At 37.6% G+C, this 144,179-nt stretch overlaps 9 protein-coding genes, 1 long non-coding RNA gene and 2 pseudogenes across 19 annotated transcripts; 4 read left to right on the forward strand and 8 right to left on the reverse strand.

Annotated features, from left to right (window-relative positions):
• Positions 1–13,949: 13,949 nt before the first annotated feature.
• On the reverse strand, positions 13,950–21,905 carry LOC113313968 (L-type lectin-domain containing receptor kinase IV.1-like). 5 transcript variants are annotated; one of them, XM_026562740.1, is made up of 4 exons: positions 21,029–21,905; positions 19,593–19,745; positions 16,880–17,459; positions 13,950–16,102 (listed from the first exon to the last, which is right to left on the reverse strand). In XM_026562740.1, the coding sequence occupies exons 3-4, from the start codon at positions 16,986–16,988 to the stop codon at positions 14,157–14,159; spliced, it is 2,055 nt and encodes a 684-aa protein (XP_026418525.1). In that variant the 5' UTR covers positions 16,989–17,459; positions 19,593–19,745; positions 21,029–21,905; the 3' UTR covers positions 13,950–14,156. The 5 variants fall into 5 exon arrangements, with proteins under 5 accessions (XP_026418525.1, XP_026418526.1, XP_026418527.1 ...); XM_026562741.1 differs by having other exon boundaries at positions 16,864–17,459; XM_026562742.1 differs by lacking the exon at positions 16,880–17,459.
• An 8,969-nt stretch (positions 21,906–30,874) lies between these two features.
• LOC113311242 lies at positions 30,875–31,681 on the reverse strand. Its single transcript, XM_026560084.1, has one exon. It carries the CDS (start codon positions 31,679–31,681, stop codon positions 30,875–30,877), a length of 807 nt encoding a protein of 268 aa, XP_026415869.1.
• Positions 31,682–34,305: 2,624 nt separating this feature from the next.
• Positions 34,306–36,808, forward strand: LOC113308675 (L-type lectin-domain containing receptor kinase IV.2-like). 2 transcript variants are annotated; one of them, XM_026557140.1, is made up of 2 exons: positions 34,306–34,795; positions 35,039–36,808. In XM_026557140.1, the coding sequence occupies exons 1-2, from the start codon at positions 34,480–34,482 to the stop codon at positions 36,607–36,609; spliced, it is 1,887 nt and encodes a 628-aa protein (XP_026412925.1). In that variant the 5' UTR covers positions 34,306–34,479; the 3' UTR covers positions 36,610–36,808. The 2 variants fall into 2 exon arrangements, with proteins under 2 accessions (XP_026412925.1, XP_026412924.1); XM_026557139.1 differs by having other exon boundaries at positions 34,306–36,808.
• Positions 36,809–53,069: 16,261 nt separating this feature from the next.
• On the forward strand, positions 53,070–57,317 carry LOC113311243 (annotated as a pseudogene).
• Positions 57,318–57,563: 246 nt separating this feature from the next.
• LOC113307740 (serine/arginine-rich splicing factor RS31-like) lies at positions 57,564–60,690 on the forward strand. The gene is made up of 6 exons (XM_026556187.1): positions 57,564–57,635; positions 57,748–57,891; positions 59,150–59,262; positions 59,433–59,662; positions 59,753–59,995; positions 60,109–60,690. The coding sequence occupies exons 2-6, from the start codon at positions 57,786–57,788 to the stop codon at positions 60,407–60,409; spliced, it is 993 nt and encodes a 330-aa protein (XP_026411972.1). The 5' UTR covers positions 57,564–57,635; positions 57,748–57,785; the 3' UTR covers positions 60,410–60,690.
• Positions 60,691–61,238: 548 nt separating this feature from the next.
• Positions 61,239–63,644, forward strand: LOC113307741 (annotated as a pseudogene).
• A 7,214-nt stretch (positions 63,645–70,858) lies between these two features.
• On the reverse strand, positions 70,859–73,508 carry LOC113310403 (L-type lectin-domain containing receptor kinase S.4-like). The gene has a single exon (XM_026559071.1). It carries the CDS (start codon positions 73,375–73,377, stop codon positions 71,269–71,271), a length of 2,109 nt encoding a protein of 702 aa, XP_026414856.1. The 5' UTR covers positions 73,378–73,508; the 3' UTR covers positions 70,859–71,268.
• Positions 73,509–81,977: 8,469 nt separating this feature from the next.
• Positions 81,978–84,728, reverse strand: LOC113313348. 3 transcript variants are annotated; one of them, XR_003341798.1, is made up of 7 exons: positions 84,590–84,728; positions 83,607–83,875; positions 83,304–83,366; positions 83,123–83,209; positions 82,928–83,035; positions 82,566–82,776; positions 81,978–82,307 (listed from the first exon to the last, which is right to left on the reverse strand). It is a non-coding gene; the product is annotated as an uncharacterized LOC113313348 (long non-coding RNA). The 3 variants fall into 3 exon arrangements; XR_003341799.1 differs by lacking the exon at positions 84,590–84,728 and adding an exon at positions 83,973–84,575; XR_003341800.1 differs by lacking the exon at positions 83,123–83,209 and having other exon boundaries at positions 82,928–83,060.
• A 25,245-nt stretch (positions 84,729–109,973) lies between these two features.
• LOC113311244 (putative F-box protein At1g55070) lies at positions 109,974–110,411 on the reverse strand. The gene has a single exon (XM_026560086.1). It carries the CDS (start codon positions 110,409–110,411, stop codon positions 109,974–109,976), a length of 438 nt encoding a protein of 145 aa, XP_026415871.1.
• Positions 110,412–114,016: 3,605 nt separating this feature from the next.
• Positions 114,017–116,306, reverse strand: LOC113314312 (ribulose bisphosphate carboxylase/oxygenase activase 1, chloroplastic-like). 2 transcript variants are annotated; one of them, XM_026563104.1, is made up of 7 exons: positions 116,262–116,306; positions 115,734–116,032; positions 115,532–115,637; positions 115,362–115,447; positions 114,808–115,280; positions 114,438–114,719; positions 114,017–114,289 (listed from the first exon to the last, which is right to left on the reverse strand). In XM_026563104.1, exons 1-7 carry the CDS (start codon positions 116,304–116,306, stop codon positions 114,174–114,176), a joined length of 1,407 nt encoding a protein of 468 aa, XP_026418889.1. In that variant the 3' UTR covers positions 114,017–114,173. The 2 variants fall into 2 exon arrangements, with proteins under 2 accessions (XP_026418889.1, XP_026418890.1); XM_026563105.1 differs by having other exon boundaries at positions 114,397–114,719.
• Positions 116,307–117,002: 696 nt separating this feature from the next.
• Positions 117,003–120,869, reverse strand: LOC113314008 (D-xylose-proton symporter-like 3, chloroplastic). Of its 2 annotated transcripts, none has more exons than XM_026562783.1 (14): positions 120,457–120,869; positions 120,266–120,384; positions 119,711–119,789; positions 119,497–119,556; positions 119,330–119,396; positions 119,112–119,236; positions 118,921–119,022; positions 118,445–118,819; positions 118,286–118,333; positions 118,138–118,200; positions 117,977–118,021; positions 117,753–117,851; positions 117,470–117,607; positions 117,003–117,343 (listed from the first exon to the last, which is right to left on the reverse strand). In XM_026562783.1, exons 1-14 carry the CDS (start codon positions 120,655–120,657, stop codon positions 117,242–117,244), a joined length of 1,623 nt encoding a protein of 540 aa, XP_026418568.1. In that variant the 5' UTR covers positions 120,658–120,869; the 3' UTR covers positions 117,003–117,241. The 2 variants fall into 2 exon arrangements, 1 of the variants encoding a protein (XP_026418568.1); XR_003342210.1 differs by having other exon boundaries at positions 117,010–117,343; positions 117,753–117,807.
• An 11,262-nt stretch (positions 120,870–132,131) lies between these two features.
• LOC113307643 (D-xylose-proton symporter-like 3, chloroplastic) lies at positions 132,132–136,046 on the reverse strand. The gene is made up of 14 exons (XM_026556091.1): positions 135,668–136,046; positions 135,468–135,592; positions 134,881–134,959; positions 134,659–134,718; positions 134,463–134,529; positions 134,242–134,366; positions 134,054–134,155; positions 133,566–133,937; positions 133,394–133,441; positions 133,241–133,303; positions 133,104–133,157; positions 132,911–133,012; positions 132,609–132,755; positions 132,132–132,501 (listed from the first exon to the last, which is right to left on the reverse strand). The coding sequence occupies exons 1-14, from the start codon at positions 135,854–135,856 to the stop codon at positions 132,400–132,402; spliced, it is 1,635 nt and encodes a 544-aa protein (XP_026411876.1). The 5' UTR covers positions 135,857–136,046; the 3' UTR covers positions 132,132–132,399.
• Positions 136,047–144,179: the final 8,133 nt, after the last annotated feature.

The following is a 144,179-nucleotide window of genomic DNA, read 5'->3' on the forward strand; positions in this document are numbered from 1 at the left end:
TCTAACAAATATGTACTGTTCTTTTATAAAGTTATGATCACGATCCTTCCACAAAAGCTATTTTGTCATCTCAATTTTCTTAGCCTATATTTGAAGAACAAAGATAATAAAGGTATGGAGCAATTTATTAATACGGAAAAAAAAAACATCAAACAAAGATGACATAGACCAACAGACCACAAAATGATCTTATAGCCAACACAAGAAATACATAAAAAGAAAATTAATCATCATTAACTCCACAACTCCAGTACGCAACTTAGATAAGTGATCGACAATTTTAGGATATAGGAGACCGTCGCGCTTTAACCCACCACATCAACGTCGATCTCCAAGAATTTGCCTCGGATCGGTTTATTCACAAAAACTATCAAACAGTCCACCACGGCACGTCAATCCTGGACAACAATTCTCAGATCGATTACAGGGCTCTCCGCTGGTGAAACACTGGGCGTTAACAGAATAGGATAAAACCGAGAAAATCATTACCAACACAAATAAAAAAATTGAAAGACTCTTCCTCTCCATCTTGCCTATAATAGTTAGTTGGTGATATGAATGCTACAATGGTGATATGAATACTACAATGGTTTCATTCCATATATGATATATATGTTTATATATAGAGTTTGGATACTCAAGGTTTCAATTCGAGTTTGAATTCAAATTTGAGTTCTTACTGATTTGACTAATATTTAACAAAAATAATTACGAAAGTAGCAGACTTTAGTTTACTGGGCGTCGGGCGGTGTTTATAAAAGAAAAGATTCATAGGATAGGAGCATCTTTTATTTATTTGTTTATTTTGAAGGAACGAACACACAAGTAATGGATATAGAGATACTTCTTCCGTTGAGGCTTTTCCAATCAAAATAGGCGGCTTCTTTTGTCAATCTATCCATAAAGTTGAGTTGTTGAGAAGTTCTTTGATATTCGATTAGAAAATAGCTAGGCGGCTTCTTAACCAGCGGTTTACTTTTATTAATGAACCAACGCACAGACTACTTTTCTCTTTTATTGCACATGACTTATGCTTCTTTTTACGTCTGCATGCAATCTCGCCACCCAGTCAAATGAAATGTTGATGTTGTAAATCTGCCGATGTAACGTTACTTTTTTCTACGACGAAACTGACCAGAAGAAACATCTTCTTCCAAAATAAGACGGGAAGAAACCATGTATTTACATGGAGGTTAAATAGATAATGTGAATTTTTTCAAACCTTCTGGACAGTCTCTAACACATATTAAGCTGCAAGCCTGTTTGTCTGGTCTGTTTATCATGAAATCAAAACAATGCTTAGAGATAAAACCACATAATCACAAAATTTACAGATAAATAAAGAGTAAAGAGAAGCATACCTCAAACTTGTGACTCTAGTAGGAGTAAGGATGAAGAGTGATGCCTTCGTTTCTATAACACCACCTGACTCACAAACCACACCTTATTGTATTAAAGGGATTTTAAACAAAGGTGCAGAATGCTGCGCATCCAAAGTAGTTTTAGTGATAGTAAACATTTAGCTGAGTACACAAAAGATATCCCTTATTTACACACTGGTTGTAATGACTACCTATTTACAACATGTCGAGTCATAAGATAATTAGTGAGTACAGACAACATCACCCAAGAAGATTTTTTTTTTCTTCATATCATGTGTAAAAAGAAAAAAAGACAGAACTTTAGGGTTTTTAGAGATCAGAAACCATCCTTACCAAAACATTGACTGAGCAGAACAATTAAAAAATAAAAAATCAACAAACCCTTTGCTGCAATATTAATAACATACCACTAAAAATTGAAGAATCCTAATAATTATTAAACTTTGCATCAGAACACTTTTTTGGAGTCCAAGTCATTTGATTAAGGTGACATTTGTGTTTCCTCCCCTACTTATTCTGTACTTACCATTCATCTTTGAACAGAACCATGAACAAAAAAAAGGAACAAACATCATGATCGATTTTAAACCTTGGGAAACCTTCAGCGTGTGACATCAAAAATTATAGAATCACCAATATCAAGCCGTTCAAAAGAAGAACCCTAAAATCAACAGAGATGAATATACTTTCCTTAAATGGAAATAAATATCACTAATAACGTCAAACCGTAAAAAGGAAGAACCATAACAGTAGGAAGAGAGAAGGAAAAATATCACCTGCAACCTTCACTACCGCCATTAATGGAACCTTAAACCTGTCTAAAAAAGGAGAACCCTAAACCAACACAGAAGAATTATGGATGGTTTTAGGTTTCTTTTTAGGTTTCCGCACATAGAATATGTTCTTCAGTAAAAAAAAACTAATGATGATTTGTTCTCTACAGAAGAAAACCTAGGTTTGTTCCTAGCATTTCTTTTTTTTTTTGGTTACTGGGATGATAAATATAAAAAAAGCACATCTGTGAGAGGCAAGTTGCTTTTCTTTTCTTTGTATCATCATCTCCATGAAGAAAGCATATCCTAGGGTTCGTTTTTTTTTTCTTTTTTTCTTTTATGTTTTATGAGCGAAACAGAAAAGGGTTTGGTATGGGTTTTTTTTGGTTTTATGTTTTGCGCGCGAAATTTGTGTGGGAATTCCTCTTTTTTCTTTCCTTTGGGGAAAAGTGAAACGGAGCAATTCTGTGAGAGGGTGATGGTCACCGTTCAACGTGGAGCCTAAGCCTGTTTGTCTGGCCTGTTTATCATGGAATCAAAACAATGCTTAGAGATAAAACCACATAATAACAAAATTTACAGATAAATAAAGAGTAAAGAGAAGCATACCTCAAACTTGTGACTCTAGTAGGAGTAAGGATGAAGAGTGATGCCTTTGTTTCTATAACACCACCTGACTCACAAAGCGCACCTTATTGTATTAAAGGGGTTTAAACAAAGGTGCAGAATGCTGCGCATCCAAAGTAGTTTTAGTGATAATAAACATTTAGCTGAGTACACAAAAGATATCCCTTATTTACACACTGGTTGTAATGACTAACTATTTACAACATGTCGAGTCATAAGATAATTTGTGAGTACAGACAGCATCACCCAACAAGATTTTTTTTTCTCGTTCTATCATGTGTAAAAAGAAAAAAAAACAAAACTTTAAGGTTTTTAGAGATCAGAAATCATCCTTACCAAGACATTGACAGAGCGGAACAATAAAATAAAAAATCAACAAACCCTTTGCTGCAATATTAATAACATACCACTAAAAATTGAAGAATCTTAATAACTATTAAACTTTGCATCAGAACACTTTTTTGGAATCCAAGTCATTTGATTAAGGTGACATTTGTGTTTCCTCCCCTACTTCTTTTGTACTTACCATTCATCTTTGAACAGAACCATGAACAAAAAAAAGGAACAAACATCATGAGCGATTTTAAACCTTGGGAAACCTTCAGCGTGTGACATCAAAAATTATAGAATCACCAATATCAAACCGTTCAAAAGAAGAACCCTAAAATCAACAGAGATGAATATACTTTCCTTAAATGGAAATAAATATCACTAATAACGTCAAACCGTAAAAAGGAAGAACCATAACAGTAGGAAGAGAGAAGGAAAAATCTCACATGCAACCTTCACTACCGCCATTAATGGAACCTTAAACCTGTCTAAAAAAGGAGAACTCTAAATCAACACAGAAGAATTATGGCTGGTTTTAGGTTTCTTTTTAGGTTTCCGCACATAGAATGTGTTCTTCAGTAAAAAAAAACTAATGATGATTTGTTCTCTACAGAAGAAAACCTAGGTTTGTTCCTAGCGTTTTTTTTTTTTTTTTGGTTACTAGGATAATAAATATAAAAAAGCATATCTGTGAGAGGCAAGTTGCTTTTCTTTTCTTTGTATCATCATCTCCATGAAGAAAGCATATCCTAGGGTTTAGGGTTCGTTTTTTTTTTTTTTTTGTTTATGTTTTAAGAGCGAAACTGAAAAGTGTTTGGTATGGTTTTTTTTTGGTTTTATGTTTTGCGCCCGAAATTTGTGTGGGAATTCCTCTTTTTTCTCTCCTTTGGGAAAAAGTGAAACGGAGCAATTCTACGAGAGGGGGATGGTCACCGTTCAACGTGGAGCCTAAGAAGCTTAGGATTTTAAAGGAGTTAGATGTTACTCTCTTCTCTAAGTGATGGGCGGTCCTTGATTTTTTCACCGTTGGTTTATATTGAACCCTTAGTTGGGCCTATCAAAAGATGCCACTACTGCATTTTTGTAAAGTGCAAATTTGTTTTATCCGAAATAAATTGGGCTTTTCAGTCTAGTTGTACTACTGCTACTAATTTAATAATGAATGGTTGAGATGGTTGAAATGGTCGAGTGTATAGTTATGCGTAGGTGGAGTTTGTGTATTTTTGATGATTGTAATCGGATTGATTTTAAATATACGAGGCTTGCCTCTTTTTGGGGAAAAAAAAAATATTATCTAAACAAAAATTTGCTCTCATAAATAGTACAGTAGAAACTCTATATATTAATACTCCATATATTAATAAACTCTATATATTAATAAAAAATTTAGTCTCAACTTGTAAAATCATATAGAGAATAACTTTCATATATTAATAACCTTTATATATTAATAATTTTGTTCGGTTCCAAATATATTAATTTATGGAGTTTTTATTGACCTAATAATAAGAGAAATTTTGGGTAATTCGATTGACAAATCGGAAATATGGGGTAATCAAAATATTTTGATACCGTAAAAGAGATTATTCTTAATATATTTTTGAACTTTTTGTGTTTTGTGTTCGAGGAATGACACATTTATAGTTGACCACCCATTCTAAGACTACGTTCCGCCACTTTTATCAAAATAGTTCATCCTCCTCTTTCTCGTCTGTGTATGTAAGATCGGCGACAGCTTTTTGTATCACCTTCCACTTTGCAGAAATATTCACTTCTAAGGGTCTAACAGTATTCCCATATCAGCAAAGGAGGTTCGCTATCACCATGGATACTCAAAGCCCATTTAGTTTGCTCGGGAAGATCAGCTGGAATCTGAGAGGGCAAGGGCCCCAGTCTTGGATATCGCAATTGAACCCTATTGGGGCGTGGTCTGAAAAGGGTCTTCCCATAACTTGTGCAGCTAAAGTGGGGAAGTGCAAATCGAAGTCCGCAGAAACCAAAAATCTGTCCAAGAGACTTTTGTCTTTCCATGTGTAGCGCGTTCCAGTCATGATTAGGTCCGTCAACTCATTGTCGTTAAGGAAGCGAGAGAAGTGTTTCATCCCTCTGGTTGATCTAGTGCGTCCCTCTCTTTCGCCAAGCCGCAAAACTTCTTTGAAGTCTCCGCCAATGCACCACGGAAGCTTCCACCTATCATTAACTGAATTCAGTTCCGACCATAAGTTTTTCCGGAGAGGAACGTCACAAGGGGCATAAACACCTGTCATGGTACAACTGAAGCCATCAAGCAGGAATTTACATTTTACACTTATAGAATGTTTCCCTCTCACAGTGTCCTCCACCTCAATAGAATATTTGTTCCATATGATGAGAACCCCTCCTGAAAATCCCACGGAATCTATAGCAACCCAACCACAAATGCCACCACCCCAAATCTGCTCTACTATTCTATCGTTGCACGATTCCAGTCTTGTTTCCTGTAAAATTAGAAAGTCTGGTTTCCACATACACTGTTGAACCTAGCTCTCCTCTTTCTTTTCCTAATACTATTCACATTCCAAGATAAACAATTAAACATTGAGAAAAAACCGAAAAACCAAAGAAGCAAAACAATTAACTGTTTACTTCCTCCCCATCTGATCCTTAAAGGCATCAATATGAAATTGAATCCCATTGACCACCATTGCCATGTACTCTTCCTTGGATTCTGGGAACCATGTCAGTCAGGGCCGGCTTTGGAGCCCGTCATCTTGTGCTCTTGCACAAGGCGGAAAAAAAAATTTAAGCTACCGTGGGCTTATATTTCATCGCCCAATATGCTTGGGTAGTTCAAAATCTAAAGAAACACGGATGTAAAAGAAGTCCGGTAGAAACTACAAAGTTAACTTTTTCATCTTCTCCTATAACTTCTCTTAATCGCTCAACCCTAAGGGATTTCAAGTTGGCAGCAAGCAAGCGAGAGTGAGAGAGGAAAAAGTCACTGAATCACAATCCATACGGTATTATTATTATTATTCGGGTTTGTTTAATTCTGCGTAACTACTTCAAAAGTGATAAGTTCTTAGCATACATCCTTCTCTTTGACTAGAATTTGTGTTAACTGTGTAGATAATTCCACTCGTTACATATACTTATATTAAACTTTTTTTTGTACCTAGTATGTCAAATTTCATGTTCATAATCACAGACTTACAAATGATTATTGATTTAGTACATACATAATTACATACTGATAGTTTCCGTTTGATGTTATTCATTACGGAAAATGGGTCATTTGTCCAAAAATTTTTAAAACATGGTTCAAATGGACGAGTAAAAATTAGTATGGGTGAAATTGACACATAAAAAATAGCAAGGGTGAAACTGGATTCATCCTGGCTTAAACTTAAAAACTAGGGAGGATGAAACTCGATGCATCCTGATGTAAATTAAAAATAAGAAAAAGTATTTGAAAATGGGTAGCAAACTGGTTACATCCTGGCTATTTTTATATTTTTGTCAATTTAAAAAATATCAAAATCTAGATGTCTTTTTCACCCAGAAATTATTAATTTTGGTTTTTTTAACCAATTTTATGTATTCATTATTGAATCAATCCATGTTACTTGTTAGTTGTATGCAAGTTTTCGTTCCCAAGTTGTATACTTATCTTGCCTCGACTTTTCGTAATTTAAATGATCATGGACACAAAGTTAATAAGAGGTCAGTATCTTATATTCCCTCGGTCCTAAATTATTCGTCCTAATTTCTAGATTTGTAGGGCATCATGAAGACATTTTCAAATAAAGATTTTAATTTTTCGTGAAACGTTAAGATCCCATAAGCTTTTCCAAAAGGAATCTGGTTGATCTAGATTGTAGTGGTTCACTGTTCTTTCAGTGAGTTATTGTACATAGATTTCACTGTAAAAACCCCAGATTTTGTGAGCAGTCATCTAAGAGTGTCAGGTTTATCAATGGCTATTCTAATAATTATAATTTTCCTAGCAATAAAATCAGAAAACATGTTAAAGATCAAGGTTGAGTCCCACTTCTTAGTGAGAGGATCAATCAGGCCCTTCACTTATAATTTTGATTACTTTTTATACAGATATTAACTTTTAGTTTATATTTTACCAAATCTTTAACTGTATTTTTTGTCATAGCACTACACAACAACAACTCACCGAAAAAGCTTTACAAAAATTCACAACAACGACAATACTAAACTAAGGTTTAAATTGTCAATCATGCAGTGAAAAAAAAATTATTTAGAAAATAAACCTAGACAATCTAGAAAACATAGAACAGAACAGTAGCTCTCAGGTATGAGATTTTGAAAATTCCTTCATCAACACTAAAGTGTTGTAAAACGGTACTCCAAACAGCTATCACTTGTATATTTCATCGCCCACTAATAACGATTTCAAATTGGGTTTACTCCAATATCTCAAACAATTCGGAGACGGCTAAATGTTCCATGATCCTATGGGCAGTATAAAGCTTGATCCACTTAGCTAAGCAATGTCTCGTATTTATATACAATCGAGTCTTGGCATAGATCTAGAGATAAATGGAAGATCATCAGGAAAGCAAGCTGCTCATTCATTTTGCAACTTCATAATTACTGCACCATTTCCAACATGGAATAAACGACCACAAGAAAACCAGTTCCTGTGTGTTGATTACTTACAAAAATTTACTCTTGATAAGAAAACTATGGGTTTAGATTTTGGATCACCATGCAAATTACGACCACTTATCAGATTCTGGGTAAGATTATCGCCATGATCACAATTTGAACCGGACAGAAGTGAACCAACGGGCAGTAGGATATGATCCTGTATAAACATTATCTACAGAACCAGGATAAGAAATGGCAAAATCTTCCCAACTCTCCCCATGTGTCATCATAGCATTGGTGGCAAGATTACTATCTCCAATTTATTTTATGGGTCCACATTTTATCTTGTGGCTATGGTGCGTCTTTTTCCAAGTATTAAACCACTGTCTCATGGTTGGCCTAGCCTTTGGGTCTTTATGTGAACGATAAAAAGAGGATGGGAATAGTGCAGAAAAGGTCCCAACATCCAACCATCTGGGGTTAGTCCAGTTGGCGAGGAGTCTGACTCTGAAGCAGGAGGTCAGCAGTTCGAGTTTCCGCTCAAACATCGGAGATCTCCGCTCAAACATCGGAAATTTCGTGTAATTATTACTAACTTACTGTGGAGAAGGGGGCCGAGTTTGCTCAGGGGAGTAAGCCGGTGGCTACCCTGCCAGGGGGAAGGATCCCTCTCGCTCAGGATATATCTCGGATTCACAGAATCATATTTTCGTAAATTATTTATGATATTTGTTAGAGGAATACCCAAAAATAATTCGAGGAGAGCAAAAATCGTAATTTATTCATTGACCAGGACCTATCCAATAAATTATTTCAACTCGGACCAAATTATCCGACTAAACAAAAAAAATTCTTTTTTCTTTTTAGTATCCTCAATTTGTGAGAATATCCCCAATTGTGCCTTCTTGATTAAGGACGTTCGTTTCATATACCAGAATAGCGGGTAAATGTTTAGCTAACTGATGTTGACCGTAAGACACAACTTGACCGAAATTGCTACCCAAAGGGTCAAAGTCAAACTTAGTACCAAAACACAAAGACATAAAATTAACGAGTAACGACCCAATCAACACAAAATAACTCAAATAAAAACGGATGTTTCTAATAAAATAGAAGACTTCAAATAGAAATAGATTTTCCCACAAATGAAATTTCAAAAGTTTCTTTGTCAGAACTAAAATATTGTCGAACCAGACTTGAAACATGTATTGTTTGTATTTTCATCATCCGCCAGGTAGGACTTCATATTTAGTTTACTCAAACTAGTGTCTCGCCCATGCTTTGCACGGGCTTAAGTTTATCACAGATAAGGTTAAGCTATACGATGTTCTCGCAGAAGTCAAATTTTATAAGACACTTAAAGTCTAATTTAGAACCAACTCAATTGGAAGTGTGCAAATCGTGCATGTAAAACTAACTCCTGTTTTTGCTTAGACTCATTTGACTTGGACGTCAAAATTGACAGATGCTCATATATTAGAAAGTCCAACGGAGCCTGCATTAAGACATGCTATTGCATAAAAACGTATATATAGACAGCATTCGCAATTTATTATCCAAAGTGATCTTAGCAGATGTCCCAGTATCTAGTACCACGACTGGTAAAGCTTGATCATTCTCTAGTGTGCCATCCTTCATTTATTTATTTTTGAAAATTGCCATCCTTTAGTGATGTCAATTCACCCCATACATTTATCTTCCTTGTACATCTCTTAATACATAAATATCATGACTCCAATTACATCAACAGCTGAACAACATCGTTCATACTGCACCTTCCTTGGTTCCGCCGAATTGTGTCTCTAACAGTTTTTTCTGGTAATGAGATCTATTAGTACTACTCAATACACATCATACATTGTTGTTGCCCTCGACGTATAAGAGTATTGTGTTAATAACAAAAAAATGGTAATGATATAATAAAATGGAGTTAAACCAAAAATCCTGCTGTAAGTGTCTTTGTAGAGTTCAATTCCATTTGTTTACAATACTTTTGCGTCCAAGAGAAATTTTCCTCTCTTTTACTCAACAGAGCAATGATCATGGTTAGATAAGCAAGCCTGCAACTCCAAGAGGAATTTTGTGTCGTGCTGTCAACTTGTCAACAATAACTTTACCATGTTCGCATGCCTAATCCCACCAAGAGTCTGAACTTCTGTTTTTAGTAATTTGTCTACAAACCATAGATCCTCCAGAGACAGCCCTTCAGTTTTTGAGTCCAAAGTTTCTTACGTATTCCCACAATTTTCTTGTCGACTAAATTGCTATCTGTTTCGCGATGATCAAATTTTATACTACAGAAACTTTGAACTTCATAGGACAATGATGAAGTAGTTCTGAACCTCCGAACACTAAGAAAGTGACACCAATTAATATGAATAGGCAAACCGAAGTCGAATCAACCAATCACACCTTAATTAATAAGTCAATCCCTTAAAAAATCAGTCTTGAAAACAAAGATAAATTAAAATAAATATTTAGAGAGAGGAAGCATTATACAGTGAGATGATGAACATGAATTTTAGCTTTTGATGGCAGTGGCGCTGATGAAGAAGACTGTAAATGAAAACATCATCCTTTTTAAACCTTCTTTCTATTCAAGTGCATCATAGCTAGGCAATAACGGCCTACAAAAAAAAACACTATCCATATAGTATAAAATGGAATCATGCAATTGCCTCACTTGGGATAACAATTCATTGATTTACCTTCATGTATATCTTTGTGAAAAAGTAAGAGCAAGCCAAGTATTTCTATAACACCCTGCAGCTTTGGAGTCCTAATATTTTTCACATTTCTTTATATAGAGCACAAAGTATGCTTCTTATTATATAGTCCTTGTTTGTGAGAGTAACTCAGGAGAAGCCGAGAAGGTATATGGCTTTAAAAAGAAAATAAATAAAGAAAATAGATGACACAAAGAGTATAACCAAACGTAATCAGCAAAACCAACGTCAATCGGGTATCTAATTGCTTTAACCTTTTATCTCAAGATGAACGGACTTCAGTTTACGACTTTTAAATTTCATTCAGAACAAAGTACATATACTACAAGGAAAACCTCAAACTATGGGTTTAAAAGTAAACAATATATTCTCAAAATGTAGTAAAAATATAGAAGAGAATTATATTACATGCGGATGCAACGGGTACACATATTTGTTTCACTCTTCCTAATTGAAAATTGAAGATGGTTTAGTATTGACATCTCTAATCATATGTGCCACCTAGAACATCACAAATTAGACAAAAAAAACACTAACAAAATTCAGTTAGGACTGATATTTTTCTCTTCTAGTATGCAAATCTTCAGTCTTTCGACGGACCACGATTATGAGTCACAGATTCACATATTCAAGCCCTCACCTGCCAAATCGAAACATACCCAACAAACTTAATGAGCCAATTTCTGAATCATGATTATGATTTATTGAAAATTAGACAAAGCAAACAAAACATTTTCAACAAAGCAAGATAAGAAGACTGCAACGTCTATGATGCACCTTCGACACTAAAAGAAAAAAATCAACATGACTGCAGAAAAATAAAAAGAGATTGAAGGAGAAACGCCGAGTAAAAGAAAGAGCGAGGGAGAATATATGAGGCGATTAACATAAAACAATATTTAGGGTTTAGGATGTAGAGTTAATACGCCAGCCAACTGGTATCGGCAGAGTCGATGTAGAAAAAGGTAATTATATATTGTATCTAAGTTCTGGTATGATACCATCGTATCTCCATTTTCGTTATCAATATCGTAGACCTCACTACTGTTGTAGTGTCGCTACCATAATATTTGTTAGATGATCTTCCCTAGCAAATGTAACTTGTTAGATCATCTTCTCTAGTATCTGTTCAGAATAGAATCAGGGTGACGGCAGAGAAAAAGAGGAGAGAACAGGAAAGCATGGAGAATAGAATTAGGGTAAGGGTTTTGTTTAGTGAGAAGGTTTGATAAGTATGAGTATCGATCACCTACCCCATTTCGTGTGCAGCAAAAAACACCGAAAAGATCTCAAAACTCATGGATCCTATTGGTCTATATTCTCTCAAGTGGGTCCAGAAATTCTAGAATTAGAGTTCAGCTTTCAACCACAACTCTCTAAATTGGACTCAAATTATATATACAATATCCGAAACAAATTAGAGAGGTCTTGAATGATCCATGTCCCTCCAGCCAATATAAAGCTTGATCCTTTGACAAGCAATGTCCCATATTTATATACAAATATTCTTAATGAATCGCGTGAAAAACCACACAAAAACAACGGCTCTCACATATTTTTTCCTGGTGGGGCCTAAAAATAATCCCCTACTAACTCCCAAGGGATTGGGATCCGTCACCGTGTAAAAGGCGGTTTTTGTGTGGTTTTTCCACACGGTTCGTTAAGAGTCACTCATTTATATATTAAGGCTTGGGATGAATCCAGAGATTAATAGAAGGTCATCAACTAAGCAAGACTTGGTACTATTCATTCGTTTCACAACATCATGAGTAATGCACCATTTTTCAAATTGGAAAAGACGACCACAAGAAGTCCAGTTGGCGTGTGTTTATTACAAGAATGGACTAAAATAAAATTTTAATTTGGATCGGGAGAAATTTACAAGGTTTTCCCCGTTTTCCATATCTACTTTCCCTATTTTCCATCCACATTAATTCCTATCCCCAATTATCCTATCTACCACCCATTTGAATTCTCTAAAATCATAAATCCCAATTTTTGACTTTCTATATACACCCAACGGTAAGATCATCCAACAGCAACTCGATAAAAAAAAAAGAAAAACCTAAATCACATATTACCTTTGTTTTCTCCAACAACGACGGCTCCATCTCCATAAGCCACCGCCATCTTCGATCATTTCTTCTTTATTTTGTTTCTAATTTTTAGTTTTCTATCAAAAGATGTCTCCTAAGAAAGCAGCGAATGCTAAAGTTAAATTAAAACCCCAAACCAGGTAAAAACTAAACATAATATAATTATTTGAATGTATATTTGGCTCGATTTTGAACGATTCCCCGATCTTAAACAAATTTGTAACACAGTTGCAGTCATGCTTAATTTGCCTGACTGGTGCTGGTTATTGTCGTCCAAAACTGGGCGTCTAATGGTGGTTGCAGTTGTCTTGAATCATAGATGCTATATCATCGAAGATAAATAAGGAATGGGTGTAGTGTACGATGGAGGCTAAATAATTAATTGACCATGAACAGACTTGGTAATGATATCGAAATTAAGGAGAGTTAAAGTGCTAGCTGATGTATTCGGGGATGCTGGTGGCCTGTTGTCCAACTTGTCTCTTTTTGGAGATTCAGTTTGCACAGCCGTTACTAGACGAGGCATATGTATAATCTTTTAGGAGCTAGTACAGCCTTAGTGATAATCGATTAGATATTTAACAAGTGATTGTATAATTAGTTGTCAGTATTGTTTTATGAAAAATGGGAGATTGATGAAGAAGAAAGCAGATGAAAGTAATAAGAATCATAGTCAAAGTTATCTTGACTTTTGTAGGCGGGAAATAGGAAAAATCTGAATTAAAATGTAGATTTCACTTTAAATTTAATGGGGATAGGAAATAGGGAAAGTAGGGATGGGAAATAGGGAAAATCATTTACAATTAGGGCTTGTTGAACAAGTAGCAACAACACTAATCTCCCCCCTTTAATGGGAGCAAGGATAAAATCAAACCATTAAGCTGGGATTAACATTAAGCTCACAACAGTTCCACCTGTTAAAATCAAACCATTAAGCTAGGACAACAGTCCAACTTCTTGAACCGTGTACACGATAAATAGTTGAACTAGATATTTTTATCAGACACCATTTGAACTAGATATTTTATTAGACATCATTTCATAATAGATATTAACTTTTAGTTTATATTTTACCAAATTTTTGACTCGTCATTTTACAACAATGTATAAAAATAATGCTACAAATTTCACAACAATATTAATGGAAGTCTTATATTATCAGTTATAAAAAAAACAGATATACTTTAAAAAATAAAAATACTCAATTTACCAAAACGAAATGCAGTTGTTTCTTGCACTTTTCATCACCCATTAATAAAGATTTTTATATTTAGTTTACTCTAATACCTCAGATAATTCGGAGACTTCTAAATATTCCATGTCCCTATGAGCAATATAAAGCCTTTGTTAAGCAATGTCTCGTATTTATATAATTGAGGCTTGGGTGGGATAGATCTAGAGATAAATGGAAGATCATCAACAAAGCAAGACTCGGTGCTATACATTCATTTTGCAACATGGAATAAACGAGCACAAGAAGACCAGTTCGAGTATGTTGATTACTCACAAAAATTTACATTTTGGATCTACACATAAATTGTGGATAAAAAAAGTACTGGTTCTGATTTTGGATCCCCCTCCAAATTACGACTGGAGAAAAAAAATACTTAAACAAACCGTTCAACTTCTTGAACCAGACAGAAGCGAGTCAACGGCAGAAGAAGATGATCCAGTATAAACTTTATCTACAGAACCAGGATAAGACATGGCAAAATCTTCACAACTTTCCCCACGCATCACCATAACATTGGTAGCAAGATTACTGTCTCCAATTTCAAGGGCCAACATTTCATCTTGTGGTAATGGTGCATCTTTTTCCAAGTACTGAACCACTTGTCTCATGGTTGGTCTAGCCTTTGGATCATTATGTGAACATAGCAATCCCAATTTTAGTACCAGTTCCATCTCTTCTATCTCATATTCATTCTTCAAATTTGGATCACTTGTCTGCAAAATCCCACCTTTACTCCAACAAGAATACACCCAATCAACTAATATAACACCTTCTTCTTCTGTTTCTGATTTTTGTAACTCTATGGGTCTCCTGCCGCAACCAACTTCAAGCAAGAATGCTCCGAAACCGAAAACGTCAGTGCTCGTTGTCGCTTTTCCGGTTCTAGTTAGTTCAGGTGCTATGTAGCCCAATGTTCCGACCACATTTGTTGTTTGCGGATTGGTTCCACGGTCGTATAATCTTGCCAGACCGAAATCGCCTACTCTTGCATTCATTTCAGCGTCTAATAGAACATTACTGGCTTTGATGTCTCTGTGAATGACAACTTGTTCCCATCCTTCATGGAGATAGAATAGTCCTGAGGCTACTCCTTTGATGATTTGAAATCTTTGAGTCCAATTAAGAACTGGTGGTGACGATGAACAGGAGGAGGCTGAATTTGAAGAACGAAAGACAAACCTGTCTAGACTTCCATTGGGCATGTAATCATAGACCAAAAGGAGCTCTCCTTGACGTCGGCAATAACCCAATAATTGTACTAGATTTCGGTGCCGAAGTTGGCCAATACTTACAATTTCAGCAATGAATTCTCTTATACCTTGTCTTGAATCATGGGACACTTTTTTCACAGCAATTTGAATTTTAGAACCAGGTAGTACACCTTTGTAAACCTTGCCGAAGCCGCCGATACCCAGTACCTCTTTCTCCTTAAACCCTTTGGTGGCAATGTATAAATCTTTGTACGAAAATCTCTGTGTTACATAGTTAAGCTCCCAATCTTCAATCAGCTCAGCAAATTTCCTCTTCCTTCTTATGATAAAAAACACACCGAAAACCATTACCAACACGAAAAATGGAACAACTATCGGCAACCCAATTGATAACATCTTTGATTTTTTCTTAGGACCTCGCCTAGGGAGCTTAGGAAGTCTAGAAATATCAATTGCTTGAGCTTCACCGTTTATCTGAAAACTCCATCCTAATATGTAATGAGATGTTAATACCGATCCAGTAGACGAAGAGAAACCGACATACATGGAGTCATTAACTATGGCCGAAAGATCTTGAGATAAAGACAATAAGGGAATATCTGGCTTAGGAATCTTAATGGGAGCTAATGTGACATTCAGCTGCTTCTTCAAACCATCATATTCTATCCAAACTAACATGGGTTGCCCACTTATAAGACTCAGATTTTTAGAATTTCCATTACTGGTGAAGTACATAGCAGATGAAGATTTAACAGATTTTAAATCATTGATATCGATACCCACATGGTTATTATTGATATCGAATTCAGAATTTTCAATAGTATCTAGTTCCACAGCAACGACATGGTTCGTAATATTTCCATTTGTGGATTCATTAAAAAGTCCTAGATATTGGCTTGGTAAAGCTCCTGGGAACTCTCTATGAGGTGCAACCACAAAAGCAATTCCATGACCACTTAAATCACGATATTCTGAAACAATCGCAAAAGCAAAAGAAGTAGAAAATGAAACCATACTGTTTTTGTTGGCAATCTTGAACCGTAGTTGGTCGGAGTAGAAGGCATGACCAGTTCGCTGCTTGGTGTCATTAGTTAGCCTTAACAGACCATTCTCTGTGATATCTGCTACACCATCAAGACTCAAATTAGGAGCATTTTTAAACCCATTGTAAACAAAACCAAGATCTTCTGAAGCTGCAAAATTTGCAATAAGAAAGAAAAATAGAATGGCAAACTTGAAGAACATGATCAGAAATTGAACAGAATTTTCTACTTCGATCGATGTAGATTGAGGATAGATTGATGAAGTTCAGAGACAAAAAAATATTCCAAAAAATATTCCTTCCACATGTAGTGGAAAGGAAGAAGATGGGAGTCTATGAAAATGACTCGACTGGTGGTAGTCCTACTATTAGTAAGACTTTGACAAATTCAGAGCACATTCAGAAGAATTAGACTAAAGAATCCTTATGATTGACCGAGACATTAATCAATAGATTGTAATGTTTCAACAAAGAACTACATCTTCCTTTAAAATTACTTGATCACATGTCTGCCTGACCATTGAGGAAGTCCCATATGTTCCTTTTGACATGGTCACATGGACCTACCACAGTGCAGATCTACCCGAATTATAGCCTGTTCTAAGAACAGTTTTTAGAGCTACAGCTTCAATAATTCATCTGTAATTCGGAAAGTGGAAAGAGCTAGGCCACGAGTACCCCCACTATCCGGGAAACTTCAACCCAGATAGGACATGGTATCTAAATCAGCCATGACTGCAAAGTGCAACTTCGCCCATCCCTTGATTAAGGTATAAGGAGGCACTTCGAATAAATGAAGGATTATCATAAAGATACAGATAAAAAAAAATGGCCACATACAAATAAAAGTTCTCACTCTGTCTCTGAGCTGCCTCATCAAATCCTTCAACCTCAGGTTGCACTTTCAGCAGCAACATATAAATCTTTTTATGAAAGCCATTGTGTTGTGTTATTACGGTCCCCATCTTCAACCACTAAACAGACTCCTACTTTTGGTCGATAAAAAGCACACCGAAGATCATTAGCACCACCAAAACTGATGGCATCTTTGTTTTCATCTTAGTTCCATGTCGAGGAAGCTTAGGAAGCTAAGAAAAATAGAACGCTTGAGCTTCACTGCTTTATTGCCGAAGGAATTGGTTTGGCGGAGTTAGGAGAAGTCTTTGTTGATGCGCAACAACAAAGACCATCCCTTGTCCTCTTAACCTGGGGATATACTCAGACACTATAACAAAGACCATCATAAGTTTACTCTTCAACTGAAATGGAAGAAAACAGAGGCACTAGCTTGCTCAAAAATCTTGTTGTGCTCGGTTAATCCATAACCGCATTGTTTGTTGATGCAAGTTGCGGCATCACGAGACACGACTCAGATAAGAATATCTGAAGTCATTGATGACAAAACCACCATTTTCTGAATCAGCAAAACTTTGGATCTGTAGGAGAAACAAGAAGATAACAAGCTTAAAGAATATGCTCCGCCTTTTGGACCTCTATAAAAGGCTAAATCTCTAATGAGAAAAATAGATAATGATATAATATGGGTATATAACTAAAACTCTAGGTTTTCATTCAGCAGACTATTGTTTTATAAGTTGATTGCAGAATAGGAGTTGTCAGAGCAGACCCTTAAAGAGAACCACAAATGACATCATGTTTCGTGTACATTTTAAAAAGAGTTACTTTGTAAAAGGGTCGTATATTTATTGCCTAATTAGGGTCTGGGTCGTAGAACATGCAGTTGATGCATTAGGGTCGTTGACTGACTTTGACCATCCAATTTGTTTACCATAATGCCCTTACGAAACAGTGAATGACAGTAATATCCTAATCCTAGTTAAATACTAACCAATCTATCTAGCGACATTTCATCGAACATGTTAACTACAATTTTTAGAGTGAGCACAACTTATCTCAAATTACTTACACTTTCTCTAGATTGATTTCTTACCAGACTACTTATATAGAGGTACAGCTATAACACAGTCTGTACCCAAAGCTTCAATTCAAGATACTTACGTTTATCCATAACAAAGAAGGGTTATGCACATCGCTATTGTGAGGTGTTGACTGACTCGAAAGAGATTGGAGAATATATTAAGTTCAATCGTGAGTGCACTATGGTACTGAATTGGACAAACATGATTTTTCTTAATGGAGGGTTTCATGGGTTAACTAATCTGGGTGACATACTTGTCTACCATGTGGATCAGGAGAAGTGGCCGACCATAGAAGTGACACGCGAAATGAAAAAACAGTGTCATACAAGCATATTACATTGCAATCATTGTGATGGAAAGCTCGGAGTTCTTGATAATACAAAAGAGTGAATGGAATATGGGTGTTAGAGAGTTATTCTCTACCAAAATGGTCGGTATCATTCACAAAAAGGAAGAAGATGGAATACGAGGAGAGAGCAATATTTAAACCGTCAACGCTAGTCAGCTAGGGGTCAAGGGGTTTGGTAACACAAAATAAAGTCAACTAATTGTTTTATAACGGTCTTTGGTTAGTCTACGACCCTAATGCATCAATGCCATGTTCTATGACCCAGATCCTAATTAGATAATAAACTTAAGACCCTTTTACAAAAGATCTCTTTTAAAAAACCAAAACCGAGACCAGTTCATGTGCAACTTGCCACGTGGATTTATTTCAGGCTTAAGGTGGTTGACATGTCACCCAACAATCATGGACAGTCAAAATAAAAATTCAAATTCAACTATGTATGTTTAACTTCCTAGTACAAGAACACTCTTACTTGAACTCCAAAAGGCATTCTTAGATTATGTATAGTTTGTCTCTAAATTAGTCCTGTTAAGAGCAATGCAACATTATCTGATATGTATTCAAAAATTTCACATTGTACATATCATGATCTGAGTTAACCTAGTGTGCCCAGAATTCAATTATTCTCCAATTTCCATCAGCCATTTCGTCGATCAACTGATATAAAATTGCAACAAGAAAATACTTAACAATATGCTTAACAAGACATGATCAAACAAAACAAAAATACTTACCAATGACTCATCGGTCTTAGTGGTACAGCTAATAGATTCTAATCCTGAAGTTCAAGGCTTGGTACAAGTACAAGACATGATCAAATATAATGTCACCACCCCTCCAATGTTTCATCAAATTTTTAATTTGCTAAAAGAAGTTGAAAAATTGGGCTCATAATTGACATAATGAGGCCCAAAAGTCAAAAGTTTGTTATATTTCATAACTGATACTGACATTCGAAGATGACCGCAACAACAACAACTACAACCATTTGAAACCAGTATGCTGACATAACAAAATGTTATTTACTCTTAGCTAACTGTGATAAATTGAAATTTCTCTATCTACCTAGCTAACTGGAGTAATGGTTCCATACAACTAAAGTATAGGTCTCAAAATAGGTCATTATACTGGTTTGCAGGTGCTTTGGTTTGTTGAAATTCCCAGAAATCGGAAGTTAAAAACCTCAAATTTCACAGGTAAAGTAGAAATTCATCTGATTTTTACAGGAAGAAAAGGAGGCATTCATGAACTTACAACCAAAGCAATCAAATGTCTTATACCTTGTAATATTGACAGGGATGCCTGCAGAAGCTGTGTACACAACAGATTTTACTTTAGCAGCCATTTCCTTTGTTGCCCTGTCCCATTCTGAATTCGCCGAAATGCAACTTCTGCTGGATGGGTATGGTTTGATAGTCAACAATATAACCTCTCTACAACACTCAACAAAATAAAAAAGGTCTGCTTTCATTCTAAAGCCAATAGAGTTGCTAAACTGGCATTGCTTCAAAATATAGCACAGAAATCCTAATACAAAAATGGGTATAATCAGATCGAAATTGAGAATAGGGGAAGTTTCTAATTTCATCTAGTAGGTGAGTTCACAATCATATACACAAATTTGAATCAATTTAATCAAATATGACATTTCCAAATGAAAATAGAACAAAGCACTAATAATGGAGAACAACAAAATCAATGTCGAGCTACTGAATAAGGCGATGAGGATAACAAAGTTCAATTTCAATTCAACTTTCCGTGTGGTTCTATTTTCCAGGCTTAAGCTGATTTAGATGTCGCCTCCACAATTATGGACAATCAAAACAAAGGTACAAATTCAAATATGTATGTCTAACTTCCTAGTATAAGAAGTCTAATACTCTTACTTGAACTCGAAGAGGCATTTTCCAAATATGTACAGTTTGTCTCTGAAATAGTCCCATTATGATCAATGCAGCATTACATGCTATATATTCAATTTTCACGTTGTACATTTCAAAGGTTTGAGCTAACATTTGATGTGCCCAGAAATCAATTATCCACCAATTTCCATCAGCCATTTCGTCAATCAATAGAGATTAAATAGCAATGACAAAATATGCTTAACAAGACATGCTCAAACAAAAACTAAAAATACTTACAGATACCTCATTCATTGGTCTTAGTGGTACAGAATTTAGTTTCTAATCTTAAGGTAATGGGTTCAAGGCATGGTACAAGGTATGATCGAACAAAAATAAATTCTAAACATAGCTAAAATGCAAAACAATGTTGACAAGTTGAGCTCATACTTCATCCAATTTTTAATTAATTAAAGAAAGTTGAGAATTGGGTTCATATTCGACATAAATTTTTCTTTCAATTGTATATATAATATGAGGCTCGAAAGTCAGATGGTTGTTAAATTTCATAACTGACACTGACATTCAACAAGAACAAGAACAACAAGTCAACAACCATTTGAAACCATGTATGCTGACACTATGAAATGTTATTTACTCTAAGGTAACTGTGGTTAGTCGAAATTCCTTAGAGAAATCACAAAAGAGATCCTTTACTGGTTTGCAGGTGCTTCCATTGGTATAATTCCCAGATATGGTTAGTTATAAACCTCGTTTTTCAAAGGTAAAGTAGAAATCCATCTAAAATTTTACAGGACGAAAAGGAGTTATTCATGAAATTGAACTTACAACCAAAGCAATCAAATGATGTCTACCTGGTAATAATGAAAGAGATGCCTGCAGAAGCTGTGTGCCCAACAGCTTTTACTTTAGCTGCCATACCCCCTGTGGCCCTGTCCCATTACGGATTCGCCAAATGCAACTTCTCCTGGATGGGTATGGTTTGACGGTCACCATTTAACCCCTCTACACAACTCAACAAAACAAAAAGGTCTGCTTTCATTCTAAATCCAATAGAGTTGCTAAACTGAAATTACTTCAAAATATATCACAAAAATCCTAATACAAAAATGAGTATAATCAGATCGAAATTGAGAATAGGCGAAGTTTCTAATTTCATCTAGTAGGTGAGTTCACAATTATATGCACAAATTTGAATCAACGTAAACAAATATGACATTTCCAAATTAAAATAGAACAAAGCACTAATATTGGACAACAACAAAATCAATGCCCAGCTACCGTATAAGGGCGACGAGGATAAGAAATGTTCAATTTAAATTGAACAGATTTCATTCTCTATATATCAACACGCTGTGAATCTGCATCTATGATGTGTTCTTCGGATTGACCAACCCCAAATCCTTGGATCTTTCAATCGATATGATACAAGAAACTTCCATGGTTCATAATTGTGAGAAACCCCCAACGAAATTCATGCAAAAAAAGATTATAAAGACTAAATTTTTCTGGATATCGATTCAAAATTGTAGCCCTAGATGTGGAATAGAAAAACAATACAGTGTGGAAAGAGATGAAAGAAAAAACTGGTATTAGGGAAACAAGAATTGTTAAGCTAGTGGTGGCGGATTCAGGATAAAAATTTACTAGGAGAAATCGAGAATTGGTTGAATCTATCTCAATTTTGGAGACAAGAACAAGGAAGAAGAAAGGCTAAAAGCTAAAAGCTTCTGTTCGAAAGGCTAAAAGCTTTGATCAAATTGGCAAACATGCCTGTTATGGTACACTACGGGCCTATGGGCCTCTTGCACTTGCTTATACAGCACTATATCATTGAGTAAGGGCCAGTTTGCAACAGTGCGAACAGAAGGTACCACATTATTTGGGGGTTCAGAGTTGTTAACCAATCCAGGGTAGTGAAAGGCTAAAAGCTGTAGAAGTATCTCAATTTGGAGACGAGAAGAGGAGGAAAATGATAGTGAAAGGCTAAAAGCTTTGATCGAATTGGCAAACATTCGTGTTATGGTACATTACCGGCCAATGGGCCTATTGCACTTGCTAATACAACACTTTATTATTGGGTAAGGGCTAGTTTGTAACAGTGCCAACGCGAGGTACCAAATTGTCTGGGGCTATACCGATCATGCTTGAGAATTTTCTTTTTCATATGGATGTTGGTGTTATGTAACACATGTCGGCTTGGCACAGGCCAGCCCACGAAGTCACGTACTTAGCGTGCTACGTGTTGTGCTGGGTTGTGCCAAACATTTAGACATGTTGTGTTGTGCGATGCCAGAAAAAAAATTGTGTTGTCTCATGATGTGTTGTGCTAGCCCATTTATTTTACGTTTTCCAAAGTAAATACTTCTTTGATATTTTAGTTAGTACGGAGTATGTGTATTATTATAGATTTAATCAACATAAGGAAAATAAAATATCAAAAACTGGCTAAAACAAAGACTTTTTGTGAAATATGTATGAAATGTGATGTATTGCGTTGTATTTTACGCATGATTTGAGGTGTTTTCTTCGCGTGTCGTGTGGTTACACGTGGCTCGTGCTGTGTCGTGTGGTTACACGTGGCTCGTGCTGATGTGCCTATTTTTCTGGCACATCACACCACAACTCACTAAGCTAACGTGTTGTGCCCGTGTTGTGCTCGAATTTTCACGTGTTGTGTTGTGACATAAACGTGATGCCCAGACCCAATTTACACCTCTGCGTGTTAACCCCAAGTAAATGGGTACTCGCCATTAACAGTCATTCCTGTTTGAAAAGAAACTAGAAAGTAGTTGCTCGTGTGATATCGTGATTTAGTTCCCCTACTTAGGCAACAAGGGATAACTTTATGGGCAAGAGATGACGAGACGTGTTTTCTGTTTTTCTTAGTGTTTGTGAAGGACAATGTAGTTGCAGGAAATCCTACAACCACACTCCAATGTATCTAGATTGTTCTCAAGTAATCATAATGAATTCTTTATTAACTTTCAACGATTATATTTGGATACAATGGATAACAATGACTTTTCTTCCTCTCCAAACAAACTTTCGCTTTCCTAGTTTTTTGTCTAGCACACACTAAAGATCTCCCTCTCTATGTGATGACTTCTTTCCTTTAAGAGATCCAATATTTTCGGAATCACTATGCGATACATTCGCTCATTTACAATCATTCATTCCCGCACAGACTATACCTCGCATAGAACGTCACACTTTACTCGTGATCTTTCTGACATCATCCAATACGTCACTTCAGCTTTTCCATGTGTGATAGTCCTCACTTACATCAGATAATCCTTACTTCGCATACTTATCGATATGTGCGATATTCCACTCCTACATTTTGCCTCTTCTCATTTCGCTTACATTGTGAAGTGAGCGATATGAGAAATTTCCATCCTATAATATTGCATGTGTATATATTTTCGTATTCTACTTTGCCGACATTCCTCCGGAATTCCAGTTCATTTATTCATACGCGTCGATTCTTCTCCTTTTTTACTGGCTCAAACTGTTTATAACCGGTCGTCTCTTCTACCTATTTATTGACTTAATTTTAATAAGAATATAATTTTCTTTTCTTCTTCACTAAAATTTCTCTTTCTTCCGTTGTTTGCTTCATTCCTGCTACTACTGTTCTTGTGCTTCTACCGATGTTGTTCTTCTGCTATTGTTGCCATGGATAAAAATGCAAAGTTTGTTTTCCTCTTTCAAAATTTATCCTTTTATTCTTCTGATAATCATGATTCTTGATTGTAAATGTTATCTTTTTAATTAACCCAATTCCTATACTATTCCAGGAAAAATTTGCCTTTAAGCGCCCTGAGGATAACTGTTTCAAACCCTAATTCTTCCTCAGTTGATGCAAATAAAGAATCTCATAAGAGGAAAACTTCGCACAACAAAGAAGTAAGAAATATCTAATTTTAACTAAACAATATTGTTGCCTCTATTTCTTATCTACTTTGTTTTCGCAGGTTTCTGATTGTGAGATAGGTGGGGTCAAGAAACCAAAGGTTAAGAAAGCTCGCAAGCCCACGGTAGTGAAGTCAAATCTTTCTATTCTTGACTTTGATGTTGCAGACGTCACCCCTTTAGCAACAATTCAAACTTTTGATACTAATGCCTCTATCACCCCTATTCAAGCTTCTGATGCAAATATGTCTATCACCTTTGAAGAAAGTTTTCCTGGTGAAAAAGAAACTGCTGCTGATCAAGGGACAAAAGATACTCTTATTACTGCCTCTGCGAATTCGTCGGATGCGAATCAGACTTCTTCTTCATTCATCCATACTAATCTCAACCAAATTCTGTTAATGTATCCTCCCCTACAAAATTTACTATTCCTTCTCCTCCTATATCCATCCCTTCTTTTTCGTCTTCTTCTTTGTTATTAAATTCCCTTTCTCTTAGCAAAAAAGCTTTGGATAGCGTGAATTTTGCTTCCCAAACTCTATCCGACATCATCAACTCTGCTCAATCCTCTACTAATGACCCTTGCAAACTTCGCATTTGTTCTGCTTTAAGTAAACTTTTGTACGAATTTCCCTCTGATAGCACCATAAGAGATGAGATTCATTCTCACATTGATCCAAGCTTCCATACTGCTCTAGATGTCTTGGTAAGTGCCTTTTTTCATGTTTTCACTTAGCTTTAATATCTTAACCCCTTATCCTTGTCTTCTTTAGGATTCTCATCGACGAATGATTCTTGCTAAAGGACGTTTTAAATCTAGATGCTCTCAGTTGGAACTTTCGCAACAAAATGCCTCTTTGGAGAATGAAGTCAATAGGTTGAAAATGGAACTTCAAGAGGTCCAGAAATTGAGGGGAGAACTTCAAGTTGCAAATCTTGAGGCTGAAAACCTTCGCAACCGAAATCAAGAACTTAGAGGTGACTTTTTCTCCTTTGCTTACTGTATCCTATGATATATTTCTTCGCTTACCAACATTCCTTAAATTCTTCATGCATTTATTAAGATTTAAACGAGAGGCGAGTTTTCGAGAGATATACTTTTCAATATCTTGTTGAGGATACTCAAGCGAATAACGAGAAGTTGCAGACTCAGTTAAACCAGCTAAATAATCAACATTCATATTCACTTGATCAGATTAATAATCTGACCCATGAAAATAACCATATCATTCAAGAAATTGAAGTATTAAATAGTCAAATATCCCATTGCCCAATGATTAATCGAGTCTTTCTACTATGAGCCGCTGGGCGCTTCGAGAACTATTCCAAAGTCACCGGTTGAAGCCTAAATTGTCACGTAATTCCAATCTAATGTATGAAACATTTTCAAAAGAGAATCATACCCTTTATAAGGATAAGCATTCTTTCTTAAGCAAAGAAGCAATGTTTTCGCACCAATATTCAATTCTTCAGAAAATAAACGTAGATCAAGCGCAAGCTCTTCGTTCACTTGAAGTACAGCATGAAACATCGCTTAAGGAATTAAAGACCCAGAACGAAAAAATCATTCAAAGTAAAATAAATTTGACTGTGAAGAGAAGAATCAACTTCAAGAACAATATAATCAATTAAAGCAATCTCATGATGTTCTTAAGAACAAGAATAAATCTCTCTCTGTTGATGAAAAGAAGATTCGGTCACGTCTTAATAGTTCAGTTGGTGATGATTTTGATAAAGCTATGTAAAGTATGAAGAATAATACCCTTCTCCTTTCTAAGTTCTGTGAAGGTAGTCAGCTAGAGTTGACTGCCTTGTTACTGTTTAACTATTTCTTTGAATTTCATTGGCGCGAGCTTTATTTCCAATTTTGATAGTTTATTATTCTTCGCAGATTCTGAAAAGTCACATCAATCTACTATTGCTCAATTGAGATCTGATTTATCCAAAGTTCGCAAAGAACGTTTGAACCTAGAAGTATCTTATGCGAACCTTGAACTTTTTCTTGCTGCTTCTCGAGATAGAGCGCGAAAAAGACTCGCACATCAACAATCTTTTTTAGAGATCAATGCTAGAAACCTTGAAAGGGGAGCTATTCGCAAGGCTCATGCTAGTGCTCAATCTGTAGTCAATAGAATTCTTCTAAGCAACTCTCTTCCTGCAGTAAAGATTCATCCTCTTAATGTAGGCGAAGATGAAGAGTACCCTGAACCGGATAGTGATTATGAATTTGAGCGATAATGAAAAGGATCAAGAGGATGAAGAAGGACAAGTCAGTTGATAAGACTAATGCCGAAATAGAGAATCCTGGATCCAATGTTGATGGTGAAAAGTCTTTGGTCGAATAAGATGTAGTTGCTGAACATGTTTAATTTTCTTTTCACCCAGTATTTCCCTTCTCTGTTTTGATACATTTTGAACTTGTTTGTTACAAGGAAGATATTATTGTATTATTTCAATTCCCATACTTGCCTCTTATTAGATTTCTTGTATAAAACATGTGTGCGATATGATAAATTTTGAATTTCCTACCAAACAATCATTAGTTTTTACATGTATTCTTTCTAATGAGGTCTTCTCTTGCCTTCCTATGTAAAGGTCTTATCTTTCCTTATTTCTGTGCGATGAGATTGCAGGCGGTCTTTACACTGTAGTGTATCAACCCATTGATCTCATCTTATCTTTTTCTTGTATTATTTCCTCTTCAGGTTTTATCGCATAAATATGATAAGTCTTAATACTCCCTTGAGTAAAAAGTCTTATGACATTTACGTCTTTTGACACAATTCAGCTCCCTAATGAAGGGTGTCGTCCTTATCTTCCCCCTGATTTCCCCTTCAAGGAAGCTTACCTCTACCGGGTTAAGGTTATGGCTCTTCCCATCTGGTTAATTCAACAACCAGTTGATTTCGCAGTCTCACATCCCAACACCGATGAGGTTTATGGTTGCGAGAGCGTACCCTAAGTGGGGTATCTTTGGACCGAGTGCATCATAGTCATTTTCAAGAGTGGCAAGGTACGCTCCAGACGCCCCGGGCACTCTTGACTCAACAGTGTACCTCGACGCTCTGATCGAGTTTCTGCACTCCTTAGGAGAGACTTTCTCACCTTAGTCTCTCAATCTAAGATTATTATCTTAGACTGAAAATTAAAGGTATCTCTCCCGGATGAGCATTTTCGTTTGTTCTCACCCCAAATCTCCATGACTCAAGTTCTAGGGTCGGTGTTGCTTTCCCTTGAGTCATCCTTTCTAGGTTCTCCGATTATGACATGTGATAGGTCTTACTTTTTTGCCTCTTGCATGTATGCGAACTGGGTTACACGACATATTCGAATTCCTAGCCAATCTGATTAAAATCACTTCTGGTGCCTTTTATTAAGGTCTTATTTTGAGGTCTTATATTTGCCTTTTTCTTAAAAAATAATTTCTTAAATATGGGCGAACTTTTCAAATTTGTTCATTGAATCAAATACTATATCCCTTTTTAAGGATGAGAATTCATATGCTTAACTTCACATATGTGTTAACGTGTGCGGTTAAATTCGCAAACTCCTATGGATTATATTTCTTCAAATACTGTCTATTCCAAGGACGATCTAATCTGCGACCCATATCTCGCCCTTTTGGATCCATTAACTCATAAGCTCCATTCCCAACTATCCTTTTTATTATATAGGGTCCATCCCGTTTCTTTTCCAATTTTTCATCTCCCCCTCTCTAGTAAATTGGGGTTTCTCGCAACACCAATTCTCCTGGATGGAATTCTCTTATTTTAACACGTTTATTGTATTCTCAAGCTATTCTTTGTTGATAATTTTCCATATGTTTCAAAGCGACTTCTCTTGCTTGCTCTAAGTCATCAAGTTTTGTTAGAATTAGATCTGCACTTAGATTCTTCTCCTAAGCTTCTTTCTTTGTTGTTGGAATGATAACTTCTGTTGATAATACTTCCTCTACCCCATATGTTAAACAGAAAGGTGACATTCCTGTTGATTCTCTTCTTGTTGTCCTGTAAGCCCATACTACATTGTGCACTTGCTCGCACCATCCTTTGTTGTGCCCTTATAACTTTTTCTTCAGGTTGTCTGCGATCGTTTTATTTGTTGCTTCTACTTGTCCATTACTTTGGGGGATATAAAGGAGTAGATTTGCCGCTTTGAATTTTGAATGTATTAAGTAACATTTTTATATTCTCACCCTCGAACTGCTTTCCATTATCAGATACCATCTGTGCAGGAATACCAAATCTGCATATATTATTTTCAAAGATGAATGTGAATATATCCTTATCACGAATATGCAAAACTGCTTTCACTTCTGTCCATTTGGTAAAATAGTCTATTGCGACAATTAAATATCTCTTTTGTCCCGTTCCTGGTATAAATGGTCCAACAATGTCAATCCCCCACTTTCCAAAAGGCCACGCATTTGTTGATGAATTTAGCATCGCTCCTGGTGCATGTATCTTTTTCCATGACGTTGACATTCTTCACATCTTCTTGAGACTTGTTTCACATCCTCATGCATGTATGGCCAATAATAGCCTTGTACCTTTGCTCTGTATGCGAGTGACCTTCCTCCACTATGATTACTAGCATCTCCATAATGTAATGCCTTTAAAATTTCTATCCCTTCTTTTCGCGTAAGACATCTGAGCGAAGGTCCAAGGAATGATCTTCTAAAAAGAATACCCTCCCTCAATTCATAATTCGTCACACGACTTTTTAATTTGTACGCCTCTAACCTTTTTCTTGGTACGTCTCCCTTCTGTAGGTATAAATGGATTTCAGTTCTCCAATCTTTTTCTTAGATCACACTTTTTTCTTCCATATTTTCTATTGTCATCACATTTGTTTGTGTTGCTTCTCTTTTCTCTATAGATGGTAAAAAAGAGTGTTTGTATTTTTATGTCCCTTGCAACTGGATCTATTAACATAGAGGGTAAGAAGGCCAATGCATCTGCGAGTCTATTTTCCTTTCTGCCTATGTGTCTCCAACTTATTTTTGGAATTCGCGTTGCTAAATCCATAACCAACTGTTTGTATTTTTTGCAAAGATAGTTCATTTGTACTATATGTACCTTCTACTTGGCGAATTACCAGCTGTGAATCACTAGTTATTTGTGCATCTTCTATTTTCATTTCAATTGCTAGCCTTAGAGCATGTACAACTGCCTCATATTCAGTCTCATTATTTGTGGATGCAAATTCCAATCTGAATGAGTAAGCCATTCGCGCTCCTGTTGGTGAAATGAATACAATACCGGTACCATTCCCTTCTCCATTGGATGACCCATCTACTAATATTTCCCATCAATTTGAATTCCGATCAGTTAATAAGTCTTTAAGATTTCCGTGGTCTTCATCCACATCCATCATTTCTTCTACATATTCATCTTCTTCTACTGGAAACTCTGCGATAACTTGAGACTTTGGTGAAGATAAAATCTCATAACCAATTTCATAATTTCCTAACTGTGCATTCCACCTTTCAACTCTCCCTGATCTTTTTGAATTCTTCATTGTTGGTTCAATTGGTACCTTCGTTAATACCTTGATCTTATGAGCTTGAAAGTAAACGCGAAGCTTGAATGATGCATACACCAATGCGAGAATTAGCTTTTCAATCTTTGAGTAATTTTTCTCTGCTGAGTTGTATGTTTTACTTATGTAATATATTGGTTTTTCTATCCCCCATCCGAGCGTAACAATACTACACTTAATGCATGCGATGTTTATGCTAAATAGAGTAGCAATTCTTCTCCCGGCTTGGCCTTTTGCATAATGGATAAATTTACCAAATAAGTTTTTATGCTCTGGAATGCTTTATCACATTCTTCCGTGCATTCAAATTTGGTCCCCTTCTTTAATATGTTAAAAAAGTGTTTACACTTGTCCAAAGATCGTGAGATAAATCTTCCCAACGAAGCTATCAATCCATTTTGCTTTTGAACATCTTTCACTGTTGCAGGAGATGGCATATCTCTAATTGCTTGTACATTTTACGGATCAACCTCTATTCCCTTCTTGGACACTATGTAACCCAAGAATTTCCATGATACACCAAACACACATTTTTCTGGATTCACCTTGATATTGAATTTTCGCATTTGCTCAAAGATTTCTCGCAAATCGTCAACATGATCCTTCGCCTCTTTACTCTTGATTAACATGTCATCGACATAGACCTCTAATGTTTTATGTATCCACTTTTCAAATACCTTTTCCACCATTCTTTGATATGTCGCACCCGCATTCTTCAATCCAAATGGCATTTTCATATAACAGTATAAACCTCTTGGTGCGAAGAAAGCAGTATGTACTTGATCTTCTTCATCCAAAGGAATTTTATTATAACCTTTATATCCATCCAACATTGAAACCCTATCATTTCGTGATGCTGATTCTACCATTTGAGGGATATCTGGTAAAGGAAAACTATCTTTCGGACACACTTTATTTTAAATCAGTGAAATATATGCAGATCCGTATCCCCTTATTCTTTTTTGGTACTACCACCATATTTGCTATCCATTCCGGATATTCTCTTCCCTTATAATCCCTGCATCCAGCATCTTTTGTAACTCCGCTTCTATTTGTGGATGATAATTAATCGCAATATTCCTTATTCTTTGCTTAAATGGTTTTACATTCTTTTTAATGTTCAATTTATGACATGCAACAGACGGATCTATTCCTGGCATTTCCTCCATACTCCATGCGAAGATATCAACATATTCTCGCAAGATATTTACCGTTTTTTTTTCTTCTTCTTTATCCATTTTAGTTCATATTTTTAACATTTTCGGTTCTTCTTCTGATCCAACATTTATTTCTTTCGTTGGTTCCACTGCGATAAAATTTTCCTTCGGTTCTCCCATTGGTGTTGGTTCTTTAATCTTTTTCATCCGGCCACCTTCCTTCGCTTGTGCTTCACTTGGTATTCCTTTTCCCTCTTTTGCTCTGATCATGTATATCCGAAATTCATCCTCCCTTTTTAATTCTTTTGCTTTTCTCCAGCGATCGTTTCGCTTCTTTGCTTTCCCTTCATAATTTCTTACATCTATCTGATTGCAAATCTTCGCACTCGTCACATCTCCTTTGATTTCACCTATACCACTTGGGATTGGAAACCTGATGCACTGATGTAATGTCGATGCTACAGCCTTTATCCCATGCACCCACGGTCTTCCCAACAACATGTTGTATGGTGATTCTATATCAATCACACACAGTGTTATCTTTGTTACTACTTCTCCCAATAATATTCGCATCTCAATTTCTCCTTTTGGTTTTGTGATTGCTTTATTGAATCCATGAACATTGTAAGTTGGACGTGTCATCTCTGCATACTCATATCCCATTGCTTTGAATGTGCGATAAAATAAAACATCCACTCGGCTTCCTGTATCTATCAGTATTCTATCTACCGCCCATATTTCTGAGTTCTTCTTCATTACAATGTTTTCTCCTCGTTCAGCTGTGACTGTAATTATCAACGGACTTGTTCTCTTTAAATTTTCTTCCGGAATTTCTTCTGCTGCAAATGTAATCTTCATTTTTTCCCATACTTTTAATGAAGATTCTCTTTCCATCGTTTCCACCTTCTTTCCTTCATGATTTCACTTATAAATTCTACCTTTTACTCTTTCTTGAAAATAGGCATCAGAGATTGATGCTTTAGTTATAGAATTACATTATATATATCTGCCTCTTCCTTGTATTGTTACGATTCTTGCTTTCTCCATAGATTCTTTATTATTCTTTTATATTCCCAAAAATTTCAGATCTATCTTTTGAAGATTTTGTAACTTGTTAACAGGATTTTTCACCCAAAGCTGTTTCTAGCGCCAAAAATGTAGTTGCAGAAAATCCCACAACCACACTCCAATGTATCTAGATTATTTCTCAAGTAATCATAATGAATTCTTTATTAACTTTCAAGGATTATATTTGGATACAATGTATAACAATGACTTTATAATGACTTTTCTTCCTCTCCAAACAAACTTTCTCTCTCCTAGTTTCTTGTCTAACACACACTAAAGATCTCCCTCTCTATGTGATGACTTGTTTCCTTTATATAACGATTCCTCATAGTGGATGACAACTAAGAGATCCACTATTTTCGGAATCACTATGCGATACATTCGCTCATTTACAATCATTCATTCTCGCACAGACTATACCTCGCATAGAACATCACACTTTACTCGTGATCTTGCTGACATCATCCAATACGTCACTTCAGCTTTGCCATGTGCGATAGTCCTCGCTTACATCAGATAATCCTTACTTCGCATACTTATTGATATGTGCGATATTCAACTCCTACAAAGAACATGTATGATGTAATTAAAGATACTCCCTCCGTTCCTTTTTAATAGGCTGGTTTTTATAAATAAATGTTTCAAAAAAATAGGTTGGTTTCCTAATTGGAAAGTCAAATGTTACTTTAATTTTCCGGGACCACTTTTCTCTTAACTTCTTTTGATGACAAGTGTCATGTGGACCATTTCACTTACTTCTTTTGCTGACAAATGTCATGGGGACCATTTCACTTCACTTTTTTTATTGACAAGTGTCATGAGGACAATTTTCAATGATTAGTTCTCTTAATTTTCTTAAATTTCTCTAAAAACAAAACCAACTTATTAAAAAGGAACGGAGGAAGTATATCATAGTGTTAAGAATATGATGTACTATTATGATATATCTGTAGTAATAGTTATTGGAAAAGAAAAATCTAATTGGGTTTTTGATTACTTAAAGATTTCTTTTGTGAAACAACTTGAGAAAGATCAAAGGGAACAATATAAGCCATGAATTTTATTTGACTCTTTCTATAATCTATGAATCATAATAAGTGACCACCAAGGGAAATAAAAGTCGAAATAAAAGTCTTTTTTCTGCCTAAATTTCTCGATATGAAATTCATATCGTCTTTCTGTACATATATGAAAGGTCAGTCAAACGTTTAGGACCACCAGATTGACACCTCTGAGTCCTCGTCGAATGATGATAATTTAACATCAAGAATCATGAGTCCAAATCTGTTCGCACTCCTCTAACGAGTGTATATTTCACATTAACTTCTGATTGGTTGATTATTTAACTGATGATCCCATTACTCTCCATGTTTAGAATCATGACCCTCGTTACATAACTTCCTAAATTAAATCAAGGGTAGAGATTAAAATATGAAATATACACTCGTTAAGGAGTGTGCACGTATTCGCACTCAAGAATCATCGAGAAATATTTGACAAAGTCACTAGGATTTTTAATCTTTTTCTTGTAGTTGGTATGCTTTTTGTGGAACGCATTTCAGTTGGAAGTCCAGCGGCCTAAACACTGAAAATTGGCGTAGTATGAGTCGAACATATAGAATGGGATCTCGTGCTCACAAATCTTTGGATGCCTAAAATATGGCTAGCCAAATAAAGAAAAAACGAGCTAGTTATCTAATATTGGATTGCAGAATTTACCAACTTATGCAACTGCAGTACAATATTAAATTTTTTGGTGGCACCGTAAAATCGTGGTAAAATTACTGGGTGATGATACCAGTGACCTGAGTTCGAAACTTGCCGGTACCAAATCTTTACCAACAAAAAAAAAGGAATTTTTTTTTTTGGTGATTTCAGGTGATTATATCAAGAGTTGGAAACTTTAATAATAAAAGGAATGAACAATCAACTGGTTTGACATCATGTTGTATTTAGAAATTCAAATTCTTATTTGAATATGCGTATCATTACGAGGAACCTGCTATATGTTGCTTCTTTTGGCAAAGCAAATTAGTACGAGGATGATGGATACGTACATGTTCCTTCTAAACCAAACCATATTTAGTACAACAAGATACACTGCTGGGTGCTGATACATTTACAAGTGGAGAGAAAAGTGTTAACAAGTCATTAATTTCCAAACAAGAAGAAGAAAATATCTGTCAGCATTATATGCATATCATATTGTCTAACAAAAAGACTTAAGACTGATCAAATTCATTTTCGTGTGACTATTCTGAATTCTGATACTACGACGTGCTACTTATTTGGAACCATAGCTAGCATGTCCCTACGCTACGCGTTTTAATGTAAACTTAAAAAAGATCTAACTTGTTTTTTCCTCAAGATAGCAGTGTACGTTGACATGTTTTCCTTTATATAAGTTTCAGCTGTTTTCATTTCATACCATCTCATTCCATATTCCTCTTCTTTCTCATATCATATCATATCATTCCATTCCATTCCTCTACTTTTTCATCCAAATAGTCTCGGTATATATCTCTGTGTATGTGCCTAGCTATTTCTAGCTAGATTAACAGTTTATTCAATAGTACAAGTTTTCATAAACTTCGCAAAAACTTATATTTCGATCAGAAACAACCATGTTAGTATTCAAGAAGCTCGATATGGTGGTTCTGGTGGTGGTGATGCTATCTATTGCAGTTTCGCCATCATTATCACAAGAACAACGTCCTGAATTTCTCTACAATGGCTTCAAAGGTGAAGCTGCTAAATTTAGATTTGATCAAGGCGTAGCAAACATCACAGATAACGGCTTATTGAGGTTAACAAACAACTTAAACGGCACCTATCAAATAGGTCATGCTTTCTACACTCGTCCATTTCAATTCAAGAGTACTACTATTCAACAAAATTCATCTACATCATCGTCAAAAGGAAATACTTCTAGTTCTGGTGGTAATGTTTTTTCCTTCTCTACTACATTTGTCTTCTCTATAATACCGGAAATTGAAGGTGTAAGTGGTCAAGGGATTGCTTTTGTTATTGCACCTAAAGGAGAGCTACCAGGAGCAAGACCAAGCACATATCTAGGCTTGTTTAATTCAACAAACAATGGAAAATCTACAAACCATGTCCTAGCTGTAGAATTAGATACCATCTATAATACAGATTTTGATGACATAAATGGTGAACATGTAGGAATCGACGTCAATGACCTGAAGTCTGCTATATCCAAACGTTCCGAGTACACAGATGATAACGGAAGAATTCACAAGATTAGCCTCATAAGTGGGGAACCCATTCAAGTTTGGATAGATTATGATGGGGTTGGGAAGAAACTTAACGTCACGTTAGCGCCAATTTACGTTCTTCGTAAACCCAAAACTCCATTAATCTCTTTCGGCCATGATCTTTCAAACGTCATTAAAGATTCTATGTATGTTGGTTTCTCATCATCTACCAGTTTTATACTAACATCTCATTACATAATGGGATGGAGCTTTAAGGTTAATAATGGAACAGCCGAACCCCTCAATCTCAACCAACTTCCCCAGCCTCCTAGAAAAAAGTCTTCAAAATCAAAACTCTTCGGAGTTGAATTACCAATAATTATCCCAGTTATTTTGCTAACATTTATCATTGGCATCCTAGTCGTCGTAAGAAAAATCAGAAACGAGAAATTTGAAGACCTGGTGGAGGACTGGGAGCTCGGTTATGGGAGGCAGAGGTTCTCATATAAAGATCTATACATTGCTACAAAGGGATTCAAAGAGAAAGAACTTCTTGGCATCGGCGGCTTCGGTAGGGTTTACAAAGGTGAGTTGCCAACTTCAAAAACTGAAATTGCAGTTAAAAGAGTCGCTCATAATTCGCAACAAGGAGAACGGGAATTTATCGCAGAAATCATTAGCATTGGTCACCTTCGACACCGAAATTTGGTACAGCTCTTGGGATATTGCAGGAGGAACAGAGAACTACTTCTGGTCTATGAGTTCATGCCAAACGGAAGTTTAGACAAGTTAATCTTTCGCCATTCGAATTCAACCTCAACGTTACCAGTTCTCAGTTGGAACCAAAGATTTCAAATTATCAAAGGTGTAGCTTGTGGATTAGTATATCTACATGAAGAGTGGGAACAAGTTGTGATTCACAGGGATATCAAGGCAAGTAATGTTCTATTAGACGGTGAAATGAACGCAAGGCTAGGCGATTTTGGGCTTGCAAGATTATACAATCGTGGAACTAATCCTCAGACGACAAATGTGGTTGGAACACTGGGTTATATAGCACCAGAGATGACTAAAACCGGAAGATCAACAACAAGCTCGGATGTTTACTCATTCGGTGCTTTCTTACTCGAAGTTGCTTGTGGCAGGAGACCGATAGAGATGCATAAATCCGAGACGGAAGAGGGTGAAGTTCTTGTTGATTGGGTTTTATATTGTTGGAGAAGCGGTAGAATACTACAAACAAGTGACCCAAATCTTATGAATGAATATGTAAACGAAGAGATGGAATTGGTGTTGAAGATAGGATTGTTATGCTCACGTAATAACCCAAAGGCTAGACCAAGCATGAGGCAGGTGATGCAATATTTAGATGGAGATGTGCCTTTGCCTGAAACTGAGTTATGGGGACTTGATTATGATGACCCTTCCATGTCGTCTAGTTGGGGCGAGCGTCCATCCCATGCCATCGAAATGGTGTCTCTTACAACGAGTAGTCGATCGACGTCAGTTGCAGAATCACTCCTTTCTGGTCCAAGATAATAATAGTAATCGATCATTATTAATGAATGTAATTAACTGTAATTATGCCTTAGCTACTAATAATTGATTTCAATTCCCTTCTAAAACCGTTATCTTCCAAAAGAATTGATGTAACTCTAATTTATGATCATTCCTGTCTTGTTTATATAGATCATAATCAATAATTAATGAGTATAGTTACGTAGACTTTTCTTCATTATTTTTCTTTGCGTTGACATTTACCATGACATGACTAGTCGATATAAATTATATAGATGTCAAATTTATCTGCACATTCATCCCCGCAAACAACCTTGTCATGAATTTTCAACTAGGTATCTTATCATGACTAGAAAAATTCTTTTTTAACAACCTTTGTTGTGTTGAGAACTGATCAACATTATATTGGGTAACTCGGGCATGCTAGCAGTGAATATTAAACATTCAACTTTCTATTTTTATTATTTTGATCCGTAAAGAATTTGGTGCTCTTCGGGTTAGTAGTGTCATCATCCAGTGATCTTATCACTGTGCTAACACCGCATTTTTCTGCTCTTGCAGTCTGGCTTTCCAAGAAATTAAGTTAATAATAGCCTTCGCCATGTTGACTACTCGATGGGTATCAAAGTTAAACTCGTTTTTAATACTCAATACATTCTTTCTTGCAGTGAAGGACTGCAGCATCTATGTACTCAGTACATTTTTTCTTATTTTCTTGTTTTGAACTAAGTGAAGAAACATTGTGTAATTGATTTTTCTTGTATTTCTTTTCCAAAATACAAAGAATGAAATTTCTTTGATTGATTTAGTCTTTGATTGGGGCAGTAATATAGACTGAGAGATATTAAGTCTTTTTCAGTTTAGAACCACGTACTTCTCTCTGGTATCTCTTTTTCATCCTCTAGTTAGGAGGAGCCCTCTGGAATAATATTGTTACATGACAAATTTCCCCGTGACATATAAGGGTTTAAAGAAGCTAAAGACCATGTACAAGACTTGAGGGAGATTTTTGAACAAATGCGGCAGTATAACATTAAATTGAATCCTGAGAAGTGTATTATTGGAGTTGCATCGGGAAAAATTTTAGGCTACATTGTATCAAAGGAAGGAATACAGGTTGGTCTCGAAAAAGTGCAAGCAGTTCGTGACATGCCAACACCAGCAACAATAAAAGATGTACAGAAGTTGAATGGGCTTCTAGCTTCGCTGGGGAGATTCATTTCACGATCATCAGACAAATGTAAATATTTTTCGATATACTCAAGAAGGGTGCGAAATTTAAATGGACTAATGAATGTGAAATAGCTTTTCAAGGGATCAAAGAACATCTTATGAATACAACTATTTTACAAAAAGCAAAATCAGGAGAAGAATTATTGATCTATCTTGCGACGACGTCGCATGCATTAAGTGTTGTGTTATTGCGAGTAGAAGCAGGAGTGGAAAAACCCATTTATTACATTAGCAAAACTTTTAATACTGCCAAGAAGAATTACTCAAAGATCGAGAAGTTAATCTTAGCATTAGTTTATGCATCATTTAAGCTCCGCATATATTTTCAAGCGCACAAGATAAAGTTATTAACAAAAGTACCAATTGAATCAGTAATGAAGAATTCTAAAAGATCAGGAAGAGTGGAGAGATGGAATGCACAAGTAGGCCACTTTGATATTAGATATGAAATTTTATCTTCACCAAAATCACAAGTTGTTGCAGATTTCTTGGAAGAATTTCCTTTAGAAGAAGATGAAGCAGTAGACACTACAAAAAAACTGACCAAAGGCTACTAAAATTTTTCAACAGCAGAAAAAATTTAGTTGTTTAACAATTTATGCCACTAGGAAAGGAAACTGGGGGTGTGTGTTGATGTAAGCAACTAAACTGTAAGCAACTACCGTTTATAAAACCCATCAGAAACAAGTATTCGCCAACTAAACAAATGCACTACTAGCTTGAGACATTCAACCACTTGGTAAAAAAACAACATCCGGATATTAGTTTCCTAACACTCTATTCAGCCACTAAAATAACACAACTACCAGAAAGCTTAGTTGATTAGATCTTTGGGAACTAACCATGCCAACTATAGTAGCACATTCATTGAGCTACTTTTGGGAGCCTAGTTGATTAGAAGCTTAGTGGCTTAACTTAAGAGGAGTTATTAATTTAATAAGGGACTGATTAAGCTGTTGGTGTAGTGAAGCTTTCGCGCTACGTCCTCTAAGATCAATACGCATATTTTTGTGATCACAGTTTAAATTTGTATAGATGAGATTGTTGGTGAGGAATTTAATTAGTAATTAAGTTGTCTGTGTATCTATAGAACACCATGCGTTAGTGCAAAATAAGTTTCTTAACAATTACCAAGCCAATTGGTAATATCAATACCCAATAAAATATTAAAAATAAGGGTCACATATTTAAAATACAAAAAGAAAAAAAAATCGAAATTTCAGATGGCCTGCTTAGTGCTGGCTGTGACATTTATAACATTTCGGTCCAATTTGAAAGGAATAATAAATAATAGGAAGAAAGTTAGCACGGATGAAAAATGCAATCACCCTATTCACATTATGTTTGTAACTTAAATATAAGACTTCACTTTGGACGTATAGTTTGGTACCCACTGGATACTCCATCCCTGAACTAGAAGGAAAATGAACACTATTTATCTATTTTCAAATGCCGCCAGAAAACAAAATTCACATTTTCCAGTGAATCACTATCAGTTTCCATAGTTTAAAAAGTTCCATTCAACCAAAACAAAACAGAAAAGGGCTAAATTCCTCATAAACAAAAGGGATAAAAACTTCACTACTGTACACATGTGAACAGTGAACAGCCTGCATGAACTGCACTGCACCTTCCCCAACTTGTAGGCTATCAGAATCCCATATCTCCAATTTCAAAGTCATCGTCTTCATCAGTGGTGTAAACTGCGTCACTATCAGCTTCCTCCTCCTCCTCTTGTCTTTGGATGGCAGCTACTACTTCTTCCTGGTTGATGGTTTCTGGTGGAACATCAGTCCTATCCCAAACTAAATTTTCATTGTGATCTTGTCGTGGCACTCGTCTAAGATCATGTTATCCTAGAAGCCTTCTAGGAAGTATGATATTGTTTTAGTCACGACACTCGTCTAAGATCATTTATTGAATAACTTGAATACCATTCTTGGTACGCTTCATCAGAACTCGAGTTTTCTGGTGCAATAAATTCCTCTGAAATTTTCTCTGGAATGTTGTAACAGCAGCGAGGTCGTGTTTTTATAACCACTTCCAATTGTCGATTCTTGTTGTCTTTCATATAATAAACCTGTTGTGCTTGGTGCGCTAACGCAAACGGTTCATCCGCATAACAAGTTCTGTTCAGATTAACACAGGTAAATCCATAGCTATCTCTTTTGGAGCCACCTTTATTTGCAACCGGACGCCAATCGCATTTGAAAAAAAGAATTCGTAATTGGTTCAAATAGCGTGCCTCGATAATTTCAGACACCACTCCATAATAATCATTCATATCATCATCTTCACCTTCCCCTCCCTTTATACATACTCCACTATTCTGTGTCTTCCGTCGCATCTCCCACGCTTTTGTATGGAATCTGAACCCGTTGATGATGTATCCATTGAAAGACGAACAATCTTTATTAGGACCTTGACTCAGTGAATAGAGTTCAACACTTACCAGACCATCTTTGTGCAGTTGATATATCTATTCATGTATTTATATATTAGTTCAGGTAGTGAAATGCTAAAAACTGATGAGTGCCAAATATCGTATATATTTATCCCTTTTTGTTGGCATTTAACTCATCTTTTATGCATTAATTCTACATTTTATCCCATATTCTGTATTTTCATTGTTTTCAAGAATAAATATTTTTATTAATTAATTTTGCATTTTTAGGTAATAAATAAAGTCTGGATGAATTGCGGAGCGGAATAGAGCAGAAAAGTAGTGAAAAGCCGGGAGAAATCACGCAAGGAAGCCGCGAAGAATGGTGCGCACAACCTCATTTTCTACACACAAAAACGCCTCCGTTCTCAGCCATCAGATCAGTTCTCAGAAGCATCCGACGGTCGCTCCTTCATAGAGCATCAAAATCTGAAGTCTCTGCCAAGCACCACAGCGCTAAAATTCCAAGCCTTCAGATTAGATGGTAGTTGAATCCAACGGTTGCTCCCTTGCTGTTCATCGAAGTTTGATATCTCCGACTTACACTACAACACCTAACTCCATCTGGCGTCGTTGATTTTGTTGTATTATATAATCCAGCGGTCTCTACAAGCTTCACTCCATATCGCCGTTAGATTGTTCTATCAACTCCACATCCCGCGGCTCAGCGTCGCAGAACATCAAACTCGATACGCCCGCTTAACACCATAGTACCAGAAACATATAACCCATCGCCAAACACTCCCCTCCTTCTTTCCATCGACTTCTTTCTCCCTCACCCTCTGCAACCACCATACTCTGCCACCACCACCACCTACTCTGCCGTACCAGTTCCATCGCCACCTCCTTCTCCATCAACAACTCTCCACAACAACCACAATCCATCATATCCCTCAATACCCCCATCACCTATTAATCTATTTCAACAACTCCACCATCCTCATCACTGTTAGGGTTGGATTTGGTGAACTAGGTTGATAGATGAAGCAATTGGCGCGTGGGAATGGAGCAGGAAGAGATTACAAGGTATGGGTCGACGCATGGGGGAGAAATTGTGCCATCAAATTAGGTAATTTGAAAAACCTAATTTCACTGTTTTGGGGGAAAATTGGGGGAAAACCCTAAATGGGTAATTGGGTATAAATTGGTGTTATGTGGAGTGTGTGAAACACACTGTATATCTCTCTGGACTAGCCAGTAGAGAATTTGCCACAAAATTTTAATGAATTTCAATTTCAATGCTTATCAGTGAACAGTTGAACATTGCATATGTGTTTAGTTATCTCAAATGTTGCTAGTTGTGTTTGAATTATCACATATGATGAATGTTATTGCTTTATCCATGTTTAGCATGAGCTAAATAGCACTAAGCTAAGGCTCAGTTGAAGCCTTGTGTACTTCCATTTGACAGGTTGCTAGGATAGTTCTCCTGTTGCCCTGTTTTGCTTGAGCAAATGGGAGATACCAATGCTCATAGTGCCTGTGATTGGCTGTGCTGTCAAAAGACAGCCAATGCTAGGGGCAAACTATGGAGCAATTTAGTATTCTTTTATTTCTAGATGTATGCATAGGATCAAACACAACCTAGAAACATGTCATTTGATTAGGACACAAGGTGGATCCTAAGCCTTGGCTTAACCACCAATCCCTTTGCAGTCACTTCTATTCAGTTCTATTTTGTTTCCTGATCAGTTATTTTCTTGCCTTTTTTTCTTGCACTTTGTAGGCTACTGTGCACTGAAATCAGTGCACAATCCTCACCTTGCCCTTGGCTTCCAAGCCTTGGTTCTTGTCTGATTTACCTTGCTGTTTTCTTAACTGTTTCTTTATTGCTTTACCTTGCATCCTTGGTTCATGCCATTTACCTTGCTTTGCTCACTGCCATAGTGCATTGTCACCATTGTTAGCTTAGGTTTCTTCTTGTATGCTCCCACTCCCTGTGGACTGACCCCCTGCTTACCTTCTATATCATAACTTGGCCTTGTATACTTGCAAGCTTTTGTGTGCTTCCCATTTTCACACCAAGTTTTTGGCGCCGCTGCCGGGGAGTGGTACTGCCATCTGCTGTTACCTAAGCTGCTGCTGCAAAGCCTTCTCTGCCAAGCTGTTGCTGCTGCTGTTGCTGCTGCCAAGCTGCTGCTGCTGCTGTTGCTGCTGCCAAGCCTGCTGGGCTGCCAACTGAAGCTGTCAACTGGGCTTGTGCACCCTCTGCTGCTGGGCTTGTGCAACCTTTGTTGCTGGGCTTGAACCAACTGAGCTGGGCTTAGTAACTTCTGCTCCTGGGCTTCGCTGCAGATTCTGCTGGGCTCTGCTCCACCTGTTGCTGCTGGGCTTGGACGTGAGCTGCTTAGGACGATCCTAAAGCCCAACTGGGCTGTGCAACTAAAAAGGGACTAAAAGCCTATTTTTGGGCTTCCCTCCAAAAAACAAGTAAGCCTAACCCATGAGTTAACCCACTTGGGCCTCATTTAAATTCAAATTCGGGCTTGTAATAATTAATTTAATTATTTATTTGGGATTGTAATAATTTTTATTTTCTTTTTCTTTTTTTTATATTTTTGGGACTGTAATTATTTTTTTTTGTTTTCTTTTATTTTTCTTTTATTTTTCTTTTTTCTTTTATGGGTTTGTTTTAATTATTATTATTGTTTTTATTTTCTTTTATGAGTTGTGATAATTTATGCTAGGTTTAGTTCAAAAATTTTTTTTCAAAAACCCAATTTTTTTTTTTTTTTTAAACCAAAAACAAAACCCCTTCTTTAAACCAAAACCCATTCAAAACCAAATCTTCATAACCCTTGTGGGCCAAATTTTTTCCGATTGCTCTGTCTGACCAACATGTTAGTTAAGGTACCTACTAGGACATGATTGTGACCTACAGAGACCAGACAAACAGACTTGTTAGAATTAACCCAGACGAACCTATCGAAATTCTAAGTTCTGAGGGAGACAGTCCAGATCAACCAGAAACAATGGGAGAACCCCGTACCCTCAAGGATTATATGTACCCAACTAGAGCCAGTCAACCTTCTTGTATTTTGCTGCCCGAGGCTAATGGCCATTATGAGCTGAAATCAAGCACAATACAGATGATTCCTATTTTTAGAGGTGTTGAGAATGAAAACCCGTACCACCACGTGAGAGAATTCGAGGAAATTTGTGGAACTCTGCGTTTCACTCAAATGACCGACGAAACCCTGAAGTTAAGGATTTTTCCTTTCTCCCTGAAAGATAAGGCAAAGGCCTGGCTCTATGCTTTACAGCCTCAATCCATCATGACATGGGATGACCTCATAAAGGAGTTTTTCAAAAAGTTTTTCCCGAACCACAAGACTGCGACAATTCGTCAAAGTCTGAATAGCTTTGTGCAATTAGAAGGTGAGACCTTAGCTAGATACCTGGAGAGATTCAATGAATTATTGCTCCAATGTCCCCATCATGGTTTTGAAAAATGGAGACTTGTGCAAATTTTGTATGAAGGTCTAGATGTGTCCACCCGAACAACGGTTGAGTCGATGTGTAATGGTCTATTCGTAGATAAAACTGCTGACGCGTCTTGGGACTTCTTGATTGAAGTAGATGAAAAGACGCGACAGTGGGAATCCATCCGTGAAACCAGAAAGACTACATCAAAGGCTTTTAGGATTGAAGCGGATTTTGAGGGTAAGCAAACATGGCATCAATAGTTAGGAGATTAGAAGAGTTAGAACTACATAAAAATTCAAAACCTTCCACCACTACTCTCCGAGAACATGTCGCTTCGTCTGTTTGTGCTGCTTGTAACGACCCCAACCATCAATTCCAAAATTGTCCAGATTTGCTTGCAGTCCAGGAGTCTAGGCTTGAACAGGCACATGCCATGTTTCAAAAACCAGAGCATAACCCTTATTCACAGACCTACAATCCAGGATGGAGAAACCACCCTAACTTTTCATGGTCAAAAGGACCCACTCAAGGAGGACCATCTCAACCCAATCAGAGCTATCAAAACAATCAGGGATATCAGAACAATCAAGGTTATCAACACCCGAGAAACCCTCAACAACAATCAAACTCTCAACAACAATCATATCCTCAACAAATACACAAGAGATTATCCACCCTAGAGGAAATGTTCCAGAGTTTGATGCAAAGTCAGAAAAATCTAGATCAAAAGATGGATCAAATATGTGAGAGAGAAAAGGGTAAACTTCCGAGCCAACCCCAACAAAATCCAAAGAGGATATTTCAAACAGGCACAACATCCTGCACTGAAACCTCACCCGATCAAATCCATGCCATTACCACCCTCCGAAGTGGTAAAGTCATCGAGAACAACGTGGGAACCTAATGAATCTGATACAAATTCCACGCTGTCTCCACAACCCCAGAAAACCAAAGAATCTGAGCAAGTTGGAAAATCTGACAATTCTACTGCTGTGAATGTCCCTTTGCCAACTCATTCTCCTGTTGCCCCATTTCCTCAAAGATTGATCTATCAACAGAAAAGTACCCATTACAATGAGATGTTAGATCTGTTCAAGAGAGTCAACATCAACATTCCTTTTCTTGAAGCAATCAAGCAAATCCCTGCTTATGCCAAATTCCTCAAAGACTTGTGCACTCAAAAGCGCAAGCTCAATGTGCAAAAACGTGCTTTCTTAGCTGAGCAGGTAGTTCCATCATTCTGAACAAAACTCCACCCAAGTTTAGGGATCCAGGATGTCCAACAATTTCTTGCACTATAGGAGAACACACGGTCAATAAAGCGTTATTAGACCTAGGTGCAAGTGTTAACCTACTGCCATATTCTGTTTATGAGCAGTTAGGTCTTGGGGAGTTGAAACCAACATCTATCACTCTACAACTGGCAGACCGATCTGTCAAGATTCCTCGTGGAGTGGTCGAAGACGTTTTGATCAAGGTTGACAAATTCTATTTTCCCGTAGACTTCATTGTCTTAGACACTCAACCTGTACAAAACCCAGACTGTCACATTCCTGTCATCTTAGGACGTCCTTTCTTGGCTACGTCCAACGCGATCATCAACTGTCGGAATGGAGTGTTAAAACTGTCTTTTGGTAACATGACGGTAGAATTGAATGTGTTCGATATTAGTCAACAACCTGTGAATCTTGATGATGATGATGTGCATGAAGTTAATATGATTGAAGGATTAATGCAAGATTCGTTGACTAACATTCTATCCGTCGACCCCTTTCAAGCATGTATGGAGAACTTTAACCCTGATTCCTATGATGATGCATACTGTAGTGACGTCCTATCTCTGCTCGAATCTGTACCTCAAATGGACGTCACTGAAAGGAAATATGAAGTGGAACCACCCCTACTCTCTGATTCCAAGCTTATTCCATCCATTGTTGAGCCACCCAAGCTTGAATTGAAAAATTGCCTAGTACGTTGAAGTACGCATTCCTAGGTTCTTCTGATACTTTACCTGTCATTATTTCATCATGTTTAGACACGGAACAGGAAAGTAAGCTTTTAGAAGTACTTAAGGAACACAAAGAGGCCTTAGGATGGACCATCTCAGATCTCAAAGGAATTAGTCCCACCATTTGCATGCACCACATTAACCTTGAAGAGAATGCCAAACCATCGAGGGAAATGCAAAGGAGACTTAATCCTAACATGAGAGATGTAGTCAAAGGAGAGATCCTGAAACTACTTGATGCGGGTATCATATACCCAATTCCCGATAGCAAATGGGTTAGTCCCATTCAAGTTGTGCCTAAGAAGTCAGGCATTACTGTTGTTCAGAACGACAAGAATGAATTAGTCCCTACTCGTACAACCACAGGATGGCGAGTATGCATCGACTACAGGAAGTTGAACACAGTAACAAGGAAGGATCACTTCCCGCTCCCTTTCATTGACCAAATGCTAGAACGTGTGTCTGGACACAGTCACTACTGTTTTCTAGATGGCTTTTCCGGTTATAACCAAATTCACATTGCTCCAGAAGATCAGGAAAAAACTACATTCACGTGTCCATTTGGGACGTTTGCTTATAGACGTATGCCCTTCGGGTTGTGTAATGCACCTGCTACTTTTCAGCGTTGCATGATGAGCATTTTTTCTGACATGATAGATAGTTTTCTCGAGATCTTTATGGATGATTTCTCTGTTTTTGGTTCCTCGTTTGACGAATGTTTGAAGCATCTTGCCCTCGTGATATCCAGATGTAAAGAAAAGAACCTTGTTCTAAATTGGGAAAAATGCCATTTTATGGTGAATTCAGGAATAGTTCTAGGACACATCATCTCAGAAAAGGAATTGAAGTGGATAAAGCTAAAGTTGACCTCATTCAACATCTACCACAACCTTGCTCTGTGAAGGAGATCAGATCATTTCTAGGTCATGCTGGTTTTTACCGGCGATTCATCAAAGATTTCAGCAAAATCTCCAGACCTCTGTGCAGTCTTCTCTCCAAAGATGTTGCCTTCAATTTCGATGCTGCTTGTGTGAAGGCATGGGAGGAATTAAAAACCCTTCTCACCACCGCTCCTATAGTCCGACCACCCGATTGGAAGCTTCCGTTCGAACTTATGTGTGATGCCTCTGATTATGCTGTTGGTGCTGTTTTAGGACAGCGAGTTGATAGACTACCATATGTGATATACTATGCTAGCAAAACCCTTAATGATGCCCAACTCAATTATTCAACTACCGAGAAGGAATTGCTTGCCGTCGTTTTCGCATTAGACAAGTTTAGATCTTATCTGATAGGGTCTAAGATCATCATATACACAGACCATGCGGCTTTGAAGTATCTTCTTTCCAAGAAGGATGCTAAAGCTCGCCTTATTCGATGGATACTCTTATTACAGGAATTCGATCTCGAAATCCGTGATAAGAAAGGTTGTGAGAATGTGGTTGCTGATCATTTGTCTAGATTAACTTTAGAGTCTATTGATGAATTGTGAGCTGATTAGAGAATCATTCCCAGATGAACAGATGTCTATCTCAGACCTTCCTTGGTTTGCTGATATTGTTAACTACCTCGCTACAGGTAGGATGCCCTCACGTTGGTCGAGACAAGACCGCTCTAAATTCCTGGCTGAAGTCAAACATTTCCTTTGGGATGACCCATATTTGTTTAAGTACTGTCCAGACCAAATCATTAGGAGATGTGTCCCCAACACTGAACAGAAAGATGTGATATCTTTCTGTCATGACCAAGCATGTGGAGGCCATTTCATCAGTGCCAAAAAACCGCTGCAAGATCTTGCAGTGTGGATTCTATTGGCCATCATTGTTCAAGGATTGCCATGATTATTGTGTTGCTTGTGAACGCTGTCAAAAGCTAGGAAGCATTTCGAGGAGAAACATGATGCCATTGAACCCCATTTTGATTGTGGAGATTTTTTTGTTGGGGGATAGACTTCATGGGTCCATTTCCCATGTCTGACAGCAAGTTGTACATCCTAGTCGCAGTTGATTACGTTTCTAAGTGGGTAGAAGCCATAGCAACCAGAACAAATGACCACAAGGTGGTACTTTCATTTCTAAAGGAGAACATATTTTCACGTTTTGGTACCCCTAGAGCTATCATCAGTGACGGCGGTTCACATTTTCGTAACAAGTACTTTGAGTCTTTAGTACGCAAGTATGGCATAACTCACAAGGTTGCTACTCCGTACCACCCTCAGACTAGTGGACAAGTGGAAGTGTCTAATAGGGAAATTAAGCACATTCTGGAGAAGACGGTCAACCCGTCCAGGAAAGATTGGTCATTGAGATTGAATGATGCTTTGTGGGCCTATAGAACAGCTTATAAGACACCAATTGGCATGTCCCCCTATCGTCTAGTGTATGGAAAGCCGTGCCATCTACCTGTGGAATTAGAACATCGTGCCTACTGGGCAATCAAAGAGCTGAACTTTTCTCTGGACGAAGCTGGAATTCAAAGGAAACTTCAACTCAACGAGTTGGAAGAATTGAGAAATGAGGCTTATGACAGTGCCAAGCTGTACAAGCAAAGATGAAGATATTTCATGATAAGCGTATTCTGCGCAAATCCTTCACTCCTGGTCAGAAAGTCTTGCTGTATGACTCCCGATTACATCTTTTTCCAGGAAAACTGCGTTCCAGATGGAAGGGACCGTACCTAGTACGCACAGTTTTTCCTCATGGAGCTGTAGAGCTGGAGGATGTCTCCAACAAGAACGTTTTCAAAGTCAACGGGCAGAGATTAAAGCCATTCCTTGAGCCATTTCCACCCGACATTGAAACAACCAACCTGGAGGACCCAGTCTATGTGGACTAAACTGGTCCACTCTTTCCCTAAATAACCAAAAAGTTTTCCAAATCTTTCCCTAAAAACCAAAATTTTTCGTTTTCCCATCAAAACCAAAATTTGTCTTTTTCCCAACAAAACCAAATTCTTTCCAAAAAGTCCAATCCCATTAAAAACCAAATGTTCTTGTAGATAATGTGTTAGTTAAATTTCCCTTTGTGTATATTTTGTGCTCATCCATTGTGACTGCTAATATGATGGATTTTTGCCTTGAAATCGGGTATTCTCTCTCCTTTTACTCTACTCAGCATGTTCCTCTTCATATATTGTTTTATAATTCTTTCCATACTTTGAAACATTGAGGACAATGTTTAGTTTAGGTTTGGGGGTATAGAGTAGATACCACGATAATTTGCCATAATTGAAAACGAACTCCTTCTTCTTTTTGAAAAAAAATAAAAATAAAAAAATAATAAATTCAAAATTCAAAATTCAAAAAAAATTAAAAAATGAAAAAAATCATAAAAATGGAGCTCATTTACCTTGAAATGTTGACTCTTGTGCAAATATGTATTATTATTAGGAGTCTTAGTCTAGATATTTAGGCACCCTGATTCTAGCACAATTCACATAGTGATAAGAAATTTGCACGCGCACGATCTACCAATACATGTATGGCCTCGATCTTCAAGGTGTTTGATAGGAAGTTACGATTGTCAATCACTTTAGAATACTGAACGAAACTTGACTAGCTTGTTCTTTGGTTGGTTGGGATAGAAGGTGGAGGTTACATTAAGAAAGACAACCATCGAATTTAACTGGGTGCATCAAAAAGGGCTACCTCTTGCAAAGTGTCATGTAATCTTTTGTTTCTTTTGTTATGTATCAAAAGTGTTTCTTCGTAAAAAAAAAAAAAAAAAATGTAATTCAAAAAAAAAAAAAAAAAAGAGAGAAAAAAAATATCAGAAAAATACAAAAAGAATAAAAAAAAATCAAGTATTTATCAATTCCATCATCTCTTGTTCCAAAAATAAAAAGAGAGTAGTCAATGTAAATAAGAGTCATGTAAAGAGTCATCTTTTGTTGTTTTTTTTGTAATAAGCAAGGAGGGTGTATGCCATTGATGTACAACGCGAGTAATTGTGAAATACCTCCAACTCATTCACAATTCTCGTAAAGTCCGGACAGCTAGCTAGATTTCGACCTCAGTTCTTAGCCTGAGAAACTATCTCTTGGTGATTAGTAGTCATGACTTCAGATCTTTCTTTACACATGTGTAGATACACTTTACACTCTTATCACATGTCTTTTTTTTTTGTTATCAGTTCTAGGATTGTGCCTTCGATAGCTAGATTGACATCTCCATTTTGCTGTGAGCTTAACTGTTTTGCACATGTCACGTTTGATGGAATCTGAGCTTATATTTTGACCTAGAACTTTGTAGGTACGTTCTAAGCAAACCTTCACGAGACTTCAACTCGTCCACTAGGGACACTTAGTGGTTTAAAAGGCTTAGTGCATACGCTAAATGCATTCGAGAGACCAGCGACAGTGGTATAATTAGGATTTCCTTAGTTTTGTTTTACTTGAGGACAAGTAAAATTCAGGTTTGGGGGTATTTGATGAGTGCCAAATATCGTATATATTTATCCCTTTTTGTTGGCATTTAACTCATCTTTTATGCATTAATTCTACATTTTATCTCATATTCTGTATTTTCATTGTTTTCAAGAATAAATATTTTTATTAATTAATTTTGCATTTTTTGGTAATAAATAAAGTCTGGATGAATTGCGGAGCGGAATAGAGCAGAAAAGTAGTGAAAAGCCGGGAGAAATCACGCAAGGAAGCCGCGAAGAATGGTGCGCACAACCTCATTTTCTACACACAAAAACGCCTCCGTTCTCAGCCATCAGATCAGTTCTCAGAAGCATCCGACGGTCGCTCCTTCATAGAGCATCAAAATCTGAAGTCTCTGCCAAGCACCACAGCGCTGAAATTCCAAGCCTTTAGATTAGATGGTAGTTGAATCCAACGGTTGCTCCCTTGCTGTTCATCGAAGTTTGATATCTCCGCCTTACACTACAACACCTAACTCCATCTGGCGTCGTTGATTTTGTTGTATTATATAATCCAGCGGTCGCTACAAGCTTCACTCCATCTCGCCGTCAGATTGTTCTATCAACTCCACATCCCACGGCCCAGCGTCGCAGATCATCAAACTCGATACGCCCGCTTAACACCATAGTACCAGAAACATATAACCCATCGCCAAACACTCCCCTCCTTCTTTCCATCGACTTCTTTCTCCCTCACCCTCTGCAACCACCATACTCTGCCACCACCACCACCTACTCTGCCGTACCAGTTCCATCGCCACCTCCTTCTCCATCAACAACTCTCCACAACAACCACAATCCATCATATCCCTCAATACCCCCATCACCTATTAATCTATTTCAACAACTCCACCATCCTCATCACTGTTAGGGTTGGATTTGGTGAACTAGGTTGATAGATGAAGCAATTGGCGCGTGGGAATGGAGCAGGAAGAGATTACAAGGTATGGGTCGACGCATGGGGGAGAAATTGTGCCATCAAATTAGGTAATTTGAAAAACCTAATTTCACTGTTTTGGGGGAAAATTGGGGGAAAACCCTAAATGGGTAATTGGGTATAAATTGGTGTTATGTGGAGTGTGTGAAACACACTGTATATCTCTCTGGACTAGCCAGTAGAGAATTTGCCACAAAATTTTAATGAATTTCAATTTCAATGCTTATCAGTGAACAGTTGAACATTGCATATGTGTTTAGTTATCTCAAATGTTGCTAGTTGTGTTTGAATTATCACATATGATGAATGTTATTGCTTTATCCATGTTTAGCATGAGCTAAATAGCACTAAGCTAAGGCTCAGTTGAAGCCTTGTGTACTGCCATTTGACAGGTTGCTAGGATAGTTCTCCTGTTGCCCTGTTTTGCTTGAGCAAATGGGAGATACCAATGCTCATAGTGCCTGTGATTGGCTGTGCTGTCAAAAGACAGCCAATGCTAGGGGAAAACTATGGAGCAATTTAGTATTCTTCTATTTCTAGATGTATGCATAGGATCAAACACAACCTAGAAACATGTCATTTGATTAGGACACAAGGTGGATCCTAAGCCTTGGCTTAACCACCAATCCCTTTGCAGTCACTTCTATTCAGTTCTATTTTGTTTCCTGATCAGTTATTTTCTTGCCTTTTTTTCTTGCACTTTGTAGGCTACTGTGCACTGAAATCAGTGCACAATCCTCACCTTGCCCTTGGCTTCCAAGCCTTGGTTCTTGTCTGATTTACCTTGCTGTTTTCTTAACTGTTTCTTTATTGCTTTACCTTGCATCCTTGGTTCATGCCATTTACCTTGCTTTGCTCACTGCCATAGTGCATTGTCACCATTGTTAGCTTAGGTTTCTTCTTGTATGCTCCCACTCCCTGTGGACTGACCCCCTGCTTACCTTCTATATCATAACTTGGCCTTGTATACTTGCAAGCTTTTGTGTGCTTCCCATTTTCACACCAAAAACATGTATTGTGTTTGAGTATATATAAATGTACTTACTTTGCTGGCAAACCAAAAAGGAAATTATTCGTTGTGTCTTCTTTCAACGTCAGCATCCCTTATACCACGCCTTTTCAATTCTTCTTTGTGTTCACTGTAAGTGGAATGCTTAACATAGTTAACTATTGAACTTGACAAAATTTAAAGATTATTGGTTGTAAAAGCAAAACAAAACATATATAACCTCTGAATTTTTATCGGAAAATGGGTCATTTGTCCAAATATTTTTAAATCACGGTTCAAATGGACGGGTAAAAAATAGTTTGGGTGAAATGGCAAAAAAAAAAATAGTAAGGACGAAATTGGTTTCATCCTAGCTTAAATTTAAAAAAAATAGCAAGGATGAAACTGGGTACATCCTGTGTAAATTAAAAATAAGAAAAAATATTTGAAAATAGGCACGATGAAACTGGTTACATCCTGCCTATTTTTACATTTTTGTCCATTTAAACAGTATCAAAATCTAACCGTCCATTTACCCAAAAATTGTTAATTTTGGTCTTTTTAACCAATTTTGTGAAACAAAAATTCAGCGCGTGCAAAACATAAATTCCAAAAAGAATAGATTCTACCTAAAAAGTACTTCCAAAGCATGAGACACCAATGCCCGAAAAAATAAATTCTACATGAATGTACATTTCAGTCATATGATAAGGTTTCAGTGAGTGGTAACTGATAGGATATGGTATTTTTCACAAAGCTATGTGCAATAGTAGCTGAAACAGTAAGCCTTCTTATGAAACATGCAATCATTTCTGGCATTGATTTATCATACACGATATATATGTTCACACATTTATATACATATGAAAGCAGGCAAAAAAAAATATTACATCTTATTTCATGATAAAATGAAAACACTAAAATGACATGAATCTAGCGCGTTGTTGTAGTTTCTCAAAATGATTAAGAACCGAACAATGACAAACTCTATTGTTATAAACTATAAGGGCATGCACTCAAACATGCGGCAGCATCGAGATTCGCCGTAACAGCTATTGTAACAGTAGGTATAAAGTAAAGCCTTCCTATGAAATGTCTGATCACTCTACCCAGGAACCAAACAACGGTTATAAACCATTCATGCATGCAGTCATATCCAGATTCCCCTATGAAAGCTAATGATATCAGTTATAACCCAAACGCATCAGAAATTTAAAAGCCAAAGTGCAACACAAGTGGAATGCACACACATGGACAAAAATGGGACATAAAAATTTACAAAATTGGTTAAAAAGACCAAAATCAACAATTCTTGGGTGAAATGGACAGTTATATTTTGATACTGTTTAAATGCCCAAAAATGTAAAAATAGGCAGGATGTAACCAATTTCATCGTGCCTATTTTCAAATATTTTTTCTTATTTTTAATTTACACAAGACGTACCCAGTTTCATCCTTGGTATTTTTTAAATTTAAGCTACGATGAATCCAGTTTCATCCTTGCTATTTTTTTTTGGTCATTTCACCCAAACTATTTTTTACTCGTCCATTTGAACCGTGATTTAAAAATATTTGGACAAATGAATCATTTTCCGTTTTTGTTTTGAGTTTCTTGGACCAGTAACTGCGAAGAAAAACTCTGTGAATTCGTGAAAATGGGCCACCGTTCTAAGCTGCTTCCTCTTCCGGTAAATTGTTCTTGCTCGGTATATTTTGTGTGAACATGTTTTAAGAATATTCCAAACTGTCAACAATAGCATATTTAACGAGGCTGTTGGGTATACATCAAAATCATACCCCAACTTTTTACACCACTACGTGTCATTCATATCGACCGTAGATTTCATCCTCATCCTCCCCCACCAGAAAAAATAAGGAGGTTCGCTTTAAAAATGGGCTAATGAAAACTTGACACATAGTGGTGTAAGTTTTTTGGTGTATTTTTTTTTTGTGTATACATACCATTTTCGCATATTTAATGTATTAAATATCATTTCATTCTTAATTTGCTAACTTGTACTCTATGTTGCAGGGTGATGTTGATATTATATGTGGAGCGCCACCTTGTCAGGGTATCAGCGGTTTTAACCGTTTTAGGAACGTTGAAGCACCGTTGGATGACAAAAAAATTTATCAAATGATTGTTTATATGGAAATTGTAAAGTTCTTGAATCCACAATATATCCTTATGGAAAATGTTGTAGATTTAGTTAAGTTCGCACACGGCTACATGGCAAGATATGTCGTCAAGCGATTGCTATCAATGGATTAACAAGTCCGACTTGGTATTATGGCTGCGGGCTCGTTTGGTCTTCCACAATTCAGGCAACACGTGTTTGTGTGGGTAGCGCAGATCGGAAAAGTAATTTTATTATCATGATTTACTTTATTTATTTTTTTCTGATTGTTTATTCTTATGCTGATTTCCTTGCTCGTTTATTTTATTTATTTATTTCTATAGAAAATTTCTTCGTACCCATATCCAACGCATGAAGTCGTTGTAAGTGGTAATACTACGATCGAGTTTGGGTTATGGATCGTACTTATAAGATTTTTTCTATTGAATATGCACTTGTTGTTTAAAATTATTTTTTATTCTCGCAGCAATGCGTTGTTGCATACGATGAGGACAATAAACCAAAACTTAAGGATCTACTATTGCTTGAGGATGCCATTAGGGACCTCCCTAAGGTTTGTATGCTTCTATTATCTAGTAACCATTTCTCTATTATGTTCTGAATATAATTAGACTAACAATTTTATGTCCTCATATTAATTTTTTTAAGATACAAAGCGATGAAGAGCGTGAAGAAAGACCGTATGGACCAGAACGTGAAACTCAATTTCAGAAAAATATAAGGTTAAATAAGGAAAGTCAGTAAATATATCTTTTATGCTTGGAATTGTATAGTTCTATTTTGTTCACCACTTTTGGATAAACCTTTAATTTGAACAACTAATATTTCAATTTCAATGTAGCTTGCATTATACTTTTATGGTAGCATATTTTATACAATATATGGGGTTGAAAGTTCATTTACTGGACGAATGTTATAATTTGATAACTGTTTGTAAGTAAAATTGTAAAAGTAAATCATCTTACTTTTTAGACTCTCGGTAAATAGGGAAGGTTAGTAAGTAGATCTTTTATGTTTGAAATTGTATAGTTCTGTTTGTAAGTAAAACTGTAAAAGTAAATCATTTTACTTTTTAGACTCTCGGTAAATAAGGAAGCTCAGTAAATAGATCTTTTATGCTTGGAATTGTATAGTTCTATTTTTTCACCGCCTTTTGGATAAACCTTTAATTTGAACAACTGATATTTCAATTTCGATGTAGCTTGCATCATACTTTCATGGTAGCATATTTTATACAGACTATATATAGGGTGTAAAGTTCATCCATTGGACGAATGTTATAATTTGATCATTGTTTGTAAGTAAAACTGTAAAAGTAAATCATCCTACTTTTTAGACTCTCGGTGGCCTAGGGGGTAACCTATTGTTTATAACGTGCAAGTGCAGGAAACAAATTTTAGTATTATACCTTTTTATTGCCGGGCCAGCTTTTCAACATGTATCAGATTTTCAGAGTGATATTTTTGATTCCTCGTGTCACAAGTGTTTTAGTAATTTGAGTTGTTTTTGAGATACCTAATGTGAATGAGATATCATATATGTTCCTAGTCCTTGTTTGATTTCAGAAATTAGTATGATATTGCTCTTTAGGACCTAGTTATTCTGTGGAGTTATATGACTAACTGATTCCGTTTTCTTCCACATATCAACTTTTTAAATAACCGATTACTTTTCTATTGTCTTATGTAATAGGTACTGGTCGTCATACGGTTCTTTTTGATCACATTCCACTTCCACTGAATGAAGAAGATTATCATAGAGTTTGCAGAGTTCCTAGAGAAAAGGTTGTTATCTTTCATTTATTTCATGCTTAATTGCTTTCCTAAATCAAACACTAATCTTTTATTGATGACACAATACTAATCTCAGTGATATTGGTGGAGTTATGAAAGATGCAAATTGGAAGTGGGAATAAGATCCATCCATGCCAAGGGAGGAGTTTGCTTCTGGAAATCTAGTGGTATAATCTATTATTGTTGTGCTGTATTTTATTTTAAATTTTTAAAATCTACTTAAACTCAGGTTACTTACCTCAATCATCAATCATTATCATTTATTAACTTTGACTTATTTTGTTTTTATAGATACCGGATTATGCATTGTGATTCACCCGTGGAAAATCAACCAAGTAAGTGTAATTATAAAGAAAAATCATTATGTTATTTTTTGTCCTTATGTTTGTATATCTAACAATAATGAAAATACAGGCCTTTCGCTCGCGTGTGGTTGGATGAAACCATCCCCACGGTGGTTACACGTGGGGAGCCGCACAATCAAGCTATTATGCATCCGGATCAAGACCGTGTTCTTTCTGTAAGAGAGAATGCAGGATTACAGGGATTTCCTGATTACCTTAAGCTATGCGGACCTGCAAAGGAGAAGTAAGTAATTATTGTTATTTGAAAAATACTCTTGTCACCGTTATATTTGATCCTTCGTATTTATTTGGCTGCTTGTTCACTAGGTTATATGCATGTTAAGCAAATCTATGCAATTATGGCCGAGGCAGTGTACATCAAGGGTGTGCAAGCCCATTCCACCTCACTTGCACCCCTAAAATTCTTTTGCTCCCCCTTCGTCAGAAGTCTGGCTCCGCCGTTGCCAACTATATTTTTTAAAATTTCAGTCTTTTGTCAAATTGATAGTCTACCGTATTGTGATGTTAATTTCAGCCCTACATCAAGCTTTAAGATCTTTTTCCTGTTCTTTCTCTGATTATTGATTACATTGTACTCGTTTGTGTCTCTTGTATGTTCAACTTGTTATGCTTATGAACAAATAGTTATTATCTGGTAATGCAGTTGTGATGTTTCTCTGATATGAACAAATTCTTTTCCTGTTATTTTTAGATATATTCAAGTTGGCAATGCAGTTGCCATCCCGGTCGCCAAAGCCTTGGGATATGCTTTTGCTCTTGCTATTCGAGGAGTTTCTTTGACTGAGCCGCTTTTCGTACTTCCTGATAATTTTGGGTCAACTATTGGACCTCTTCCCGTAGCATCATTGGAAACTGTAAATAGGTATTCTCTCTTATAAATGTTTTCTTTTCCTTTCATTTTTTACTGTAAATTCCTAGAATATTCTTCTAATTATATTTGAAATGTATTTTTCAGGGCAGTTGAGGAAGCATGATCGAAAGAGAAGAACAGTCTGCGTTTCTAGTTACATCGGTTTTCTGATCAGCTATCTTGACCATTAAAGGATGTTAGTTGCTGATATGGCTTATCTACCTCTGTTTCAGGTAAAGTGATATTTTTCACTTTATTTTTACCATAAAAAATAGGTAAATTGGAAATAGTGAAAGTACACTGTTATTTGTTTTAGGCACCACTAATTTTATTTAGGCACCCAACTCCTACCCCTTGCTTTAAAAGTATCCCAGGTTAGGGATTTAGTTTTTCTTCAATTTTGTTTCAAAGTTCAGAGCTTCAGATAGGAGAGGCAAATTCTGTAAGTCTCATTCTTCATCTAATCCATGAATTGAATTAAGGTTTATATTTAATTTTGCTTGAATTTTTCTGGGTTTTGATTATCTGTTCACATTATTGTTTTTTTGTTTCAGAATTTATCTGAAGGTGAAAGAAGTAGGAGATTGTGATAATGAGGCCAGTTTTTTGTGGGAGTTTTGATCATGAGACCCGGCAATCTGATCTTGAACGTCTCTTCTCCAAGTATGGGACTGTTGATAGAGTTGACATGAAATCTGGTAACTAACGAGAAACTTGTCTTTCAATCCTTTCCTTTTGTTTATGATTTTGATATACGATTTGGGTTTTGATGAGTTTAATGAGTTTTTTCTGTGAAATTAGGGGTTAATTATATACTCCTGTACTATTGGCATTGCACAATGTAAAGTCTTTATCATCTATTGGATTATTAGATGGTAAGTTGTTAGGTCTAGTTTCTTGACACTCATAAGTAGAATTAAGACTCCTGGATGGGAATCGGGTCACTTGCGGGCTTAGCTTGCTAGCACGTAGGGTGTTGCATAGGAATGCGGATGTGAAATTTGCATTGTTAGGTCTAATTTCATTGATTGTATTGTCCTGTTCGCCCTTGGTTCATGACAGTTACATCGAAGGGTTCACTAATTTAAGAATTAAAGCTTCTGGATGGGTGCAGTGGCACTTTCCTCCTAAGCTTGCTAGCATGTTGCACAGGAAGGTCGATGTGAAATTTGCACTATCCTAACAATGTTATCCTTCATGCCTGCTTGCCTGCTCATAAGATGTGAATTCACACATATGTGGTTGTATTTGCATATCCTTAGTATATTTTGAGAGACTAAAGAAGATTAGGAGTCTTAGAAACAGGGATGATTCATTGAAAAAGAAAAGAAGCTCTTTATTTAAATGTTTGTTTTGACGCAGGAAATTCGGAAAGTGCATCAATGCATATATCTTCGATGCAAAAAACACTTTCCTAACAATGCTATCCTTCATGCCTGCTTGCCTGCTCATCAGAACATATGCATTTCCTTCTTTTCAACCCTTATACTGCCTGCTCAGCCATGCTATGCTATGCTTTCTCCTTCTCCTTCTCCTTCTACTACTCATAGATGGATCAGTGTTAACAGTCATGCCAATGGCTACTCCTGAACATATGCTGAAATTGGCGAAGCACACACATCAGTGACTTCTCAGTTCTGATTCTTTGGATTTAGCTTTATCATCACTTAACACATCACGCAGGGCTACAAAATTGTTGACATCTCTGTTGCATCCACTTTCTCCCTACTTGCAGGTGTTGTGTTTTTTCTATTTTTCCGGGAAAAGAAACCTTGATAGGACTCTCTTTCTGAAACACAACCTTGTTAGAAATAGTACCTCATTTTTCTGTTTTTACCCAGGAAAAGAAATTTGATACAACTGGCACTCTGAAACACAACCTGTTAGAAATAGTACTAAAGACTTCTATTATTATCAGTTTACTACCTTTAGCTTAATTTTTCTTTGCTGCCGCAGGGTTTGCTTTCGTATATTTTGATGACGAGCGTGATGCTGAAGATGCCATCCGGAGCCTTGATAATACCCCATTTGGTTACAGTAAGCGCAGGCTTTCGGTGGAATGGTCAAGGGTAATCATCTTCTTTCCCATGTATTTTCAGTTCAATTTGTAGTACATGTAACTGGCTTTCATGCAGTGGTATTCCCTTCTTCGTTACTGTTAAATTTTTTGTTATATGTAGCCATCTGGTTCATGAGAATTTCGTTTTCTTGCTTCTTTTTCATGTTTCTCTTCCGGCAGGGAGAACGCGGTAATCGTCGTGATGCATCTAGACCAGTGGCAAAACAGAGGCCTACTAAAACACTGTTCGTGATAAACTTTGACCCAGTAGATACAAGTATCCGAGACATTGAAAAGCATTTTGAGCCATATGGTAAGGTATTGCATGTCAGAATCCGAAGGAACTTTGCATTTGTTCAGTTTGAGACACAGGAAGAAGCAACTAAAGCTCTTGAGTGCACACACATGAGGTAAATTGTTCCCTTATATCTTGCTGTTGGATAGCTGATTTTGTTTCTTTTAAATTTTCCATTTATAACTTGCTGCTCTGTGTTTTGTAGCAAGATTTGTGGAAGGGTTGTCTCAGTTGAATATGCCCTTAGGGATGACAGCGAGCGTGGTGGTGATAGGCGTGATAGTCCCAGCAGAGGAAGGGAAGACAGCCGTTCCAGAAGTCGAAGTCCTGTGCGTCGAAGTAGTAGACCAAGTCCTGATTATGGACGGGCACACAGTCCAGTGTACGATAGATATAAGGGACCATCAACCAACAGGGATCGAAGCCCTGACTATGGGCGATATCCAAGGTAAGACAGTTAAGCAAAGTTGCAAAAGCACCAGTTTAAGGAGTTCTTTTTATTCCGTCTTTTGTTCTTATTCGGGCCTCCAATTTTAATTAGTGTTCTTGGTTCCATGTCAGTCGATCACCTGTTCGCCGCACAGGCAATGGCCACTCACCAGTTCGCCGCTCAGCAGTTCGCCGTTCCCCTGTTGTTCGCTCACCTGTTCGCCGTACCCGTTCCCCTGCTGTCCGCTCACCTGTTCGCCGTACGCGTTCCCCTGCTGACCGCTCACCAGTTCGCCGTTCCCCTGTAGGTCGCTCACCAGTTCGCCGTTCCGCTGATAGCCGCTCGCCTGTTCGCCATTCTCCACCTGCTGGCCGTTCTCCAAATGACCGTTCACCAGTTCGTCGTTCTCCCGATGACCGCTCACCTGTTTGAAGACCAGGGGCATGAATAGTGGGTTGGAGGGTTCTCTCTAAAATAGTTGCTCACTTCTTCTTTTTTTGGTTTATCAGCATTGTAGCTGAAAACATCAAATGCATCTCCATGGATACTTTTTTTTTTAGTTGTTGCAGCAGTAGATAAATACTTCTAACTTTCATTTTGTTTATGTGACAGTGTAGTGTTAACTTAGAACTGGATGAAACTAGTACTTCTGGTTGGTGCCATCTTAATATGACAGAGTGACTTGATTCTGCAAGGCATCAGTGAAAATTTTGCAGTGTAGTAACTCACTCTGTGCAGTTTATTCTTCTCAGGTCCCAAAACAACTCCGGCCATGTACTCGGCCTGAGTGACAACCATCGTAACAGACTTAATGGCCCAATGGATAAGGCGCTGTATACGAAACCAGAGATTCTCGGTTCGATCCCCAGTGGGGTCGTGTTTTTTTTTTTTCTTCATACTTTGTAGATCAGATGATGGGGAATATGATGACCCATTTTTCATTCTTTCTTGCCTTGTCGGCCAAGGTTTGAAACATTGTGTGGTGTTGATTTTTCTTTTAGACATAACGAGAGCCACATATAACCATCCATTTGGTCGTTGAATTGCAATAAGAGGGACTCCACATAGAGATGCCAAGTCTTTTTTCAGTTTAAGTCAACAAAATAAGAAATGGAACGGTCAATAATAGTCAACATCTAGTTCTCCATTTTTTTGTTGCTTTTACATTTCAAGGAATCAAGGGTTGAAAATAAGGGCCACTTATTTGGAACCATACGGCATACATGTCCTACGCGCTTCTAATGTAAGGCTGTAAGCCCTCTAAACCTGATTTCCATATCATTTCATTTCATATCATGTCATACTATCAATTCCTCCTCTTGATCTTCTTCTTCTTCTTCTTCTGAGTAGTATTGATTAACTAGATTAACAGTTGACTTTAAAAACTCATAAATTGCGTCCGAAATACGCTATTGATCAAGAAGCTTGCTATGGTGGTGGTGCTGCTTATGCTATTGCTGTCTATCATCGCTTCATCATCAGAAGAAAAACATATCGATGGCAGTGATAATATTCAAGGTTTCGTCTACAATGGCTTTAAAGATGCATCTTCTGATTTAAGCTTCGGTAATGTTAATTTTAGTGTAGCAGACATCACATCCACTGGAGTGTTGAGGTTAACCAACAGCGATGACGGTACCTACCAAATAGGTCATGCTTTCTATTCTCATTCACTTCGATTCAAACAAAATTCATCCTCATCAGAAAGGAATATTACTAGCACTAGAGGTGGTAGTGTTTTTTCCTTCTCTACTTCATTCATCTTCTCTATAGTACCGGAATCTCCAGGTTCACGTGGTCAAGGGATTTCTTTTGTTATTGCACCTCAAGCAGACGTACCAGGAGTAAAATCAAGCGATGTGCCAGGTTTGTTTGATACAAGAAACAATGGGCAACCTACAAACACTATTTTTGCTGTAGAGCTAGATACCATCACTAATAGAGAATTTGATGATATACAGGGTGACCATGTAGGGATCGATATCAACAATCTTAGGTCCGTAACGTCCAAACCTTCTGGGTACTACACCCATAAAAATAGTGGGTTACGCAGCCTTAGCCTTATAAGTGGAGATCCCATTCGCTTTTGGATAGAATATGATGGAGTTAGTAAGAACCTTACCGTAACCTTAGCTCCACTTGCCGCGCTTAAACCTGATACTCCGCTATTGTTTTACAACCATGATCTTTCAGATATTTTCTTAGATTCGATGTATGTTGGCTTCTCAGCATCTACAAGTTTTTCACAAACATCTCATTATATATTGGGATGGAGCTTTAAGATCAACGGAGCAGCCTCACCCCTAGATCTAAACCAACTTCCCGAGCTTCCTAGAAGAAAGGCTACAAAATCAAAACTCTTCGGAGTTGAGTTGCAAATAATTATCCCAGTTCTTGTGCTAACGTTTATTATTGGCGTTTTATTCGTTGTAAGAGTAATCAGGAACGGTAAATTTGAAGACGTGGTGGAGGATTGGGAGCTAGAATATGGGAGGCAGAGGTTCTCATATCAAGATCTATATATTGCTACAAATGGATTCAAGGAGTCAGAAATTCTTGGGATCGGTGGCTTTGGTAAGGTCTACAAAGGAGTATTACCAACTTCAAAAGCCAACGTGGCCGTCAAAAAGATCTCTCATAACTCAAAGCAAGGAGTACGAGAATTTGTCTCGGAGATCATTAGCATTGGTCACCTCCGACACCGAAACTTGGCACACCTCTTGGGCTATTGCGGACGGAACAGAGAACTACTCTTGGTGTACGATTACATGCCTAATGGAAGTCTAGACAAGTTAATTTTTCGCAAATACAATTCCCCCTCAGCACCACCTGTTCTTGGGTGGAATCAAAGATTTCAAATCATTAAAGGCGTAGCTTCTGGATTAGTTTATCTACATGAAGAGTGGGAGCAGGTTGTGATTCACAGAGACATCAAGGCTAGTAATGTTTTATTAGATGGTGAGATGAATGCAAGATTAGGTGATTTTGGTCTCGCAAGATTGTATGATCGTGGAACCAATCCTGAGACGACGACCAATGTGGCTGGCACTCTGGGTTATATGGCACCGGAACTGATCAGAACAGGAAAAGCAACAGCAAGCTCAGATGTCTTTGCATTTGGTGCATTATTGCTTGAAGTTGCTTGTGGTAGGAGACCTATAGAGTTACATAAATCCGAAAGTGAAGAGGGTGAAATTCTTGTCGATTGGGTCTTAAATTGTTGGAGAAGAGGTGAAATACTGCGAACAAGTGATCCAAATTTATGGAACGAGTACGTAATAGAAGAAATGGATTTGGTATTGAAGTTAGGATTGATATGTTCGCATAATGATCCAAAGGCTAGACCAAGCATGAGACAAGTAATACAATATTTAGATGGAGAATTGCCTCTTCCTCAAACAGAGTTATGGGTACTTGATTATAACTCAACAACAATGACTAGTTCCGGCATACAAAGTGTGTCACTATCGATGAGTAATTTAACGTCATCTGCAGACTCGCTACTTTTTTGTACGCGGTAGTGCATATATACTTGGCGCTCTAAGAGGCAAATAATATAAACACTGTAATTGTGGAATATTTCGTTTTCAATTCCTTTATATTCTTGTGATCAAAATCATTCTCTGTAGCTTTTTTTTGGCTTTTAATGTAGCTTTCCTTTTTTTTTTCTTTGGTTCACAATTACTAGTAAGTTATTAATGACAACTGCAAGATGAAACTTAGCTTATATAAAGACAACTCTCTTTATTGATGTTTGGAAAATCTCTCAAAACTAAACACAAGCTCTAATCTTGCTCATATGATCAACCACAACTTTGGTGATCATATATATATATAGAACTATGAATTCCTTTTCCCAGTCCTATTACCTTATTACATGTCTTTCCTTTTCTTAGAACTAGATGACTTCTAATTCTCTTAGGTTTACAGTAATTTCCTAATCTTGTCCTAACCAGCTTGTTAGCGACTTCTATGTTGAAGTTTAACCAACATTCTCCCCGTTAAGCTTCAACCTTACCCGTGACATATCTTGTACTCCAATCAATTGTCTCGTTTCTTCAAACTTGATCCGAGTTAATGCCTTTGTCAATATATCTGCTTTCTGCTCAGTTCCTGGTATGTGTTCAACGTTGATGATCTCCTTCTCGATACATTCTCGTATGAAATGATACCTTTTGTAAATGTGTTTCGTCTTCCCATGAAACACTGGATTTTTAGTGAGTGCAATTGCAGACTTATTATCAATCTTGATGAGAACTTTTTCAGGTTCTCTTCCTTTGATTTCACCCAACAGTTCTTGAAGCCATATTGATTGTTTAGCTGCTTCTGTTGCAGCCATAAACTCAGCTTCACAGGATGAGAGGGCTACGGTGTCTTGCTTCTGTGAACACCATGTAATAGGTGCTTCACCTAGATAAAATATATGACCAGTTGTACCTTTTCCATCATCTTGGTCAATATTATGATTGTTGTCACTATACCCAACAATTTCTTTTGATCCTCCTCGACCATACTTCAATCCACAGCTGATTGTTCCTCTTAGATATCTCAATATCTGCTTTATTACATCACCATGAGACTTGCGTGTTCCTCTTAGGCATCCAACATTTCTTCTATAACTTGTTGGAACAATCTCTGCTTCTTCTTGTGCCTTTGAAACTTTAAGTCCAAACTCCATTAGTATCTTAGTTGGATTACAAGTTTCAAGTCCTGCTTCTTTCAGAATTCTCCTTGCATAAGCTTCTTGTTTAATCTGAATCCCATCTACTCCTTAATGGACTTCTATGCCAAGGTAATAAGTGAGTTTTCCGAGGTCTGACATCTCAAACTTTGATGACATTTCTCTCTTGAACTCATTGATCACCTTAAGGGAGTTGCCAGTCAAAAATAGATCATCTACATAGACTGCAATCACAAGAAGCGTTCCCTTTTCTTCTCTTTTGTATACTGATGTTTAGAGCACTTAACAAATCTGATTTCTCTTAAGATTTGATCTAACTTTGTATTCCAGGCTCGAGGAGCTTGTCTTAGATCATATAGAGATTTTGATAACTTATAAACCTTATGCTCTTGTCCTTTTACTTCAAAACCTTCTGGTTATTCAACATACACATCTTCTCGTAATTCTCCATGTAAGAATGCTGTCTTAACGTCTAAGTGGTGAATTTCCCATGAGTTTGATGCTGCCTCTGGCTTATCAACTAGAAACCAAGTCTTGTTTCTGTTGATTGAAATAATTTCTTCTCTACATGCTTGTGTCCATTTAGTCGAGACCTTTGCTTCCTGAAAATTACTTGGTTCATCATTAACAGAAAGTAGCATAATCTCACATTTTTCTGCAGCTTAAAGAACATAATCCTCCAGATACTGTGGCTTTTGTCTCTGTCTTGTTGATTTTCGTAGTGGAATGGGTTGAGTTATTTCATCGATCTCCTCTTCTTCTTCTTCTTCTTCTTCTTCTTCTTCTTCTTCTTCTACTTCTTCGTTATTCTCAGTGTTTTCATTATTCTCTTCTTCTTCTTGATTAACATCATTGTTTCCATTGGTATTGATGATTATGGGTCCTTCGCCTTCATCAATTACTTGACCCCATCTCATGTGAAACATTCCTGGATCCCTACTTGGTCCATCATTAGTTTCTTTCCAGTTCCAGTTTGCTTTTTCATCGAATACCACATCTCGACTCACTATTACTCTTTTCTTTGTTGGATTGAATAATCTGTCAAATGCTTCACTCTTTTCTTTCATAAGAATAGACCACATATATCTTGAGAAGTCATCTATAATAACAAATATGTATTTGTTATTTGCAAGGGTTTGTGGTGTAATAGGACCACATAAATCAGCATGAAGAAGCTCTAATGTCTTTGAGGCTCTGAATGTTGTTGCTTTTGGAAAACCTTGACGCGTTTGTTTCCCATCTAAACATGATTCACAGATCCTTGATTCATCGTTTATCTGTGGTAGTCCTCGAACCATCTTGTTCTGAGACATTGCCTTTAAGGTTCTGAAACTTATGTGTCCTAACCTTGCGTGCCACTTCCATGTCTGATCTTCCAGTCTCATATTCAGACACAATGGCCTTCCAATCATGAGACTTATCTTGTAGAGTCCATTCTGTGAGCGTGAGACTCTAACTAAGAGTCTTCCACTTGGGTCATGAACTGTTAGATAATCTTGTCGCATTCTAACATCACATCCAACTTCTGTAGCTTGTCCTAAACTTAGAATGTTTCTTTGTAAGTTTGGGATGAAGTAATATTTGTGACAAGCTTCTGTTCTCCGGTCTTGCTCTGAAATAGAATTGATCCTTTCCCTTCAATTTCTACAGAAGATCCATCCCCAAACTTCACTTGTCCTTTGATTTTCTCATTGAGTTCAGAAAAGTAGTGACTCTTACCAGTCATGTGATTGCTGGCTCCATTATCTAAATACCAGATTCCTTCTTCTCCATCCTTTGATTCGTAGTTCTTTGGTATTAGGTTCCCTTCGTTTAAGAATACAACTTCGTGCATGAAAAGAGTTGTATTTGCTTCCCTTGTTTCATTCTTGTTTGCTTCTTCCATCTTTTGTATTCTTTCAGGGCATACAGAGGAGAAGTGTCCTGGTTTATCACATCTGTAACAAATAATGTTTGATCTATCCTTCTTTTCTTTCCCTTGGTTTTGATCATTCTGAGTTGTTGTTCTATCTTGTGAGTTAAACCTTCCTCCCCTTCCTCGGCCTCTGTTTACTCTACCACCTCTTCCACGACCTCTTCCTCTTGTCGCACAGTTTTTTTGGTAAGAGTTTGTGTACAAGAGTTTTCCTTGAGTTTCTCCATTGTTTTCTTCATCAAGGATTCTCTCTTCATATGCTTTCAATCTTCCAATTATATCTTCATAGCTAGTCTTCTTTAAATCTAAGACTTGTTCGAGAGAAGCTATGATATGAATATACTTGGATCTTGGTAAAATACTGAGAAACTTCTTTACCAGTTTATCTTCATCAATGGATTGTCCAAGTGACGCAGCTTTTGAGGCTATCTCTGATAGCTTTCTTGCAAAGCTATCAATAGTATCAGTGTCTTTCATCTTCATTCTTTCAAATTCAGACATTAAGGTTTGCAGACGGGCTTCTTTAACTTGATCAGCTCCGAGATTACGTTCCTTTATTGCATCCCAAATTTTCTTTGAATTTTCCTATTCACCAACTTGTAGAACAAGACATTCTGGTATTTCTTGAAAAAGTAATCCAATGGCAACATTGTTTTTGTCTGGGTCCAATGTACCAGGATCAATTATTTCCCAAACTTTGTAGATTTTCATCAGTACCTTCATTCTCATGGCCCATACTGTGTAGTTTGTGGCGTTGAGGATTGGAATTTGTATTGATGATGGCGTGAACTGTTTTACACCCACAATGGTGGTTTAGTTTTCCATGGCTCAGAAACAAGCTCTGATACCAATTAATGGCAACTGCAAGATGAAACTTAGATTATATAAAGACAACTCTCTTTATTGATGTTTAGAAAATCTCTCAAAACTAAACACAAGCTCTAATCTTGCTCGTATGAGCAACCACAACTTTGATGATCATATATATATAGAACTATGAATTCCTTTTCCTAGTCCTATTACCTTATTACATGTCTTTCCTTTTCTTAGAACTAGATGACTTCTAATACCCTTAGGATTACATCAATTTCCTAATCTTGTCCTAATCAGCTTGTTAGTGACTTCTATGTTGAAGTTTATCCAACAGCAGAAACTCTAAAAGAACCGAATATCCATTATTTTCCATGAATCTATCATGATGCATGTCATGTGTGTTGTAATTTATTCTGCAACCTCAATGGAGGACAATGAAAGAAAACGATAACGGATTAATTGAAAAATTGATACACATGAAAATCCTACAGAAAAATTACTATTACATAAACTGATTCCTATTACATAACCATAAGCAGGATCATGTATTTCCATTACAATTTACCACACATCCTAAAAACCCTTCCATACGAAAGCATTTGGGAAAAGGAAAACCACTAGCATAAGAACTTATCCGAGGATAAGTCATTACCGCAGGTCTTTCAGGATCCAGAAGATAAAGACCACCTCCCAAACTTATTGAGAAGGCACGATATACATTTGATAGGAGAAATCATTGTGCTGAAACCGATTCATTTGTGTTGTTGTATGTGCGAACCAGTATCTCATTCATCTCTTATATTATCACTTTTTATCATTTTGCAAAGAAATATTTCTATTACAGTAGATCTCCAAAGTGAGAACGAGAGATGGAGAAGACGGCAATAAGGTGAAGTTTTGTTTGATAAGAGAAAATGTTTCTCAAGTAACTTTCTTTATACATAACCGTTTTTTGGGGACTACTCAAAAATGGTGGGGGACTACTCTCCATTGTTTTGGGTGGATATTAGAAGTAATAATGAGTCATCCCTTACCTAACTTTTCTTCTAATACCAAACTTGCCCTTCATAATTAAATTAGTGTAATGATTAGTGAGATTAAATTAATAATTTGATTTTTTTCAAAAAAGAATTATAGAGAGGTAGAAGAAGAAGATGAAGATGATAATGAAGATGAGGGTTTGGAAGAAAAAAATTTAGACCTTTTTCTTTAAGAGGCACAACAAGAGTACGATGTTTTGGGTACTCACGGATACTTCAAATTTAGTTAATAATGCTTGAATTGGTCAAAGCATTCCTAAAAATGAACAATTTACAAATTGATTTCGGTTTCGTTAACAAAGTTCGGTTACAACATTTGAAGAACAGGTAGCCGAACCCATTCTGCAAGTGTAGTTCGGTTAATGTTTCCAAAAACACAGGTAGCCGAACTCATTCTGCAAGTGTAGTTCGGTTAATGTTTCCAAAAACACAGGTAGCCGAACTCAGCTTTAATGGAATTTTTTCTTTCAGAGAAAAGTTCGATTAGGAGAAAAAAAATTGCGACGTAACCGAACTAAAAGTTCGGCTAGGAAAATTTAAATGAAAAAATTTGCGACGTAGCGGAACTCAATATATAGGTTTTCAGAGAAAAGTTCGGTTAGGAGAAAAAAAAATTGCGACGTAAACGAACTTTTCTCTGAAAGAAAAAACCTCCATTAAAGTTGAGTTCGGCTAGTTCAACAAAGTTTTTCCTAGCCGAATTTTTATCTGCAACTTCCGTTTACAACTCATTTTGATGATAACTTTTCATTTTTTCAAAGGAAAACGAATGAAAAGTAAGGGGTTTGTTATAATTTTGGTTTTGATTTTGTTTTGCTAATGATTTAAATTAAACTATATATAGAGGTGGCGGTGGTGGTGATTTGAGGTGGTCGGTGGTGGTGATGGGTAGAGGTGGTTATATATATAGGTGGTGGTGGTGTTGGGAGGAGGTGATTATATATATATATATATATATATATATATATATATATATATATATATATATATATATATATATATATATATATGTATATATGTGAAGGGTAGGTTAATCATTTCCACACTTTAGGACACCCCTTATAAGTATAGGGTAGACATTCCTATCACAAAGTAGTCCCCCACCATTTTTGAGTAGTCCCAAAAAATCGTTCTTTATATAGTGGTCCCTGCCCTAAAACCTAACTGAATCAAGACCTTGAGGCCCAACAAGCCCAGTCTTCATATTTACCAAAAAAATTTAAGAGCACTCTACTGCATTTTATCAAGTTAAAATCTATTGTGCAGCATTAGGGGCATACTACCCTAGCTACACTCTGCTTAGAAGCAAAAATACACTCTGCTTAGAAGCAAAAATAAATAAAAAATCACATTGTGAACACGTAAATCACGAAGGCATCTATATGTTCACAAACAATGTTCGCATTCTATACACATGCTCGCACTGATGAGACAATGGCATTGATTTCTTGGCTCAAAACCTTCGGGTTTATCATAACCTCATCTAATATCATCACCAGAGGCGTTCACATAGAGGAAGATAAAGAAAACGAAGTGTAAAAGTAAAACTCGTGGATTATGAAATGAATGTAAAGTGCTGAAATGTAAATAAGACTGGGATTTACGTGGTTCAGCACTAAGGCCTACATCCACGGGGTTGTCGTTTTCACTATGCATTTGATGATTACAGAGGTAATCGAATGACTTTGGAGTTTACATAGGTCTGTGAATTGTAAAAGGTAAACTTACATTAACAATTCTTCTCTCTCGACTTCTCTCTAAACCTTTTCTTTCTTTTTCGATCCCCCTCTCTTTTGGTGGAGAGGGGGTATTTATAGGGTTAGAGTGTGTGACCCGTTTCTGAGGGCCGTTGGAACCTTATCTTCTTGTGCTTTGTGTCCATCACGCAGAGGTCTTCGTTTATTGCTTGATCACGCAGAGTCATCCTCGTTCGTTCCACGGGTTGATCGACACGTACACTGCTCAGAGTGTTTAATGCGGGTAGTTGAGACGCATGCTCGTGTCAGACAAGTGTCTTCTTCCCCTGTCACGTCCATGTCAGTCAACCTTCTCTTCACCGTTGATCTTAGCTTCTTTTGGGGATGAGATAAAGTAACTTTTCGGGAGTTATTTGGCGCTCCGCAGTACACCGTGCTTTTGGTACATCTTATAACTTCTACCCTTGGATTTGTTCGGGCAAAGATCCGACGTCGACGGGATGGGCTTCTTGGCTGTGGGCGTGTGTCATCATGTTTTGATGACTTGGTCCGCATGCTCTCCACGTGTCTTCCTACATACACATGTTTGATGACGAAATATGTACACGCATGGAACCTCGTAACATAATTTTTTGGCAGAGAAGTGATGTGTGGTGCCAGGCAGCAAGACACTATTTGAGTCCCATTTGATGATTTCTGGTTCATGAATGTATATCAATTACAGAGAAAATGACATTTGCGAAAACACAACCCAAAATGAAACCAAATTTATTAAAAACCTCTCTGAAAATTCCCATTTCATTCACTCAAATTACATTTATGATTTTGATAGATGTATTTAAACAAAAAAAATAGTAATGGTTACCAATTAGTTCTCCTTTCGGTATCAACATGTTTCACATTTCATTTCCTCTGGTTCTCCCACAATTTCATTCAACATGTTTTTCACAAGATACTAGTAAATTCAATGACTTCATCTAATCGAGAAGCATTAACAACTGTTTAGGCGGAACACTAAACACTCCATGTGGTAATCCAGGAATTACGGTTATGTATCAGACAATGCTGCCGGAGTTTTACCTCTATTACCAGGGGCCTCCCTGGTTCATTGGTCTTTGTTGCTGCAGTCTCCCCAAGTGCCGCTATCATTGAGTAACTGACCACCTATCATCGCCATTTTTATAACCGGAGAGAATGGAAACAGGAGAAGTTAAAGGAACATCATCAGTAGCAGTAGTGACCTTAGTGGTAGTTTTTCGATTTTCAGCTGCACCATTGTTAAAGGAATAAGTCGAAGAAGTCAGGAAATCATCAAACCCTGGATTCTTACCTGACTCAAACTCACCTGGTGAACTCAAACTCTCAGGTGCCTTAGCTTCACCTTCTAAGTACCTAACAACTTGTCTCATACTCGGCCTTGTCGTATCTGCAGAATTCGAACACATTAATCCTAGTTTCAGTACCAAAACAACTTCACCTTCATTGAAATCACCTTTCAGTCTTGCGTCAACAACATCAAGAATCAATCCATCTCTCCATTTCTCCCAAACCCAATCTACCAATATTAATTCTTCCGGCAAAGCTTTCGGTTCAATGGGTCTTCTTCCGCAAACAATTTCTAACAAGAATGCTCCGAATGCGAAAACATCTGAACTTGGTGTTCCTTTGCCCGTTCTTGTCAGCTCTGGCGCTAGATAACCCAATGTTCCAACCACCCTTGTTGTATCTGGATTCGATCCATGTTCACATAATCTTGCTAACCCAAAATCACCAAGACGGCCATTCATTTCATTATCTAGCAATACATTACTGGCTTTAATGTCTCGATGAATCACTACTTGCTCCCATTCTTCATGTAAATATAACAACCCGGAAGCTACACCTTTGATGACATTATACCTTTGTTCCCAACTTAATATCATTTCAGGCTCATCAAACAGGTACTTATCTAAACTTCCATTAGGCATATAATCATATACGAGCAAAAGATCACTTCTTCTTCTGCACCAACCTTGCAATTGAACTAAATTCCTATGACGCAGACGACCAATTGAAGCAATTTCAGAAACAAATTCCCTCAAACCTTGTTTCGATTCATTCGAAATCCGTTTAACTGCAACTTCAATTTTCGATTTCGGCAAAATCCCTTTATAAACTTTACCAAATCCACCAAACCCAAGTAGATCTTTATCCGTAAAACCATTTGTGGCGCGCTTCAATTCACTATAAGAGTACCTATGAGGACCAATATCAATTTCCCAATCCTCAACCGCATCTCTATTCTTGAATTTCCTGTAACCCCAAACAGCTAAAACAATTACACCAATCAAGAAAACAATAACTAAACAAGTAGTCACACCAGCAATCAACGCAGTCCGATCTTTCACCGGTTTAGGCAAAGACGGAAGCTTCGCAAGATTAAGATCCTCAGCTACACCATTCACCTTAAAACTCCATCCAAACACATAATGACTACTTGCTAGCAAACCAGTAGATGCAGAAAAACCAACATACATAGAATCCTTAAACACCAAAGATAGATCTACTTTATAAGACAAAATCGCCTTAGGCGGTTTCTTATTAAACGGCGACACCGTCACACTCAGAACATTGCTCCCTGAATCATAATCAATCCAAGCTTTAATAGTATTCCCATTCTTCAATGTCAAATTAGTTTTAGCAACACCATCGCCATTCCAATACGCCGCAGATACAGATGCATTCGATGTTAAACTATTGATATCAATCCCAATATGGTTATCATCAATATCATGGAACTCAAAATCCTGAACAGTGTCAAATTCAACAGCAAGCAAATGATTTTCAACACTTTTATCATCACTAGCATTAAGTAAACCCAAGTACTGAGATGGATGTGCACCAGTTAAATCCCTAGTTGGTGAAATCACAAAAGCTAATCCATGCCCACCTAATCTCTGATATTCAGGTACACTTGCGAATGCAAAACAAGTTGAGAATGAAACCACTTTACCGTTTTGGATGAATGTTAATGGAGATGGATAGAAAGCATGACCATATAATCTTGATGTGTGGTTTGTTAATCTGAGGATTCCGTTGTCTTTTTCAATCTCTGCTATTCCATCTAAGCTTATGTTGTTGTTGTTGATGTTGTTTCTTCCTCCTGTGAATCCATTGTAGATGAATTCATCAATTTCAGTGGAGATGACTGGGTTTGTGAAGATGAGAAGAAGAACCCAGATTAAGATTCTGAATAAGGGTTTGTGTTTCTCCATTCTTGATTTTAGAATGGAGGAGATTTGAGTTTAGATTTGATTTTTTGCTTTCTAAGTTTTTTTTTTTTGTTTGTTTGATTGGAAGTTGAAACAGAGTACTGTAACAAAGTGACAGAAAGTAGCTCAGCTGAAGCTGCTTTAATTAGAGTGAGAGTTTATGAGAGTGAGTTAAGGTCACTGACTTTTGATATTATACTACTAGGTGTAGAACTGTTACATTGCTGCTTGGCCCACTCAATGGATTGACATGATCTGATTAAAAAAATTCAATAATTCTATGTAGCTTAGAATCCAAGATACATTTAACACCTGGTTTGTTTAAAGCTGATTGGGCTTCTGGCTCTGAGTTAATCCCTAACTCGTGTCAATCGTTTGTTTTCTATTTTGAGTTAGATTTGACTCGACCTCTGATTCAGACTTGTTTGAGTCACTTAACAAAATACCTTGACTCATGGAATAAAACCACCGACTCACATATTTTTGAGTTAGATTAGTCAGATCTGACTGAAAATGAACTTATCACTCAGATTCAGACGACTCAGATGAGTCAGGAGTAAATAAAAATTGTGTACGTTTTATATGTCGTGCAAAAGTTATTAACTTTAATTGTTTGTCGGAAATTGCTGAACTCAGATACTCTGTAAAAATTAATAGCTTTAACTGCTGGTCGGAAACCGCTTAACCTAGTGAGTTGTTGATTTATAGCGTGTTTGAATACAATTCTGCTTTTCCAAAAGAAAAAGTTAAAAGTCTAGATATTTTGCTTCACAAAAATTCGACTTTCTATTTTTAAAAATCGTTCTTAGATTCCACTCCCAAACTTACTTTTTTTTGCCTATTTCCAGATATGTATCCACAAGGGTTATTTTTGCGTCGTGCATTTCTCACATGAGAAATGTCGAAATTTTGCATCCCGAATGCGGAATTAACGTGGCAATTGGTGGGTTGGGTTGTGTGTTTGTGTAAGATGGTTTTCATCAGCCGTGGAGTTATACCAAGAAAATATCAGTCTAGAAAAAGAAAGAAGTATTCAATTCACCAAACCATGACCCACACATTTGACTAGGTGGGTCCCACATCAGTTAAAAGATGATGCAGACGGTCAGGAGTATATTGTTAGGTTGCACGTGATAGTAGTAGAAAACTGCAATGGATGGGGATGATTCGTTGTAACCGACTACATCGTTGTGTATCTAGATGCTCTGTGTCTGTTTATTATGATGTGAAGATAAAGTGTGCACAGCCGTAGGATTGTCGGTGAATGTAGACAAGACATTCGAAATGGATGGTACTGGTGTAGTGGGGGCCAGTTCTTAGCTGTAATACATAGATTTGTGATGAATCATGATGATCAATTATGTCGACTATTTTTGTGAGTTTCTATGTTTAGGGTTCATAACTCAAATAGGTGTGTGCGTGTGCCCACCACCATAGTGCGTACAGGAATAGGATGCTACAGCTACTGATTGCTGGCTTTGTGAACCTTCTTTAGTTCATCCAGGCCAGCCAAACACTTCGATGGTGCCTTTCTATATGCTCGGCCGGTTCTTTTGTATTGGTAAATTTGTTGGGGGTGAAAATGTAATGGAGAAAAAAATGGCAAACTGGTTGATGGAATTTCGCATAGTGTGACTGATGATAAATGCTACCGGACAACCCTTTGAGAAAAAAAATGCTAGCAGACAACTCCTTAAAAAATGTACCACGAATAAAACGTCTACCCAATTGGGATACAGGGAAAAGATAAAAACGGAATTTAAATAGTAAATCAAGGTCTCACCCCTATCCAGGTGATTTATATAATTTCTAATCTACCCCTCACTAATTATATTTAGTGGTTCATTGTAATTATTTAAGTTAATAGATTAGTTTGATAATGATTAGGATAAATCATTATCATTGAATTCGTTGATGCAACAAAAGTAAATCAAGATATTTATAATCATGAAAGTTTGGGTGAAGAACTAACCCAGAAAAGTAAACAAGCTGAACATACAAGTGTTACAATTACTCATGTACGTATTAATGTGTTGAATTTTGATTTTTTTTCATTGAATTCACCATTGTTACGCCTGGAAAACTCAGTGTCGTCATTGTAAAAGTATGAATACCATGTCGGGAGGGACCAAATCGGCATTGTATTCATGCTTTCACCATGCCGATACATAATATCCTCCTATTTTGAAATTGTAAGTACACTGCCGGTACAAAAAGTTCATTATCGAGCATGCCAATAGTAGTGTCGGCATGGTACATTGCTTAACTTGCTATGTCGGCACATGATGCAAATTTCCCAGAAACTTCAGTTTTTTTCACTTGGCTATCGACATTGATAAATCTCTATCGAGCATGCCGACAATCAATAACTTCGGGATGGTATTCATACTAAAAACAGTGCCGGCATAATAAAATGGCATGGTGTTCACACTAAAACTATGTCGGTACGCAAAACCGGCATTGTAATACAATACCGGTATTAACTGAAACTGAAAAATTTCAGTTATAATTTTAGAATCTAACCTAAACGAATTCTTTTTAAAACAAATCGATGATTATGGTAAGCTTCTTTTTTTTTCATATGCATGTTTGTAGCATATTTGGTAACCAGAAGCTAACTACTCCATTTAGATGTAAATTTTATAAGTCGGGTGGTTTATAAAAGTATTATTTTTCAAATTTCAGAAGCTATTCTAAAATTAACTGATTTCTCAAGCAGTAAAAATAATATCTAAAAATGGAGAAAAAAAAATAATTTTCCTTACAAGGAAAAAGACATTTTTATTTTCAGAAATTATTTTAAAATTTTGTTCCCAGACTAATTTTTTATTTTTAATTATAATTAAATCTAAAAATAACTTCAAATGATATCACAACCAGCAATTCTAAACGAACCGCTCAAAAAACTATGAAAAAAAAACGGTCCTTTTATATTTTTCTTTTAATTTATGGGTTTCAGTGGACCCGCCTCCCGCGAGTTGAGCGGGGGCATGGGTTGTGTCTAACGGTTTGTTTGTGTTGTTTTTTTCTCGGTCAATAAAAGATTTTTTTGTATCAAAACACCCTATCAAAATGTCATTTGCAAGATAAATGGACAGCACTGTGTAATAGCTGCTTGATGGCTCACCTCATGTCAACAACGGAGTAAGAAGAATAAAAAATGCAAAACAATTGCATGTTATGTTCGGTGATGCCTAACATTCTTCCTTGGTCTAGTCTAGGTTTTGTGGGGGATGAAATGTTCCTTAAATTCCAGATCATATCAATGTCATTATTCTCCTACTACCAAACTTATAGTATAATATATCCAGCAGCTGATCAAATAGACTTTGGTGGTGGCTAATTATATCTCTTCTAATCATGATTAAGACCATTAATTCCAATGAAACAATTGGATACTTTGCAACCTAAATCTATTGCTTTAGAATACAAAACAATGAAATCATATTTAAGATGCTGCTAGCCTAGATATCACCCATGATTATGGCTTTTACTTAACTTTCTTTCATGTCTATTCTCTTTAATTACAGTTAATTAAGGATGTTGGTGCTTATTGGGTGAGAAAGAAGAATCATTTTTGCTTCTTCTTTCTTCAAAGGATAAAAGCAGGAACACAAGGACAAAAATCCTTGTGCACCTCTCTAGATAGATGCCTTCGATGATTAAATAATGTGCAGCACTAGTGTGTTATGTTTAGGATAAAGTGTGTGGTTTCTTGACATCTTCTGCCCCCACTTGCAGTCTTTTATTGTTAAATCAAATGAGATTTGAAAAACTAATCTTGGAATTTAAGAAATCAACGTTGTTTAATCAAAAGTATTTTATTACATAACCACCCTGACTGAAAAAACTGTATAATATCTCAAAAAGAGTGCAAAATGGCTATAAGCACATAGTGCTCCATATGATGAAGGGTTAATTTCCTTAGAGCAACTGCAGTGGTGCGATCAAAACCAAAGATCAAAGATAAAAAAAAAAAGACCAAAATTTGGGTTTAGTCCGTGTTGTGACGCAACGGTACATGATTAAAATTTTGTCAGGCGGACTTTAAAAGTCCGCCCCATTTTTATTTGTAAAATTTCATCAGGCGGACTTTAAAAGTCCGCCCCATTTTTTGTAAATTTCATCAGGCGGACTTTAAAAGTCCGCCCCATTAAAATTTCATCAGGCGGACTTTAAAAGTCCGCCCCATTCTTTATAACTTTCATCAGGCGGACTTTAAAAGTCCGCCTCATTCTTTTTTTTTTATTTAATTAAAATTTCATCGGGCGTAATTTAAATCTCCGCCCGTTAACAAGCGTACTTTAAATTTACGCCCAGCAACAAGCGTACTTTAAATTTACGCCCGACTATATTAGAATTTGGGATTTGGTCGCGACCATATTTGGTCTGGAATTTGATCTTTGGTCCAAATTTGATCTTTACTCCGTCCCACTGTGTTACGATCTCATCCCAAATTTTTGGTTATACTCGTCCACTGTGGATGCTCTTAGGGAGGCTAAAACCCTAAAAAATACGTTGTTGAGCTACCTGACGTATTTTCAACCATATATCTTGCGGTAGCTTACGTTTAATCATCGAGATTGAGTTGTCCACTTAAGTAAGAACGTAATGAGCATAACTTGCTTGACATGATTTTGTGAAGTCGGTAAAAATCTGATTGTATTGTGTGACATGATTTCCTATCCAGACGGCAGGTATCGACACCAATGTGATTTTTTACTTGGGAAGAAATAGTGGATAAAGCCTTTCTTTGTTCTTTTTCCATTTTTCTTAGTCACCCACTATGGGTTCTTTCTCCAGCACTAAGTCGTATTGTCAATTCTAAAAGAAAATATCTGCTAGATAAGACTCAAAGGTACAAGGCATTCTCAACTACACTTCTTCAAAACTTTACTCAAACAGACGGAAAAAGCTAATGGTAGATCAAATTTCATAGTTTAATTGTGGACCAATGAAATCCAACCATCCAATAAAATTGTGCAGCCTCACTAACATCTTAAAATCCCACCCTATCAGATTTTGTGGTGGAGGAGAGGTAGACTAAATTGGTCTACATCTAATGGTCCGCGCAAGGTCGCAAATAAACAAGTCAGATTCATTGACTGAACATAGCACAGGGACAATGTTGGGACTTTCTAAGCAAGGAGACAAAGATTACTTTGAAACTTTCAACTAATGACTTTTATGAGGAGAAAAAAAAAAGGGAAAATTAGGGGGGAGACCCAAAAAAAAAAGTAATATTCTCATTGTTAGGCTCACAATTAATTTTGGATACCGAGATCCATAATTATTTTCGTGACATCCATAATTATATGAAATTATTAAAAATGTATGCATGGAGGATTATGCATCCGCAAGACAGGTTATGCATCAGGGGTATAATTGGCAACGCAAATTGGATATAACATATCTAAAAATCCGCGCCTTAGAATTTTACAAATTTTATATCGTTGGAAATCTTTTTAAAAGAGCTTCGCAACGAGTATAAACAAGAATATCAATTTTTTGTTTTTCACGAAAAATCGGAAGTGGTCATCATTTTAGGCAAAATTTTCGAAAACTTGATACATAACCATTATGCAGACACCAAAAAAGATGCATAACACATTCTGCAAACGCATAACGAATTATGCAACCATTTTTTCCACTGCATAACAAATAATGCATTTGGATAACAAAGTTATGCATTTATAACATGTTATGTAACCATTGTTTTGGTTGATTTTAATGCGTACATAAAAAAATTTGATGCATAATGCAGTATGCATCCATATTTACGGGTGCATATCAGGTTATGCATCTATTTTCTCGATGCATAAAAGATTGTGCAACAATTTTCTCGATGCATAATGCATTATGCAGTCATATTTTCGGATGCATAACATGTTATGTAGATATTATTGTAGGTGCATGACAAGTTATGCAGCCTTATTTTTTGTTGGTTTCAATACTAAGACAAAAGTAGCTGCATAACGTGTTATGCAACCGTTTTCTGGATTACATAACAAGTTATGCAAGAAAAAAAAAGCTGCGGAACGTGTTGTGCAACCAATTTCAAGAATGCATAACAAGTTATGCAACAAATTTTGTAGATGCATAACGTGTTATTCTCGGCACCATCATTTCAGCTTATAACCAGTACCACCAATTCTTCATCCAGACAACGGCTCACAATAGCAACACCAACTTCCATTGCAACTCAACTCAGACACTGTCACAGCCAAACTCAGTCTATCACCTCCAATTCCATTAAACCTGGAATGTTTATTACTATATATCAAAAAATAGGTTTACAAAAATGTTGCTTTTACAAACTATTTAACTTGTCTAATGCAATATCATTTATGCTTGAAAACACCGCTAGAAGAGGACAGCGAAATGATTCCAAGTACTTCTCCACCGAGGAGAAGGTTTCAGGAATTATATGTACCTAATAAGTAATAAACAAACATTTTTGATCAACCAAATAGCAGTTGTTAAACGTAGAGTTACACCAGGCTAGTACAAATAGAAGATTCTGCTCAAAGACAGTTAGATAGATCAACTCACCGAATGCAAATAAATTAGTTAAAATGCCTGACCTTCTCTCCATAGAAGTGCTCATTTAATACATCATTGAGAGTCCAAGAGAAGACGGTACGTATCAAACTCTCTTTTTTAATAGATTCTTCTTTGCTAGAGCAAGATGAATCGGAAGCCATTTCTTGCATAGCCACTTGATTCATTTCATTCCTCGATTTGTTTATTTCATACACATGACATAACATCAAACCACTAAAATGAGAAGCATAAACAAAGAAGGCTCAGTAAGGTGAAGCTTTTTCAAAAGATCCATATGTCCTCTCATTTTGTTAAGGAAGCGCCGGCTCAATTGGAGTCCTATGTTGTTTTTCTTCTTCATCTTATTGGAATTACAGAAGATCTAGCTCTTTCTGATCCCTTTCCTAGCACAGAGCTTTTTACGTGCTTCAGTAAACAAGTTGCAAAAATGAAAAGTCATTGCCATCGATTGCAGCCAACACAAACTATTCCCACCATCGTCGGCAGTCTTGAACTGGATCTGGAAACTCCAATTCAAACAAACCAAAAACCCCCTTTTCAATCGCTCTTGTCAAGAACAATTGAAGCAATTGTCCGGAATCGCAACCAACACCACTGGCTCAATTGAAATTTCCCATAACGCCATTCCATTACAAAACCCATCTCAAATACCATGCAATCTACTATCTTCATTTATATCTACAACACCAATTTCCCGATCCTTCAAAATTCCGGCCACTAATCCTCAAAATTCATAGCACAACAAATCAATTCAGCCGACATGATGCATCCAATCATCACCACAAATCCATTGTTGTTGTTGTTAAATTCCGTCAATGAAGTTCCCATTCGTTCTCATGCCTTCTAACATCTTCTTCAATTAAACACAACACCAGATCTATTGTTTCCGTTGAATTTTGTGTGAAATCTGGAACCGATGTTCCCAGATCTACAAAGCTAAAAACGATTTTTTAGGAACCATCGTTTTTTTGACGGGACCATGGTTTTATTAGGCCACCTTCCCTATAGTTATAAGGGGTGTCCTAAAATATTGAAATGACTAACCTACCCTTAACCTAATTTAATTTAAAACCAACCCAGTAACCACCTATATAAATATATATATATATATATATAACCACCACCCCCTCCCACCACCACCTCCCACCATCGCCGATTACCACCACCACCACTTCCGATTATCACCACCACCAACCACCGATTACCACCACCACCACCGTTCACCACCGCCGATTACCACCACCACCACCTCGGATTATCACCACCACCAACCACCGATTACCACCACCACCTCCGATTACCACCACCACCAACCACCACCACTATATATATATAGCTTAATTTAAAACATTAACAAAGATATTCTCACAAACCCATTACTTGTCATTCGTTTTTGGTTGAATAAATGAGAAGTAATCATTAAAATGAGTTGAAAATGGAAGTTGCAGAGAGGTTTAATGGAGGTTTTTTTTTTCCATAAAAAAGTTCGGTTATCACGAATTAATTTTTTCTTAACCGAACTCAGAGTTCGGTTGATTCGCAAAAAAATACGTTTAACCGAACTCCTTGTATTAGAACAACACAAGTCCATAAGTTCGGTTCGCAAAATAAGGATATCACCGAACTTTAGTTTCACTAGTTCAAATTGCGCAATTTAGGACACACCAAAACTGTCGAAAATAGAATTGTAGGACTAATATTGTCTGTCCTAAAGTGTGTCCTATTTTTGGTGTACTATTCGGACTAATATTGTCTGTCCTAAAATGTGTCCTATTTTTGGTGTACTATTTATTATAGGACGGTTAGTTCTTGTCCAAAATAAACAACAAATTTCTTTTGTACAAAAATAACGACTGGTGATACTGATAAGTGTCGAATTTTATAATCCAAAATTCAGACGAATCTGACTGAGATGACTCAGTTTCAGCCGAATCCGATTCAGTTTATAAGAATTTTTTTCCCCTTTGTTTTGTTCTTTTCTTTTCTCGTTATTGTTTTTAGATCAATACTACGGATACAGAAAAGCAACATATGAATTTGTAAGAAAATGAAACTTATTCCATTAACTTTGAATTCAGTTAACAACTTAACAACCAAAACAACTCTAAATTCAACAACTTCATGTTCAAAACAACTAAGGGGAAAAAAAGAAAGAAGTGTGATTGAACATCCAAGTGCACTAGTCACGTATTCCTTTCACCATTCAATCGTCTCACCAAGATCAATATCTCCAAGTGCTCCATCTCCATATTTATAATTATAATTTCATGTTCATAATTTTCATCGTTCGGAGCTGTTCTAAAATTAACACTTCAAAGTGCGACTGTTGTCTTCTTTGAATTCCTCGATATGGATCCAGTTACTAGATTCTGTCCACCAACAGTGTGAGACAAAAATTATTATACAAAGCGAAATTTATATAAAATATAGAAATCCAGGACAGTCTAGATAAGAACGTAAGATCCGGTAAACAGTGCGGAATCTGTTCGATATATCAACTAACAGACATGCTTTGGAAAAAATGTAAACAAAATGTCAAGTTTGTATATCACATAGACCAATGGAAGAAGTCGAAAACCTGTTGTGCTATTTATTAAAATGTCACCAGGAAAAAACAATTAACAAACCTGCTGTGGAGAAGAAGTGGAGGGTTGAGCAGTATTGTCCTCCTTCCTTCCTACCTCAAAAACATTAAGTATTCAGCTTATAGCTCGAAGACCTTGATTTTTCAATTTTCCATACGTAGTTGTTCCCTACAACCTGCATAAGCAAGTATTTCTGTCTTTGATACCTCGCCGCCCATCCCATTACACGGCCCTTTCCTTCACGTCCAAACACCTATTAGAACGATAATAATAATTTCAGTAAAATCCTTTATTTAGCCGCTTCAGGTACATTGTAAGTAGACTGCACATATACTTTTAAAATATTATAAGTCACATACAAAAAGAGTGCATAGAGTTAGCAAACAGAAAACAAATTCACTCACTCGAATACGATTCCATATTTATTCCTTCATATTCTTGAAAACTTGTTTCCAATCCTTAATCCCAGGGGGCACTACGAACCTAGCAATAATTGTTCTCAATGCCAAGAGCTGAAACCACAGCAGCAAAAGCTTCCTGAGAGGGTAGCATATGTTGTAACTGTTATAAATAACTCAGGTTAAGAAAAAAATGTGTACCTCACCACTGTGAAAAGTAAAGCCGGGTGAGTGTGCTGGATGAGCTACTCAGCCAATAATATCATATTTGCAAAAGTTTCAGCCATGCTGAAACGCTCAGATAAAAAATGGAAAAGCATAAAATAAGGTTGTACACTTTGTACATGAATTAGAATTAGAAATACAGAAAATAGCATCTTACATTTGAGTTTCGGTCTGAAATACCACCCACGTCAAAGAAAAGGGAACCAGGAATATGGGCAACCTGTATAAGATGCACAGACCCGCATTAAGACCAATTTTTCAAACTTGAAATGGGGTTGTAATAGTTACATGAAAGGCAGAATGCAGAACCGGCAAGTGAGTGGTATGAAAGGTCTAATTCTGAGGTAGTTTAAGATAGCACAACTTCATAACTTGGACAAGAACTGGTCGGATTTTAAACATGATTTACGTGAAAAATAAATATTGCTGACCCAAACTTAATAAACCATAATCGCAGCACCTGAAATGGGTTCCTCTGCTCATCTGGCATGTATCACAAAGCATCTAGCACCTAAAGACGAGAGTGTTGTTACTTGGAGACCAGGAGTTTGTCATCCATGATTCACTACAAAGCAGAGCAAAGAAACAACTACTAAAAACAAAAACTGATGAATTGACATACAAAATGGATTACTAGGTTCTGGAAAAACAATTTAAATCACAAACAATAGTTGAATAAATTCTGCTGGAGTTCAATTTAACTCCTTAGTATCTTCTTTAGCCTTGTTCCTGTAACAAAAAGTAACATGATTACTATTCAAATGACAGAATGATAATCTGGTGTACTGGGACAAGGTAAATCCCTTTAGAAAAATGGTTAAAAGACCTCTATTTTGCTCCCTGGTGCATTCATCTATAGGTACGTCTACCAACCTTGTAATGAATATGGACTTCATACCCTAGGGCACACAAATGACGCAACAATGGACAGAACCTGTAGACAATAACTTTATCCAACAAATATTGAAGCTTGAACAAGAAACATTAGGAGGACAAAGACAAGAAAATCTAGGTTAGTTTACTACGAGTCGTCTGTACATATGACCACATAGATTAGCCACTCAACAGTAAAAACACTGAGCAAAGAACTCCCTCAGGCTTCATCTATTGTATTTTCATGTCGCAAATGAATCATAGAGCTACAAAAACTAGGTACTAAACAAACACCTACATGAAAAATTCAGATTGTGGATTTAGGGATCTTATCAACATTTGAAATCAACAAATATTTAAAAAGTCTTGATTCTGGTGAATCGGATGATTAAATTAAATTCGAATTTGAATTTATATCAAATTCCAAAATTCTAAACACCCTAATCTCATAACACCAACAGAAGATTTAAATTTATCAAATTCGAATCAGTTTAAAAAAGAAGAAAAAATATCAATCTAATTAGAACTTCATAAGATGAATATATCAATCAAAATCACAAAAACCCTTACTGATTTCGAGTCTCGATCTGTCCACGATTTCTTCACTTTGGTATGTCTAATGATATGAGAAAACCAAAATCCAGTAGAGAAAGGTTATGAGAACAAGGTTTTATCCTTGATAAACCCACGATGCAGTTATTTCTTAAATCTGTTCCCGTTTTTGACTCGATCGAGCAGTTTCTAGTCTAGCTTTCAAGAGTTTGGTCTTTGGATTTGGCCGTCGGATCACTTTCATCAAGGGTCTAAAATAATTGTAAGATTTAATTAGTCGGCACATATTCATCGGGAAAGTTTTTTTTTTTTTTTATCTCCTGGGCGGAACTTAAAGCGAAAGGGCGTAAATAAAAACGAAATAAAATGACAGAACCCTGCTGTTACATATCAGATACAAAAATTATTCTACGCATTTCTATTGTCTAGCATTCAGCGACATACTGGATCTGTCGTTTTCTGCGAACACTAAGGTTGTGTTTGGTATCCTGGATATCCCAACCTAGGTTGGGTTATCATGGAAAAACGGTTAAATTGTGTTTGTCTCATTGAAAATACAATACTGGATAAGGATTACTAAACCTTCCTTGATTTTAGGAAGCTAAAAAGGTGAGGTTATGGTATTCTTACAAATACCTGGGTTACATGTATCCTTACCTGGATTAGACAGTTATTTTCCTTTAAAATAACTAATTGCCTTAAAAATAAGTATTTATATTAACCTATTTCTGGAGTCAAACAAACACAAATTAATCTAGCCAAAAATATGATAGAATTTTAGACAAACAACATTAAAGATTACCAATAAGAAGGTTATCATAAATTAAATTAAGACAAACTATTCAGGAATATGTTATCCCATTTCCAAGCTCCCAAACAGACTCTAAGTGTCCTACAAAACTGTTTTTGGACTAGTATTTACAAAAATAATGAGAAGTCCACAAGTTCGGTTCGTTCGCAAAAATGTTAAGTTTTCTTTGTAACCGAACTCAACCTTTGAAACTTCGTAACCGAACTCTACCTAATTCGCCAAGAAATAAATTTCATAGTAACCGAACGTTTGGCTAATTGCATATATGCATGTATAATCCCAGTTTGGTTGATTCGCAAAATATGTTGAAATTTGCGAACCTACCAAACTTCTAACACTAGGTTACTTTTAACCTGCAGTTCGGTTGGGAACTTGGTTGCGTTGAAGTTTGCGAACTAACCGAACACACAAGATGTACCCAAATAAATTGTTAAGTTCAAAGTTCGGTTACCTAGGATAAACATTACACTGTACGACCAAAACCTCCATTAACTAGCGAGTTCGTTAATCTGCGTGTTTGGAAAACGTAACCGAACTACACTTTCTTTCAGGTGTGTTCGGTTACATGTTCTTGACATATGGTAACCGAACTGGCCCAAATCTACATAAAAATTTTCATTTTTTTGAAAGTTTGGAGCAATTCAACCAACATTATCTAAGTTTGAAGCGTACCTGGGTACCCAAATACCCTTCCTCCGGTTGTGGTTGGTAAAATCCATCGTATTTCATGTTTTCATTCTTCATCTTCTCTAACTTTACTCTCTCAATAATTCCACTTCTTTAAAAAAAATATCTGATTTTTTAATCTCACTAATTATCTTTAACTTAATCATCTCACTAATCATTACACTAACTATTATTAACATTAACTAATCATCACCCAAAATTAATCAGGAGGATAATTTAGGTATTAATATAAATATGTAGATAAGGGGTGACCTAGATTTACTTCTAATACTTTACCCAAAATAAACCATGATCCCAAAAAACCGTTCTTAAAGTGCATCCTAACAAGCATTCTGTTAACAATACAGGCCTTGGCAATGACATAACATAACTTCATATATGCAACCTGCAAAGGTTTTGCCTTGGTCTCAACCTGGCATGAAATGATTCAGCTAGCGAGGACCAGAGAGGCTTCTATAGCTTATATACTCATGCAGTTGAGAATAGTGTTTTTTGATGAATGCAAAGACAACACAAAAATTACAGACTTGGTGATGGTAATAACAATAAGAATCAAGGAGTACTAATAACCCATGCAATGAAAGCTTTAAGTTTCTCGTCTTAAATTGAAAGAATGCCAAAGCTCTTAAGAATTGCAGCACAATCTTGCTTACCCCATCACTAAGTCGTATTGTCAATTCTTACTTGCAATTGAATAACCCAAAGTTAATAAAAAGGATATGTTATCATCTCACTTTGATTGGATTAGTGGTAGATTAGACTCACTCAAAGGTACAAAGCATCATCAACTACTAAGGTTGAGCAATAACCCACTTCTTCATTAACTTTGTACAGTACATATAAGCAAGTCATTCATTCATTGACTTGTACATAGAAGAAGGATAATGTTGGGACTTTCCAACTAGGGGGACAAAGATTACTTTCAATGCATCAATGACTTTTTCTTTAGAATTTTTTTTTTCTGGGTCTTGGAGTATTCCTATGCCATTTTAACTGTTGTAAGCTAGGGAATGATGTATAGGTACTAGGGCTGCATTCCATCCAATGTCACATGGTTTTTGGATAAGCTAGCGGGTGTCCATCGTCAGATCTTCTCGAATTATGTAATTTTGTTTACTCAGATTAGATTACAGCTGTCAACATAAAAATCAAAGTCATTGACTTATCCCATATTTATCATCTGATACAAGCTTTTTATTATTTCTTTAGTCTTCCATTTTTCTCTGCCTCACATGTAGATCAACAAGAACAAGAAAAGACTATTAAAACAATATAATGATCCAACATCTATAGTGTTGGATCATTATGTAAAAATATCGCATGGGTTAAGGTAAAGATCGGGTCTTTTTATGTTTTAAACTTAGTTTTCTGCAGAAAATGTTTGTGTGATTCTACTTTGATTTTCTAAACAAGTTGACCAAACCCAGTTTGATTCAATGGCTGCAATGGTGGTGGTGGGATAGGGTTGTAATCTAAGAAAGAGGGAAATCTAATCAGCTTTTTTTGTATGATTATATTGCTTATATCAAAGTTAAATTTTAAGAAAATACAGAGATCAACTGTGCTTTTTTTTAATTAATTGGATTTTCGGAAAGCCCGCAAAATTTATCAGAACTCATCAAATCAAACTACTGCAATGAAGTAAGACCACCACCGCCTCCACAAGAATCTCTCTTTCGTCGTCATCTTCGATTCCACCACCACCAAACCTATGATCATCATCCCTCATCAAACTCTAACCAACGGATTACATGATAAAAACAAAAAAGTTGTTAACTTTAGTGGAGAGGGTTGATATTTTTTCTTTTACTTAACGGGCATTAAGATCCATTCTAACGGTTTACATTTTGATTATAGAGAGGCGCAGAGAGCAAGGTGGAAGATAAGGATTTCAATCTAAATTTATAGATGGTAAAGGATGTTTTTCCAAATAACGACAGTTGTTCCCATCTAAAAATGTATATTTTCATGATCGAACGGTTTAAAACACGCTAGCTTATAAAGCATCACTACGCTGTCGCGCGGGGTAGCATTTTTATTCAGATTTAGAAGTCAATTTTAAAAATCAGAATAAAAATGCTGCATAAAAGCTTACAGTTTTAGTTTTAAGTCATTCTGAAACTGAAATTGAGTTCCAAAATTATTTGAGGAAATAGCTAGAATTCAAACCTCCGTTTGCATCTCCCAAAGCTGCGTCGCTCAAGTACTGTCCAGACAATTGGACTCTCTTCGAATTCTCTTGTTCTTTTACAAGCACGAAACCGTATCCAAGAGTTACTCTGCTGTCATTTCTGGTTGATCGAACTGTGGGGGTCCGTCCTTTGAGTTCACAAGTTTCTTTCCAATCCCTTCAACTCCAACACCACCAATCCATTTCCTCACTTCATCATCGTATACTCTTGCCCTGAGAGCACCACAGAAATCTGCAAAAGGAAATAACCACTTCTAATGTAATTTTATCTCCCAATTGTTTGCTGTTGGATTTAAGTAAAGTCCGATGCTAGCATTTGATAAAACTATAAACTGCCCTGGGAAGGTATTAACCCTAATAGACAGTGTTGATACCAAACTGATATCAGAACCAAATAGATCAGATAGCTCTCGTAGTAATAGCAGAAGAGACAGTAAATGGAATGAATTTCTCTCCCCTATCTCTCTCCTTCTTCCAAAAAAGAACTCATCAAAAACAACCCTCTTCTGCTCAGATCTAGTCCATTTTTGGACAGATCTGAGCAGATTTCTTTATTTTTCCTTGCTTTCTAGGTTAGTTAGTAAATTAGTTTGGTTTTTATTATGTTTTCTACTTATATACATCATTTTGATGGTTTTATCTATTCTTTTGATGTTTTTCTTCGCTTTAATGGTTCATCACTAGTTATAAGAGATTTGAGCATATCACATATATTTTGGGAGCATTTTTTTCTAAAGAAGAAAAACAAACTAAATGGTTGGAATTTAATTCCAAGAAAAACCATCCTTCTTCTGATTTAATCGGATCTTGTTCATACTTGTATTTGTCTGACTCCGGTAATCCTTCTATTTCACTTATCGGATTTCTCGATATTGTACTCTTACGGTATGTTCTTGTTACTTTGTATTCTCTTATTTTCGAAAATTTCTATTCACGAGATTCCCCTACTGATCCCATCAACAAGTTAACAACACTCAAATATTAATCAATTGACACATAGTAAGTCACTGACTCACTAGTGAATAATGCTCAAAAAAGGTGCCCTGTCATCAACTAGCAGTATAAATAGTTGCAATCTATATGCCTGCCTGTGTACTTCACACTGCTGTTGCTTCTGCTAAACAAATCCTACACTCACAGCATTTCTGGTGATGAAAACTTTAGACCATAATGATAGGGACTGTACCATAGTAACATAGAGTTGTATCATCTCATAAGAACAAATACCTCGACATCGATAGGCCTAAACGTTACTGTATGTCAGTAATCTTCACACACACTGTTTAAGTTCAGTTTCCATTTATCACATTTAATAGTTTAGACCCGGAGGAAGTAAGTTTAATTGAATAGCGTGTCATGAGATATCTCTCATCAAACACAGGATAGTAAGCCATTTAAACAGGAGAAGCAACTTTCTTTACCAATATCATGTTACATAATGTGGGTGAACTCATCCAACTGTCCAACCAGAAAAGGATGCCTAAATCCTCACTCTTAAATACCTGCCATTCAAATGTTAGCATATTGAGAGTTATCTTACTTAAATTGCAGGAAAACAGATATACAATTGTTTCTTTTGCTTTCTCAACAGCATCACACTCTATGCATACCGTGACGAAGTTCTGCTTGGTAGTGTTTACTATTTTTATAAAATTTACTGTTTATTCAAAACACTACTGTAGGTGTAGATAATGCACAGGGTTAGGTGACGAGATCTTAAGCTATGCTACACCGAAGAGAAAAGAGCAGCGAAGCACAAGATAGAACCAAATAGTGCAAAGAGCGAGGTATCACGTGGGTCGGACGTGACGGCCCTATAGTTGCCGGATGGGACGTGACCCTTATCCTCTGACAAGTCGGACGGATGACCAGAAAGCACTCGGTCAGACAAAGGGAGATGGTCAAATAATGGGACGATAAGAAAGAAGGGCGACATCGTGTCAACCAGACAATCAGGACTCGGCCTCGGGTGAAGAACTATCAAAGTCCAAGACTCTGTCGGCCATACCAGAAAGATGGGAGAGCGCCAACACAGGCCCGATAGGGAACATCTAACCTGATGTAATGTGACCAACATTGTAATTCTGTTATATGTCGACCTTGGCCTATAAATACAAGGGCTGGTCGAGAGAGAGGGGCAGGTTGAAAGAGAGAGAAACAAGACACTACATTTGAGAGTTGGAGAGTTAAACCATTTGAGAAGGAGAGAACACCTTATAATCAAAGAAAAGAAATAATAACATTCATCCTTTCACCCCGTGGACGTAGGTAATCATACCCAACCACGTATATCTTTGTGTCTATGTTTATTGAACATCTTTACTTAGTTTTAATTCATCTTCTATACCATTGGATGTAGTGCGTGGTTTTATGCCGCTACATTCTGGCGCCGACTAAGGGGAACGTCTAAGTTCTCTGGATACCTTGGCTGCGTGTGCCAATAGAGACGATCCAAAAGCTCCTAAGAACACCTTGTGTGTTAGTTGATGCTATGGGATGAACTCTGTTTGGTGAGGTCTGTTTATGTTTGTTTAGTTTTGAAGTTTGTTGATATGGTTGAGTTTTCATTGTTGAAGTCGTGTCTTTAGAAATTATTTTCAGTTGGGTCAATTCCGAGCAGTCGGGTTGATAGAGAATCCTTCAAGACTCCCAAATAACGTTGTTCGCGTTTGGTCGAGGCCAGGGGAGGATCCTGATAACAGATCGACTAGTCACGCTCGGAGGCGAGTCTGTTTTATTGTTTCAATCTTCGTTTTCGTATTAGTTTTCGCACTTATCTCCATGTTTCAATCTTAGTTTTCTTCATACGAGTTCAACAACGAAATACCTCTAAAACTCCTAAATAACATCTTCGATGTGTGGTTGAAGTTTCTTGAGGTTCCATGTTGGTTGTGAAATTGCCAAAACAATAGCACGGCGAGATTATCAGTCGCCGACGAGGGAACCCAAGGAATTCATAGAAGACATCCCTGTGTAGTTCCAAGGAAGTTCATAAGTTTTGATCCAAATTTCAATATGGTGTGTTGACCTCATAAAAAGTACGAATTTGGATCTTTTACTCGCAAAGAACTAGGAGTTAATGATTTGGAGTCTAGGGAATGTAGGAAAAATTGTAGTTAATGCAGAGTCGTGGTACTGAAAGCGACGTCGTGCAACCTTGAAAACGGCGTAGCATGATACCCGTCTAAAAGAAACACTTAGAGTCAAAACAGTGCATACTGGCGAGGTCAGAATGATAGAGTAGAGGGAATCGTACTTTTGAAACTTAGTTTTGGTGTCAGTCACCTTTTTCCTTTAAAACCGTACGTACTAGAGAAACTTTTCAAAAACAGGTCAAAGTAAGGTGTTGTCTGTTTCTGCTGACGTAGGTAGGAACGACTCTCGGACTTACAGCATACTGTGTTCGATGGCTAGTACGTCAGGGATGGGGAGAACTCTGAGGAACCGCACGATCCCCGGCAGTAGCATGCAAGGAGGAGTAACGGGGCCGAGGCAGGAAAGTGATGGGCATCCACCACCTGAGGAATCACGATCAGCTGTAAGGGGTATGCCGACTTTGGATGAGGAAATCGATCTGGGACGAGACGATGACCCCTCGTCTCTGGAGAGAATCGCCTCAACTCAGAGGAGGGATGATCAAATAAATGGACTCACCGCATCAGACACAGAATATGATGAGGAGGCGCTAATCCTACATGCCCAGAAACGAAACACCATGCGACAAGTTGAGTATCAAGAAGCACTCGGACGAGAGCAAGAACGACTTAAGAGAGTACAGTTAGGACGAGAAAAACTATCAGAGTCGATCCAGCGGCATCGACCTAGATACACCCTACAGTACCACCTCCCCCCCATGATGACGGCGTCACCCCCTGCTCATTTAGGCCATCCAAATGGTCACTCTAGTCATGATAGTACGGATCGAACGCTACTCGCAATTCTAGAAAGTTAGAGAAGGAAAGATGCGGATTTAAGGTATATTCAACAGAGGAACCTAGCTTTAGAGTTTGAGAACTATCAGTTACAGAACTTGGGGTCGATGTCGAGAGGGTCTTTCAGCCGAGGGATATCGGGTCACCAAGGTCGATCAGGACTACCCCGGACACCACCTATCCTAGGGTACGGTCCACCCGAGGATTCATCAACAGAAGACGAAGGGCGCGAGAGGAATCATCAACAGAGAAGCACAAGGTCCGACAATGCAACCGAAGCCAAGCTAAGGGAGTTAGAAGAAAAGATAAGGAAACTGTCAGGAAGCAGCGAAGAAGATAAGATAGCCGAGGTCATAAGCGAGGCCGAGATGACCCCTTTCACCCAAGATCTAGAACTAAGGGCCTTCCCACCCAAGTGCACGCTCCCCACATTTCCATCTAGGTTCGATGGTGCGGGAGACGCAGTCGAGCATTTGAAGATGTACATTATGTCCCCAATCCAATGGAAGAACTATGAGGTGGTAATGTGTATATTCTTCCCGGCAAGCCTGGAGGGCGAGGCAAGGAAGTGGTTCTACAATATCCTACCAGGAACAGTCGACAGTTATGAGACTTTAGTCGAAGCCTTCCTCGAAACTTACATGCACAACAGCAGACCTCGGCCCAGGGTCAACAGGTTATTCACCTTGGCCCGACGGTTTAAAGAGACACTCAGGTCGTTGACCGATCGATGGAGAAATTTGTGCACAGAAATTGAGAAAGTACCAGTCGACCAGCAGATATTCGGGTTCGAAAACGCATTAGGGAGGTCGGACCCCATATGGATATCCATGTTTACTGAAAAACCACAGACATTGAAAGAAATGAGGAAAATTCAAGAGCATTTCATCGCCCTAGAAGAAATTCAGGAGGAATCAAGGGATAGGGGAGTGCAAGAGGCTAGTGCGGCGCCCTAGTCGACAACGGACGATGTTCAACGTCGGCCCGAGAAGAGACTGAGCCCACCTACGCGAGGAAATGGTAAGAAGGAATGGTTATATAAAGGAAAGATGTTGAGGCACGAGGCAAGAACATACACCCCTTTAATACTCCACTAGAAGAAATATTCAAAGAGGTCGAGAAAAGGAGTGACATCATATACCCAGCTTCAAGAGGGATACAGTTCGAGGAGACCAAGGATCACCTAAAGTATTGCCATTATCATCAATATCGAGGCCACTCTACAAATATCTTCCGAGAAGTAAAAGACATCGTGCAACATCTTATTAGAGACGGTTACCTGAGACAGTTCGTCCGACACCCGTCCCAGACGACCGCAGCGCCCGATGCACCCGTCCACCAGGTCAGGATCGACAGATCCACGTAGTTTGTCAACACGATTTCGCATTCGGACACTCAAGCGTACAATCTGAATCCTGGAATCATGTCTAGAATCCACAAGAGGGATCATAATGAGAAGGAAATTTTCAGTGTAGCAAAAGCTTTGTCGATGGAACCCTGGATACTGCGACCCATCTTTTTCTCGGCTCATGATGTCCCTATGAACGTCCAAGCTCACAGTGATCCCTTGGTTATCACCCTGCTGATTGAGGAATGGGGGGGGGGGGGGTAAGAAGGATACTAGTGGATAGTGGGAGCTCAGTCGAAGTACTCTTCTACGACACGTTCAAGAGGATGGAGTTGTCGGATGATATACTCGTCCCATCGACATATCTTATCTATGGTTTTAATGGGACCGTGACCATCCCAAAGGGCGAAGTAACCCTAAGGGTATCGGACGGAGGTGGTTACCTAGATACGTTAACTACATTCTGTGTGGTCGATGTCGCCTCGCCCTATGAAGCTATTATCGGGAGACCGTGGATCGCGGGAATCAAATGAGTGACATCGGCTTATCATCAGAGGCTACGATTCCCAACGTACAATGGAATAGCTGAGGTCATAGGAGATTCACAGGCTGCCCGACAGTGCATACAGGTCGATGCCCAAATAAATGAGGAGAGGCGAACACGACAAAGGAGAGAGAAGAACAAGGCTAAAGAAGCCAAATCGGCAGAGGACTTGGGAAAGAGTTATTTCGGAGGCGGTCATGGCATACGAAACACAAGGAAGTGAACCTTCATAGTAGTAGGCTTTTAAGAGTGTAAGAAAATAAGACAATGAAGCAGCCTACATGTTATACCTGCAAGTGCACAGGGTCTGTTGTAGCAATGTATGTGCAAGAACAGGGTCATTCCACAGGGACAAGGTGAGTGAGTTGAAGGTTTCCTACTTTCCTAAGATAAGATTATCCTAAGAAGTAAACTAAGGCAGTGAATTAAAGTGATGAATCAAGTGACAGTTAACAAGAAAAATCAGTGGCAGTGAGAATGAAGGTGTGATTCTAGGGTTAAGATTTCCCTTTCACCTAGCTAGTTCACCTAGGTTAAATCCTTGTCCCTAATGGACAAGAGGGTATAGTTCAAGATAGTCTCTTGGACAGGGCAATTCATGTGGCAAGTTATATAACCTAAAATCCTTAGATTAACCCCTAGCATTGCCTATCTGATTAAAGCATAAACAATCACAGGTCATTTAGGTTTCTAGGTCTCTAACTAATATGGCTGGTTAATCCCTTAGAGCTACCACTAACCCCTAGCATTAGTGGTCTTTTTACAGCACCACTAATCACAAGTCAGTGAGGCTTTTAGGAATTTAGCTAGCCTAGACTATTTTGAGTTCTACAAGAATCAAACTAAAGGCTAACCAACATGGCTTAAGGGTCTTCTCACCCTAGTTGTGGATTTAGAACATGTTTAACATAATAAATATTTGAAATTGAAATTAACTGAATTATGAACTTGAATTGAAATTGAACAGAAATTTAACAGTAGATTGAGAAGTGATAGTAGAGAGCACTGGCTAGTCCAGGCCTCTAATGGGTTGTGCTCTAGATAATCCAGGCATACTTTCTACATCCCTAACACTTCCCTTTTATAGTATTACAAAATACCCAAATTTTCAGAAACCCTAAATTGGAAACCCTAATTTTAAATTGGAAATTAAACTCACTGATTCTCTGAATTTGTCTCCCCTGTGCTTGACCCATGCTTCCTTCTCGTCCTCTCCTTCTTTTCCCATACTCTCTGATGCTTCTGTCGACTGGTACTCAAACCCTAGCTCTCTTAGATTTATATCATAGGATGAATGAGATAGAGGTGAGATAGATAGAGTTTAGAGTGATGGGTCTTGGTTTCTGGGATGTCGGGTGAAGGTGGAAATGGTGAAGCTCGAGGTGGAGGCAGAGAGCAGTTCTGCCATGGTCGGGGAAGAAGAAAGAAATTTGGGGAAGAGAAGATCGATGGGAATAAGGGAAGGGATTGTTTGGGTGAAGGGTATAGGTTCCGATGCTAGGGTGTGAAGCGGGGATAGCGAACTTTGATGAACAGCGAGTAAAGAGCGTTGGATGATCCCATATAGATTGAATCGAACGGCTACGATGGAGAGGTATGTAGCAACTGTTGGATTATGAGATACAACAAAACTGACGGCTTCAGATGGAGTTAGGTACTATGGTGTTTGACAGGAGCTTCGGATTTTGATGCACAATGATGAGGCGGTCGTTGGATGATGAGATGGATCCAATCTGACGGAACGCATTGAAATGGGTATGGATAATGGAAATGGACTTGGGCAAGGGTTTTGGGTCTTGGGTATGCCAAGCCCATATCTTCTTTAAGAACAATTCTTCCTCTTCAAGCCCACTTGTAGTTGATCCGGCTCTTGCAAACATCATTCTTCGCTTCCTCCTAGCGAGAGTCTTTGCCGTTCCTTTGCTCTTTTCGCTCCGTGAGATAACCAGGCTTTATTTAGTACCTAAAAATGCAAAATTAATTAAGAAAAGTATTTATTTTTGAAAACAACGAAAACACAGAATATGGGATAAAATGTAGAATTAATGCACAAAAGATGAGTTAAATGCCAAGAAAAATATATAGAAATATGCACTTTTTAGCACTCATCAAATACCCCCAAACCTGAATTTTACTTGTCCTCAAGTAAAACAAAACTAAGGAAATCCTACCTATACCACTGTCGTTGGTCTCTCGAATGCATTTAGCGTATGCACTAAGCCTTTTAAACCACTAAGTGTCCCTAGTGGACGAGTGAAGTCTCGTGAAGGTTTGCTTAGAACGTACCTACAAAGTTCTAGGACAAAATATGAGCTCAGATTCCATCAAATGTGACATGCGCAAGTCAGTAGAACTCACATCAAAATGGAGATGTCAATCTAGCTATCAAAGGCACAATCCTAGCACTGATAACAAATAAAGACATGTGATAAGAGTGTAAAGTGTATCTACACATGTGTAAAGAAAGATCGGATGTTATGACTACTAATCACCAAGAGATAGTTTCTCAGGCTAAGAACCAAGGTCGAAATCTAGCTAGCTGTCCGGACTATACGAGAATTGTGAATGAGTTGGAGGTATTTCACAATTACTCGCGTTGTACATCAATGGCATACACCCTTCCTTGCTTATAACACAAAAACACAAAAGATGACTCTTTACATGACTCTTATTTACATTGACTACTCTCTTTTTGGAACAAGAGAGAATGGAATTGATAAATACTTGATTGATTTTTTCATTTTTTTCATTTTTTTTTTTGATTTTTTTTTTTTTTGATAAGGAAACACTTTTGATACATATACAAAAGGAAACAAAAGATTACATTACACTTTGCAAGAGGTAGCCCTTTTTGATGCACCCAGTTAAATTCGATGGTTGTCTTTCTTAATGTAACCTCCACCTTCTATCCCAACCAACCAAAGAACAAGCTAGTCAAGTTTCGTTCAGTATTCTAAAGTGATTGGCAACTAAAACTTCCGATAGAACACCTCAAGGATGAGGCTATACATGTATTGGTAGATCGTGCGCGTGCAAGTTTCTTATCACTATGTGAATTGTGCTAGAATCAGGGGTGCCTAAATATCTAGACTAAGAATCCTTATAATTACATATTTGCACAAGAGTCAACATTTCAAGGTAAATGAGCTCCATTTTTATGTTTTTTTCAATTTTTAATTTTTTTTTTCATTTTTCATTTTTTTCAAAAAGAAGGAGTTCTTGTTTTCAATTATGGAAAATTATCAAAGTATCTACTTTTCACCCCCAAACCTAAACTAAACATTGTCCTCAATGTTTCAAAATATGAACAAAATTATAATACAACATATGAAGAGGATCATGTTGAGTAGAGAAAAAGGAAAGAGAATACCCGATTTCGGCGAAAGCAATAATAGAACTCCGTTATTCAAGGCGAGAATCCAACATATGTCAGCCGAGATCATATTGGATTAGCAAAATATATACAAAAGGAACAAAAGGGTTTTAAGAAATTTTATCTACTGGATTATATACAAAAAATTCACCATACACTAACAATCTAAAGAGTTGAGGATCAACCCAAAAGAAAAAGTGTAGAGGTTTCAACAGTTTCACACAAATATAACAGGAAAGAAACGCAAGTGAAACAGTGAAACAAAATGAGCTACCCCCAAACCTGGACTTTTCAACGGACAAAATTTTGGAAACAAAATCTCGCAGTTTTGGGGGTTCATCATGTACAAGGTCTAACTCAAAGTGAATTGTGCTAGGGACGGGCAAACATGCTAATTCCAACTGTGGTTCCTCAAATGTATTATACTTAGAAGCAAAATAGTCCAAGAGGACTTGGGAAGCACACAGTTCCAAACCAAGATTAGGGACTCTCAGAAAATTCGGTTTGACAATATCGGTATAAACCAAATCTAGGTTGGGTGGAAGGCCATTAGATTGTGACTCAGGCAAGAAAGTGACATCTAAGTGTCTCACAAGCATGAGATCAAGATTATCAATATTATCAGTCACATCAGCATTATCTAAGTCACACTCAAGATGTGTAGCATGCTCATCATCACAAAAAATTTGCACAAGTCCTAATTCAGAATCATGATTATCCGATATATTCAAATTATCATCAACAGAAGCAATATATTGTGGCTTAAGTATGGAATCAGACACATCAACTATGTTTTCATGCATAGGATCATTAGTGTCAACAGAAGATTTACCTAAGTCATGCTCTTCACAGGATAATTGTACAATATCTAAATCAGTATCAACATCACATGCATATGGAATACTAGAAGAAATATCATTCATGAAGGTCGGGGCAGAAAAGCCTAATGTATTTGAAACCAAAGGTTCCACAACATTTTCAGCATAGACATGTTCTTCTAACATAACATTATCATCATCATCATCATCGTAGTAATATGCATACTTGTCCCTATTAGTAGTTGTGGTGTCATTAGTCAACTCATGTTCCTCTAGATTAGGTTCATATTCAATATCATACACATGGGAAGGACTAAACATGCTATTTTCAAAGTTCAGTTCATTATCACCTATATCTTGTGACAGTGTCTCAGTTTCCCTAATTGATTCCCATTGATGGGTTTTCTCCGCAATCTCAGCTAAAAATTTACATGCATCATCCACAGTTTTATCAAGAAATTCACCATTACACATACACTCAACCATGGCTCGAGATTTAAAGTCTAGTCCCTCATAGAGGATGACGACAAGTCTCCACTTCTCAAATCCATGGTGTGGACATTCGCTCAACAAATCATTAAAACGTTCAAAATAGTCAAAAACAGTTTCCTCATCCAATTGGACAAAAAAATTGATACTTTGACGAATAGCGATGGTCCTATGATGTGGAAAGAATTTTTTGAAAAATAGATCTGTGAGTTGGTCCCAAGTGTTGATTGATTGTGGTCTCAAACCGTAAAACCATGTTTTGTCCCTTTCCTTTAGAGAAAATGTAAACAAACGCAATTTCAGAGAGTCTTCAGACATATGATCAGGTTGCATAGTCCGACAAATTTGTTCAAACTCTCTTACATGAGTATAAGGGTTCTCAGAATCGAACCCTCGAAATAAAGGAAGTATTTGTATCATGCTTGCATTTATTTTAAAAGGGTTATTGGTTTGAGGTAAGACAATACATGATAATGAAATTGTTATTGCGGGATACATGTATTCATGGAGAGCACGAGGTTGGCCCATATTGAAAAGACACAAAGCCCACTATTTGGTTTTAGTGGGTTTGGATTTTTGGGAAAAATTTGGTTTTGATGGGAAACATTTGGATTTTATGGGTTTAAAAATTTGGTTCTCATTGGGATAAGAAAACACTTTGGTTTATTGGGTTTTGAAAACTTTGGTTTTTATGGGATTAAAAATTTGGTTTTTGAAATTAAGAGCAATTTTTTTTTTTTTTTGTGTTGGGTTTTGAAGCCCAAATTTTAGTTTAAAAGAAACTACAAGCCTAACAAACACTAAATTACAAGCCCAAATAAAGAAAGAAATAAAAATAAAACTAATTATTACAAACCCACAAAAAATAAAAATAAAAATAAAAATAAAAATAAAATTATTACAATCCCAAATAAAAAAAAAATAAAAGAAATAAAATTAAAATAATTATTACATGCCCAAAAAGATAATTACAATTACAAGCCCAAAAGAGAATAACAATACAAACCAAAAAAATAACAAGCCCAAAAAATTTGGGTTTGGGTTTAGGCTTACCTTTTTAAGCACAGCCCAGCTGTTCAGTTTGGTTGCAAAAATTTTAAGCACACCTTCATTCTCACTGCCACTGATTTTTCTTGTTAAATGTCACTTGCTTCATCACTTTAATTCACTGCCTTAGTTTACTTCTTAGGATAATCTTAGCTTAGGAAAGTAGGAAACCTTCAACTCACTCACCTTGTCCCTGTGGAATGACCCTGTTCTTGCACATACATTGCTACAACAGACCCTGTGCACTTGCAGGTATAACATGTAGGCTGCTTCATTGTCTTATTTTCTTACACTCTTAAAAGCCTACCAAGTTTTTGGCGCCGTTGCCGGGGAAGAAGAAAGAAATTTGGGGAAGAGAAGATCGATGGGAAGAAGGGAAGGGATTGTTTGGGTGAAGGGTATAGGTTCCGATGCTAGGGTGTGAAGCGTGGATAGCGAAATTTGATGAACAGCGAGTAAAGAGCGTTGGATGATCCCATATAGATTGAATCGAACGGCTACGATGGAGAGGTATGTAGCGACCGTTGGATTATGAGATACAACAAAACTGACGGCTTCAGATGGAGTTAGGTACTATGGTGTTTGACATGAGCATCGGATTTTGATGCACAATGATGAGGCGGTCGTTGGATGATGAGATGGATCCAATCTGACGACACTCACTGAAATGGTTATGGATAATGGAAATGGACTTGGGCAAGGGTTTTGGGTCTTGGGTATGCCAAGCCCATATCTTCTTTAAGAACAATTCTTCCTCTTCAAGCCCACTTCTAATTGATCCGGCTCTTGCAAACATCATTCTTCGCTTCCTCCTAGCGAGAGTCTTTGCCGTTCCTTTGCTCTTTTCGCTCCGTGAGATAACCAGGCTTTATTTAGTACCTAAAAATGCAAAATTAATTAAGAAAAGTATTTATTCTTGAAAACAACGAAAACACAGAATATGGGATAAAATGTAGAATTAATGCACAAAAGATGAGTTAAATGCCAAGAAAAATATATAGAAATATGCACTTTTTAGCACTCATCACATAGCAATTAAAGGAGACGACACCGATGAAGGAACCAAAACCAAGTTTCTTGTCCGTAGAACCTACTCGGGAGATTAATTTGGGAACTATAGAAGAACCAAGGATAGTGAAGATCGGGTCGTTACTATCAGACGAGCAAACAAACCAGCTCGTGGCGGTGCTAAAGGAGAACATGGACGCGTTCGTATGGGGCGTGCACGATATGGAGGGCATAGACTTGGAGGTATGCTGTCACCATTTAAAGATCGACCCAAGCTTCAAACAGGTCCGACAAAAGATGAGGCGAGTCGCGCCAGAATTACAGACGACCGTCGAGAAGGAGCTAAAGAAGTTACAGGAATCGGGAATAATTAGAAAATCGCACTACCCACAGTGAATATCTAACATGGTCGTGGTACCAAAAAGAAACATAGGATTCAGAATCTGCATCGACTTCAGCGACCTGAACAAAGCTTGTCCGAAGGACAGTTTCCCTCTCCCAAGCATCGATCAACTGGTGGAATCTACAGTGGGGTACGAGGCACTAATGTTGATGGACAGATACTCGGGGTATAACCATATCCCGCTGGCTCCCGAGGATCAAGAACACACCTCCTTCTTCACACCAAAGGGCCTATACTGCTACACCAAGATTTCGTTTGGGCTGAAGAATGCAGGCGCCACATATCAGAGGTTGGTGGGCGACATGTTTGAAGACCAGATCCACAACACCATTGAGGTCTATGTCGACGATATGCTAATAAAAAGTCGCCTAGCCAAGGATCACATCCGAGAACTGCGAGAAATTTTTCGTACGATGAGAGAATGTAAAATGAAATTTAACCCGACCAAATACGATTTTTGGGTCACATCGGCCAAATTTTTGGGATATATCATCATCCCAAAGGGGATAGAAACAGATCCCGAGAAAGTCAGAGCCATCCTCGAGATGTCGTCACCAGCCACAATAAAAGACGTACAAAAGCTGAACGGAAGTATAACATCATTGGGGCGATTCATATCTCGGTCGTTCGACAAATACAAGGATTTCTTTAACACTCTTAAAAAGGGAGAGAAATTCAAATGGACGGACGCCTGTGAGGAGGCGTTTCAGAATATTAAGCTACATCTTGCAAGTCTTCCAGTATTACAAAGAACCGAGCCATCGGAGGTCCTCAAATTATACCTCTGGGCAACTTCATATGCTATCAGTGCAGTCTTAGTTCGAAATGAAGGGAGCGAGGAAAAACCTGTTTACTTCATCGGCAAAACATTAAGTCCGGTCGAAGAAAATTTATACAAGGATGGAACATATAATTCTAGCGCTAGCTTTCTCCACCCTGAAGCTAATGACGTATTTCCAAGCCCATCGGGTCCGCGTGCTCACAAAATCACCTATTGAGGCGGTACTGCACAATGCAGGCCGATCTGGAAGGATCTCCAAATGGGGGGCAGAAATTAAACAGTTCAATGTTTTCTAGGAAATGAGGACAGCAGTGAAGGCACAAGTAGTGGCGTATTTCTTGGCATATTTTCCACTAAGCGACGAAGATGAGGTCGAGGACATACCCGGAATGGAATTAGATCGAGAAGACCCGGCCGACTTACTCGAAGAAAGTAGCCCATCACGTGGGAAGTATTCGTCGATGGAGCATCGAACAAAGATGGATCGGGACTTGGGATAGTCTTTACCACACTAAAGGGACGAAAAATGGTTCATTCCTTTAGATTGGAATTTAAGGCGACAAACAACATCACCGAGTACGAAGCTACGATTCACACCCTAAGATTAATCGTCGAGATGGGACTACAAGATGTAAGACTAACTAGCGACTCGTAGTTGGTGATCAGACAAATCACAGGCAAATACGCCATCCACGACCCGATTTTGCAGAAGTACTAGGAGCTCGCCCAATTCTATATCGACCAGATCCCCAACATCAAATTTCGCCACATATGCAGAAAAGATAATCGACACTCGGACGCATTGGCATATATTGCATCCCAGCTTACTGACCCAAGTGTGTAGGGTATTCGTGTCATGAGACTCCTCTCCCTATCTATACCAGAGACACCCGAGGTGCACGTCGACGTGGCTATCAACACGGACAACAGATATCCGGACGGTGATTGGAGAAAGCCGATTCATTCGTACTTGGAGACAGGAGAGTTACCCAAGGGGCGACCCGAGATCAACAAAGTGAAAAGCAAATCGTCCGCTTACGAGCTAAGAGACGGAATCCTATACAAGAAATCATACCTGGGACCATTCTTAAGATGCTTAAGTAAGGAAGAATACCATACAATCTTGAATGAACTACACTATGGAGAAGCCGAAAATCACAGCTCGGGGCGAAGTCTGTCAGCGAGAGCGAAAACGATGGGATATTTCTGGCCGTATATGAACAATGATGCAAAACAAATGGCGCAAGCTTGCGAAGAATGCCAGCGGTTTGGTAAGAAGATACATGCACCGTCTGTAACCCTAAACTCGGTAGTAAACCCCTGGCCCTTCGCAAAGTGGGGGATCGATATCGTGGGACCATTACATGTGAGATCGGGGAAGAGAAAATACTTAATAGTAGCGACGGATTACTTCAGTAAATGGGTGGAGGCGGCACCACTGAGACATATCCGTGACAAGGACGTCTTCAAGTTCATTTGGGAGCACATCATATGTCGTTTCGGAGTACCTGCGGCCATCGTCTCGGATAATGGAAAACAGCTCCAGGGAGAAAGCATCGACCTATTATTTAACACCTACAACATCAGGAAAAGCAAGGCTACCCCCATATACCCTCAAATTAATGGGCAGGCCGAGATCACAAACAAAACTATCGCCGAAAATATGAGGAAAAAATTAGATGAAGAATACGGTGATTGGTGCGAAGAACTTTACAATGTTTTATGGGCCTATCGAACCACTCGAATGGAAGCAACAGGGCTATCACCTTTCATGCTGACCTATGAAACCGAAGCGATACTACCAACTGAAGCAATGATACCCACCACAAGAATTGAAGCCTGGAGGCGAAACATATCGGCAGATCTAATATTGGCCAAACTCGATGACTTGGAGGAAACAAGGGAGATGGCGTTGCAAAAAATGGAGAATTACCAAAGGAGACTACAACGAGAATACAACAAACGATTTCGGCCAAGAGAGTTTCAACTGGGGCAGTTAGTGTTGAAATATCTAGCCGATTGGGAACGTGACAAAAACGGCGGTAAACTAGCGGCAATGTGGGGAGGACCAAACACAATCGTGTCTAAAGATGGCGAGGGAGCTTATCGATTACTCAAACCAGACGGCAAACCCGAGTCAAAATCATGTAACGCTCAACATCTGAAAATTTATTACCCATGAGGGGTCCGAGGGAAACAGGTAAACATACTTGTCATTCATTTCTTTAAAACCGCGAGGGATAGGAAATATGACATGAGCGACCAATGGTCATTCATACTCGGGGCAAAGCCAATGAGGAAGTGCCGAGGTGACTTACACTCGAATGGTCATTCGTACTCGGGGCAAAGCCAGTGAGGAAGTGACGAGGTGACTTACACTCGAATGGTCATTCGTACTCGGGGCAAAGCCAGTGTGGAAGTGCCGATTTGACTTATAGTCGACTGGCTATTCGATACTCGGGACAGTGGCAGTGTGCAAGTGCCGAGGTAGCCTAAGGGTACTGGTGGTTGGAATCCAGATACCAAAGGTTGTTAAGATACAATTTCTTCTCAACTAGGTAACCTACTTACATCTGAAAGGTTACCCCCATCGAAGGTGGCCGTGACCACTTGCCCGAGTTGGTTGGTCGATAACCACTCGGGATTATCGGGCCTAGAACTAGGACGACTAAAACTCTTCCACTGAATCTAAAAGATAGTGATGAGATACCTCGGTTGGGACATGGCATCGAGCCCAATGACCCTCCTTGTTGAGTGTGTTCCACTGAAAATGCACTAATACTAATGCAGGTACGGAGCACAATCAGCAAGATAACAACCATAAAATTAAACGGCGTCAACACAATGATAAAGGCGGAAATTTTCAAGAAAAATAAAAAAGAAAAACAAGCTTGGCGACGCAGCACCCCATTCAAAGAAGTTATTCAAAGAAGCATGGGTCAAGTGTTCAAACGAATTACAACCCGCAACAAAGGGCAAATTAGTGGCGCAGCACTACAAAAGACATGATCAACTCCAGGGTGGAACAACACCGGCTGAGCAACCTCGCGGCGCTTTTGCGCGATGTACTCATTTACACCGGCCTTGATCTCCTCAGCAAGCTCGCTCTGATGAGCATTTCTCTCGTCCACAATCTGCTGAGAAAGCTTCTCGGACCTCACCTCGGCGGCATGGAGCTTAACCTTCACCTCACCTTCGGCCTTCTTCCACTGCTCCACCTCCTGCCCGAGATTTTGCACATCTCGCTCCAGAACCTTGACACTACCCTTCTCGGCTGCAACAAAACATCATAAGCATATCAAACACGGAGCATAGCAGAATACAAAGTAAAAATAACAAACTAACTAGGTCTTAAGGTCGCCCCAACATGCACTCTAGAGACCTGACAGAATTGGCAATACAGATTCTAACGACTCCACGGACTTGGCCAACTCGTCCACGGCCTTATAAAGCTTCAAGGTTAACTCATTATAGTATTGTTCATTGAACTCATTCGAAGGGAAATATTTCTTGTGATCACTCCACTCGGCCCTCTGACGGTTATAGGACACTTGTAGCATCGATAACTGGGCTTGGGTCCACTCTAGGTCACTCGAAAGCTTATCGAAACCCTTGGTCCTTTTAAGAAGAACTCGGTTGGACTTCTCGGCCACAACTTTTTCCCTCAAAATTCGTCGCCGATCTTCATGAAGATCTCGATTTTGAAGCCTAAGGGAACCATTTTGACTCTCCAGATTATCGGCTAGTAACGTTTTATCACCAGAAAGTCTTTGAAAGATGCCCAAGCGGGCCCGTAAGTTATCTATCTCTTCGGGGACATACTCAAACAGGCGATATCTGTCTAATTCCTCTTGAAGTTGCTGGATCTCGGCCTCCTGTCGGCATATCTTTCCATCCTTATTGAAAATTTGTTGTCGAAGATTCTCCACAAGATCTTTCCCGATATCCCACTTTCTCTTATATTCCGAAGAAGCGTCTAGATCTATACTAGAAATTTCGGCTAGAAGAATAATAATTGACTCAAGACATTGGTACGAAGAACTCAATCAACACAACTGTTGTAAACAATATACCTTGCGCATCGGCGAGTTTTATCTCCAGATGGCGAGATCGTTCCTTCTCCTGCTGAAGAGCAGCCTCCAACTTCCTAATCTCCTGTCGACGGAGAGCAGCCTCCAACCTCGACCGATTCAACGTATACAAATTCCATCCCAAGACGAGATTAGTGGGGCCGGATAACATCCAAAGGAAAAGTGCAAACAAATCACTTACCAAATTATCAAAAACCGGTGTGATATCACGATACAGGGGCACGACAGCAATCATCTACTCATTAGTATAGGAGCCGAATTCCTCAGAGTGCAATGCGCCAAGTGAATCACAAATAGGGCCAGATATGGTAAAGGACGTATGAACACCCGAGGGAGACCCAACATCCTTCTGGGGTAACTTTTGGAGTGATGTTTGGGTCGGCCCCTGATCACCAGACTGCACGACAGGAGTCACAACAGCAGTCTCCACACAAACATCCGCTTCCTTCCGACCACCAGCATCCTCATCAAACAGCTGATCGTCCCCGAATATATCATCTTCATCATCTTGATCGGGGATATCGATCACAACGTCCGAGATTTTCAACACCACGCCCTTTTCCGCCACCTTCCACCGAGAAAGATTACGTCTTGGAACCAAACTTTCACTACCACGAGTATCGGATCCTCCAACATCTTCATCCTCACGTCCAGGGAATTTCTTCACAAGGTTCAGCGTCAGAACATGCGAAGGAAAATAACAGGGGAAAGTACATGTACTTCGAATAAAAGCTATATGTTTGTTACCTTCCCCTGATCCTCCTCGATCCTTGTTCCAGCACTCCTCTTCTTGGAAATAGAAGCCGATTTGGTAGACTCGCCCTGAAGATGAACCTACGACAAGAAAGTAATCAGTACCCCAAGCCGATACAACAGGAATCAAATAAATTGGAAAGAAAGCAACATACCTTATCATCGTTAATCACCCAGAATGGATAAGGCTCTGCAGGAAATTGAGGAGGAGGAAAGTTACCATGCAAAATTTGGCCGCGAACAAGAAGTGGAACTCGGTCCCAGTATGGGTCATTGGTGTGGCGCGCACGCTTGTTGGAACCTTTACCAAGGGGGTCAGCATCTAGAATCAATCTGTCAACACCCTCGGGCATAGATTTCTGACGGTGAGGGATAGCAGAAAAACCAGCAAGGTCGCCATTGGTAGCTGTCCCGCTCCGGTAGTTCACGATAAAATTGGCAGAAGTGTAATCAGGAGCGTCTCCAGGCTTATAGGTCGACCAATCGTCCGTAGATCCATGACCCTCGCCTCGGTCTCTCCACTCATTCATCAGACGGAAAGTGTTTCCATTCCACTGAGTCAAGGCCCGATACGGACGAAGCTCCGACAATACCTCATAGTAGAAAGGGTTGGCAAGGTTGTATAGAGGAAAGCGAAGGCCAAGTTCTAACTACCCACGAGTGACAATGACCGCCTCGGACGACTGCTCATGCTTATCGACATCGGTCTTCTTCAACACACCCGTTTGTCCCGAGACTAGGGTCACTTCATAGTTTTGAAGACCGAATTCTTCCTTCAACTGTTCAATAAACTCATAATCAGACAAGTCTTTGGAGACTGTCTTACCAGCCCTACATGAAAAAGAGGGAGAATCATCAGGAAAAAGGGAATTGATAGCACGATAATCGTGATGGGAAGGACTCTCAAGCCAAAATAAGGAATTAAGAGAACCAACATCGCCCTCGGAGAAGGTATCACTCACGTACCTTTTTTCAGTCATTGACGGAGAAGAAGTAGCCATAGCAGAAAGCGAACGGAGAGATATGAACTTTGATGGAGAGAAGTAAAAAGAAGAACCAACCACGACTGTCACAAACCTCACCAACAGAAACAGCGAAGATGAAGACTTTGAAGATAAAAGGGTCACCGGAGTTAATGGCGTCGGCAAGGAAGGAAGGTGAAGAAGAAGAAAGAACGACGCTTGGTTTCTTTGAAAATAATGAATAGAGGAAAGAGAACATAAAGGAGGATATTTATAGGATGAAGTGTCTTGACTGACAACAGCGTTACAAGTCATAAAGGGATGTTTAGTGGGGAACTGCATGGCGGAATTCTCGGCATGCTCAAGGACATGGGAAGATGGAACGATTTTCTTTCCCTCGTGCCAAGCACACGAGCAAAAGAAGGGGCATAAAATTAGGTGTAGATAATCCAAAGGGTTAGGTGGCGAGATCTTAAGCTATGATACACCGAAGAGAAAAGAGCGGTGAAGCACATGATATAACCAAATAGCGCAAAGAGCGAGGTGTTACGTGGGTTGGACGTGACGGCCCTATAGTTGCCGGATGGGACGTGGCCCTTATCCTCTAACAAGTCGGACGGACGATCATAAAGCACTCGGTCAGACAAAGGGAGATGGTCAAACAATGGGACGATAAGAAAGAAGGGCGACATCGTGTCAACCAGACGATCAGGATTCGACCTCGGGTGAAGAACTATCAAAGACCAAGACTCTATCGGTCATACTAGAAACATGGGAGAGCGCCAACACAGGCCCGATAGGGAACATCTAAACTGATGTAACGTGACCAACATTGTAATTATGTTGTATGTCGACCTTGGCCTATAAATACAAGGGATGGTCGAGAGAGAGAGAGGGGCAGGTTGAAAGAGAGAGAAACAAGACACTACATTTGAGAGTTTGAGAGTTACATCATTTGAAAAGGAGAGAACACCTTATAATCAAAGAAAAGAAATAATAACATTCATCCTTTCACCCTGTGGACGTAGGTAATTATACCGAACCACGTATATCTTTGTGTCTATGTTTATTGAACATCTTTACTTAGTTTTAATTCATCTTTTATACCATTGGATGTAGTGTGTGGTTTTATGCCGCTGCAACTACTTTTCATCAACCGAACAAATTCAGCGACTCAAATCATAGACTAAATATCGAAATGACAGCACCGAAGGAACATAAGCTGAAAACTAAGAACAGAATAGATTTCCTTAAAGAATCAGGAGCCTACGAAAACTAGGAAATCTTTCAGTTTCCAACAATACAGTACAAGGAGACAAGTTCACTGAAGTTAGCATTACATTCTCGGATTCTCCATGAAGACTAACTAAAATAAATCACAAGATGCACAACAGATAAAACACTAAAAATGCTACAAGAGCAATTCATACATGATATACTATCAATAAATCACAAGATGCACAACAGATAAAGCAATAGAAAAGTCAGAAGAATACAATCATCACATATAGTTATCATCATTACACTTACCTAGAGACCTCTTATTTTGTTCTGCGGGTTTCCCAGATTATAACCGTGTTTTGTAACCTCACTTGAAATTTCTTTCTCACCGGATTTCATTGTTTTTGTATCTTTTTCTCAAAATACTTTTAATGAAACAAAGGTATTTTTGTGGCGGATTACTTGAGAAATAGACCTGCCGAAACTCACATCCATTTTGTCTGATGAAGTTCTTTGATCGTAACTGTGGATGTTGTGATACTCACAACACAGGAGCCTGCCACTCGTAGTAAAACAAAATGGCTGCTGTAGCACTTAGAAAATCACCCAAAACCCCTAGTTTAACACGGAAACTTGGTTTGGTATCTTGTGTCAAACAAGATGGTGGCAATGTAAGTTGACTAAACTTTTCTTCGGACAAATGGAAAGCAAGAACAATGGTAAACTCTTTATCCACCCAGTGAAGCGCTCCATTTAGAAATACACCAACACCTTTCCTAACATCATTCATGTCAATGCCCATCGTTCCGGCAATTCTCCATCCTTTGCCACTGCCAAGAGTGTATACCTCAACAACCCCAACAACATTTGAGGCTCCCACAGACTGACTTATCCGAACAACCTTGTACTCACCAGTCGAAAAAACGTAACCAAATCCAATCCATCAGTAATTTCCCTTAAATCTTGGAAGGATAATGTATTCTCTGGTGATTGGATTATAGATATAAGCAGTTCCATAACTATCCCCATGACATGAATTGAAGCAAATTAAACCATTATCTGAACCAGTTAAGGAATACCCATCAAATGGAAGGTTTAATTCCATCCTTGTTAGTCTACTAATAGGTGGTGTCTCATGAAAATCCTCTTCATACTCAGAATAATAAAATTTTGGACGCACTGATTCATAATTCGTAATAATGAAACTCAACTTACCAGAATCAGAATTCAGATGGTTCAAGTGCATTTGAGAAAATGATCGAAGACGAACAAGATGCCTCCATGGTTTGCAAACCAATTTACATTTCAAGACAGATTCAGCACGTAACCTGGTTAATATTTCTAGCATGATCTCTTTTGGTAGATTGTTAATCCTCCCCATCATTGATTGGACATTGGAGACGAGATTTGGAGAACTAATAGAAAAAGAGAACTAATAGAAAAAGAGACCGGGAGTGGAAATCAAATCACAATTTATTTTATTTTTTTTGGTTTTTCTTAAATACAACTCATACTTTTATTAACCATAGCTCATCTGACTTTGGTCAGTATAGGTTGACTTTGATTTTATATTTGACCTTTTCTATTATTAGTGATAGCCCATAATTACTGAGTTACCGAACGGGTGAAACAGCGAGTTAAGAAAACATCGTCTCCATAATCAATAAAAATCATCATTTTATGGTGGTACTAATACAAGTTCTATTTTATATCGTGTTTATCACGATCATCCGTTTCAAGGTTTTAATTTTTCATTCTTCGAACCAGACTAGAGCCAACAACTTCGGCCACTGTATTAGGTCGATTACAAGTAATACATAATTCTTATTATTACGAAGAAAATCAAAGTCTTTAAGCCGTCAGTGAAATGCCAAATTACAGAGGGAAATTCTTTTCCTATATTTGTATTACTAACTAGCATTTTACTTTAAACACACCTAATCAATCCCACTGAATATAAGATTCACTTGAGATAAGGATCCTTTCAGTAACCTTGTATCGGAAACATGAATATATCCTGGTTTTATCATGAGTAATAATCCCACTGAATATAAGATTCACTTGATCTCTTATTTTGAAAGTCCCCACGAGTAATAATTGCCGATGGGTGTAGTTGTCATAAATCTGACAATTACATTCCACTATCACTAAATGAGAATTTAGGTAATCATCTTCTTATTATATGAACTACAGGTAGAATTATAAGGATTGATCTAACTATTACAGTGATCTATTTTCTCTAGATTTACTTTCTCTCTCTCTATTTCTTGATCAAGACTCACTCTAGAATCTCTCCTACAAGTAATGACCTCTCTCCTTTATATAGGATTTTACATGGTGGATGACAGCTAAGAAACCCACTATTTTCGGATCACTATGCGACACATTCGCTCATATACAATCGCTCATCTTCGCATAGCGTACCTGTTCACACAGTTCTTTACACTTTACTCGTGACTTTGCTGACATCATCTGGTGCGTCATCCCAACTTTGCTGTGTACGATTCTCTTCGCTTAGATTGTATTCTTCACTTCGCTTGATTACTAACGTATGCGATATTTTACTCCTACATTTTGCCTCTTCTCATTTCGCTTATTCTTCGGAGCGAGCGATATGAGAAATTCCCCTCTTGTTTTCCAATCTTAGTGTAAAATTGGTTGGCTTTTTGGAAATCTTCGTATGTTTGGAGCCAAATTTGATCATATTTTAGGTATTTTTACTCTTTGCGGGGTCAAATATGTAAAATTGTGAAAGTTGTTTCTATTTGACCCCTCAAAAAAAGGGGAATTTTAACAAACTGCCACACTTGCAAATCCCGATTCAAGAAAATGCCACCGTTTTTTTCAGAGTTAATTAAATGCCACAACCGTTAAATATTCCGCCAGGGCCTACCAAACCGGTCTATATGCGTTGAACAAGTCAAGAAAATATGTTATCATTCCCTATTTACCCTTCACAATCCTTAAAGACTTGTGAATCGCTAATTAGGAGAAAGCAGAACAAAGAATCTGAGAGAGGAGAAAAGAAGCAGCTGCTGCTACTATTGCCGAGAACTAGGTCGAGAAAAAAACAGAGAAATTGAGAGATGAAATCGAGTAAAAAATGAAGATGGGTCTGAGAATTAGATCTGTTGAGATTGTGAAGGTTCAAATTAAGGATTTTTTTTAAAATTGGAGGTGTTCTTGGTGATTCAGATGAACATTTGGAGTTGATGTTGTTGTCGATCTCTAGAAATGGAAGATGAAGAAGAATTGATAGGGTACAATGATGAAATTGAACTGAGCTACAGTCGTGGATAATTGAGAATAAATTGAACATTGGGTTTGATTTGCCGATAGAGATCAAGATATTGATCTGATGGATGCTGTGATGATTGTGGGTTTGAATCAGATCGAGAATTGGTTAGAATTTTGTGATGAAGCAAGAACAGTGATGAGATGGTATCAAAATCAGTTTTGTGAAACCTACATATAGGATTTGTCAAAATTCTTTCTTAAAGTTTTACTGGTGGATGTTGCAGGTGCAGTGAACCCAAGAACAAGGAGGAATCGGTGATGGATTATGGATGGGTATGATGCTGTTGAACTGGACATGGCGAGATTGCAAGCGAGATGAGTAACAGATGTGCTGGTAATGAAATTGAATTGGCACTGGAAATGGTATGAGGAGATGTATGTTTATGAGATGAAATGGTGCAGCTGGTATTGTTTCCGCTGCAGTTTGGTGGTAGTTCTGATGTGTTCGCAGGCAGAGATTGCTGGAAATGAAGAAAGGAGGTTAAGCTGGCCGTGGTCCTGGTGAAGCTGAGTATGCCAGATTACATGGTGATGGCTGGAGTAAATGGAGTTGAGATGTTTAAGCGGAGATAGAGCTGTAAGCTGAGAAGATTGAGCTATGAACTGATAGTGAAGGCTACAAGAAGCGTAAGAAAAGAAGGGAACTGCCAAAATAAGGAATGGGTTTGGTGAGTTGGTGACAGATTTGAGGGTGTATATGTCTTTTACTAAGCTGGATAAATGCCACCTATGCACTAACTGATGGCAACAGTTTTTTTGGATGGAAAAGGTCAAACGTGTGGCATTAAATAAACTCTGAAAAAAACGGTGACATTTTCTTAAACTGCAAATTGGAAGTGTGGCACTTTATTAAAATCCCCCAAAAAAAAAGATTGGGCCTGCCATTGAGGATTGTCTCATCGCTTTGATCATTCAAATACACCGACGCAAATGCAGCGGCGAAGGTGAACAAGATGTGGTAAGAAAAAAATTGTATTTCACTTTGGTATTTTTTTAGTTTTCCTACACGTCAAACTAAATTATTCTTCCCAAATTGCAAGAATGAAGTTGCCGATAAGAGTGGAAAAGAACTCACAAAACTAGATTACAACACGAAAATTGTTTCAACATTATGAAGAAACATGCCAGATTTAAACCATGCGCGTTAGAAGGTATGAAGCGCCAACAAGATATGATCCAATTTTGCTGGAACTTCAATGCCATTTAATGTTGTGAGCCAGAAGCCAAGGAACTAGAGATGTTGAACAAATTTTTTATAGCCTGTTTGGCTGGAAGAAAAATTGTTTATGTTTCTCCAGAAATATAAGTAGTTTTCTGAAGTCGGAAGCAAAAAGAGAAAAGAATTATTTGTAAATGTCATTCTGAAATTTGGCCCCCCTCCTAACTTCTAACTTACTTTTGAGGTGTATCCAAATACCCTCCTAGTCTCTCCCTTCTGGTAAACAATGCAGCCCTTGGCAACGGCATAACCACCAAACAGCAAGACTGCAAAGTTGCTGCCTTAACTTGGGCCTCAACTAGGCATGAAATGTTTCAGTTGGCAAGGAGAGGTTTCTCTAGCAGTGTGCTCCCAAGCAGTAAGAAATATATTACTCGCATATTGCCCGAGGATTTTTGATCTTCCAAAATCGCATCATAAAACAAAGAGTTTTCTGATGAATGCGCATAAAAAGAAACAAACACAAGACAAGTACAGATTTGATGATAATATATTGATAATAACAACAATAATAATAACAATAACAATCAAGGAGTCCTCCTAAATTTAGCCATACATTGAAAGCTTTAAGTTTCTCTTCTTAAATTGAAAGATTGCCAAAAACTCTTGAAAAACTACAACACATATCTAGACTTCATACACGCAGGTACCGTCGTCACTTCTAGCAGTTGGGTCGAAATTTTTCGCAGATTGGTCAGTGCAACCTTCTGGAACAGGAAGATCAACTTGTTGAGCTGCTTTGCCTGCATTGACACAAATAAAAGAACCCCGTAAACAAACCGGTAGAAACCTAATCGATCGTCTTCATTGCATAAATATTTATTTGGTGGGAAGTTGATAGAATTCAAACCTCCCATCACCAGGGGCCTCTAGGATAGGAAGGAAGCTAACCATAGAAATTTCCGGTCTTCATGGCATCTGAGTTTGCATCTCCCAAAGCTGCCTCGTTCAGGTACTGGTCAGCCAATTGGACTCTCTTGACATTCTCTTGTTCTTGGACAAGCATGAAACCGTATTCCAAGAGTTTCTCTGCTGTCATCTTTGGTTGCTCGAATGTTGGAGGTCCATCCTTTGAGTTCACAAGCTTCTTTCCAATTCCGTCAACTCCAATACCACTAATCCACTTCCTCACTTCATCATCGTATACTCTAGCCCTGAGAGCACCGAAGAAATCTGCGAAGAAAAACATTCAGTTAACTATTTTTCGCGATGTTTATTTAAACATACTGCAATGTTATCATTTGATAAACTAGGAGCTCACCGATAGACTGCCCTGGGAAGGTATCGACAATCTTGATGATAGCTTCGTCAGAAATGTTGTCAGTCTTGAAGATACCCTTGCAGACACCAATACGGTCATCACGAGTAGGTGCCCAGTAGAACTTCTCCATACGTCCATCACGGATAAGAGGAGCGTACAAAGTGGAGAAATCGTTACCGGTACAGATGATTGGTACACGAGGATTCTCCTCCTTGTTGTACATACCAGGGAGCTGAACATTTGTTGGGTTATCAGCAATGTTCATGAGGGTAGCGTTAACCATCTGGTTGTTAACTGTGTATTGAGTGGTTCCACCCATACGTCCAGCTCCTGCATCAAGATCGTTGATGAATAAACAACACATTTTTCCCTTCTTGATAATGTCAGCTGCCTCACGGTACCGTTGCCTGATCAATTTTGCGGGCTCTCCTGCGTTTCCACTCTCAAGCTCTCCAGCACTCATCATGATTGGGCTGCCATAAAACCGAGTAACGTCAATCATGGCTCAAATATCATATGAAACGGAATTCATAGAGGGAGTATGGCAAACTCACTTGATTCCCATCTTGGCCATGACAAGCTCACACTGGAATGATTTTCCTTGACCCTTTCCTCCCCAGACTCCCAAAATAAGAGGAACCTGTAACGATTACTAGTATTAATAATCACGAATCGTATACATATATTCTTCAGAAAAATGATTTAGTACGACTAATATATGTACCTTGATGTTGGGCAAGGTCATGAAGTTCTTGGTAATGTGAACAACAAGCTTGTCCATGAAAGCTGGAGCAATGTAGAACCCACTCATGGTGTTGTCGAAGTCGTAGCTGAACAATCGAAAAACATATAACAAGAATTGCTTCCATTAAACATATGCAATCAAAATAAAAGAAATTTCAGGATCAATTTTTGAGAATGCTTACGTTCTTTGTCCTTTGCTGGCGTATTCGTAAGAACTCATGATAGCATTGTGGGTTCCGGTATCCATAGGAGCTTGGAAAAGGGAGTCAACCATTCCCTTTCCTCTGGTGATGTCTTGTTGATCATCAGACTGGTCGTAATAAAGACCGGCCCATTTGTCCTCATTCTTTTTTGGATCAACCTCTTGTGCAGCAACAACTTTGAAGCTTCTTGATGATGGTTTTGGTGCAACAGAAGAATTCACCTTTTTCAAGCTGCTGCCCAAGAAGGCGGAGCTTTGGCCAGAGCTTGGCAAGCTCAACTGTATCAATCCAACAGTTCCATTTGAACCACAAAATTTAGACCCATTCGACAAGTATATATCCTAAACTAACCCAAATTCGAGAAAGATCACAAATGAAAACTAAACTGAACACATAAGAGAACAATGAACTACACCTTAAAACAAGAAAATTAATGGAGAACTGTGAAAACTATTGTAACATAGGAATTGTAAATGAAGGTGATAATACCAAGGAAACTCTACTTACAGGTGCTCTGTTAACTGCTCCAACGGTTGAGAAAGCAGCAGCCATTTCTGATCAGACTTCTGCAATCAATCTCGAAAAGAGTGATTACTTGTTCTGTAAAAGATAGCTGGAGAGTTTGCAAAGTTCAAGAAAGATAAGGTGAGGAGTGGAGTGTGAAGTGAATGAGATATAAAGAGGAGCAACTGTGGGCATCTGAGTTTCAAAAATGTCTATGGATGGATTAGCTTATTGATCATAAAATTCCTAACGGCCACACACTCGAGATTAGTTACGCGCCACGTGTCGATCGATGGTGTAAGAGTTAGTTATAGATAACGTTAATACAAAATAGAGGCTTCTGGGGGGCAGACTTGAGGTTATTAATGCTCACCCCCTCATCTCTTTTCCACTGGAAATGAAAAAAATATCGAAAGAGATGGAAAATTTTGGAGGTTTTCAATAATTCCACAAAAATTTAAAACTTTTTAAACCAATCACCAAGCTCTTGCATCTTTTATGGAACTTTTCTAATAATAGATGCAGTAATTATCCATTTTGAATACCATGCACACATACTATATGTGGATAAAGTAACTCGAAAATGGTTGATCATTTGGTACCTGCACATCGGCTTTTCCTGGCGCTGCTGATCTTGCTTTGTAACTTCCCTGCACAGGGGTTTTGCCCCATATACTAGTTTCCTGACCTTACTAGTTTAATTCGAGCCAAATGAACAAAAAAAAATGGAGATGTATGTCTGGATTGAGAATTACAACGAAATGTAAACACTATTTTTATTTATAAATAGAGAATAACAACAAATTCAACAGTAAGAATTTAGTTTACATACAAATGAACTATGCACGTCTGGCCAAATGGCCGAGCGTGAATTTCTATCTACAAATGAGTTGACAGAAAGCAACTGCGGGTAAAATCTGTGCTTTGCTCAGTAAGGCTTTTAATCTTTCACTTTGATATCTCCGATTCTATCTCCTCCAAACTCAACCTTTTGTCTCTGGAACGATGAAGACTACTGATAGAATAAATACTAAAGAAATTATGGCAAACAGTAGGTAGTTCAACATCCCCGTCATGAGTTGATTCTGGAGAATTTGGCAAGCATATAAGGTTAATTAGTTCAGCAACAAATAGTTTTTCAAGTAAGGTTAATGGTCGGGGTACTGGCTGAATATAACAAGACAAGGATTTCAATAAAATCATATCCATACCTTGAATGAGGAAGGAACAAAAATAAAAAGAGCATTTGCACCAAAATTTTTTAGAGCAGCAAGACTAATCCCACGCTCTCTTGTACGAATGTGGAAGATCTCGGAAATCATTAGCCAACTAATTGGTACAAAAGATATCTGTAGAGAAATTATAGTTTGTGCGATTAGCATATATATAATTGGGCTACAATTGGTACTCCGAAATTTTGATATACAGGGTAGTTTTCCTACGCAAAAGAACTAGAATAAGCTAGCACATCAATGTAGTAAAAACAGTACAAACCTGGTAGCAGCCAACGTAAAGAAGCAGAGCACCTACGGCTACAGCAGGATATCCCCTGTCAATTTTGATAAAAGTCGAAAGAAACAACAGTGAAACCATCTGCAGCAGAATAGGGTTGACACGGGAAAGTTCTCATAACTTCACAAGTCTAAAATTACAAGGCATAAAGTGGAAAAAGAAAGAATAATCAGAGAGTTGAATGACGATTGATGAAGGACACATACAAAAAGATTGTCAACTTTTAGGACGACTACCCCTGTCATTAGAGCCTACAAAATGTCCAAAAAAATATTATTATTGGCATGATAATCACCGAAATTGGTGTGTTCATCGTTCAACAGAATCAAAACTAATCGTAATAAGAAAAACGACAATAAAAGCATACCTTAAACAGACCAATTACAGCTAAAACTCCAGCAGCAACTGATGCAGCAGCAAATCCAGAAGTCTATACAATACAATTTCGTCTAAAAAGGCTAAATAACGTTCTTTAACATTATGGAAGTTCTTTTGAAGCTATGAAGGCACCGTACCTTAAGAACGGAACCTGCGTAGTGCAAAACACCTGGGTGCTCTGTTACCTGTCATGGTTGCATAATTCAGATAGGAGAAACAACAACGAAAAGAAAAGCATCCAGATCAGTTTAGCAACAACAGAAGCTATGCACATATGACATGAGAATAAACGATACCTGCAGAAAAAGGGCTACGCCTCCGCCAATTGTCAATGACTTTAAACTCAGCCCTTGAACCACCTCCCAGAAACTGCCTTCGAACTCTTGACTGGCATAGGCCTCTTTCAACGAGACCAAAGTTTCTTCTACTTGTTTCTCAGATACTTCATCACCAGCAGGACGACCTCTCAATCTGCTTAGTCCTGCGATGGCTCTCTCCTTGTACTCCTGTAAAGATGCTTTACCCTGAACTGCTCTGAGAAGCAACCAGCGTGGAGATGCTGGCAAACTCCACATACCTAATCCCATTAACAGTGCTACAGGAGCACTGAACCCAAACATATAACGCCACCCTCCAACGCAATCAAATACAAAGACTCCAGCAATACCCATCTGAATGGAAGAAAAAAAGAAGTAACTTATGTCAACGAAAACTTCAAACCAGATGCCTATCCAGTTCATTGGACTTAGCTATACAAATTACAGAACATTACCAGTATCCCAAGAACTATCATGAGTTCCTTCATAAGCATAAGAGTTCCACATCTCTGAGAGGGGCAAGTCTCAGCAATATACAGCGGAGCTCCATGCATGGCCTGTTAGAACCAAACAATATCAACACTTTCTAAGTATGGTGAGGAAAATAGATTAACAGAAAGAGGAAAGTAGAATCAGATAAGCTTACCAAACCTATTCCAAGACCATAGAGTAGCCTCCCTAATAAGAGAACATTAAGGCTTGGTGCCAAGCCAGTGGTTAACCCACCAAGCATATATAGCACAGCTGCTATAATAAGTTCACGTCTCCTTCCTTAAACGAAATGCAATTTCTCAGTAAAAAGATATACTTTTTCAGGAATACCCAAGATTAGTAGCAGTAAAAACAAAAACATAGGTGAATTACCTATAAAATCTGCAATGGGGTAGACGAGGACGGAACTGATAAGAGCTGCATAGAAAGGACCCCTTACCTTTGCACAATAAACAGAAGACAATCTTAACCAAACTACAGTTGAGAGATAATTCGTGTTAACTTGAAGATGATAACAGTAAATCAGTTACAAGAGTTACCACAAGATCAAGTTGTGTGGAAGATAGATTGAACCATGTTGTCCCACTAAGCTTTGGTGACTGCGTAAGTGGTCAAATATCAAAATTATAAGACACGTCACACAATGTATAGTGTTTCTCATGTGCAAATTCAAGCGGTCCGTTATCAACAATATAAACAAAGTGTTGTAGACCAAAATGCAAGAGCAGACGAGCAAAAGGAAAAACAGTATACCTGCAAAGAGATAGCAGCTCCTGAAGTGGCACCAATATCATACCCAAAAAGTAAACCACCAAGAGCTGGAAATAAGAACCTGCAAACTTTAGCGAGTCATTCTACTGAAGATAAAACTTAGCCTCCTTCAAATCTACAGGAAGCTATCCTAAATGCTTATAAAATACATTTGCAAAAAGGAATTTGCAGTTCTGAGTGCTGATTGCTGAAGGCTTTTGCATTATGCCATCGTTCTAAGGCACAATTCAAACTAAAATCAAACAGACTCTCATTTACCTTATGCAAAACCTTCCCAGGTTCTAACCAGGATCCTGATTGATTGCAACCCAATAACAATCAGAATTGAATTACCTACAGATTTTTAATTCTAATCCCCATTTTCTTAACGAAACCCGAAACCCAAAACCTCAACCTCCAAGGATTTGGGAGGAAATGCCACAGATTCACACAGGTTACAAGACCAAGGCACACACCCTCACACGCCCACTTCAATGAGTTTGAACTTCAAACCTCAATTTATGAACAAAATTGAAGAAATAGGTCGATTTAACTTACGGTAGAATCTCACAATTCTTTGAAATTACTTCATCTTGATGAACTACAGCAGCTCCTCCATCAGAAACTAAAGATTGGATCTCCTTATCTGATGATAAACTCTCTCTTTTAGCACCCACCTAATCACACAACATCAAAATTAAGTCATTTTATTCAACAATCTAACCACAACCCATGTTTAAATTTCATACCTTTAATTGTTTCCTGAGCTCCAATCTTGATGGGCTCAAAGGGATTGGGATTCTCTGGAAATTTAGATTTTTATTCTTCTTGAAGAAATTAGAAGATGAGAAGCTAATTAAACTTATGGGTTTTGAACATTTTGATTGAGATGGTGTTTTTTTATCTGGATTGAAGATAATTGATGATGAAGTTGCAGCAGTAGTAGCCATGGTGATGCTGATGAAATTTCTCAGTGAAAACAATCAGATCAGTATAAATGTACTTAGCAGACCCAGAACGGGGATTATCCCCATTCTGCACATGTGATTTACTTTTGATTAGTTTATTCTTGTTCTCCATCAAAAAGAAGAAAAAAAATAATCAGAGAAGAAAAGGGGAGGAAGAAGAAGAAGATGATTTATGGGCTGACATTGTTTTTGCGTCTTCTTTAGTTGTGTGTCCGAAAAAGCGATTAGGTACAGCACGAGGCAGTTTAAATAATGAAAACGCGTAATCAATTTGAGCTTAGGCCGGTTTGTACGGGTGGCTATCCCATCCATTTGCCATGCTAGCTGGCCTGGCAAACTGGCGGCGCTATTATAGTAAAAATGTTAAGCGATCGAGTCTCGACCGAACGGTACAGACTACACCGCTAGCAAATCACCAACGGCTTTTTCTCCACTGCTATAAAAATGTGATATTCAAACACAAAAATTACACTAAATTTTTCACACAAAAAATTTCTATCTTATCTGTCAAAATGACAAAGTTTGAGTTCCAACTTGACTGAGCTATCAAACTTGATTTTTGAGGAGTGGTGCTTGAAGCCGCCATTAGTAAGATATGTTGGAAAATTGACACTAAAACAGGGTGTAGAAAAGAATGTTGTCTCTGGGTTCATGGCTCTAATAATAAATTCTTTTCGACAATTATTCGACCCTTCCCAATTGAATTGGCGAGTACAAATAGATCAATAAGTATTGCCCTCGGAATACTCGGAGCCCTGCAACAATGTTAGATTCAAAGCTTGTACAACCTTGACCCAACCAAGAACACACAGGTTTTGATTCTGATGATGCTTGTTAGAGAGAAAACAGAAAGAGTTTTTTTATGTGTTTCGAGTGGAAAACAAGGACTCAATTTATAGAGAGTTTAACATCTGTTGAAGATGACTCTTCATCTCCAATATGCATCTTTTCAATGCGAATATACATCTCTTCCAACAATGGTTTATGTTTGGGAAAACGATGTTTCTGTTCATTTTTTCTAACTGTCATTGATGAAGTTGCAGCAGTAGTAGCCATGGTCATGGTGATGTTGATGAAATTTCTCACCGAAACAAATTAGATCAGTATAAATATACTTAACAGACCCTGAACGGGGATTATCCCCATTCTGCACATGTGATTTACTTTTGATTAGTATATTCTTGTTCTCCATTAAAAAGAAGAAAAGAAAGAGGAGAAATGGGGAGGAAGAAGAAGAATGTGACGCCCCAATTACTAAACATGCTTAGATAATATGATTACAAACTAATTGAAGCGTAAAATCTAGACTAACGATCTCAAGAATCCAGACTACATAAACTAAGCCCAAAAGCAAAACCACACACTCTGATACAGAATAAATGAAGATCTCTCATGTGATACAAATATAACCATGTGTTGTTTACAGAGAAAATATACATATATAAAATATAAATAAACATCTTCAATTCGCTGAAACTTTACGCTACATAAACGAATATCTTCACGTGCGCCTTTTCTTCTGAATGTTGAAACTGAAGTGGGAACGAATGAGCACATCATCCCAAAAAGGGGGCTCAACGAAAACATGTAACTCTCAAGTAATCACTAATATGCTTCACAGTTCTAAAGAAGTAGTAATTTAAACATATCATCATGCATAACATGTGTAAGAGTAATTTCCCCAAATACCTCGATATACTATTTCCTCATCTGGGTCATTAACGACCTAAATTAGGTTATAAAATAAAAAAGTAATACTATTTCGCTTTACGCGCTAGATAGCTATTATACGCACTTTCCGTGCTATGTACTGCCTCATCTGGGCTATATGACTTAGCAAGGAGTTGTGGGGAGACCACAGTCACTCCTCGCGGGGATTTCACTCAAACACACATCAAATTATTCACACAACAAATAGCAAGCATCGTATTATATATCATTCATGAAAGAATGTTATTCTAGTTCCACTTCCTCAGATATTGCGTCCATAGTGACAATATCCGTGAACGACCACCACCGGACGAATCCACAAAAGTGAAGCAAGAACAACTAAAATATGTCACTCAGACCTCGCCAAACTCATTGGAGAAAGCGAAAGCATAATAACTCCAGACTCCAATAATATCCCATTCACACGATGTGCCCATCCACACCATGATTCAAGAATATACCATCATAAGTTCCGAAGGTTTTGCAATCAAGCATAATATGCAAACGAATGGATTCTCACAAGAAATTGTAAAAGGTAATATTCCCCTATATAACGATATTGCCTCATCTGGGATATAATACACATAAAAAATAGATATAAGATTTGGAGAATCCACACAATGTATATTATACAACATACCCAATCATTTACACTCAAATATGCTCATAAGAAGTAATGGCACATCATGCTCTCATTTAAAATAATGATCAATGATTACAAGAAGGTTACAGAGTTCCCACTTGGATTGATGACAAGCCATCGCCTACCTCGAGATCCATAATCTACTGGTTCATCCTTTGAATCGATCGTTGTTAATAAAGAGTAACTGTTAATCACACAAGCACTCTAAGAATTATCCAAAAGGCTCACACAAGGCTCATAATATAATTTCATACAATTGTCTAGTTATACGTTAAGTGAACTATCTAATTGTTCTAAGCCCATTTATGCTTCTATACCTTTCATTATCAATCTTTAGCATAACAAAGGTTTACTAATTCCATTAGGTAGAATCTATAGTCCATTTGATAAGTCTAAGAAGTATCTACAAGACTACAACCTTGTAGAAGGAACTAAAGATTAACTCAGACCATATGGTCCAATATATCGGAAAACTATTCCTAAGCCCAAGCCCGCTAAACAAGTCCATTTATCTAAGGCCTGGTCCATCTGAGTCCACAGACAGTCCCTAACGGTCAATGGGGTCAATTAACAGTCCACGTCAAGTGAAAGTCCAGGGTCAATGCTCAACTGGTCAAATAAAAGGGTTAACTCGGTCAGGTCAGATTCAAATACGAATCGGGTCAAATGGTTCGACTCAGTCATATAGGATGAATCAGGTGAGTCGACTCAGTTAGACCAACTGAGTCATACAGTACAAGATCCTAGTTAAACAACTAACTCAGCTAACAAAGAGCAGAACAGAGCAACACACAAGACACATCCTAATGCATCACAACACAAGTGCAAACATAGAATCTCTATTAACCTATTTCCCGGGCTTGAATCAAAATCCAATCATTTCAGTATCAAGACAATTCTTATTTCAATATCTTCAATCAACCCAAAGTAACCCATTCATGTCACTAGCTCCATCTTTCTCAGAAATCACCACCAGATTATAGCATCATCACCCCCAGGTCTGCAAGGCCATGACATCTTACTCAAACACATTCCCTATAACATCAACATCATCACCTAAGTCTTGAAACACTTCAATTACCACCATATGTAACTACACAACTCAACTCTGTAGCTCCATATCCATTCTTGTTTTATTTCAACTTAACTGCATATACCTCAGGACTCTTCCTTGTATCATATAACACCACACGTAACACCACCATCCCTATCTACTACAATCACTAATCTGCAACACAACTATCAGGGATTTAACTTTCACCTTCATTACCATCCAAACTACCTTACATGATCTGCACTTCCACTTGCAACATTGAAGTGCAGCTGCAACCCACAATTAACACACTCAACTACGATACTACATAAACTACTTAATCCAAACTTTAGCCACCAACACAATTACCAAACCACCATAATCACCTGAAACTCACATAAGAATCTCAAATTCTCTTATACCCAATTTCTATCATCAATCGAATTAACCACTATCACTGCCAATTCGTCTTCTTCAAATAAGATCAAGAACCTTAATTTCATCAGCAGTTCCATCATGTTCTTAACCAACAATATGAATCACAACGACAACACCTCTCTGAATTCTTTACTAATTTATGATTCCAAAATCTTCTTCATCTATCACTCAAACACATGAACCCTAATTTCTCTATGAAACTCGATCTCCTAAAGAATCCCAAATCAAATCTCGTACAACCACCTAAACTATAATCAATCACATACCCATGAAACAATTCACTAAATTGAACTCAATTTCGCATAAGCAAAAAGGAAATCAAATTAAAAACCCTAATTACCTTTTCCTCAATTCTCTGAGTTGAAAACAGAACTCGACTTAATACCAGCATCAAGATCACCAGGGTTATCATCTGAGTCATCAACTGCTCTTGATTTCTTTATCTCAAAACATAGAACTCTAACCTCGGTTTTCAGTAAGAACTCTATCATCATCTTCAGAAGCTCAAACAATCCCAGCTACAAGAACACTTAACCTAATCGAGTCTACAATCTCAGAAACCCCTTTCTCGATCTATCATTTCTACTAATTCCTAAGGAAAAACTCATAAGGGGTTTTATCCTCTGAATCGCCGGAGAAGAAAGAGAAAATAAGAACAGAAGAAGAATGAAGAAGAATGAAGAAGAAATGAGAGGTTATCCTATCAACTAGGGATAAGACCGACGAGATTACTGAGGCACCACTGTCTTGGATAAGGGCAGCCAGGTCGGTCTGAAGCAAAGTTTACTATTTTTCCTTCACACTAACCTGATAAAAACTTCTTCGTCTAATATCCGATTGACACGTTTGAGTAGTACATTGCGCATAAGTTTTCAAGATGTATCTAGTGATACTAATTTCGCATCTAGATTGTTGTTAGATTAATTTCTAATAATTAACGTTCGTCTCTAATTAACCGAGTCATTAGCGGCTTAGTCGTCTCTTGACTGGTCTAATAGCGTTGACAAGCTTTAGGGTCCTTAAAAAGAAGATGATATAAGAGCTGAGATTGTTTTTGCGTCTTCTTTGGTGGTGTGTCCGAAAAAGTGATTAGGTACAGCACGAGGAAGTTTAAATAATGAAATCGTGTTTAATGTGTGGCAATGCTATTCCCTCTATCTTTACCACTTTATTCACCACTCGGGCTTACGTGTCATTTCCAGCGTGACGGAAACTTTAACACAAAAACCAAAAAAAAGAAGAAAGTCAGTTCACGAATTCCTATATGAAAAACTTCCCTTTTTTCTATGGAGAAAACTTCAAACTCCTTTGTAATTTGTTCTCCTCCGTTATCTTCTTTATCAAATGGTTCATGTTATAAGAACTTCTTATGTTCTTGTCAAATCTTTCCATTGTATAATGTGACAGTGAGAGAACCAATTTTCAGTGATTTTTTTTTTTTTTTACTTTTTTTTGAAGTAGGCAGGCATTAGGAACTGGTGGTGATGAAGCATAATATGATTGTTTTCAAAAAATTATTTTATGTCGATGGTGGTGTTAATGGCGATGGTGGTAATTCTATACAACCTACAATGTCATTACAGCAAAAGTCATCATTAATTGATTATATTTCTAACCTTCTCACTACTGATAGTAGTTATTAATAATACTACTAACACTAGTTAATATAAAGTCAGGTGTTTTCTGTTAAAGATAACTGTAACTGTCCGTTAATTCTTAGTTGTCTCACATGAACTCTGTCTGTATAAAGACATCACTTATTGTATTTCGGTTTCTTCAATGAATTCTGAGTTTACTCTTCTTCCATAGTTTCTCTATGGTATCAGAGAGAAAACATTAGGTTTTCTTTCTTGATCCTTCTCGTTTCCGCTAAATCAATTAAAAATTTCTTACTTTGATCGTCACCTTGATGTTTATTCTTGATATTTATTTCAGTTCATCATTAGATTCTTCTTCTCTGGTATCATCCTTTTCATGATTCATACTCTTTACAAATTCAGAATCGTCAACAATGTCAAATAATTCTGATATTACATCAATTCTAATATATCAACTCGCCAATTTGATTCAATTAAAGCTCAGAGATGATAATTTCATCACCTGGAAAGCATCATTAATGCCGGTAATTCGAAATTTTCATATTCTTTCTTTTCTTAATAGTACTAATGTATGTCTTGCTCAATTCACTGGTCGAGGAGCTAATCAAGTTGAAAATCCACAATATGCTAATTGGTGTGACAAGGATCAGACCATAATTCTATCAATCCAATCAACAATTTTTGAAGTTGTTATACCTTATTTTTCTGGTGTTGTCTCATCTCATGAACTATGGGAGAATATTGATTCAAGATTTGCAAGAACCTCAACAACTCATACCATACAATTGAGGACTCAACTTCAAGGTTTTAAACAAGGTTCAAAATCTGTATCTGTATTCTTGGATGATGTCAAGAAAACCTCTAATGAGTTAGATGCTGGATCTAAACTATCAGATGAAGAGCTCGTTGTTATCATCTTAGGAGGTTTGAACTCTACATATTCTTCTTTTTGCACATCTATAAGAATTCTTAATCCTCCAGTTTCAAGCATTGAGTTACACAATTTGTTGATAAGTGAGGAAGTGGTTATATCTGGCAATCAAAGCATTTTAGCACCTATAACAGCTTTTTATGCTACTAATCACAGCAATGCTCATAAGTCTCTTCCTGCACATTTTAACCCTATTACTGGTCATAGTTCTAATTACAAAGGTAAGAAACCTTTCAATCCCAACTACAAAGCTAGTACTTCAACAAATTCATTCACTTCATCCAAACCTCAGTTCAATCCACTTGCACCTTCATTCACATCAGTACCTAGACCTCAATCTTTCAATCCTGATAGACCTATATGCCAGATTTGCAACAAGTATGGGCACACAACTTATGAGTGTAATCAAAGGCTCAATTTTTCCTATCAAGGAAGACAACCTCCACAGAACCTTCATGTTATGCTTGCTGCAGCTAACATTTGTGGAGAAAATCCATGGTTTGTAGACTCTGGTGCTACTCATCATATATCATCTACTACTTTTGGTTTGGACAATATTGGCTCTTACTCTGGTGGAGATCACATTAGCACTGCTAATATTCAAGGTATGCAAATTAATGGAATTGTTCGTTCCTCTGGATTTTTACATGGAAATAAAGTTTGTTTGCCAAATATATTACATGTGCCCAATTCTGCTCAAAATTTAGTGTCTGTGCACAAGTTTACAAATGATAACAACTGTAGTATCACATTTACCTCTGATGATTTCACTGTGAAGGAACTCAACTCAGGAGGACAATTTTCCAAGGGCCAGCTAGACATGGACTCTATCCCATTCATTTTTCTTCCTCTCCAGCTCATCATGCTTTGTCCTGCAGAACCATCAACTCCATTCAACTCTATCAAACACTTGGACACCCCTCTTTTCAATCATTACAAAGAATTTGTCATTCTGTTGGTTATTCATTATCTACCAAAAATCTCTTTTGTACTGAGTGTAATGTAGGTAGATCCCATAAACAACCATTTTATGTTTCAACATCTCACTCTAGTACTCCCTTGCATTTACTTCATATGGACCTCTGGGGTCCTAGTCCAGTTCAATCTATTAGTGGATATACATATTATTTTAACATCATTGATGATTGTACAAAATATTGTTGGATTTATCCCATGAATAAAAAGTTTGATTTCAAACTCATTTTCAATACTTTCAAACTTATGGTTGAAAATTTCTTTAACTTGTCTATCAAATGCATAAGGACTGATGGAGGAGTTGAGTTTATACACAATGAGCTTAACACTTTATTGGGTATATCTCACCAATTCACTTGCCCACATACCCCTGAACAGAATGGGATAGCTGAATCTACACATAGACATTTGGTTGAACTTGGTAGGACTCTTCTAATTCAATTTAATATGTCTCATGAATTCTGGGTAGAGGCTTTTCAAACTGCAAATTTTCTTATCAACAGATTGCATGTTGCTTCTCTCTGTTTTGTTTCTCCTTTTGAAAAGTTTTTGCATTGCAAACCAGATTATCATTTTCTTAGAGTCTTTGGTTGTGCCTGTGTTTCCATGGCTAAGACCTTACACTTCAACTAAGCTTGAACCTACAAGAAAAATGTGCATTTTCATTGGGTATTCTAATTCCCATAAAGGTTACAGATGTCTTGATCCCATCACTGGAAGGTTTTACATATCAAGACATGTTTCTTTTAATGAATCTGTGTTTCCTGCCCTTCAATACAAATTGTCTGTTTCAAATTCTACTCCTGCTACTATTGATCATGTTCTTTTACAGCCTACTGTTGTTGATAATCACTCCACCTTACCTTCTTTTACATCCATTTCTACAACAGATTCTGTTTTTCCAGTTCCTTCTTCTACTGACACCACTTATGGTGCTCATTCTTCCAGTAAGGAATCTATCACTACTCCTACTGATAGTTCTACAACATCTGTTCATCATTCTTCTTCTGATATTGTTCCCTTACTTTCAGTGACTCCTTCATCCAACACTCATAACATGCTCACTAGGGAAAAGAATAATGTTTACAAACCAAAAAGCTTAACTTTCCACAAAATATGTTCTTCCACAGGTTTATATTTCACATGTGAATTCTTCTACCCCTCCTACATGCTTTACGCAGGCCAACAAACATCCTAAATGGAGAGTAGCTCTCCATGATGAATACAATGCTCATGTTCTGGCTGGCACTTGGACCAAGGTTCCTCCACACCCTTCTCAAAATCCAGTTGGTTGTAAGTGGGTTTTTAAGGTTAAACGGAATGCATATGGTTCTCTGGATAAGTTCAAAGCAAGGTTAGTATCCAAAGGCTTTCATCAACAGGAGGGTGTTGATTATTCAGAGACGTTTAGCCCATTAACCAAACCAACAACTATAAGATTAGTTCTTTCTCTTGATGTTCAGTTTGATTGGAAAGTAAAGCAGCTTGATGTAAGCAATGCCTTTCTTCGTGGAGATTTGAAAGATGAGGTTTATATGGTTCATCCACCAGGCTTTGTGGATCCAGATCACCCTGACTATGTCTGCAAACTCAACAAGTCCATCTATGGGTTGAAGAAAGATCCAAGAGCTTGGTATGAAAAGCTTGTTGAAGTTGTTCTGTCTCTGGGTTTTCAAATGTCTTATGCAGATAAATCATTGTTTGTTCACAGAGTTTGTACTCAGATAACCATTTTACTGGTTTATGTGGATGATATTCTATTGACAGGTTCATCTTCTTCTTTTCTACAATAGTGTTATCTCAGACATTCAACAATATTTCCCTATAAAGGATATGGGAGAAGTTCATTACTTTCTTGGTCTAGAAGTGAAGAGCAATGATACTGGAATTTTTCTTTCACAAACAGAATACATTCTTGACTTACTTCAGAAGACCAACATGCTAGGAACAAAACCTTTCTCTACTCCAGTTGTTGCTGATGTGAAAATGAGTAAACATGATGGCATTCCTCTCTCAGATCCAACTGAGTATAGATCATTAGTTGGTGCTCTTCAGTACATTACTTGGACAAGGCCTGCAATTGCTTATTCTGTCAATCGGGTTTTCCAACACATGCAATCCTCTACTGACATTCACTTCATAGCTGCCAAAAGGATACTGGGGTGCTTGAAATTTACTATAGACCATGGGATTGTTCTAAAGAAAGGACTTGTTGCTCTTAATGCTTATTCAGATGCTGACGGGGATGGTAACCCAAATCACAGGCGCAGTACCAGTGGTTTTTTGCATATTTTTTGGTACTAATCCAATAACTTGGAGCTCTAAGAAACAAGGAACTGTCTCCAGATCTTCCATAGAGGCAGAATACAGGTCTTTGACACAAACTGCAGCTGAAGTTGTATGGGTTTGTCAACTTCTAAAGGATTTACACATTTTTCTGCCAATCACTCCTACAATTGGTGCTGACAACATGGGTTCTATTACATTGGCCACCAACCCAGTCAATCACAGAAGAATGAAGCATATTGCTGTTGATTTTCACTTCATCCGAGAATTTGTCAATTCAAAGACTCTGAAGCTTTACTACATCTCTACCAGTTCCCAAGTTGCAGATATTTTCACAAAGGGTTTATCGACTTTCTCAGAGACAAGTTGAGCGTTCATAAGTCTGCCCAGCTGAACTTGAGGGGGCTAATAACACTACTAACACCAGTTAATATAAAGTCAGGTGTTTTTTGTTAAAGATAACTATAACTATAACTGTCTGTTAATTCTTAGCTGTCTCACGTGAACTCTGTCTGTACAAAGACATCACTTATTGTACGACGGTTTCTTCAATGAATTGTGAGTTTACTTTTCTTCCATAGTTTCTCTAGTTATCAACATTAACAAATCCATTCACACCGGCACTATTTTTATCATCAGATCAAATTAAAACTCAACATATGTTTTCTAGACATTCATTTACAAAGCCCATGTTCTTTGATTTTAAGATTGGAGACGAATACTTTTAGATCTAATAATTGATTTTTCAATTCAAACAAAAATTCTATGTGTTGTGTCATCTTCCATGATTATTTTGATTCAATAATGATTAGATTTGAGCTTTCTTTCTCAATTAATCGTGATTGTTCGTCTGTTAATCAAATAGGAAAAGGGCTTGAAACTAAATTGTTGCTTTTCCATTGTGACTTACAAATAAGAGAAAAAAAAAGGAGACACGTGAACGGACTGACTCTTTTTTCTTTCTCTTGTCAACTGGTATACGCTGGAGATGACACGTAAGCCCGAGTGGTGAAGAGTGATAAAGAGAGATGTGAATAGTATTACCGTTTAACGTGTTGTTTTATTTCATTAACGCGTAATCAATTTGAGCTTGCACTGTGTTTGTTTGCATCTCACTGGCCATTTGGATCTCAGTCAACCAGTGAGTCAGATATTAGATTATTTATTTTCTACAATCAGATCTGACTCCTGATTCGGACTCGTTTGAGTCAGGTATGGAAATATCCCTGATTTATGGGACCAAATCACTAATTCACATATTTTTTTAGTTAGATGAGACAGGTCAGACTCGAAAACAAAAATATTGAGTCAGATCCAGATGAGTCAGGTGATTTCAGAGAACTATATGACTGGAATCCAGATGAGTCAGGAGTAAACAAACAAGATATCCTCCGTCCCAAATTAGATGAGCTAGTTGGTTTTAAATTTTGTCCCAAATGAGCTATTTCGTTAATCAAGGGGGTATTTCTAAAACTACCATTTTAATTGATTATTATTAATATAAGAAATATGTATAATTTGATAGTCATGTTTATATTCGTTGCTTAGGCGTTTTAAAATGCTTTTCAAAAGTATAAAGTTTACGAAAAACCGCGGTATACTTTAGGAGATAAATCATTTCTAAGTTTTTTTATTAGTTATTATCCATAAGGGTATAATTGTAAAAAAGTACTTAAATATACTCCCCTTCTTCCTTGTCTTAAAAAATGTGTAACATGCAACTAGCTCATCTAATTTGGGACGGAGAGAGTATATTGCTTCACTATTTTTTAAGCCTCCTTTCCTTTGAGGATGTTTTTTTCCTTGCACTACTGATTTTTGCTGTAAAATTATATTAATAATACAGTGGTAAAGTCATTTCGCAATGACACCAATGAGTTGGGTTTGAAATCATGAGTATCCAAAAAAAAAAAAAAAACTCAAGATTGTGGTTTATTTATATGCAATTACAAAAACTGCAACAGTCAGAATTCAATTCACATACATATGAACTTCCCACGCCGCGAGTGAATTTCTCTTTACAAATGAGATGACACAAAGCAACTGCAGCTAAAATATGTGCTTTGCTCAGTAAGGCATTTAATCTGTCACTTCAAGATCTCCTCCAAGCTCAACCTTTCGACTCTGGAACGATGAAGACCACGAATAGAACAGATGCTAAAGCAATTCCAACAAATAGTAGGATGTTCACTAGTTGTGAAGCAATTTGTTCCTGGAGAACTCAGCAAAAATATAGGTTAATTAGTTACGCAACAAATAGTTTTCTAAATCCATCTATAATATATGAAGAGGAAGATTACAATAAAATCGCATCCATACCTTCAACGAGGAAGGAGCAAAATATACAAGAACATTTGCACCAAAAGTTTTTAGAACAGAAAGACCATATTGACTAATCCCACGCTCTCTGATACGAATGGGTAAGGTCTCGGATACCATTAGCCAACTAATTGGTGCAAAAGATATCTGTAAAGAAAATAAAGTTCGTGTGGTTAACAAATTATGGGCTACAATTGGTCCTACTCTGAAAGCATGATATGCAGGGTAATTTCTCTATTTTAGAAGAACTAGGATAGGCCGGCATATCATAATGAAATCAACATAGTACACATGGTACATACCTTGTAGCAGCCAATGTAGAGAAGCAGAGCACCTACAGCTACAAGGGGATGCCCCTGGAGAATTTTGTAATAAGCTGAAAGAAACACCAATGAAACCGTGGTCTGCAGCAGACAAGGGTCTAAGAATTACAAGGCATAAAGTGGAAACAGAACGAGAAAAGATTTGAATGATGACTTGATGAGGGATACATACAATGCCACTAACACCTTCAATCAGTAATGGTCTCCTCCCAAGAAATATTAGAAACTACAAAATTCCAACTAAAAATTATTATTGGCATGAAAATCATCGAAATTAGTAAGTTTGGATTATGAAAAGCTGAATGCAACCTTAAGCAGACCAATTACAACAGCAACTCGGGCAGCAACTGATGCAGCAGCGAATCCTGCAGTCTACAATACAATTTCGCAGAAAAGGCTAAATAACGTTGTCTTTATATTAAGAAAATTCTTTTGAAGCTATGGACCATGAAGCCAATGTACCTGAGGAATGGAACCTGTGTAGTGCAACAAACTTGGGTGCCCTGTTATCTGCCATGATTACAAAAGAATAATTCAGTCAGGAGAAAGAAAGACACGAAAAGTATATACACTAGTTCAGTTTAGTTTAGTAACAAGAGAACCTATGCACATAAGAAATCAGAATAAGAGATACCTGCAGAAAAAGGACTAGACCTACGCAAACTGTGACTGCCTGTATACTCAGCTCTCGAAACACCTTCCAAAAACTGCCTTCAGACTCTTGATCAGCATGGGCCTCTTTCAATGAGACAAGAATTTCTTCTACTTGTTTCTCACATACTTTATCACCGGAAGGCCGACCTCTCAATCTGCTTAGTCCTGTGATGGCTCTCTCCTTGTTTTCCTGTAAAGATGCTTTACCCTGAACTGCTCTGAGAAGCAACCAGCGTGGAGATGCTGGCAAACTCCACATGCCTAATCCCATTAAGAGTGCTACAGGAGCACTGAACCCAAACATATAACGCCACCCTCCAACGGCATCAATATTTCTAGCAAGATAACCTAACTGGATGGAAGAAAAGAAAAATGTAGCTTATGTCATTTAATCAAATGAATGAAAATACATCAGACCGATGTCTATCCAGTTCATTTGATTTACTTATACAAATTACAGAGTGTTACCAGTATCCCGAAAACTATAATGAGTTCCTTCATGAATACAAGTTTTCCACGAATCTGAGAGGGGCAAGTCTCAGCAATATATTGAGGAGCCCCATGCATGGCCTGTTAGAACCAAATAATATCAACACTAACAAGTAATATAGTGAACAAAATAGTTTAGCAGAGAGGGGGACAGTTGATAATCTCACCAAACCTATTCCAAGACCGTAGAGAAACCTCCCTAATATGAGAACACTAAGGCTTGGTGCCAAACCAGTGGTTAAACCACCAAGCATATATAGCATAGCTGCTATAATAAGTTCACGTCTCCTTCCTTCAAAAAAAAAATACATTTCCAGAGTCAAAAGATATATTTATCAATGGACACTCAAGATTAACAGCAGACAGAACAGAAACATGGGTGAATTACCTAGAAAATGTGCAATGGGGTGGATGAGGATGGAACTGATAAAAGCTCCGTAAAGAGAACCACTCACCTACACACCAAACAGAAGACAGTCTCAACCAAACTACGGTTAAGGGATAATTCATGTAAACTAGAAGATTATAACAGAACTAAGCATGTTAACTAGAAGACAGTAACAGAAATCAATTATAAGACTTACCACAAGTCCAAGCTGTATGGAAGATAGATTGAACCATGTTGTCCCACTAAGCTTTGGTGACTGCGCAAGTGGTCAAATATCAAAACAATAACACACATTACACAGTGTATAGTGTCTGTCAAGTGCAAATTCATAAGGTCCATACCAACAGTATAAAGAAAGTGCTGTGACTGCTGTCCACTAAAATACAAAAGCGTACGGGGAAAATGGAAAACAGCATACCTGCAAAGAGACAGCAGCTCCTGAAATGGCACCAATATCATACCCAAAAAGTAAACCACCAAGAGCTGGAAATAAGAACCTGCAAACATTAGCGGGTTATTCCTCTGAAGATAAAACTTAGTCTCCTCTCAGAATCCAGGTAAGATTGCATGATGCAAATAAGTAAAAGCAAAACTCCAAGTTTATAGGAAGCTGTAGTGAATCCTCTACACAATTGGCATCACAAAACAGAAGTTGAAAAACATTTTGCAGTTCTGTGTATAACACTATTGTTCTAAGGCACAATTCAAACTAAAATCAAACGGACTAACAAATTGCTCTCATTTGCATTACGCAAATCTTTCCAATGTCCCAACCAGGATCCTGATTTGAATTACCAACAAATTTCTAATTCTAATCCCCATTTTCTTAACCAAACTCAAAACCTCACCCTCCAAGGACTAGGGAGGCAATGCCCTAGTCACACTGGTGACAGGACCAAGAGTACACTCCACACCAACTCCAACCTAATAGTCCTCAGCAGCTCAACTAGAGTGATTCAAACCTCAAAATGTAACAAAATTGAAGAAATTGGTTGATTAACTTACGGTAGAATCACAGAAGTCCTAGAGAAAACTTCATCTTGATTCACTACAGCAGCTTCTTCATTAGAAACCAAAGACTGGATCTCCTCATTCGATGAGAAACTCTCTTTGTTAGCACTCACCTTGATCTAACCACACCAAAATCAAAAATCAAGTCATTTTTATTCAACAATTTAACTCAAACCCATGTTCAAATTCCATACCTTTAACTGTTTCCTGAACTCCAATCTTGATGGAAGCAACTCCACTCTCTGTAATTTGAGATTTGTATTCTTCTGCAAGAAATTTGAAGATGGAAAGCTAATTGAACTAATGGGTTTTGATTGAAATCGTGTTTTTGTATGTGAACTGAAGAAAACTGATGATGAAGTTGCAGTAGTAGCAGTAGCCATGATAGTGGAAGTAAAGGAATGGTAAAGGTTTTAAGAACAAATCTGAAAACTTCACAGCCGCAGTATGCAACTCAAAAGCTCTCATATTATTCTGCTGGATTAAAGTTTTCTTTCCGGAAATTTCTGGGTATATCATCAAATTGTATATTTTGCTGATACACCGTGTGCCGGCTTCTGCACATTTGTTCCCCTTTTCTTTATAAAATTCCGAAATAAAAAACATAAATGGAAGAAGAAGAAGATGATCTTAACGGCTGTGATTGTTGGCAATAATGAAATCATTTTTTTTTTTTTTTGAAGCATGCATTTTATTAAAAGAAATTAGTTTACAATTTGTCTTGGGTACGTGGTATTCACGGAATCATGAAAAAAAAATTGGCTAATAAAAGATGGGATTGTCTGATCCCAGATTTTGGTTGACGAGCTTCCTGTTTGACTTTCATCTGCCGCATGATTGGCCAATCTGTCAAATGCTTGATTTCCTTCTCTTTAGTTGTGTTGAATAGCAGCTTGCGGGATCTGTTGAAATCATTTTTTATTTCCTCAATCATTCCTGCTATGTGCCAAGATGGAGGTGTAGAGGAAGTGATGAAGCGCAACAAGTTTTCCGAGTTTGTTTCAAAGACAACTCTTAGACATTGTCTTTTTGTTGTTGTTCTTGAAGCTAAGAGCATAGCCCAATGAAATCATGTTTAATGTGTTGTTTTGTTTTGTTTTGGTTTCTTAAACGCGTATTGAATGTTAGATTAATTTTTGACGACTGAAATAACATGTCATCTGGTGATGGAAAGTGACATTTACATATCTTTCATTTTTATTCATTTTTCTGTAATTTTGTTCCAACATCATCTGGTACTGAAAGAGATCTGAAATTTTCTACAAATTATTGAAAAACTTACAGGGGTAGTCAAACGAGATTTTAATGGATTTCTAAAGATTTTTAGTTTGAGTGACTTCCGGAAATTCTCTGAAAATCTAAAGACTTTTAGTGATTTTTTTTTATGCCAAAGATGTGAAATTTATTGACTGAAAAGAGTTACATTGTCTGCAATCAAATAACTCTCAATGATATTTGGTGGTTTATCCAACCAAATTCTACTAACTCTATACTTCCTGCTAAACTTTGCTAATGTGTCAGCATGTTTATTACATGACCTAGGAACAAAATGACAGTCCCAATGAGGGATGTTTTTCAGACAGTCTAAGGCATCAAGCAGAATGTCTTCATTTCCCCAAGCTATCACCGGTGCTTGCTTCATTATATAGCTTTCGACTCCTTGCAGATCAATTTCCAGAACTACACGTGTATGATGCAGTTCTATACTCCATTTGACAGCTTCCAAAAACGCCATACATTCTGCATCTTCAGAGTCCTTCACTCATGCATAGCATTTAGTAGAGCATCCCCGCCATTTTCCTGCAAAATCACGCAACACAAGTGCTGTAGTTACAGGAAATCCTACACTACACCATTCATATGATTTCATTAATAATCAACCTAGAAAAGATTATTACAAGAACAGATAAAAGAATCAAGAATAAACTCTACTCTAGACTCTCTCTCTCCTATTTACTTATTTCTTTCTCCCAAAAAGATCTCTCTCCTCTTCTCAGTTGAACGACTATTTATAGGGAAATACATAGTGGATGACATCTAATATATCCTTTATTTTCGGATACGGCTTGCGACATTCTCGCAACCTTACAAATGCTAATCTCGCAAATTCTTTAATTTTCGCAGGATCATCACATCTTTCTCATGATTTTAGCTGATGTCATTTATTATATCATTTCTGAAATTGTTCTGCGACGCTGTTGTGTTGTGTTGTTGATAATTTCGCTGAAATATTATTGCTGCGAGATTCTGATCCTACATCTTGCCTCTTCTCACATCTTCTCTGCAAAGTAGATAATGATGTGAGAAATACCGCAGCTATTCCTCTCTTCATATTCTGCATTTATCAGACGTATTCTTTCTTCCATCCGTTTCTTGACACGTCTTCTGTAACCGCTGCTTTTCAAACTCTCACGTCTTTTCGTCTTAATGGTGTTTATTTCTTCGAGTAAAAAATCTCCTTTATATACTCTTTTTATTCTTCTTTCCACTTTCTTTTTACTTTCTCTTCTCTTTTTATTTTCTCATCTCTGCAACTCTATTATTCTTCTGCAAGTTCTGCTACTGTAATATTCCCCCCTTCAATCTTCTTACTTTTCATTCATTCCCATATTCTATATTCAAATATGCCTCCAAGTGGTCATAGACATGAGAAGAATTTAAAAGATGTCCAAAAAGATCTTGCTAACAAAAGGTTTCACACTTTCTACCATTCCTGGTGAAAGTGTCAATTCTTTCTGTCAAACTTTTCTCTGATCAGTATTGTGATGATCAATCAATCATAATTTCTCTAGGTCAGATTCTTGCAGGTCTCCCCATTCCTCTTTATGATCCAGATATTCCTTTATTCTATGAAACTCTCGCTCACTCGGGATTTTCGCGAGCTATATTCCAACTGAGTGGGGACTGCATCCGTCTGATGCTAAAGTTCGCTAACCATGGTGCTGGTAGAGGATCCATGTACTCCAAAGAACTTAGGGATCCTAAATTCGTAGACCTAGAGATAATTGCTGAGAAATACATAGTAGCGAGTTTCTTTTAGAACTATGAACTGATCTCCATGAAGAAAGAGAATACACGTTAGGGTATTCGCTTGAAAAGGAAAGATAACATTGATGAAGCTAAAATTCTCATGCAAGATATTGATTGGCATTCTGGTAAGAACACAACTCCTCACCAATCCAAAGATGATAAATGGTGTGTTTTTCCTTTAATGCTAAAAGGACCTTACATTGCTGGGTCAAATGTTCTTCCTGCGAATCTCGATGCTTATCAACCTTGAGTTTTCTCTTGGCCCGAGAAGGAGAAAGAGATATGTTTCTTCCAGTTTAGTTCACTTTATATTTCTTTATTTGTCTTTATTCTTTTATTCGCCGACTCTTGCGACATTCTGCAGATCCAAAAGCTGAAAGATAGTTATAACAGGACTGGGAAGGCTAGTACTTTGTTAGCTCTTCGTTCATACACAGATGAGGTAAGAAATATTCTCTTATGAATTTAAACATTTTATTGTTACTTCAATTTCTTCTTTTTATATGTTGTGTGAAGATTATTGCTGAAATAGAAGAGTTTGCCAATGTTGCGAAGATTGGTGATAAAGGCAAAGGTGTTCTTCGCAGAAAAAAATCAACTGCTCCTCCTTCAAAGAAAAGAAAAGTCCGTTCTTCCTCTCCTTCAAATATTCCTTCTCATGAAAACTCCGAGAATGATGAGGATGATGAGAATAATGACGACCTTGCTGAAATAGAAGAGTCTCCATCTGAATCTTCTATGGCTAAGCACTCTGGCCTCTTTTCTGATTCTTTGCAAGGAATGGGAGATAATCAATTCGCTAACACCTGTAAATCTCTCGCTACAATTTGTGATGTCCCTTTATTGGATGGTGATAGTTCTCTTCGTGGATTTTCTAGATCAGTGACTCCCGACTTCTTGCATTCTCTTAATAGTCTGGTATACTTTCATCCTTTTACTTCTTCATTGACATAACTCAAAATCTCTTTCTATATTAATATTTTTTATATTTTCTCGCAGGGTGGAAAAGCTTCTTTCGCTGTTGCCTCAGATCTAGAGAGGAGACGCGAAAATCTTGAAAAGAAGAATCTTCAATTTCGCACAAAGAATGAAAAATTGGAAGCTGAAGTCAAAGGTCTTCGCGAGAAAAATAGACAACTATAAATTGATTCTTCTTCGTGTAAGAACAGAATCTCTAGTCTTCTGCAAGCTAATAATCAGTTTTATGGTATGTTAGTTTTTTCTTTTCCCTTCATTCATTCATCCTTTTGTTTTATCTTATTTAAATGATCCTTTTTGCAGACATTTATGGTCTTTCTGATGAAGCTACCCTTCTTCGTTCATTTCCTAATGCCTTGGATAATGATACCCTTCTTGAGCGTCTTAATAATTCCTTAAATAGTTTCTCAAATGATAGAATTCCATCTCTTTCTTTGAATGAGCTTAGGTCTAAATTTCGCCTCTTAGAAATTGACCATAGATCTAGTTTAGGCTTAGCCAACCGATTTAAGCGTCTATTTCTTGATTCTAAAGAGAAAACCAATGAGTTAAGAACCAAAATTAGCGGTCTCATAGATGATAAGGATCGCATCTCTGATCAAGGTGCTAAGGCTTTGGCGAAATTCCAAGAGACTCTTCTTGAAGATCAACTTGAACGAGATGAAGCTAGCCGCAAGAACATCAAGCTCTGCGAAAGGGAAAACCAAATTCGTTCTCATATTCTTATAAGTAATGAGGATGAATTTGTTTGGGCTGCGAAAATCTTAGATGATGCTAGAAAAGATTTAGGTGTAAATGTTAGTCTCCAAGTTGAGCATACACCTTGATTAGAGATATGATTTATGACAGAGAAGGTTACTAACTGCTCTTCTTTACTAATCTTTTGCTTCTTATGAATTTTCATCAAGTTAATAATTGATTATCTTTTGCTCGCAGATTCTGAAAGTAGATATCGTGAAAAGACTGAGGAACTCGAAGCTGAAAAGGAGGAACTCGCAAAGAATCTTTCTTCTCGCAATGACACGTATTCTAGATTAAAGAATCAAATCAAGATCACTGTTGCGAATTTTAAGAATGATGATATGCATTTTCGCAATCAAACTATCCAAGTGGTTTGTGACGATTATAATATCCCTCATTCTGATTATCCTTGTCTCTTGGAAGAGATCCCACAGAATACTCCCAGTCTGATTATTTCTGATAGCGAAGCTGATGATGAAGAATCTGATGGTGATGAAGGTTCTGATGGTGATGAAGATTCTGACGCAGACGAAGAAGGGAACAAGTCTGATGAAGCTAATGAAGGATCAACTAAGAAGTAGTCTTTGTTTCTTTCTTTGATTCTCTGTAATACTTGTACATTTATTCCTTCTTTCTGTATATTTGTGTTTCTTTCATTTTGACATGCATTCATTAAAAATATTCTTCCTTGCAACACATTTAATCAATATAATCATTAATTTTTGAATCTTTGTGTAAATTTATCATATGGAGACAAATAACATTTTCTAATTTCATTCATTCCCATACTTGCCTCTGTTATCTGTATCCAAATGAGAGATTTTATAAATTTTTCTTATAATGTATAATTACGCAATCTTATGCGAAGTGAATTTTGATTCTTTTCAAAATGTCATTCCTGTGTGGTCTTATTTTTCCTTCCTAATTAAGGGTCTTATTATGCCACCTCTTATCATTGCGACAAAATCGCAGGACTTCCTTGCACTTTCATGCAAAAACCCATTGATCTTGCCTTAACTTTTTCTTTTGTATTGTGACCTCTTCAGGAATGTTGCGACAATATGACGGGCCTAAATATTCTTGCGAAAATAAAGCCCCATGACATTGCCGTCTTGCGACGAAATCGCAGGACGTCTTCGCACTTTCATGCGAAAACCCATTGATCTTGTCTTATCTTTTTCTTTTGTATTATTGCCTCTTCAGGATTGTCGCACAAATATGACAAGCCTTAATACCCTTGCGAATAAAAAGCCTCATGACATTTGCGTCTTAAGACACTTATCATCTCCCTAATGGAGGGTGCCTCCCTTATCTCCCCCCTGGTTGCCCCTTTAAGGAGGCGTACTTCTACCATACAAGGTTAGCTCCTACCATCCAGTCTTAAAAACAACCAGTTGTTTTCGCAGCCTCTCATTCCTTTTACCTATAGGGCTTATGGTTACGAGACTGCACCCTAAGTGGGGTTTTCTTCAGGCCGAGTGCAGTATAAGCCAAGACTTGTCAAGAATGGAAAAGTACGCTTCAGACGTCCCTGGCACTCTTGACTCAACCGTGTACCTCGGCGCCTTGATCATATCTGCACTCCTTGGGAGAGTCCTTATTACCTTAGTCGCCCAACCTAAGTCATATTCTTAAGCTGAGAATCCAAGGTGCCTCTCCCGGATGGGCTTTATTGACCCCAAATCTGCACTCCTTGGGAAAGTCCTTATTAAATGAGGGGTGTATTGTAGGATTTCCTGCAACTACAACAATTTTCTGGGAGAGTAAAAAAAATTTTGCCAAGATCTTCAATGGTTGAATTCACCACTGCTACATGGTGATGCTCCAGCAGCAATCCCTTGAATTGGACATTCCAAGATTGTTTTGAAAAATCATAATCCTTGTAAGCTATTTCAGTTGTGTATTCTTGAAGATCTAAAAGATTATTTTGGGCATTCTATGGAATTTTCTTTAAAACATCCTTCAAGTCATTTTGGGAATTAAACTTAAAGACAAATAAGTATTTTCCAACCACTTTCCTTTCCCTTTTCCTGTAGTTTTTACACAAGATGTTCAGCTTCTCCTTGATAGTAGAGGTTTCGATTTCTTATCATCGGTAATTAACTTGCCAATCAAGGTATTTTTCCATGCACCAGCAGCATCACTCAGGTTCTTCGTCGATTCAATTGCACCTCTTGGGGTCCTTATCATAGTAGTTTTCATCTTTTCAGTAATGTTGTTCATGCTGCTAGCATTCTCAGACTCCACATTTTTGCAAGGTAGAAATCGATGATTAGGTTTAGGTTTAGAGAGGTTTCTCGCAGTTTTCCTGTGTTTATCTAACCCTATATAATGGGATTGATAAATTCGGATCGCAAAAATGTCTTGGTATTCCTCCAAAAGTGGAAGTAATGGTGAAGGGGCAGTAGGAGGTAAGGGTGAGGTGGTGACAAAAAAGAAGTGGCCAACAAGGCCATGTGTATTTTTTCTGAAATTTTTTTTGACTGTTGAACTGCTCATCATGAGCAGAGAAGGCTTAGTATTAGCGCCAGTTAATTATTTGGTGGCCATGATGCACAAAGGAGATACTAAGTTTAGAAAGGTTGAAAACAACATCGCATAGTTTTTTGAGCCAGTCAGCTCCGAGGACCATATCACAGCCTCCAAGTGGCAGTATTATGAGGTCTTCAGTGAATAGATGGTCTTGCATGGTCCAAGAAAGTTGTGAGCATGAGCCAGTGCTGATAGTTTTCTTACCATTGGCCACAGTAACTAGCATTTGAGGAGTGGCCTTTATCTTGCAATTGAGTTTAGCAGCTGATGCAGAATCAATGAAGCTGGTAGTACTTCTTGTATCAATGAGAATGGAAATTGACTGTTTTTTTTAGAAATCCAGGAATTCTAATGGTATCCCCTGTGGTATTCCCAGTGAGATCATGTAATGAAATTTCCATGTAAGATTCAATTGGTGAGTCAACAGCCTCCTCAAAAAATTCTTCTTTTATGTCATAGTCCTGAATTTAAGTCTGCTCTGCCTGAACCATGAATAATTGTTGTCTTCCTTTGCAGCTATGTCTACTGCTATAAAGCTCATCATAGTTGTAACAGAGACCTTATTCTCTTTCTTTGGCGCATTTGTTCTTGTGTAAGTCTTTCAATGATAGGTGTTGAATATTGTGGTTTAATGGGATTAGTGGGAGAAGATTTGGGTGTTGTAGGGGATGATTTAGGTGTAAAGGTAGAGGTGATGATGGGTTTTGGAGGAAGGTTATAAGAAGAAAATGGTCTAGGGGATGGAAAAACAGTGGGTGTTGGTTTAGTTGGTTTATAGAGCAGCTGGCATTTATGTTCTTCCATTCTGGCCAAGGAAAAGGCTTGACTGAGTGGAATTTTCTCCTTAAAACCATTAATGAAGATCACGATAAAATACCTCTCATCCAAGGATGGATTGTAATTAAGCATTAAGGCTTTGAGAGATTCAAACAATTTATAATATTCCTCTACAGAGTTGACTTGCATCAATTTATTAAAAGAACCAACAAAATTTTCATCTACTGGATTTTCAAATAGGGCACAGAGGACCCGATCAAATTCAAACCAAGACATACGAGGACGACCAACTTGAAAATTTAATAACCATTTATCCGCCTTACCATCAAGATAAATAGTTGTTATATCAACCTTTCGATTATCATCAATGTTCTGAAGGAAAAAGTACCTGTTACATTTCTGTATCCATCCACGCGGGTTCTCACCATCAAATCTAGGTAAATCGAGTTTAGGAATTCGATTGAAGGGTGGGTTTGGCGAATTTTGAAGAATATAACCAAAACCATGTGGAGTTGACAGAATCTCACCACCTGAATGGCTGCCTTTTGCTCCATTTGTAGATTTAAGAAACAAACCCATTTGTTCTGTAAGATTCTTCACAACATCTGACGTTCCTTGCAAAGCGTTGAAGTATCCTTCAGTTCTTTT

This window comes from Papaver somniferum, chromosome 9 (genome assembly GCF_003573695.1).
Source record: "Papaver somniferum cultivar HN1 chromosome 9, ASM357369v1, whole genome shotgun sequence".
NCBI lineage: Eukaryota > Viridiplantae > Streptophyta > Magnoliopsida > Ranunculales > Papaveraceae > Papaver > Papaver somniferum.

What these genes read in the sequence shown, in the direction of transcription:
- LOC113307740 (XM_026556187.1), top strand. Translation starts at nt 57,786, where the DNA reads ATGAGGCCAGTTTTTTGTGGGAGTTTTGATCATGAGACCCGGCAATCT. An exon ending in TAGAGTTGACATGAAATCTG is followed by an intron (nt 57,892 to 59,149) that starts GTAACTAACGAG and finishes TTGCTGCCGCAG; the next exon opens with GGTTTGCTTTCGTATATTTT. An exon ending in TTTCGGTGGAATGGTCAAGG is followed by an intron (nt 59,263 to 59,432) that starts GTAATCATCTTC and finishes CTCTTCCGGCAG; the next exon opens with GGAGAACGCGGTAATCGTCG.
- LOC113308675 (XM_026557139.1), top strand. Translation starts at nt 34,480, where the DNA reads ATGTTAGTATTCAAGAAGCTCGATATGGTGGTTCTGGTGGTGGTGATG.
- LOC113314008 (XM_026562783.1), bottom strand. Translation starts at nt 120,657, where the DNA reads ATGGCTACTACTGCTGCAACTTCATCATCAATTATCTTCAATCCAGAT. An exon ending in CTGTAATTGGTCTGTTTAAG is followed by an intron (nt 118,022 to 118,137) that starts GTATGCTTTTAT and finishes GACATTTTGTAG; the next exon opens with GCTCTAATGACAGGGGTAGT. An exon ending in TTGTTCCTTCCTCATTCAAG is followed by an intron (nt 117,344 to 117,469) that starts GTATGGATATGA and finishes CAAATTCTCCAG; the next exon opens with AATCAACTCATGACGGGGAT.
- LOC113313968 (XM_026562739.1), bottom strand. Translation starts at nt 16,226, where the DNA reads ATGTTCTTCAAGTTTGCCATTCTATTTTTCTTTCTTATTGCAAATTTT.
- LOC113311242 (XM_026560084.1), bottom strand. Translation starts at nt 31,681, where the DNA reads ATGGAAAGAGAATCTTCATTAAAAGTATGGGAAAAAATGAAGATTACA.
- LOC113314312 (XM_026563104.1), bottom strand. Translation starts at nt 116,306, where the DNA reads ATGGCTGCTGCTTTCTCAACCGTTGGAGCAGTTAACAGAGCACCT. An exon ending in TGACCTTGCCCAACATCAAG is followed by an intron (nt 115,448 to 115,531) that starts GTACATATATTA and finishes TAATCGTTACAG; the next exon opens with GTTCCTCTTATTTTGGGAGT. An exon ending in ATGGCCAAGATGGGAATCAA is followed by an intron (nt 115,281 to 115,361) that starts GTGAGTTTGCCA and finishes GTTTTATGGCAG; the next exon opens with CCCAATCATGATGAGTGCTG.
- LOC113307643 (XM_026556091.1), bottom strand. Translation starts at nt 135,856, where the DNA reads ATGGCTACTGCTACTACTGCAACTTCATCATCAGTTTTCTTCAGTTCA. An exon ending in CCCCATTGCACATTTTCTAG is followed by an intron (nt 134,367 to 134,462) that starts GTAATTCACCCA and finishes TTTTTTTTGAAG; the next exon opens with GAAGGAGACGTGAACTTATT. An exon ending in ACGGTCTTGGAATAGGTTTG is followed by an intron (nt 134,156 to 134,241) that starts GTGAGATTATCA and finishes TGGTTCTAACAG; the next exon opens with GCCATGCATGGGGCTCCTCA.
- LOC113310403 (XM_026559071.1), bottom strand. Translation starts at nt 73,377, where the DNA reads ATGGAGAAACACAAACCCTTATTCAGAATCTTAATCTGGGTTCTTCTT.
- LOC113311244 (XM_026560086.1), bottom strand. Translation starts at nt 110,411, where the DNA reads ATGGGGAGGATTAACAATCTACCAAAAGAGATCATGCTAGAAATATTA.